We start from the raw sequence: 141,057 nt of genomic DNA on the forward strand, positions 1-141,057 counted from the left end.
GCGCCACCAGGGAAGCCCTGTAGTTTCTTTTTTTTTCAACCAGAAGCATGCTTTCAAGTTGGGTCATTGACCCTGTTCACCAGATTGAGACCCCGGCACAAGGTAAATCCGTTCTCCATAGGTCAAGTTGTGATCTCTAAGAACGGTCGGAACTTTGGCCACAGCTCACACCATAAACTTGCTGTGACAGTCTCCTATTCATAGCAGTGAGCCTTACTGCCTGTCCTCTCCCAAGGACGGGGAGACTCCATGGCACAGATTTTTAGCTGGTAAGGCTCCGCTCGGATTGACCGTGAGAAAATAAGGCTCAGGGCTCTTCGGGACACTTCCCCCCCTTCAGATATTGCAAGCCCTACTCCATCCCTTTGAATCCTTTGACTGTGTGGGATGTACACATAAGTACCCCTCTGGGAATGTGGTCATGTCAAATTTCTTTCCATAATCTGCACGAGCAGAGCGCTTCCCTGGACTCCTGCTACACCACTCACGGGAAGCACGCAGCGCCACTCTTACAGGAAGAGGATTGGCAAGATCTTGGCATTCTTCTCTAGCGTGATCTGCTCCATAGCAAAGAAGGTGATCTATGGCTGAGCCTGTGATTAAATAAGACAGGCTTCACGAAGAAGGGAGGGCAAAGAAGGAAGACATTTATTCTTGTCTCCTACTGGCCCATCAAACTGGGTGCATCAGTGCCTCATGAAGGAAGTCTTGGATAGCTTCTGCCCTAAGCGCAAACCCTCTCCGGTCTCTGTTAGTCCCATTTGTGTAATTACAACATCCAACCCAATAATCAAACTCGGAATTTCACTGCAGGGTAAAGTGTCTCCTTCCCCTGGCTGGTGCCTGCTTCCGCTGAAGGACCAGAAGTGTGCACAGGGCTTCTTCCATCTCTCCCCACCCTGCCCTTCGCCACCTCCTCCCCCCGTCACTCGCCTTGGTTGTGACCCCTCGTGGGTTGGAGGAGAAGAGGAAAAACCATTGAAGACAAGGCAGGTGTAATCTGGCTTTGGGGGATGGAGGCACACTTCGTGGCTCTTTTCCTCATGGGGCCCCATTAATGACTCCTCGCAGAGTCTCCCTGGAAATCTGCAATCACAAGTCCGACTGATAGCCACCATCTCCCCCCAGCTGGTCACTTCAACTCCAGTTCCGGGCACAGGTGCGATCCCTGGTGGACTTCCGGGCAAGTCCCCTCAGCCTGCCTTTGGCTGGCTCCCTCCTGTGTGGCCCGCATTGACTTACGGGGAGCACATACTTTTGCCCCACAGTCAGTGAAAGTTATGGTTGCTTCCAATCAGCCTCTTCAGTCTTTACCCTCTGACAAATAGTAACGTCCTTTTGTATTATATTTCCCACAGGAGCACCCGACTCCAAAGCTGAACTCCAGAGGACACAGGTCAGGTCCTCCCAGGAATCTCTTACCATACACCACTCATGTCCTCTGGCAGCATCAAAGCCCAAGGGGCCACCTTACTTGCTGGGAGGCGAGAGGGAAGTGTTGTCCTGTTGGGTAGGGCACGCAAGTGGAGTCCCCGTGGAGCCTCCCTTATTAAATCACACGGTTACACATAGATCCCCCTCTTTACCAGGGAGCCAATTACTCTCGAGATGAAGCCCAAAAGTTTGCCAATCCTAAAGGCTGTTGTTCTTATGATCAGAATGTCCTCTTTTCAAAAGCCCTTTCCTCTTGACCTCTTCAAATACCTACCGAATTAGTTGAAGAGCTAAACCTCACCTAACTGGTTTCCAGCTCCTTCCTTGGCAGGACCTGCCCAGATCTTCTAGTGTATGCCTTTGGAATGTGGGGGTGTTGGCAATACTGAGGACTCAGCTGAAATTCACATTTATGTTAATATCCTGTCACATTCACCCCAGGCCTCTCACATAACCTTCAGTCGAAAATTTCAATGTAGGACGTTTACATTGGACCCGCCCTTTGACGTCTGCTACTCAGCTTGTCACAAACCTAATTCAGTACTGTGACTCCTGAGTCTACCCCGATGATCTTATCTGCAGATCCCAACTTTCCTGTTTCTGAAGAGAAGCATGATCAATCATTCCAGGCACCCACATGGACACATTCTATACATCCTTCACAGGAGATTTCAAGCCCTGAATTCTTCCTCAAGTCTTCTCCTATGAATCCTACTTTAATTCCCCAATTATGGGTCATGGCTCTCACATATTTCAACAATTAGGAATGATGCACACAAAAAATGCTGGAATTTCCAGAGACCTCAGAACTCAGAACCACCTTCAGAGAAAACTGGGATGTAAGCATTGTGAAGATAGTCGAGCGGGCAAGAATTCCTTCGACACGGGAGAAGATAATGTCGATGATTTTTATTTGATTTCTCCTCTGGGCATGTCTTACCTTCCAAAGTGGAATATAAGCTGCATCGTCCATAGGCCCTAACGTACGCCTAGATACACACAAGTTAATTGAATTAATAATGCTTCTGCAAGTTGCTGAGAGAAAATGTCATTTAAACGGCTCTTAAATGAAAGTGTCAGGGCAGTGCATGAATAGTTCGCTCTCTAGAGATAATATTGCACTGATGAATCACTCACAAGGAACTACCTCTAAATACAAGAATTGTGTTATCGGGAATAGCAGTTTGGACCAGCGGTGTTATGTCACAACATATATTATGAATGTTTTCTCACAATGGGCTTTTCTTCCCTGCTGTCTTTACTCCATTCATAATATTTGTGACGAACCTTAGAATGAGCAGGTATTTGGGATCCTATTTTCTCCAGATTTGATCTCGAATCCCTGCCTCCCTAAATTTCACCAGTGCAGTAAATACTCTGAGTCACATTCATGGGGAAAGCAAAGGACAGCTGTAAAAATTCCAACAATTTGAGTTTGGGTTATCTGCCATCATTATAAATGATATAGAATCATCCCTCTAACTTCGAAGGTTTGCAATTATTTTAGCAAGACAGAACCTTTTATCTGCTCACTGCCAATGTCACAGTCCATGTGGGTAAACTTGTCCCAGAGATTTCAACAGTCAGGAGAGAGTTTTCTGCTGGCAGAAAACACTAGAGGGAATTGAAAAACAACAACAAAAGTCAGGGGATGCTCTGAAAGAGAAAAAGAAGTAGGTATCATAAGATGTATCGATCAGGATTCCAGCAGAAAACAGATGGCTCAGTATGATGAAGTAGTTGGAGGAGAGCCTAGTGCAGGGGCTTCCTACAAGCTGTGGTTTGGAAATGACAAGGGAGAGGGCTGGTAACAGTGAGGAAATTACATCCTTACCCTAAGGGGTGAACAGAAGCTGGAACCCAGAAGGAGAGCTGGGTAGAGAGCCTCCAGGGGAGGAGTTATGAGCTTCCGGCTTAGGGTTGCAGCTAGTGGGAGAGGCCCCTGCAGGGAGAGAGGCAGGAAAACAGATACCCTGACCCTGCTTTTCTATCCTCAAGAGCTCTCCTGCTTGGATTTCCCATTGGCAGAAACGGAGCAAAAGTCAGAGAGCGAGAGATCCCACTGATGTAGTCCATATCGATCAGCCTCCCAGGCAAAAAGCTAGAGTGAAAGAAGGGTGAACTGTGGATCTGCAGAGGCAAGAAAAATATTTGGCACAGAAGAGATTTCTAAGGTACAGCAGGGACATTTAAAGTTAGGATGGTACCTTAAAAAAAGAGAGAGACAGAAAAAAAAAATCAGAGGATTTATCAACGTCCACATCTCCATGAACCACAGAGGAATGGTGCCAGAGAAGCCTGGTGCTTCACCAACAAAGTACTCATAGATGTGGACTGACATAAGACACATTACCAGTGGGGCTGACACTGAACGTGTGCAGGCTTTCTTATTTGAATCTTCCTAAATTGACTCTTTGAACTCTCTGAAATAGATCATTGCCTGCTTATGTCAATTTCATAACCTCTTACATTCACTGGCATTGTGTAGAAGGACAGCTGGGAGCCGGGTGTCGTGGGGACTGTGCTGGGAAGATATTTCATTCTGGTTAGCTCTCACTGCGTAACAAACCATCCCCAAACTCAGTGGTTTAAAACATCAACAATCATTTATTTTTCTCATGAATCTGAAAGGTGGGCAGGACCCCGTGGGGATGGCTCATCTTTGCTCTTTGCGGCTCCATCCGTTGGCAACTGGAGAATGCACTTCGGTGTCACCTCGCTTCCATGACCGGCAAGCTGCTTCTGGCTGGCAGCTGAAATATCAGCCAGGGGAGTGGGCCAGTGACTTCAAGTCCTCTTCGTGTGGGTGACTGGGGCTTCCTCACAACATGGTGGCCAAATTCCAAGGGCAAGCACCCCGAGACAGCAAGGAGGCATTTTCCCTTTCTAACCTTGGAAGTCACATGGTGTTGCTTCAACCACCCAGAATTTATCGAAGCGGTCACAAAGTCCATCCAATTTCAAGGCAGGGGATATAGACCCATAACTCAATGGAAAGAGTAACAAGGTCAGAGTGTAAGAAGACGTCAGAAAGAAGATATGATTTTAGTTCATGGGTTTAGTCCTCTTTGGGAAATGCAAACTGCCTATTAACAAGTTATAGTAAATTGAGAAGTAAAAATAAAATTGACACTACTTCCAAAACATTTGCCATATTTTTGAAAGCATATTTTTAATCTCCTTGAAAACAACTTGAAATATATTCTCCTTGGCTTCTTCCCTTATATTTTTCATTCGTTCATCATGCTTCTGCGTTAGCAATTTTATTTGTTCCTCCTTTGCTTCCTGTGGTCTATGGGCATATTCCTTTTCTACTAGTTTAATTTCCTTTTCTAATTGATCAGTGTAGATTTTCTTCAAGACTTCCTCCTGCTTTCTCAGCTTTTCCTCTATGTCCTTGTATATGGCATCGGAAAAGTAAGCCCCCTGGTTGTTCTGCACCATCTTCTCTATCAGCTCCACCAGCTCCCGCACCTGAGCTTCCTTCTCAGTCCAGTCTGTACTGTTGTTACTGAAGGTACAGCAGTGGTCTCCACACTCCTGGAGGATGCTTCGCAGGTTTACGTCCGCAGTCTGCAAAAAGTCGCTTAGGCTGCAGTCCTCCAGTTCCTCTTTGCGAGTGAACAAGACGATCATGTGCTTCATGGCTGGTTCCCCAAACATAGCCTTGATCAACGCCACGGTTCTCTGCTCTTCCTCCGTGTAGCGGCCCAGCTGCATGACCAAGATGATGGCGTGAGGTCCGGGGCAGGAGGCGAGGACACAGCGGCTGATTTCCTTGCAGGTGGTGTTCAGGCTCTCCTTGGTGTCGAAGAGCCCTGGGGTGTCAACAACGAGAAGGTCTCTCCCCTCCCATTTCCGGGATGCTTTCTGACAAGTTTTGGTAACAGCCTGGGCAGCAATCTTAGACTCGAATTCCTTTCTCCCGAGGATGGTGTTTGCTGTGGCACTTTTCCCACTTCCAGTCTTCCCGACCAGCACGATCCTCAGAGCATTGTCCTGGGCATCAGCCATGTTTATATCAAGAGGCCCTGGGGCTTAGGTACCCACAAGATCTTAAGAAAAAGAAGGAGAGGGAAAAAGGGTCAATTTGGGCAAGTTGGAACCACTCCCAACTCTTTTTTTCTTTCTTTTCCTCCCTGCAAATATGTAATATTCTATTACACATAAACAGCTCAATTGCTGTGGAAGAAATAACAAAGTACTTAAAGAATATCCCCACAAAACAGTCATGTCCAGATGGTTTCACATGGAATTAACTGAAACCTTTAAAGAGCTGATAATCTCAGTGCTACTTAAACAATTCCTGATCACATAAAAAGGAAGGAAAACATTCAGCTCTTTCTATGAAGCAAGTGTAATGTTGATCCCAAAAGCTAACCACGATTTCACCAACAAATAAAGCGATACACGTCTCATGTGTGAGTATTGATTCAAATATCCTAAATAAATTATTAGACACTAAAAAGCAATACACGTTGATTAAGTACTACTGTTTCAGAAATACTAGGGTGGTTCAACATGAGGAGATTGATTGTTGCAACACATCCCATTAATAGGTTAAGAAGAAAAGGAACTAGGTGCAGAAAAGACATTTGGCCAAATTCAACACTAATTCATGTTCTTTTTTTTTTAATAAATTTATTTATGTATTTATTTATTTTTGGCTGCATTGGGTCTTTGTTGCTGCACACGGGCATTCTCTAGTTGCGGCGACCCGGGGCTATTCTTCATTGCAGTGTGAGGGCTTCTCATTGCGGTGGCTTCTCTTGTTGCAGAGCATGGGCTCTAGGCACGCGGGCTTCAGTAGTTGTGGCTCACGGGCTCTAGAGCGCAGGCTCAGTAGTTGTGGTGCACGGGCTTAATTGCTCCGCGGCATGTGGGATCTTCCCAGACCAGGGCTCGAACCTGTGTTCCCTGCATTGGCAGGTGGAGTCTTAACTACTGAGTCACCAGGGAAGCCCCACACTGATTCATGTTTAAATCATAAAATTTAAATGAATAGATACTTCTTTAACATGATTTTACATAAATATAAAAATTTTTTTCATCGCTTTTTTTTTCATGCAACTAAAATAGTTGATTATAAAGTTCATTTGGATGAAGACAAAAGAAAATTAGCCTTGGCAATCAAGAAAAGAAAAATGAGGGAAGACTAGCTCTACCAGATAGTAGAACATTATAGTTTGTATAATTAAAGCAGTATGATGTTGGTGCATGGATAGAGAGAACAGTGAAACAAAAACAGAAAATTCAGGAGTAGACCAAACTGATCACACTATATTCATTTATATTCAATTCAGTTATATTATATTACATTTATATTCAATAAGGCAGCATCTCACATCAATGGGAAAAAAGATGGACTAATAAGCAACACTGAGATAACAATACAGAAAAAGATAAAACTGCATCCACCTCCTGACGCCATTCAAATTCCAAATAGATCAGAAATTTAAATGTAAAAAAAAAATCCATATGATAATAGAAGAAACATGGATAAATCACTGTAACCTGGGGGTGGGAAAATATTTCTAAGATTTGAAATAGAGTAAGGAAAAAGACTCCTAAATTTGATTACATAAAAACCAAAAAGATAATGTGAGGCAAACAAACAAGTAAATAATCCTCCATACACAAATTAAAACACAAATGTCAACTTATATAAAAGAGGGGCAAGGGGCAATTTTCCTTTTACACCAAGAATATCTATACAGATGGCCAACAACCACATGAAAAGATGCTCAGCATCACTAATTATTGAAGAAATGCAAATCAAAACTAAAATGATGTATCACCTCACAGCAGTCAGAATGGCCATGATCAAAAAGTCTACAAATAATAAATGCTGGAGGGCTTCCCTGGTGGCACAGTGGTTGAGAGTCCGCCTGCCGATGCAGAGGACACGAGTTCGTGCCCCGGTCCGGGAAGATCCCACATGCCGCGGAGCGGCTGGGCCCGTGAGCCATGGAGGCTGAGCCTGCGCGTCCGGAGACTGTGCTCCGCAATGGGAGAGGCCACAACAGTGAGAGGCCCGCGTACCGCTAAATAAATAAATAAATAAATAAATAAATAAATAAATAAATAAATAAATAAATAAATGCTGGAGAAAATGTGGAGAGAAGGGAACCTTCCTGCACTGCTGGTAGGAATGTAATTTGGTGCAGCCGCTATGGAGAACGGTATGGCAGATCCACAAAAAACTGAAAATATTGTTACCATATGATCTAGCAATCCCACTCCTGGGCATATATCTGGACAAAACTCTAATTTGAAAAGATACATGCACCCCTATGTTCTTAGCAGCCCCATTTACAATAGCCAAGACATGGAAACAATCTAAAAGTCCATTGACAGATGAATAGGTAAAGAAGATGTGGTACATATATACAATGGAATATTACTCAGCCATAAATAAAATGAAATAATGCCATTTGCAGCTACGTGGATGGGCCTAGAGATTATCATATTGAGAGAAGTAAGTCAGACAAAGAAAGACAAATATTATACGATATCACTTACATGTGGAATCTAAAAAAAATACAAATAAACTTATTTACAAAACAGAAACAGACTCACAGACATAGAAAACAAACTTCCGATTACCAAAGGGGAAAGTGGCGGAAGAGGGATAAATTAGGAATATGGGATTTATGGATACATACCACTATATATAAAATACAAAAGCAACAAGGATTTACTGTATAGCACAGGGAACTATATTCAATATCTTGTAATAACCTATAATGCAAAAGAATCAGAAAAAATATATATACAACTGAATTACTTTGCTGTACACCTAAAACTAACACAGTATTGTAAATCAACTATAATTGAATTACAAAATAAAAAAAGAAAGCAAAGAATATCTAAAAGTAGAGAAACAAAAGACCAGCAACACGATAAAAAATGGAGAAAGAGATATAAATAAACAGTTCAAAGAAAAAAATGTAAATATCCCTTAAATATATAAAAAGAGACTAACATTCACTTGTAATAGAGAAAAATATATCAAAACATAGAAAAATTAAATTAATTATTTAATATTACACGAAGATACGATTTCTCACCTACAGGTTTGGGAAAAATCCAAAAGTTTGCTGGCATAATATACTAGTAAAAGGTATAGGGGAGACAGGTGCTCTCCCACATGGCTAGTGCGAATGGAAAAGCAGTGTGAAACATCTAGAGGAGAAGTCAGCAATATCTCGCAAAAGTACATGTGCATTTACCCTTTGATTATCAACCTCAATTTTGGGATTTATCCCAAAGGTACACTGACAAAAATACAGAAAAAAATTATGCAGAAGGCTGTTTACTGCACCACTACTTGAAACAGCAAAAGACCAAAAACCTATCAAATGCCCATCAGTACGGGCCTGGTTGAATAAACTAAGGTATATTCACACAGTGCAGTACTAGCCAACTAAAACAGAATGAGATCTATCTTTATGTCCAGCTATGGAGACATCTCCAGGATATATCATTAAGCAAAAAAAGCCAAGTGGTGAAAATAATGAACAGTTTACTATCATTTCTCTAACCAGGAGGACCGGAGCCTACATATATAAAATGTAATATATATATTTTTTCAATCATACGTAAAAGCAATGGCAGGATAATCTGAAAAGTAAGCAGACAAAAAAGTTACTTATCTGGGGATGGAAAAAACAGGGTGGAGGGAAGCTGGGAATAGACGCTGGGAACTAGACTCCTTTGGATATACTCAGATTTCATAGATTTGATCTTGAAAGCATGTATTATACAGCAAAAATTATATTTCAAAATACTAGTAAAAAGCAAATGAAACAAACTAGCCAGATTGTATTTTGTGTGGTGGATGAACCACAAAAAAATTGGTCCTAGAGACTTGACAATGCAGTAGTTTCTTTGTCCATCCCCAGTAGGATATAGTTAAGCAATGCCCCCCCCCCCGCCCCAAAAAGAAAACCTGCAGAAAATTGTTTTCGGGAATCCTATTCTTAGTTGTGTGTATGTGCGTGTGTGTGTTTGTATAGTTTTGAAATCCATTGAAAAGGCATAAAAACAATGATAAGCCCAGCAACAATGAGCACCCTCAGTGCCAGATTGTAATCTTCAAATGCCATTTCCTACCAAAAATTTAGGGCTCTTAGGAGAAAGTATGGATTCCAGGTCTGGGCCAGGCAATGTAAGAGTTGAGCATAGACCATCTTGTCATACTAGACAGCAAGGATGCTATGAAAAAAATTACTAGGATCCCATCAAAAGGGCTTAAGAGCCAACTTGAAGACAATCCCCAACAGGACAAAGATGAGACAGTTTGAGCATCGGTAAGAATAATGATTTCAAGGGATTGAAATATATCAAATAAGTTAAAATCTATGTGTTCATAGCAATGCCATCTTCTTAGAAGAAGTCAGTTGTTCCCTTTGGAGTATGCTAGGAGTATGTCATTCTGAACGTTGACAAAGGGAAAGAACAAAGCATTTATCTTGTCTTTCTTATATAACTGTGCCTCGTGGAAATGAAAGGATTGTTGAGGGGAAGTTTCTTTTTATAAGTTTATTCCATCTATTAAATGAAGAAAGAATGATAGAATTAGAATATCATAATTTGTGACCCTTAAGGAAACATATACTCAAGGTAATCATTAATATCTGAGACAACCAAACATTATGTGCCTTCTGATTGACGTTAACAACTGCACCTGTGAAGTACTCCCACCAAAACACCAGCCAAACTTGAATCTGACCAAGCTTCTCCCTAAACAGGATGCACACAAAACACTGGAACTAGAAGAGCAGGTGACATTTTGGGGACGTAATCAGCAAAGTGTACACTTCCAATTCTGCTGGACAAAAGACCTCCCCTTTCTTAAAGAAATTTTATAGCAAGAAACAAGGAAGGTAGAAACCTATGTGTTAAGTTAAGTTTAAGAGATATCAGTGAATTGCAATTTATGGACCTCATTTGGGCGCAACTTCAAACAATTTTTAAAATTATGAGACAATCAGGGCAATGTGAATATAACTGGTAATTTTCTAGAAATTCTCGTTGCTTTTTGAAGTCTGAGTCTGGTAATTTTTTTAAATGGTCTTTATCTTTCAGACATACATACTCAAATATTTACTGATAAAGTGACACAAGGTCTGACATTTGCTTCAAAGTAATCTGGGGTGGCTGGGGAGTGGTGACTATATAAATGAAACAGGACTGGCATAAACGGATAATCGTTGAGGCTTGGTATAGGTACATGGAAGTTCCTTATATTATTCCCTCTATCTTTCAATAAGTTAAAAAAAATTCCACAATAAAAAAAATAACCTGGGTGTAGTGTAACCGCTACTGAATGTATACTGTATACCGAGCACCCTAATAAGTATGTTTTGTATATTACAGTCATCCCTCCATATCAGTGTGGAGGGGGGATTGATTCCAAGACCCCAACGTGTTCCAGAGTCTACAGATGCTCAAATATCTCAGGTAAAATGACTAGTACTGTTGGCCTCCATATCAGGGCTTTCACATTGGCAGATTCCACCTACCTTGGAGGGAAATTTCCATCCTGTTTTGTTGAATCTGCCAACGTAAAACCAGGGATATGGAGAGCTGAATGTGTATTTATTGAAAAAAAATCCACATGTAAGTGGACCCGCACAATTCAAATCCGTGTTGTTCAAGGGTCAACTGTGTCTCACTTACTCGCAAAAATAACCTGCAAGGAAGCTAACTTTATTACCTGAGTTTTTTAAATGAGGAGACTGATGTGGCTCAAGAATTCTGAGACACTTGCCCAAGGTCATTGTGCTAATAGGTGTTGAGCAGAGAGGGGTCCAGTTCAAAGGCTGTCTGACTACCATGCTCGCTCTTAAGCACTGCACACTACGGCCTCTTCTTGTTCCTTCTCGGACCCGTCATTCTGTAGTCCACGTCAGGTCAGAGGCAGATCAGGGGAAGACAGTCCACACTGTTTCCCGAATGGTGAACTGGTTAGCAAGACTATAATTAGGGAAGGCAAGGAGGGGGTCTCACACACATGTTTTTTTAGCATAGTTAATCCTCTCTGCATAGCACCCGCTCCTCACCTCATATGTCACCCTATTAGGGACACAGCTTCTCTCTGTGAAGTGTCAGAAAGCATTCAAAGTGAATTCTACATTTCCTGTGTCATTAGTGACCTGGGTAATCCCTGGAGAGTCACCATGCTCTCAGGGGTTCTGATTCTTTTTCAGTAAAATCAACAAGGACCTACTGTACAGCACAGGGAACTCTACTCAATATTCTGTAATAACCTATATGGGAAAAGAATCTGAAAAAGAATGGATATACGTATATGTATAACGGAATCACTGAGCTGTATACCTGACAGTTACACAACGTTGTAAATCAACTCTACTCCAATATAAAATAAAAATTAAATTAAAAAAAAGAAACAGGGGTTTAGACTGGGTGGCCTCTGAATTGCCTTCCAGCTCTGAAGACCTGCCTTGGGGACACTCATTTCCTACTAAGGGAAAACTCTGGGTTATCAAGTGGTACTCAATATCTATCACAACAGCGACTAGACAGACGGTACAGTATTCAGCAGAAGTTTGTCATGTTAACTATGAGATGTATGGACATTATGCTCATAAACATCTTTCCTCCCCTCTCTCCCCTCCACCACCAGCACTCTGGCAGCATCCTCCTTACTGCGTTGCTTGCTCACCACCTGGTCCCTTCTCACGCCGGAGCCCACCCCCACGCAGACTCCCTGCATCCTACTGCCCCTCTCAGCTCTATCCTCTGGGGCCTCTTCTCAGCCAGGCTCACCTTTTGAAGGAGTTGATGAGTTGTCAAGTTTTCTCCAAAGAAGCTGTTTGAGCCGGTGCTTTTGCTTTAACTATGAGGGGGAAATGTTTGCACCCTCTGAAACCTCTGATACAGGAAGCAGATTGGGTGGGGCCAGTGAAGGAAGTGTTTGCCTTTAAAGAGACAGAAATATTGCGCCGTAACTTGGTGGGTGCTTCAGCGTTGACAAGTTGAAAGCTTTTTCTCCGTGTGCCTGGTATCACACCAACATCTCCAAAGTTATACTTGTTGTTTGGGGTTATTGTGGTGGGTCCAAAAGGCCCTTAGTAAATGACCTAAATCTTGCCCAGAAAGCCAGTCACAGTGTCTGATCATCTCTCCTGGGTGCAGTGGGAGACTGCAGGGCTCTTCGGGGAAGAAAGAAGTCAGACACGTGGCTTGGTGTATCCTCGGGGTAGCGCCAGTCTATTGCTGGGTGGAGAGTAGAACTTGTAAGTGATGAACTTGAATATTTAGCTGAAGAGATTTCTAAGTACAGTGTGGAAGGTGCAGCCTGGTTTCTCCTTACTGCTTATAGTAAAATGCAAGAGGAAAGAGACTGGAGTGATGCAGCTACAAGCCAGGGAATGCCAGGGATTGCCAGCAACCACCAGCAGCTGGGAACACACAAGGGACGAGCTCCCCCTGGAGCCTTCAGAGAGCATGGCTTTGCCAACATTTTCAGTGTGAACCCCCAGAACTATGCAGCAATGAATGTCTCTGCTTTGAACCTTCATAGTTTGTAATAATCTGTTAGAGCAGCTCTAGGAATCTAGTCCATCACCTTTCTCTTTTCCTCTACCTTTTCCCCTGCCAGGTTTCTGTTCCTCCTAACGACCCAAAGACTCCCCTCCTGCATTACATGGTCTGAGCGGTGCAAATTTACTAGAATGCGCTCTTCCGCATTCTCTACCCACACGTCTGGCCCAGATGGACCGTGGAAGTCTCAGTGATGGGAGAAGTTGTAGCTTTCTCAGGAGTTTAGCTTTGAAATTCTCTGGAGACTCTAGCTTTTGTCAACAATTTACACAACACTGTCAACTGAAAAAAGTGCACAACCGAAAAGTTGAGAATTCTGTTTTATTCAGCAGACTTTCTGAGGACCTGAGGCCCGGGAGGCAGCCTCTCAGCTAGCTCTGAGGGACCACTCCCAAGACATAAGAGAGGAGCCTGGTACTGGCATCTTTACAATCGACACGGCGCTTTTCTCCACCACAATCCAGTGTCAGTAGATCGGCTTCACTGTGTGCGAGTGAGTGGACCCAAGTTTGCTTCAGTGATAGAAATCGTCTGTCACATAAATGCTATTAAAAATGCATTTGCATAACTGTATTTTCTTTAATTTGCTTTTCTATATCAGTGAGAAGATTTTCAACAAAACTGAAATTTAAGAGTTCTGTGTTTTAGAACGTTAGGGTTTAATTTATCATGCCTTCAAAAGCTTGCCTACGGTAGGTACTCAGTAAAGACCCTCTTTTAAGTGCACAGGTTAGACCAAGAGCAAATCTCTATTGTCACTTCTATTAGCCCCTGAATATTAGTTCTTAGTTTTCCTTTATATTGTACGGTCCCAGGTAACACTATCAGTTTCCTTTAGTTTGTTTAATAAATATTTCCCGAGGGGCAGGTCTATAAGTCCTGTCTTATAATGCCACCCAGGGGAAGTAATCCCCAGTGAAACATGTCTATCCTACAATATAATTAAGCAAAAGAGATGTAACCATCTTATATAAAACCTATTTACATATACCAATATTTATTAACTTTCATCTCAATGTTATGATTTTATACCTTTACCTTTAGTTTCCATTAGGAGCCAATCAACAGGTCTCCTCCTCTCTGGGCTCAGACCTAGGTGGCGGCGACATGGCTAAATGCACCAAGAAGGTCAGAATGGTGGGTAAATACGGGACCCATTATGGTGCCTCCCTCCGGAAAATGGTGAAGACAATTGAAATCAGCCAGCACGCCAAGTACACTTGCTCCTTCTGTGGCAAAACCAAGATGAAGAGACGAGCTGTGGGCATTTCGCACTGTGGTTCCCGCATGAAAACGGTAGCTGGTGGTGCCTGGACCTACGACACCACTTCTGCCGCCACAGTAAAGTCAGCCGTCAGAAGACGGAAGGAACTGAAGGACCAGTAGAAGGGCCACCATTTGAAACATTGCTAGCCTACAATAAATGGGTTAATTTAGGTAACAACAGCAACAAAAACAAAAAACAAGGCTTGTTCTTACAGGGACTCCTAGAAGTTTTTTTTTTCTTTTTATCCCCAACCATTTAATCTATTTTGTATAACAGACTCTGGGTTCCCAGGGACTTCCCTGGTGGTGCAGTGGTTAAGAATCTGCCTGCCAACTCAGGGGACACAGGTTCGAGCCCCGGTCCGGGAAGATCCCACATGCCACGGAGCAGCTAAGCCCGTGAGCCACAACTACTGCACCGCGTGTGCCTAGAGCCCGCACTCCACAACAAGAGAAGCCACCGCAATGAGAAGCCCGAGCACCGCAACGAAGAGCAGCCCCCGCTCACCACAACTAGAGAAAGCCCGCGCGCAGCAATGAAGAACCAATACAACCAAAAATTAATTAATTAAAAAAAAAAAAAAGGCTCTGGGTCCCCAGAGAGGAGTTGAGCCAAGGGACCCAGGCCCTGTCGTCAATCTTCAAACTTGACTAACTGGCCTAACCACTGCCTCAGGTAATTGTTGTTCAGGTATCTCAGTGTAATTTTCCTTCTGCCCTTTACATATATAGATTATTATAGCTATACATATTTATTTATTTTAAACTGGGATAAATAGAGTGGACTTGATTGGGGCCTTTTAATGTTGGGGACCAGTTGGGGGGACCTTTGGGACCATCCAACCTCAGGTCATGTTCTATCAAAACCTTGTCCTTTAATCTTATTAACATTCATTTTACTTACCCATTTTTAAATACCAGTGATAGGGATAGAGTAGGATAGTTACACAGGTAGTTTTAGAAATCCCACTAGGGGATTACAGTTAGAGAGGGAACTTTAGGGAACTTTGGGAGACCACTCTAAGTTAAAGATCACTCAGGAAAGCTATTGGAACATCATGAAACAAAGCAGGCTTGCTTAACAATAAAGCCATATATAAAAGCACAAGATATTCAAGGTCAGCAAGATACTGATTCTTAGGACCAAGTGGAACGGAGCAGAACACAGAACCCTGAAGTGCCCCCCGTCGCCAACCAGACTGTAGCCATGACATGAGCTGCTCCACCTTGAGCAGTACTGAATCTAGGGGCACAATTCCAGGAACTGGCCTCAAGAGAATGGGATTAACATTATTGCTCATAATAATCTATATCTTTGTGGGCAGCCAAAGAATTGTAGCTTTTCTGCTCATATATGTAAACAGGCAACTAAAATTGTCAGCAAAGAGGTGCTACAGACCCATCATGTCAACATCTTCCACTCTGAGAACATGGCATCCTATGTCAGCGTGAAGTTACAGGAGCTGAATCTTTGCCCTTAATCCCACAGAATGGAATGGTCTTTGACAGCGGGGAATTGAAAACAGCTTTTGCCACTTTCCTGTTTGCCCATTTCTGTTCCCCTCTAACCATAAAATAACCTAATTATAGGAATGAGATCACTAGGCAATTTAACCTAACTCCTGACTTGAGCTCTCCTGAATGCACACCATGCCTCATCTAACCTGTTGATCCTTTTCCTAGATTAAATGAAGAATGAAGAATGAAGTGGTTAAGGAATGACCAGCTCTCTGCCCCCAATAGCCCCCTTGGCAATCCTGCAGGCAGATCACACAGGCAAGATAATATCTGAAGAGATGGGCTTCCCTGGTGGCACAGTGGTTGAGAATCTGCCTGCCGATGCAGGGGACACGGGTTCGAGCCCTGGTCTGGGAAGATCCCACATGCCGCGGAGCAACTAGGCCCGTGAGCCACAACTACTGAGCCTGCGCATCTGGAGCCTGTGCTCCGCAACAAGAGAGGCTGCAATAGTGAGAGGCCCACGCACTGCAATGAAGAGTGGCCCCCACTTGCCACAACTAGAGAAAGCCCTCGCACAGAAACGAAGACCCAACACGGCCATAAATCAATCAATCAATCAATCAATAAAATCTAAAGAGAGAGCCAGCCAGCCTGCACGCAATGGAGAAGGATGCAGAATCCAACTTCTTGCTTTGACGATTCACTGAGATTCTTGTCCCCCATTTTTCCCTTTAAAAACTGTCATGGCTGAGCAGAGTCTTCAGAATTGGTTTCTGGACATGAGTCCACCTTCTCTCCGGATTGCCAGTTCTTCTGATTAAAACACTTTTCCTTTCTACTAACACTTGCCTTTTAAATTATTGACTTCTGAGCGGCTAGCAGCTGAACCTGGGTTTGGTAACACAAGGACAGGAATATTAAGGGAAAGGTGACATTCCAAAGTACAAGACCCTCATTATACCGAAACCTGAGATGATTTAATGTATTTGAGTGTATGTTACCACACTTCTGCTGATCTGAATAGCGCCAGGACGTTCCTAGTTTGATCATACAGGGTCAAAAACTCCCCGCCCTACGTGAAAGAGGAGCTAATGATGTAAGCATGACATCTACTCAAAGAATAAGGAAGAAGGTGGTCTTCTCTCCCTCCCCACTTGTCCTTGGGTTATAAAAATGTAGCCCATTTAGTTCTCGGGGCAGAGCCCTCTTGCTTGCCTACTTGTAACCTTAGTGAGGGTCCTATATTAATAAATCTAGTTCTTACCTGTCACATTGCTTCTTGCTGAATTCCTTCTGCACCGAGACATGAAGAACCTGAGCTTCATTAAGTCCTGAGATGAGTTGTGCAGTTTCAGTTGGAAGATTGTGGGTTCGAGTCCCAATTGAGGTGTGTGGTTTCACCAATAAAACATCTGTTTATAATGAGAGCTTTCTAAAAATTTACCAATTTAGAAGTTTTTCCAATTTCAAAGATCCATCATCTGGCCATTAATGAGATATAATATTAATAGTGATTCAAACCAATAAGATGCAAGAGGCTTCCCCACAAAAGCGTGCAAAGGATGCCCCTAAAAGAGATCCAGAGGGTTTATTCCCCAAAATAGTCTAAGAAAGTACAGGCTGAGGCAACGCATGTTAAGATGGCAAAAAAAACAAACAAAAACCCTGAAAGTTGACACAGCCAAAAGACTGCTCAGAATCCGAGTCTATTTGATTGGCTGCTCAATGTGCACCTATGGGTACCTTTTGGATGGCAGAGACTGTAACAGGAAAGGGCCAATTCTCACTCCATGTTGGATCTGTTTCTTTGACTTTAGTCTTTGCTTCTCGTTGCTTTTGTGATTATAATCACACATAATGGCCTGCTTCAGGGAACCCTACCCACCTGTGAAGGGCTGCAAGACAGAAGAAATGAATACATGCCCTCCCCGAAGCTGGCCATTCCAGGAGATGTTTTGCAAGACTGACGGCCCTTTTTACTTTATTTCCTCCCCACCTCTCCCTCTCTATTCTGCCTTTCTACTTTACTTCCCTCTCTGATTCTATAAAAGAAACTGGCATCCAGACCCCGATAAGATGGTTATTTTGAGACACTAGTCTGCCATCTTCTCAGTCTGCCGGCTCTCCGAATAAAGTCATATTCCTGGCCTCGACACCTCGTCTCAGATTTATTGGCCTGTCATGCAGCGAGCAGAGCGAGCTTGGACTCGGTAACAAGACCAAGTTTTCAAAACACAGGCGCACACACCGAAAAGCCCAAAGAAGATCAGGGAGAACGTTTACATTTCAAAGGCGCAGGAAGAGAAATGCCAGTCCCCCCTTGAAGGGCTTTTGTTTCTTTAAGAACAGAATACTGAAAAGATGTTTTTATTAAGCCAGCTTTTCTAATTCCACTGCATAGGTAATAAAAGAGCCCCATCTTAGCCATTTTAAGGGTGAGAGTTCCTTTAATTTCCAATTAAGTAGGTACTTATAAGTATGAGCTCTGTACATACATGAAGCTGGCTGGAGTTTTAGTCGGAGGTTGGCTTTCTGATGCCCCTCATTTTTGTCTGAGAGAATCTATTTCCCATTTTAAAGTTGAACTTATTGGGGATAAAATTTACTAGTGTGCTTTTATCCTGACAAATTCTTGCGAAGATAACCAATTTGAGGAAAGGTGTCAGGTCAGCCTCTTACCTAACCATTCATCCTAGACCACTCAGTATCCTTCCAACTGAGCAAATCCCAGTGTTTTTCAACCAGGCTGCCCTAGTATCTTTCAACTAGAAGGGGTCACTCCCCAATATCTTTGAACTGGGGAGCCAGGTAAAGACACTGCCCAATAAAACTCAAGATCATCAATCAATAATTGGGAGACCCGAGAACCACGAGGGACTCACGCAAATTCGTCTGGACCCTCCGAGGAGGCAGATGGGCACAAGTGGCCTCTGTTGGTACCGAGGCTCTGGTTCCTCGTAGAATTCAGATGGAGAGAAATTTGCTCTGGGGCGCTTTGTGATTGGTTACCAAAACTGTCAACCGGAAAAAAAAAAAAAATACAAACTAAAAGTTGAGAATTCTGTTTTATCCGGTCGACTTTCTGAGCACTTCAAGCCCAGGAGGAGCCTCTTGGCTGTGAGGGGCTGCTCCTGGTGAGGATGGAGTAGGATGGTTACACAGGGAGCTTTAGAAATTCCACTAGGGGATTAAGGATGGAGAGGGAACGTTGGGAGACAACTGTAAGTTAACTATCACTCAAAAAAGCAATGAAAACATCATGGAACAAAGCAGGCTTGCTTAACAATAAAGTCATAAATAAAAGCACAAGATATGTCCCAGGCCATTAAGTGAAAAAATGAGGCCTGCATCCTGCTGGTCGACATAATGATCCTTAGGACATGTACCTCTGCACATACCAAGGACAGAAATATAAGGGAAAGGTGACATTCCAAAGGGGAAGACCCTCACTATATTGAAATCTGAGCTGATTTAACATATTTGAGTATATGTTACCACCCTTCTGCTGATTTGAAGAGCGCCATGACAGTCCCAGTTGGACCATATAGGGTCAAAAACTCCCCCACCTGGTGCAAAGGAGGAGCTAATGATGTAAGCCTGCCATCTACTCAAAGAATGAGGAAGAAAGTGGTCTTCTCCCTCTCCCCACTTATCCACTGATGATAAAAATGTAGCCCACTTAGTTCTCGGGGCAGGCCCCTCTTGCCTCACCTTGTATCCTTCACAGGCATCCTATACTAATGAATCCACTCCTTACCCATCACTTTGTCCCTCACCGAATTATTTCTGTGCCAAGACATAAAGAACCTGAGCTTCATTAAGCTCTGAGATGAGTTGTGTGGTTTGACTCCCAACGGGTAAGAGAGGAGCCAGGATGTATAGGAATTTTGCAAAAAAAAACCCAGGTAGTCGGAACTTGAAAAGGTTACTGTTAACTCAAAAAAAAAAAAAAAATCAGACAACAAGTCAATGAATTGAGTGCTTTTCTCTATCTGTGAAGATGCAAGAGTCTGGGCTCTTGGAAACCATTCCTTTGATATGCACCTTAGCTGTCTAGGGCCAGTATCCTGCTCTCTCCCATCCTGAGTCCCCTCAGGGGACCCGGTTGGGGGTCTGCAGTGGCTGGGGGCTGTTTATCTCCATCCTGAGTTCCCTCAGACTCACCGTGGGGGTGGGGAGGGCGGTGGTAGGGGCTGCTCACCTGATGGCCGCGGTATCCATTGTTTGCTGATAGGGCAAGCAATATTTTTCTTTCACAACACCAAAATAAAAACCAAAAAATTGTTGTTTTTTTTTTTTAAAGAGAAGCTAAAGGAATCAAGGCCTGGGAGTACCATTTAAGGTCTCCTCAGCTCCGGACGCGCAGGCTCAGCGGCCATGGCTCACGGGCCCAGCCGCTCTGCGGCATGTGGGATCTTCCCAGACCGGGGCACGAACCCGTGTCCCCTGCATCGGCAGGCGGACTCTCAACCACTGTGCCACCAGGGAAGCCCTAAGGTCTCCTAAACTCTTAAGGGGAACAGGCTGACTGCCAGGATATTATGAGCTCAGTGAGTTATACGACCACCTGCCTTACATCATGTCCCAGTCCCACCACCAACAGCCCAGCCCACACTTTTACAGAATACCAAATTCACACAAAAGAATTGTTTTATCTAAAAAAATAAGAAGAGGAGGACATTATCCCTTAAAATAAGATAAAACAAGCTTTAATGCATTTAAAGGTATGGAGGGCTTCTCCCCAGGCTACACTGGCAGTGCAGGATTACCACCTCCGTCTGCGTGGTCTAACGGCATTCAGCATCCTCCTGTGAGCCCATGACACCTGTCTGGTTCCATGAGACTCCGTCGTACACTCTCATTTAGCATATGGGCACCAGGTCTCTCCATTAACATATGAAATGCAGACGGTGGAAACATAGGTGGGTCTTGATTCTGCCACTAGCGAGATCTATGGTTTGGGGGAGAAAAATATGACCCCTCTGAGCCCATCATCTTTACAGATGAGACGATAAGGAAGTATTATTGAAGTCAGGTGCCTATCGCGGAATTGTATCATACTCTGATATTTGGGCCTTGCCCAACGAGAACAAATCCGCAGACTCTCCCACTGGCAGGGGTCATGAACCCTGGACTGCTCACCCTTACTGCTTCTCAGCTATCGGTTGGTTATAGTTATAAACTTCCAGCAGTGGCGCAGAAAAGGGAGACCACCATGTGGGGGGAACATTCCTGAGGCTCTCGGCTTCAGCGGTTTGGGATGCGGGACCCATATTAGTACAGGCCCTCCCTTCCCGGTGTTCTTGAGTTCCGAGGGTCACCAGAGCAATGGATGGTTACAGACAGTTACATATATCAGCTTTATTGACCACTTGGCTCCAATAGCCAAAAAAGCAGTCAGCAAGGAAATGGGTTTTTCACCCACAGTTTTCTATTTCTCTCAGGAAACCCACAGTTCCCTTCCTTCTTTGCCTACATAGATTTCTTAGCCCTACACCTCCAAAGCCCACAATGTCTGCTTAGAAATCCCCTGGATTCTTAGCCATTCCATGATCCTAATGGTGGAAGAGCCCGATTAGGAGAACAAGAGCTCGGAAAGAATGTAGAGGCTGCCATAGTCACCCGATAGCCTTCAATGACTTGCTTTCTTTCTGCCGTTTGTAATTTGGTTTGCGTGATTTCTGCTCTTATTTTCATTTCTTCTTTTTGGTTTCAATTTGACAGCTTTTGTTGCTTCCCTTCAATCCTCCTGTAAAGACATTGTTCTTCAGTGCTTTCTTACTAATGATGGGTGCTATAAATAAAACTTTTACAAGGGGTAAGGGAACCACTGCAATGTACACCTCAGCATATCACAGCACAAGCTTCTTGTTGTTTTCCGTAAATCCCTAGATTTTCAAGAAGTGGGAGACAGGATGTTCTATTGTACTTTCGCTTGTGCAGAGAACAACCCACATCCTGCCTCAGCTGCAGCCATTTCCTGCTCGCATTTCCTCACCACCCTGTCTTATCCATCACTTGAAATTGTGGTCATAGCACAGGCTATGAAAGGCTAGGTTACGGGATCCAGGTCCCCTCTTGGTACCTGCTGAAGTGTTCAGAAGGGAGAGGAGAAAGGCTAGGCCAAAGAGAAATCTCACCATGGAAACTGCACTGAACTCTCCTTAGGATTCTTTTCAGACCCCGCCTCAGGCTGCCCTGGCCTGAGGATGAAGTGCAAGGGTTTTCCTGTGAGTCTCCAAACCCACAGCAGGGCCTCATTGAAAGCAGGTCCAGCAGTCAGCACTTTTGACTTTGACTGAACGAAACAAAATAAACTCTGCTCTAGACTTGAATAGGTGTGTATGGGTGTTGCTGTCTTTCAAAATCCTGACAATGAAGTTCTCAAAGCCTAAGTAGCTAATAAACAGCTGAGCAGCCTCATTGCTTTTGACTGTTGCTTATCATGAAAAAAATATAACTTGAAAATGGTACTTAATGACTCATTTCTAAGCTTTGAGAGGCCGCACGTGACTATGTGGAAATATAAGGAGACACTAACATTTTTCTTATCCTCTGCAAGTATAGCATGTTTGTATTTAGTGGAAAACCAAGGATTCCAGATAAAACAGCAATCTGGAAGACAATGGCGGCTGCCGCCTAGGTCCCTGTTAACTAATGTTCATTCAACTACAATAAAGAACAACAAGAAGGGGAAACTAAACTCTACAAAACCCATGCACTCAGCAGGAAGGAAGAAGAGCGGAGCTACAGACATGGCCAAAGTTTAACTTAAACTAATGACAGGGTGTCCAACTCCAGAAAGCATTGTGGGGAGCCCTGCAAGCTTATCACTGGTGAAAAACCATAACCAGTGGAAATTCTTTTTAAAGAAAGCAAAGTCTCTAGACGTTGTCCTAAGATCATATAACAAGTGAATAGACATTTATTGAAAAAAAGTCTACTGAATCTGAGTAAGAACAGTGAGAGTCTGTATCGTGCTTGAGCTGTGAGCCACTTTCTCCGTCCCCAACCCATCCTCAGCCCAGCTTGAAGGAAACTCCATTCTAGGCAGGGGTGGCCGAGAAGATGGGGCTCCCTCTCCCCTCAGCTACCCAGCAAGAATATAGTATAGTACCAACAGGGCCAGGCTGGCAACATTTCCCATCCCCTCCAACACTGAGCTGCAGAGACGAAAGTTCTGGTGAGTGCAGCCAGCAGTGCCCTATTGCTCTTCTATTCATAGGGCAGACGCTCTACCCTAGGCATGACAGGCCCCAACTGCCCACACTCCAGCTCCCTCTTAAGATAGAGGTTTCACGCTAGGAGAGGCAAGTTGAGAACTCCAGAGGCTACCATCCCCTGCTCTGGGCTTGGAGCTGTGGCTCAAAGATTTTGTTCAGGATGAAAAGAAGTTCATAATAACAGAAAACTCTAAAGCCCTCCCCAAAGGAAGCAATTATTTGAAATAGAGTGTGGGAAGTTCAAGTGAAAGCGTATTTCTGAAAATGATAAAGATTTTAGAGGAGACTGGTAACGTTGTGAGAGCCATAAGAGGAACCATAGGCCAACAATTTTACCAGCAAGAACCAGAAAAATAGACAGGTAAGAAGAGTCCTTCTAGGGCCAGAGAAAACCTGAAAAACTGGCCATGAAAACTACCCCTGCAAAGGAAACCAAATTTAATTAGACCAGACTGTGGAGCAATTTATGCTCATGAACCTCGTCAAAAACTAGAGTGCAATCAAATGGCAGTTAGTAAGCCTAACAGCGGGTGTAATACCAACAGAGTCACACAGATGAACAAAGAGAGTAGGGAAACAGACATACAGAGAGAGCACTGCTAAAACTTTTCATCCCAGCTGACTGTGTGAGTGCCAAAGTCTGCACCCTCTGAGGAGCAACATCAGAGATTCCACACTGCAGGGGAAATAGTCTTCACTAGAAGAGTCTAGCTGAGTCACTAAACAAATCGGGAACAACGGCAAATCAAGCCCCAGAAAAGCAGGAGGTGAATCAGTACCCAGAGTTGCTATACTACGTTACCTAAAATGCCCAGTTTTTTAACAAAAACTGCAAGACGTGCAGAGAAACAGAAAAGTGTGATCCACGTACTGGAAAAAATCAGGCAACGAGAATTGCCTGTGAGAGGGCCCAGATATTGCATTTGAAGACAGAGCTTCAAAGCAGCAATTATACATATATTTAAAGAGCTGAAGGAATCACACTTAAAGAAATAAAGGAAGCTATGATGACAATATCTCATCAAATAGAGAATGTCAATAAAGAGATAGAAATTATTTTTTATAAAAGAACAAAATAGAAATTCTGAAGTTCAAAAGTAGGACTGAAATTTAAAAATTTACCACAAGGGCTTAATGACAGATTTGAACTGACAGTAGAAAGAATCAATGAATTTGAAAATATAACAATTATAAACATATGAACTTAGCAACTGAACCCTGAAACACATGAAGCAGAAAATGACAGCAATCAAGGCAAAATAGACTATTCAACAGTAATAGCTGTAGAACCCAACACCTGACTAAGAATAATGCATCGGTCAACTAACCAGAAAGTCAAGAAAGAAATAGAAGATGTGGCCAACACTATAAATCAACTAGATCTAACACAAGATACTCCACCCAGCCACAGCAGAATACACAGAAAGAGAAAAACAAATACCGTATGCTAACACATATATATGGAATCTAAGAAAAAAAGGAAAAAAAGTCATGAAGAACCTAGGGGCAAGACGGGAATAAAGACACAGACCTACTAGAGAATGGACTTGAGGATATGGGGAGGGGGAAGGGTAAGCTGTGACAAAGTGAGAGAGTGGCATGGACATATATACACTACCAAACATAAAATAGATAGCTAGTGGGAAGCAGCCGCATAGCACAGGGAGATCAGCTCGGTGCTTTGTGACCACCTAGAGGGGTGGGATAGGGAGGGTGGGAGGGAGGGAGACGCAAGAGGGAAGAGGTATGGGAACATATGTATATGTATAACTGATTCACTTTGTTATAAAGCAGAAACTAACACACCATTGTAAAGCAATTATACTCCAATAAAGATGTTAAAAAAACAAAACAAAAAAAAAACACCATATGATCATCTCAATAGATACAGAAAAAGCATTTGACAGAATTCAACATCATTTCATGATAAAATCTCTCAAGAAACTGGATACAAAGGTAACAAACCTCTAATAATAAAGGTCATATACAATAAGCCCAGAGCTATCATACTCAACAGTGGAAAGCTAGAAGCTTTTCCTATAAGATCAGGAAAAATACAAGAATGCCCACTCTCACCACTTCTATTCAATATAGTACTGGAAGTCCCAGGCAGAGCAATTAGCAAGAGAAAGAAATAAAAGACATCTAAATCAGAAAGGAAGAAGTAAAACTGTCTCTATTTTTAGATGACATGATCTTATATATAGAAAATTTTAAAGATTCCACTCAAAAAATGTGATAAGTAATAGGCAAATCCAATGAAGTTGTGGGATACAAAATCATATACAAAAATCAGTTGCATTTCTAAACACTAATAATGATTTATGAGAAAAAGAAATTAAGAAAATAATCCCATTTACAGTAGCATCAGAAAGAATAAAACACCTAGGAATAAATTTAAGAAAGGAGGTCAAAGACCTGCACATGAAAATTATAAGACATTGATAAAAGAAATTAAAAGACACAAATAAATGAAAATGTATTCCATGCTCATGGATTGAAAGAATTAATATTGTTAAAATACTACCCAAAAGTATCTACAGATTCAATGCAGTTCCTATCAAAATTCCAACGGTGTTTTTCAGAAACAGAAAAAACAATCCTAAAATTTGTAAGGAAGCACAAAATATTTCAAATAGCCAAAGCGGTCAGAGAATGACAAATACTGTATGATATCACTTTTTTATGTGGAATTTTTAAAAGCCAAATTCATAGAAATTGAGAGTAGAATGGTGATTACCAGGGGCTGGGAAATGGGAGAAATGGGGAGATGTTGGTCAAAGAGTACAAACTTCCACGTAGAAGATGAGTAGGTCTGGGGATCCAAGGCACAGCACAGTGATTATAGTGTAATTCTGTATTATCTACTTGAGAATTGCTAAGAGAGTAGATCTTACATGTTCTCACCACCAAAAAGAAATGGTAATTATGTGTCATGATGCAGGTGTTAGCTAATGTTATGGCAGTAATCTTTCTGAAATATAAAAGTGTATCAAATCAACACATCATGCACTTTAAACACATACATTGTTATATGTCAATTATACCTCAATAAAGCTGGAGGGTATGGGCAGGGGGCAGAGTGGGGGGGGTGACCAGGTGGAGTTCAGTGGGAGTTGGGTTCTTCACTAAAGAGCTGGCAGGAATGGGTGAACATCACACCCCAGCCCATTAGCTTCAGATGAAGTTAATCCCCTCACTATATCCGTGGCAAGTCAACTCCAGAAGGTTGAAGTGAGTTAGGCAAGATCACACGGTTTGTTAATAATCTAACCAGGTCCAGGGCATGTGTCACCAAAATACTTCTCTCCACACAATGATTGGCTATTTTACTCACCTTCTCATGACCCTCCTAAGAGGAGAAACAGTCACTTGAGTTGGAGGTACTAACAGAGATGGCTAGGTTAAGCCCCGTATAAAAATTTTCTGTCTTCTGCCGGCTGTCCTATTTTTAATAGCTGGAAAAGCCCTCCTTTTCTTTCAGAATGAAGAGACTTTGCGTGTGATGTTCCTAGCAGGTAGGACCACTTTGGTGGCATTGTCCACTCTGAGGTTCACTCAGAGATTCCTCTCAAATTCCTGTCCTGGGGAAGGAAGGCCATTTTATTTTGTTTTTTAAAAATGCCTGAGGGCTCCCCTGGTGGCGCAGTGGTTGGGAGTCCGCCTGCCGATGCAGGGGGCGCGGGTTCGTGCCCCGGTCCGGGAGGATCCCGCGTGCTGCGGAGCGGCTGGGCCCGTGGGCCGTGGCCGCTGGGCCTGCGCGTCTGGAGCCTGTGCTCCACAGCGGGAGAGGCCACAGCAGTGAGGGGCCCGCGTACCGCAAAAAAAAAAAAAAAAAAAAAAAAAAAAAAAAATGCCTGAAAAGCAAAAGACAACTGGAGATAAGATTGCTGGTCAAAGGTCAGAAACAAAACGAGTCCTCAGAAACCTAAAGTGCTCTTCCCCGCTGAGGTTATAGACCCTGCCAGGGACAAGATGCTGGTGTCACAGGAACCTCTGGAAAACAGTACCATAGCCCAAAGCAGCGGGTGGGATTCGCAATGACAACATTGCACACCCACCACCTCACTGGCCAATGTTTCTGTCTCTTTAAGTCATCACCACTGGGCCCCCCCTCCCTGAGCTTCCTGAACTCTGAGGTCTGAGAGGCACAGAGACTTCCTCCATGTGTGGAGAGGAAACCGCCCACTGCACCCACAGTCCAAGGGCAGGCGGTAGGTCAGGAGCTTCTGGGAGCCAGCGTTAGAGCCTGTCGCCAATCCTGCAGGAACGGTGAGCACAGGGAAAAGGAACCAGCCCGGAGCAGGACCTGTGGGGAACAGGAAGAGCTCTGCCTGTGTGAAGCTGGCTGAGTGAGCAGCTGCGTTCTAGTAAGTATGTGAAAGGGGGGCAGGATCTAGAAACGGTAACTTCATGTGCCTCTAGGTTTGTAAGGTTGTTCTGAGTGTCAAACAGTAAGTTCAGAAGAACAGGTAATCTTCTCGAGCTCTGCAGCGCACACGCTCTTCTTTGGGACTAAATTCTCTCTCCTTCCCTACTCCCTTAGTCCTTCTGCTGGAACTACCGCAGAAGGCAATGAACACTCCCCAAATGCATGTGCAGCAAATGCAAAAGATATTCCTGGGGACTTATAAGGGAAGCTAACCTCAGAACAAGTTACAAAGTGAAAATTCTGTATATATCTGAGCTGAACCCTCCTAAAACCTCCACTCTCCTTAGCGCTATCCACAATAGTGCAAGAGACAGCTAAGGTTGTGAACTTGGTCCTCAACCCTTGCCCTACATGATCACTTGAACATCTGCTCCCCACCCCAAACTGGGCTCTGTGGGCTGCTCTGGTGTCAATTAAGGGAGTTTGTTGATTTCTAGACACAAAATAACTAATCACATTATGTGATTTAGCCCTGGGGTAAACTTTACAGAAGCTTTGGGGGGGGGGGTGATGGGGGTGGGGTGGGTAGCGGAGTGGGGGGGGCAGCGGCAGGAGAGTTACTGCAGAGACACCCACAGCTTTGGCTTGAGCTCTAGGCAAACCTGCCATGTGAGTCCTTTGGCCAAAGACAGGTTACTCAGCCAACCTCTCCCTTTGCTTTTGCTTCGTTGTTGGTGCCAATAGGGGGAGAACACAGTTACCTGTAGGAACCAGGTGGGTGACATGAAGAGGTAGAATTTGAAACGGACGTTGAAGCACAGACAGGACTCAGGCAGAAATGTGCGGTGGGATGAATGGTCCTAGGAATGAATGCACAAGGTGGGTTGGAAAAGGCCCTGAAATCTGCTGTTTGTGGAGGGGCTGACTGGGGAGGGGATTAGGTGGGAATGAGGCTGGAGTAGACTGAGGGGAGACGGTGCTGTCGTGTTCAGGCACTCGTGTGATCAGGCAAACTTGACCACAGAACGTTTAATTGTATTAAATAATGTTGGAGTGGGTATTTTACTTCAAAAAGCCTCAGGTTTGAGGCAAGAACATGAAGAGCTGGAGGGGAGCATCCCAGTCTCTCCAGCACACAGATTATATTTAGACTTACTTATTTACTTATTTTTACTGAAGTATAGTTGGCGTACAATATTATATTACTTTCGGGTATACAACATAGTGATTCTGCATTTTTATACTTATGCTCCATATAAAGTTAATATAAAATATTAATTAACTATATTCCCTGTGCTGTGCATTACATTGGTGTATCTTAGTTATTTTATACCCAGTAGTTTGTACCTCTTAATCCCCTTCCCCATCTTGCCCCTTCCCCCACCCCTCTCCCCAATGGTAAACACTAGTTTATTCTCTGTGTTTGTGAGTCTATTTCTGTTTTGTTATATTCCTCTGTTTGCTTTATTTTAAATTCCACATATAAGTGGAAACATACAGCATTTGTCTTTCTCTGTCTGACTTACTTCACTAAGCATAATCCCCTACAGGTCCATCTATGTTGTTGCAGATGGAAAGATTTCATTCTTTTTTATCTTTTTCATTCTTTTTTTATGAGTAATATTCCATTACATCTACCTGTCTATATATATATGACACCTTCTTCATTCATCTGTTGATGGGCACTTAGGTTGCTTCCATATCTCGGTTATTATCAATAATGCTGCTATGAACATCAGGGTGCACACGTCTTTTTGAATTCGTGTTTTCATTTTCTTTGGATATATACCCAGGAATGAATTGCTGGATGATATGGTAGTTCTCTTGTTAATTTTTGAGGAACCTTCATACTGTTTTCCACCGTGGCTGCACCAATTGACATTCCTGCTATCAGTGCACTAGGGTCCCCTTTCTCTACATCCTCGTCAACAACACCAGTTGTTCCTTGTTTTCGGATGACACCATTCTGACAGGGGTGCTCCGTGCTTCCTGTGCCTGATATCTGTTTCCCTTTTCGGGTTAGGAAAGTTTTCAATTACAATTTCACCAAATACATTTTCTACCCCTTTCTCTCTCTTTTTCTGGGACCTCTACCATGTGAATGTTAGCACACTTGACCTTTTCCCAGAGGTCCCATAAACTCTCCTCATTTTTTTAAATGTGTTTTTGTTTTTGCTGTACTGATTGGATGATTTCCACTAGTCTGTCTTCTGTGTTCTTCTACATCGCCTAATCTGCTCTTAATTCCTTCTAGCGAATTTTTCATTTCAGTTATCGTATTCTTCAGCTCTGACTGGTTTTTGCATTTTCTAATTCTCTGCCGAAGTTCCCACTGTGTTCATCTGTTGTTTACCCAAGTTCAGTTAGCATTTTTATTACTATTGCTTTGGACTCTTTGGCAGGTAAATTATTATCTCTTTCATTAGGGGTTTTTTCCTGGGGTTTTATCTTGTTCTTTCATTTCCTTTGTTTTCTCATGTTGTTTGACTTTCTCTGTGTGTCTCTATGAAATTAGGTGAAACGGTTACCTGTCCAGGTCTCAAAGGCATGTCCTTGTGGGTAGCAACCCTTTGCAGTGTGCCTGTCACCAGTGGCTTTGGTGGGAGAGCTGGACGTGAAGTGAGCGGGGACCGCTTCTTCTCCCACAGTGTGCTGGCGGCCACCACCTTGGTGGGAAGCAAGGCTGGAGGCAGAGGGCTAGAGCCAGAGCCAGGTGCCAGCCAGGGCTTCTCCTCGGCTCAGGGCTAGTTGTTAGCCTATTGTGGGAGGAGTCAAGGACCAAGGGGCTGGGCAGGAGTCCTAAGGGAGTTGGGCTTCCCCCAGATGTGATGACAGTCTTCACCTTGGCTGGGGGTGTGGCCAGGGCCTGAGAGCCTGAGGCTGCACTTCTGAGCTGCCTCTACTTTTTCCTCAGTGTGTACCCCTTGGTTAGAGGCAGGATAGAGAGCCAGAGGGGTTGGAGCCACACACCGGAGCTCTCTCTGCTCCTTCCCTGGTGCACATATGCCCACTGGCAATGGCAGCCTCGGCCTTTGTGGGGGGCAGTGCTGGAGCAGTAGGGGCTGGAATGGGAGCCTGGAGAGGGCTGGGAGGTGCTCTGGGGCGGTCCCGGCAGGCTGGCCAGAGCACCAGGCAGTCTTCAATGTACTGCCTCTGCACTGGGACTGAGAGCAAGCATGCTTGTGCTCTTCAAGACCAGAGTGTCAGGTTCTTACAGCCCTCCAGTAAGCCCTACTGATTTTCAAACCAGCTAAGGGGGCTCATCTTCCCAGTGTCAAGCCCAGGCCTGCGGTGCCTAGTAGGTGGCTCAAACCCCCCACTCCGCAGGGAGGATCCCCAAGCCTGGGATAGCCCCTTCCACTTCTAGGTCCCCACTAGGGACTCAGGTCCCAACTAGATTGCGTCTCCGCCCCTGTACCAGACTCCACGTGGTCCTTTCTTTACAGCCTTGATTGTGGAAAAGCCATTTTGCTAGTCTTCAGGTCATTCTCAGAGAGAGTTGCTCTATACGTAGCTGTAGCTTGGATGTGTTCATGGGGGCAGGTGAGCTCGGGGTCTCCCTCCTCCACCTTCTGGATCCCACCTCCTAGACGTATTAGGACGAGCCAAATTTTGTGGTTTTCTGAGCACAGAGTCAGGAGCTTTCCAGGTCAGCTTGGGAAAAATGTCTGTTTTCTGATTTCCAAAACCAAAATTCCAAGTTTCTTCTTGTTTCCCAGGCCAACAACCCTAAGGCAGGTCCTAAGTCAGTGAGCAAACCTTCTTGTTCTCAGGGTTTGACAAACCCCCCACCCCCGGCTGCTGAACCTCCAGGGAAAACTTACTTTCTACCACTTACGTCACTGACGTAGAATTACCTGGGAAAATGAACATCAAAAGCTTATTCATTGACATAGAGTAAGTGTTGTCATCTCCCCTCTGCTCTGTGCATTTCGAGGCCCTGAAAAGACAGCACAAGCTCACCGGGTGTTCTCATAGTATCGTCCCAACCACAGACCGAGCTCTTCCACTGTCTTCCCTAAATTCTGATGCTCGGAGAGGGCAGGAACTATGACATTTTCACTGTGGTGTCACCAGCATTTGGGGCTTTGCCTGACACATAGTAGGTAGTTTTACCTATGAATGAATAATGAACGAGTGAACGAATGAAAAATAACTTGTGCTGGGGACACTTTCAGGGAATCATGAGAGGACAGAAAACAGCAAGAGATGAAGAAAACGCCTATGGTAAGAACATGCCTCACAACGCGTGTTTGCCCCCAGGTATGAGCTCTGGGTAGTAAGGGGGATGGGCTAACTCAACACTGAACAGAGAGAAGCCCCAGAGGTTTCTCGATGCTGGGATGAAACAGCAAGAGCCCTGGGGCTGGCATTTGACCTAGATCTCTGCCCCTGACCTGCTGTGAGATATTGAGTTCTTTGACTAACCTGCACCTCCGTCCCTAAGGTAAAATGAATAAACCTCCTCTGATCTCCACAGAAGGGGGTGTAGAGGGAATCCAACTATATACTACAGGGAACATGACTCACCAGGTAGAAGGTGTTAGGGAACAAGGATGGAGGGTTAACCAGGTATCTTATTAGACAGCAGGTCTAAGAGAGAGGAGAGGATGAGGAGGGAAAGAGGGAGGGAAGAAGAGATGGTCTCATCTTATCCTCCCAACAGCCCTATGAGGACGGCGCTACATTAATGATCCCATTTGTGCAGGAGAGGTTTAGCACTTAGATTAAGCAGCTTCCCAGGGTTACACTGCTGGCCGGGGGTGGGGCTGTGATTCAGACCGAGGGTGTGGGACAGCAGACAGCCCTCGTGGCCAGGCCCACTGCCCCTCCTGCCTATCTTCAGTAAGAGGGTATCTGGGGAAGTAAGGCAGAGGCCACTGAAGTTGTCCAATAGGGAGCAGCTCTGCGCAGTGTGGATGACAGGTCATGTCACACGAAGTAATGGCCTGTATTATACAGGGATGTCCTCTACAGAAACGTTCACCGGGTGCTGGTGCACCTACAGGTGCATGTGTGACGCCAAAGAGGGAAGAAGTAGATGGGTAGAGATCCCCCGGAGTTCACAGATCTCCGACCAGGGCACTCGGTAAAGGTTTGGTCCGAAAAGCAGAAGTCGAAGCACTCTGTTCTCCTTTGTTCAAAGGCATCCAGGGGACCCGGGTGCCAGGATATGTGCTTTCAGGTTCGGGAGCTTACAGATCATTGGTGCTCACAGGTTTAGAAGCCCGCGAGTCTGCCCTGCAGGAGCCCAGGCTGCGGCTCCTCCTGGCCGGGAGGTCAGGGACTGGGAAAAGCGCCACGGGAAACAGCATCCTGGGCCAGAAGCGCTTCCTCTCCAGGCTCGGGGCGACGTCGGTGACCCGGACCTGCGCCACGGGCAGCTGCGGGTGGGCCAAGTGGGACGTGGAAATCATTGACACCCCGGACCTCTTCAGCTCCAAAGTCTCCCAGACAGACCCGGGCTGCGCGGAGAGAGCCCGCTGCTACCTGCTCTCGGCGCCGGGGCCCCACGCCCTGCTCCTGGTGACCCAGCTGGGCCGCTTCACGGCCCAGGACCAGCAGGCCTGGAGTGGGGTGAAGGCGCTGTTCGGGGACGGCATCGTGACGCGCACCATCGTGGTCTTCACCCGCGAGGAAGACCTGGCTGGGGGCTCGCTGCAGCATTACGTGCGCGACACCGAGAACCGCGCGCTCAGGGAGCTGGTGGCCGAGTGTGGGGACCGATTCTGCGCCTTCGACAACCGAGCCGCCGACGGGAAGCGGGAGGCGCAGGTGATGGCGCTGATGGGGCTGGTGGAGGAGCTGGTGAGGCACCACGGCGGCGCCCCCTACACCAACGACCTGTACAGCCTGGCGCAGGCCCTGGGGGGCGCGGACCCCGCGGAGAGGCTGCGCAGGGTGGCGGAGCGAGTGGCCTTCTGCGAGCAGAGGCGGCGGGAGCGCTGGCCGCTGACCTGGCTGTGGCGGTGGCCCAAGGCGCGGGGGAACTGGCGTAAGCTGGGCGTGTGCACCCTAATGGGCGCCCTGGTCCTGCTCTACCTGCTCTACAGGCACCGGCCAGAGGCCGTGACAGGGTGATATTCAGTCTTGCAGGTAACCTGGCAAGAAAGGAACTGAACACTTGAGTCTGAAGGGGGATTTCAAAGGAATCAGTTTTCAAGAGTTTCATATTTCCTCCAGTAAACAGTTTTAAAATAAAGTTGTGCAATTTTAAAACGTCCTTAAAACGTGTTAGTGAGCTTGATGTTTCGGTCCTCTCTTGAAAAATAGTGGAATGACTGGTGATTTTTAGTAGAAAATGGGTTCATAGCAAAGGGAAAACAGCTATTTTTATTTTGAGCTTGTGTTTGTTTGTTTAGACACTGCCTTCCTCCCTTTGGACTGCTATTTTAAAAAAACAAAAACAAAAAAACACAGACTGCATGGCTTAGAAACCACAGACATTTATTTCTCACACTTCTGGAGGCTGGAGGTCCAAAATCATGGTCCGGTTGGAGGGAGAGCCCTCTCTGAGATTGCAGACTGCCAGCTTCTGGCTGTGTCCTCACCTTGATGGAAGGGGCACTTTGGCAAGGGCACTAATCCCAATCATGAGGAATCTACCCTCATGACCTAATAACCTCCCGATGACCCCATCTCCTAATACCATCCTCTCCAGATTAGGTTTTCAACATGTAAATGCTGGGGAGGGGGACACAAACATTCAGAGCATAGCCTGCACTCTCTCTTCTTGATGTTTTCTGGTTCTTATGGGTAGATATCTCCCTTCAGTGATCCTTGAAATTTTTTTTTTTTTTTTTTTGCGGTACGCAGGCCTCTCACTGTTGTGGCCTCTCCCGTTGCAGAGCACAGGCTCCGGACGTGCAGGCGCAGCGGCCATGGCTCATGGGCCCAGCCGCTCCGTGGCATGTGGGATCTTCCCGGACCGGGGCACGAACCTGTGTCCCCTGCATCGGCAGGCGGACTCTCAACCACTGCGCCACCAGGGAAGCCCCTGATCCTTGTAAATTTTTATTATCATCAAGGAAAGAGATGTCACAGTCATACATATTAATGTTTACTTCTGATACATCGGTTTATTTACCAGTACAATGGCTTAGTACCAAGAAGTTAAATGTAACTACACTGAAAATAACACAGTTTCCAACTTTCTAGCATGTATTATGGTTCATGTCTGTCCAAAATGAAGTAAGATTTGGGGAAAATAACATGCAATGTCTTCAATGTAGTCATCTATCTGGATTTTTAAATAATAATAATAATAATAATAAAGCGCCTGTCTCAAAATGGAGAAGAGAGGGGTGGCAGGGTCATCGGCAGAGAGCCACAGAGCACCGGAGGTTAGGTGTGGCTGTACCGTGGGGTTTTTACAGGGGATGGGCCAACCCACATAAGTCTGTGAATGCCAGCCTTCCGTTGTGTAAGCAAACGCTAGGATCTGTTTATTTCCATATTTCTGAATGTGACAGAACACTTTAAAGGAAGTCTTTCTATCAGCCATGTGCTAGTTAGGAGGTGTGGATACAGGAGGAGGCAGATATCCCAATACTACCAGGGCTCAGGGGTGCTAAGGGCCGGGAGGTTGTGCGCAGGCATCCTAGGGCCATCCCAGCTCCACGTGGAGAAGGGGCCTATGCACATGCACTTCAGTGCCACCTCGGGTTAAGGGCCTGCAGAGACTCAGGATGACTATGGGCTTAGAGTGGCCTGCAGTTGGGTGGGGGGGGTACCTGAGGGCTATAGTAGTGGGGCAGGGAGTTGGGCTCTGTGAAGCCTGGCTGGAAAAAAGTCCATTATCAATTCCTGCCTTCAGCGTCGTGCTGGGCCCATGCAGGAACTCTCAGCCATGGAGGCACTCTTTCCACACCCTGAGGGCCCCAGGAAGGGGACGACGTAGCGGAGACCGCCTGTGTCCGCAGCTTGCCCATCCAGGGCCACGTGCGCATGAGCGTGCGTTGTAAGCCAAAGACTTCGCTTACCGTGGGGTTGATTGTAACCTGCTTGTTCTTTCAGTTTTCGTTTTCTCACGTCAGGGTGTCCACATATGCCCTCCAGTTTCTGTCATTGCTTATTATTTTTGTCTTGTTTGTAAATGGACATGTGATTTTTAAAATAAATATGAGTGTTAGGATTGTAAAATTCTCAGGCGGACTGTAGCACAGAGAAATGTGCGGGATCAGAGGAAGGCTTGACATCCGTGGGTGAAACACCCTGCCTGGGGCATCACCAGGACCATTATGGGGGACAGTGGAAAGAGCAGGAGATGTGCAGAGGGCTTGTGTGACAAAGCCGGTCCCCTATGAACTTGCTCCAGGACCTTGGGCACAAGGGGAGTCAGCTTTTCTTGAGATGTATATATTAATATTAATCCTATAGCTTTCATGTATGATGAAGTAACATGAGCGAAAGCACTTTGTAGGTTAAATTCCATAAGAATATAGTACAGAAACAAAAAGTCTAAGAAGAAACTTCTCATAATAATAATCCTCATAAACAAATCCCATACTCATAAATACATAAATTTCACACTCATGAATACTCCACATTTATTCTTCATAATAATAACTACTCCACATTATTCTATGTATAGAGTTGGGAGCTAGTGGTAATATAAGGTCGGCATGATTAGTCATCAAATATATTTACAAAGTGCAGTCAAAGTTTATTTGTTCTCTAAAATATTGCTAGTTTCTAATTCTTAGATTTAGAACTATGCAACATGGCTCATAAGTAAATGGAAGACACGATTTTTAGTTTTTAAAATGTAATTTAGGGACTTCCCTGGCGGTCCAGTGGTTAAAACTCCACGCTTCCACTGCAGAGGGCACGGGTTCCATCCCTGGTCGGGAACGAAGCTCCCGCGTGATGCGCGGGCAGCCAAAAAAATTTAAAATATATACAATTTAATGTTACACATGTAATACAAGATAGATCATAAAACAAAATAATATAAGACTGATCATAAAATAGAAAACAGAAGCTGTAGAGAGAACACTATAATATAATAACAATTTATTGCCTTAATATTTTATGATGAAAAATACCTCATGAGGTATGAAGGGTAATTATCATTAACAGCCTTTTATTTGAAGAGGAAAGTAATGTACTGAGAGTCAAGTGATTTTCTAAGGGCAAAACGTGGCAAATCAGAACTGGAACTTATTTTTCCTTATTGTCCTATAGGAAGAGTTTCCTGAACCAGACACAGGGTCAAAATGCTATAACTTCTCAAAAACTGTCTATTTGAGTGAATATATATATATATATATATACACATATATATCTTGATTACTTACATGTCCTCTCATTTTCTTTCCTTTTTTTCCTCACCTTTTCTTTTATCTCTTCAAGAATAAAAATTCGTTGATCGTGTGCTGATGAAGTTTCTTTCATATTTCCATGCCCTGCTGCCTGGATCAACTGTCATTTTATCTAAAGAGGTTCATATTTGACTTACTTCTGAGAGTTGTTTTTGGTCATAATGAGTTTTTCTTTTTTTTTAATTAATTTATTTATATGTTTGGCTGCACTGGGTCTTCGTTGCTGCGCATGGGCTTTCTCTAGCTGCGGTGAGAGGGGGCTACTATTTGTTGCAGTGCGCGGGCTTCTCTATGCAGTGGCTTCTCTTGTTGTGGAGCACGTGCTCTAGGCACGCGGTCTTCAGTAGATGTGGCTCACAGGCTCTAGAGCGCAGGCTCAGTAGTTGTGGCACACAGGCTTACTTGCTCCACGGCATGTGGGATCTTCCTGACCCAGGGATCGAACCCATCTCCCCTGCATCAGCAGGCGGATTCTTAACCACTACGCCACCAGGGAAGCCCCCAAGATGAGTTTGTCAAGCAGAAGATTTCAAACAATGCATACCCTCTTACGTAGTCTTGTACAATATTCATTATTGTACAATATTCAATTCTTGTACAATATTCAATATTCATCACCTGGCTGGGCAGATGCCACTACGCCTTCCAGAGAATATCCTATGGATTGAACTCCCTAGAAGAGGAATTCCTATAACTCCTTGGGGAAGCCAGAGCTAGACTATGACCCAAGACTCTTTTTTTCTGCCCCGGGAGCCTTCATCTGATAGTGGCAATGTTTGCCTTTTCTTATACAACTGCATTTGCGCTTGCTTATTCCAGCAATAAAATATTTTGAGATTTTTTCTAAATTTGTCTTTTACCTCTTTTTTTTTTAAGTAGTTGTCTTCCAAAATGATGTAGTGTTTTGTTTTAATTATTATTTGGGGTCTTCATTATTTTTATACCTTACATTCAATCTCCTTCTCGGCCCATTTCTTATTTATTTTATATTTCCTTTCACTCTTTACACCATTAATTTCAGGCACTCCTTTTTACTTTGGAAATAGTGTTAAATCGTGTATATCCCTTGATTTACTACATCTGAAAACACCTAAGATCTATTCTTCCACATGCTGGCGAAATAGCTCATGGGTACGCTGAAGAGAACTGCTTACCACTCCTCAAACATCACACACACACCCCCAAGAAGAGACACCCAACCTCAAGAAACAAAAGACAAGGGTAGTCACTTTCTGCCTCCCAGCCCTGGGGAGTTTCTGGAAAGGAGGAAGGCTCCATTCTAACCTGTTCCACATCTGGGCTCCAGCTTTTCACGAAGGTAGACAAGTCCTCCTTCCTGAAAAGCCAGTGATTCTTTCCTGTGCCAAAGAAAATAACTAATTTTCTCAGTAGATCTCTTTGTAGGTGCTTTCACAGGGAGACTCAGGTCAGCGTGGTCTGTGTTAGAGTGAGAGGTACTTGGACTCAACAGGAGAGATGAAACGTTGATCTTCCGGGAATGGTGGCCGGAGAGCACGACACGCCCGCGGAGGCAACAGGGGTCTTTAGCAACGGGGGAACTGGGGGGATTGGGGCCCGTGTTCTTCTCTTTCACGCTCCAAACATCACTTCTTTGCACACGTCTTAAAGAGGAAATGGGAGTGGGCGAGGGGCTCGCGGGCTCCGACAGGAAGCATCCCATTAGGGGGGAAGCACGCTCCGAACTCGCTGCTTTCCGGTTTCCGCAGCAGCAGTTTCGCCCCATCCGGAGGGGGTGTCCCCAACTGCGGGGACAGGGGGCGCACTCCGTCAGCCCCATTTTCCTTCTTGCCCTGCAGCCGTGCCCTGGAACCTTCGGCCGCGCGCTCGCGCCGACCCGCCGGCACCCAGCCCGCAGCGCCGCGCCTGGTAAGGGGAACCCGGCGGGGGTCCCAGCGTCCTGGGTGGAGGCCCGGGGAGGCGGGGCGCGTCCTGGAGGCCGCGGTTGAGTCAGGGCTACTGATTTCTCGTGGGATCTGACACCGGTTACCATACTTCTGGGCTCTCCCATCAGTGAAACGGGGCGCCGATGGTGAGCGTTATGGGCAACCGCGGATTCCTAGCGGGAGGGAAGCGGCTTCGGGAACCGCTCACCCCGCGTTCACGGCCCACAGCTTTCCACAGCGTGGAGGTCTTTTCCGTCTAGTTGCCTACTTCTTAGCTCTTCTGACTTACATAAGCTTCACGGGGTTTCATAAAGCTTCACTAAGATTCTCAACCCATTTGACAGATGAGTAAACTGAAACTCACCAGGTGCCCGAACTAGGTGGGGCGGACGTCTCAGTTTTAGCTCTTCACTTCCCCGCACCAGCCCCGCCCCATCCCTGACAAGCACCACGCCCCCTGAGGCCTGGGTACCGAAAGTCTATTCCTAGGGGTCCACAGGACAAGTTCGGGGTCATTATGTTCCCGCCCTCATTGAGCCACGTGCTCCAAACGGAACCTCTCAGTGAACATTGTTCCATTGATCTTCTGAAAACCAGCCCATTCTCCCCCAAATACCCACACTTTTCCTACGACACGATGTCGAACTCGACCGCATGGCAGACAGATTCCAGTGTGTACAGGAACCAACCCTTTGCTAAAGCTCCTGTGAGAGCCGCGTTATGAAATGACAACGCTAAACTCTGACACAAGTGATACCAGGAAACAGCGGGAGGGGGCAGATGGGCGAAGGAGAATATGAATCAGGCAGACAGAAAATATTTTTATCTTTCCTAAAACAGCATGAGAGAGCCTGCTTTCCAATGGTTTGATAAAGTAAGGTGCCGTCAAGATAAAATCAGGTTCGTGTAGTGTACAAATCAGGAGGTACATTATATGCTCATTGGCTTCAACCTCCTACCTAAGCTACATCCTCCTGCTGCTCCTGTCAGATACTCTTATAATCTCTGCCCGCATGCTGCCCGCGACTCTCTCATGATTCCTGATCCCGCCTGGGGGAAGATTAAAAGGGTTTTCCTTGTGGAGAAGAAATCTGCCTCCACTCCCGATTCTCCCTCTTCTGTCTACTATGTGATTGACACGTGTCACGTTCCTTCGAGTTTAGGATGTTTCCCGATCTTTTCCTAGGCTGATTCTGTCCTTTTAATATTCTGTGACTCATTTTAGCATCTCCATCAATATCCTTTCTGACTAGCCTCTGCACACTTTATTATTTGTTAATATCTGTCCAAAATAATCTACTCCTCGGTGGGACGTGTCTCCCCCGGCAGCCTGAGCCACTCAGAAGACGGTTCAGGAGGGCCGTGCGCGCCTCTGCTAATGTCACCTGGACTTTGACTGGCTTTTGTGAGGCCACAGGGCTCCATTTGGGTCACACTGATCATCCAGCCATGGGAGAACACCAGATTGCTTTAAACTGAAATACTTCCATTCCAAGCAACTTCTGGCCCTGCGATTTTACCTTTGAATAATCTTTTTTTTTTTTTTTTGAAAACGTGCACTCAAGATTTTGCAATACAGTTCCCTTTGTTAGTTTTAGGGTAAGCTTCCAGCCTGCCTGCCTCAGTTTATGTCCTGACCATGGATGGCAGCATGGTATGTGGTGTTCCAAGAGGTTCATTGACTGTATAATCTCTTCTCCATCCTGATAAATCTAGGAGAATACACAGGCAAAATGAGCCATGTTTTGGTCTTAGCTCCATGGAAGTTGTGTGATCGTGGGCAGGTCAGTTGAGGCTCAGTTTCCTAATATTTTAATAGAAATTTTAATACCTATCTTGATCACATCATAGGGAATTTAGGAGAACGATTCAAAGAATGGACATGAAAGAAACTTGAAAATTACAAACGGCTGCACAGAGGATTATTACCATGGTAAAGTTATCATCAACATTGTCACCACTGTCGTCATCGTCTTTACCACATCGATATATTGATTCCAATATATAGCAACTGCCGTCTGAAGTAGAAAAGATGTCAGAGGATTTGAGCAGTTTTAGCAAAAGCTGGAGTGTTATTGACCAGAGGCCAGGACAGCGTGTGGGAGAATGTGGCGAGGAAAATGCTCTTCTCTGGGCTTAAGGAAAGGAAAGTGGTGCAGAAGGAGAAGGAAAGGAAGGAAGGAAGTTGCCTTAATAAATTCTGAGCATGTGACAAGGGCTGGTTTCCCTAATGAGGGCCATTTCTAGTCTTCCCTCCTGAGTGAACAGAAGCATGTGAAAGAGGCAGAAATAACAGAATCGACCTGAATAGCAAATGAACTATGAAAACCGTTTTGAATTGAATGTTAATCAATAAAATGCACCTTTAAACCAATTAAGACATCCTAAGATACGCCCATCAGGGTGACCAAAAAATTAAAACTCTAATATCACCAAGCGTAGGTGAAGATTGGGGGGGATTCTCACCCATGGCTGCTGCCAGTATGACTTAGCACAAGCTTCTTGGAGTCACATTTGGCAGTATCTTGTCAGGTGGAAACTACATATCCCAGAGCAATCGTCCATGTGCACAGGAGGCGTGTAGGGGGATTCTTCTGCAGCGTGGTTTGTAGTAGCAAGCACGTATCTTGGCACACCAAGTGTTTGTTAATAAAATTGAGTTGGATAAAATGCTACATAAATAATGTCACTGACATAAAAGATTAAAATGCCAAAAAGTACTATATATTACCTATACATACATGTGTATCTCAGAATATTGGTTGCCTCTGAAGGGAAGAGGGAGAATGAGACGGGTTGGGGGGAGTCAAAAAATAAATAAATGGAACTATATGTGTAATGTTTTAACTTTTTCAGTCAAACCAAACAGCAGCAGTGAAAATGCCAAAATACTTAGATCTGTTCACTGCAAGTAGTGGGCATTTGTTTCATTACTCTGTGTATTTCTCCCCTTAAAATGTTTGCTTCAGAACTGCATAATCTTTAAAACTGAATAAATAAAATACAGTCTCGGAGATCATCTTAATTATAGTGGCACATTGCATGCTTGCCTTTTCTAATGCATGCTCACCTTTTCTAGCACCAAGAAGAACGACACAATATTATGTCTCATCTGAATGAAACATTTATCCCCATAGTTTTGCCAATTTCTGGGTATATCTACTGGAAAAATTTTTAAGTGGTTATTGGGAGACCCACAAGGGAAGACATCTGGTTTAAAACTGAGCAGGAAATGAATTTACCTTGAATTTGTCCTGAATGTTGACTCTGTCCCTCAGTCATGGCACCAGCTTCTCTCCACCAGCTGCTCAGAGGGGTGGGAGGGTGGTGGCCGTGCTCCTCCATCTTCTACCTCGTCCTCTCATGTCCGTCCTCACAGGAGCCCTGGATTCCCAATTCCACACTCCCATTGGAAGGTACATTGTACTTTCCTCTTTGCCACTGGGATATCCATCTGGTACAAAGAGTTTCTGGGGCTGGAAATGGCCAGTACTTCAAACAAGCCAATGTCATTTACAGCAAGGCAATTTTTATTCTCTAGTCTAGCAAGTTTGCTTACTTTGATTCCAATAATAATAGTAATAATAAAACAATAAACAAAATCCTGCTTCTCATTCCACAGAAGAAGACTTTCTTTATTTCATGCCTTTTCAGGTAGAGGGGAGATAATCAACTGACTTGTTTTCAAACATTTCATGCTTTCCTATAGGATGAGGAAAAAGCAGGAGTTCATTGTGTTAATATAACCTAGAATCACCTGGCTTGCTTAAAGTTATATATGGATATTTGAAAGTAAAATATAAGTTAAAAAATTAGCGATGGAAACGGCTCATCTAAGGATAATTATTCTTGGCTGTCTGAATTGGAGGTGTTCTCAGGCCTTACCAAGTCCCATATGGACACCTGCTTTTTATTCCTTTCCTTTTTTTATTCCAGAAGAGAATGGAAGGGCTTCAGAGGAGCAGATACGGGACTATGGCTGAAGGTAAGAAAGCCTCCAAATTCTCAAGAGCTCTAGGCATCAGGGAAGAGTCACTGTTTTCTCTCCTCCTTTCCCTCACCTCAAACACAGTGACAGAAAAGAAACCCAGTTGTTTTCCACTGCAGAAGAAAAGGCAGCTACCATGTTCTTATCTTCCCCACCATCATCACAGCACACACACCCGAGTGTGAAGCTCTCCCCTGTGCTGTGATGTATGGGAAATGAGGAAATGAAACTTCAAGTCAGAGGTCAGGGGACTTGGAAACGAATTGTGAAAATGATATCCTTCCCTGCCTGCACTCAACTTAAAAGAGGAAAACTTCCCCATAAAGATTTAGTAAATGGTGTTTGCTAAAAAAAAAATCCAGGATACTTAAGAAAGGGAAGAACCAACACAGGGTAAAAGGAATAACAATAACAGATTTTAGGAGACTAAAATGAACTTAATTCATCTGAGCTCCTAAGAACTCCAGAAATCCTCGGATTCTCACTCTCTTCATCCCTTGAAGATTTTAGCTCTTGATGCACGGTCACCCTTGACAACACCACTTTTGTTCTAATTTCCTGTCATTCTATCAGCCAAATTGACGCTCTTTCCAACGCACGTATTTCTTATACATGATGGTCTTATCATCTCTTCCTCAGCCACCGATCCAGGGTCATCTGTCAGACTGTTGCAGTCTCACACACACCTGCGAACTTCCCTCAGAGAGGAATCAGAACCAAGACAGAACACCAATATCCAGTGCAAATCCAAAGTAGATTAGTGATAGGCGTTTATTACGCACAAAAGCGCAAACCGATCGGGGCCTCACCAAAAGCAGGGTGAGACCCTGAGTCTTGTACGGGTGTGGTTTTTATATCCCAGGGTAACAGGATGTTCGTTCTAATTTTGAACTATTGGGTCGGCCATCCGGAACCCAGCGTCTTCCTGTTCACATTATGCTGGCAAGAAAAGCTCAATTTCACAGCAGCCAAGTCAGGCGGTTAGCAATAAAAGCAGTTACGGTGCAAACAGTTTTAAACCAAAACATTCCATCATTAATTCCAAGTATTACAATCGAAACTGTATGTTCTGGGACAGCGTGTCCCGTCACAAGACTCCGTCCTTGACTTTAACGACAAGCCTTCTGTAGGCTCACGTTCAAACATCCAACTCCCCACCCAAAAAGAGGAAACCCGGGGACATTCAGCTGGTCCTCGGTGGTAGGTCACTGGAGCTCTGACATCTGAGACTTCCTTTACCCCCAAGGTTCAGATGAATGTGATTGGCAGCCTGTGTACCTGGGAATTAATTGGTGGGGGAAAGAGAGGTGATCATAGTTTCTCACTGATGACTTCTCATCCTCCACCTCTTTCTAATCTCACGTTTATTTAGCATGAAACTGGGCTAAGCACCTTCCCTGGAAAAGCTCAGGGACCAGCTTTCTGAAAGCTGTGTTTTCCCTGGTCCTGACGAAGTCCCTGGAGCATCCTTCACAGTGTAGCGGTTCTTACTCCTGGCTATGGGTCCAAGTTCGGGCTCCCAGTGTGGGCTTCCTGCCATTCAAGAGTCGCCTCAAGTTGTCTGCAAACATTTGTATGTATTTAAATATCACTGTTTGGCAGGGAGAGAGGTCCATAGCTTTCATGAGATACCATGAAAGGTCCGTGACCTAAAAATCTTAAGAATCACTAACTTTACCAACAAGGACCTACTGTATAGCACAGGGGACTCTGCTCAATATTCCGAAATAACCTAAATGAGAAAAGAGTTTGAAAAAGAATAGATACACGTATATGTATAGCGTAATCATTTTGCTGCACACCTGAAGCTAACACAACATTGTTAATAACCTAAACTCCAAGATAAAATAAAAAATTTTTTAAATCACTGACTTAGTAAAACACGAAAAACTCTTTTTTTTTTTTATAGGCGGGATAGAAAATAAGCTGTTTGCAACCTCGTCCTCATTGAGGATCATCCTGGTGGGCAAAGCAGGCAGTGGGAAGAGCGCCACCGGGAACAGCGTCCTCTGCCAGCCAGTGTTTGAGTCCAGGCTGGCGGCCCAGTCGGTGACCAGGAAGTGTCAGGGCGCAACGGGCACGTGGGATGGGAGGAGCGTCCTGGTGGTGGACACGCCCCCCATCTTTGAGGCAAGGGCCCAGGACCAAGAGGCGTACGAGAACATCGGGGACTGCTACCTGCTCTCGGCCCCGGGGCCTCACGTGCTGCTGCTGGTGACCCAGCTGGGGCGCTTCACAGAGCAGGACGTGGTGGCCGTGACCAGGGTGAAGGAGGTCTTTGGGGCGAGAGCCCTGAGACACACGGTCATCCTCTTCACCCACAAGGAGGACTTAGGGGACGGATCCTTGCATGACTACGTAGCAAACACAGACAACGTCAGGCTGAGGGCCCTGGTCCGGGAGTGCGGGCACAGGTACTGCGCCTTCAGCAACCGGGCCTCCGGGGACGAGCAGAGGAAGCAGCTGGCCGAGCTGATGGCCGTGGTCGAGGGGCTGGAGAGGGAGCTCCAGGGCGCCTACCTCAGCAACGACCTCTTCTTTGATGCACAGCGGCTCCAGCAGGGCGGGGGCGACCCCCATGGAGAAGGTCACGTGCGCTACCTGGCCAAGGTGCGGTCGCATATTGCAAAGCAAAAGCAAGACCTGAGAGAGGCCCAGAGAAACGGCGCCTTCAAGGCGCTCCTGCGAGTCAAACACTGGATCGTTTCTCTCATCGGAATATTTGCTGTTTTTGTTATATGCTTTTTGAGTTTGCTTGCCATTTTAATTAGCTTGTGTAGCACTCGCGAATGCTGAGCATTTTCAGATGATACCTGCCATCAGCTTCCATTTTTTCAGAGTCAGTATCTTTGTCTATGTTGATAAGGAACTTTATTTGCTTTTCGTGTAGTTTCACTTTCAGTTTCCCTTCCTTGCACCAGACACACCATCCATTTTCTTCAGTTGCTTTTTAGGTAAATAAAATCCAAAGGAAAATTCCCTTTTTGTTTTGTTAAAAATGGTGAAAGCAAATAATAAACTAACTGGATACAGTCGTGAAATATTAGGGAGCTTGCAGGAAGGAAAGTGAGTGGACTGTCACGCTGTGTGAGCATCTCACCTCTGTGACCTACTTTTTACAGCCTTGCTGTTGAGGAGAGAAACATGTTATATTAAAAGCTGGTAGTGGAATTCCTTATTGTATTCAGAAACGTACTCTGACTTCCTTGTGGGATGTGGAAAAAAAAATAAAAAGGCACACACACACACACACACACACACACCCGCAAGAGAGAAAGATGAGGACATTTCGGTGGGGGGCGGGGGTGGTCTCTGGGGCCTGAAGAGGCTGAGGGAGAAGGGGGGAGGGGCCTGGGGGTGAGGAGAAGAGGAATGGGGTCTGTGCAGAGTCAGTGCCTGGGGAATTAAGGAACTGGAATTTGTTAGAGCGGGGCTTGGCAAGGGCCAGACTGTAAGGGTAGTATTTCAGGCTTAGCCGACTATCTGGTCTCCATTGCAGCCACTCAACGGTTCCCTTGCAGCGCAAAAGCCGCGGTGGACAAGATGCAGGTGCCAGGCGAGGCTGCATCCCCATACGACTTTATGAAATTTGAATTTCATGTACTTTTCATATGTGAAACGTTTTGCTTCTTTTGATTTCTTCACCCTTCAATACGTGTAAAAGCCCTTTTTTAGCTCACAGGTTATGCAAAACGGGCGGCAGCCCGGATTAGGTCTGCAGCCTGCGGTTAGCCGACCCCCGTCTTAGGAAGTTTTCCATCATGGGTTGAGCTCTGATGTAGTGGAACGTCTTGAACCCCAAAGTCAGCACAATCGTGTGTGATACCTGCAGAAATTTGGGGAAAGGGTGGCGTTGCCCATTTCAATGGTAGCAAAGAGAAGAGGGCAGACATTGGCGTGAAATCTGAGCGGAAGTCACGAAGTCAGTGGAAACAGGAAATCCGAAGAGGAGGGCCCTGTGCGGCCCCTCTGAGCTTCTCCTTTGGGATAGCCGCCGCCCCCAGCCCCTGCTTCGTACCCTGTAGGGGAGACCCGCAGTCGTCCCAGGCAGCCTGTGACTGGATGGGCAAGTGATGAATACGCTAGAATCTCAGGAACTTGACTGTGATGCCCAAGCGTCATTCTGCAAACCTCCACTGGTTCTAAGGTGCGTGTTGGTCTCTACAGCGCTACCCCATAACTGATTCCAATCTTGTGCAAGGAGTGCTATGTCTGAGCTCCACAAACTCTTGAAACCCCAAGGAACTCTTGCGTTCTCAGACCAAGGACCCACTCCTCAATGCAGTGTTTCCAAACGGTCCGACCTAACTCGGTCTTTCCCTTCCTTGTCTTCATTCAGTCCCGCTCCACCAACACCCTTGTGAGCACTGAGTGTCGGGCTCTATGCTCAGCGCGGTAGGGGGATAAAGGCATATAAAAATGCGTATGAGAGAAATGCGTCAGCCAGAAGGAGGGGACGGGCTCAGAGGGGGGGTGGGGGGTGGGGTTGGGGGGTGGGCAGAGGCAACCTAGCCAGGGCTGGGCTTCTAGGAATGTGCCGGCCCCTCCCTCCCGGGACTCACTCAGGAGGAGGGAGCCCACGCTCAACGAGGGGAATGAGAATCCTGGTAGGAGGGATGCAGGGAGGCACCTGGCTGGGCGGGGCCCTGGGCGTCACCCCCAGGGTTCAAGGGCTACCTCCCCGAGGCTTTTAAGCAAATTAGGAATTTTAGGAAGACCATGCTGCAGCAAGGTGGCCATTGGACTAAATAAGTGTAAGCCTGAGAACAAAGGATACCATTCAGAAGAAAAGGATTCCATCTTGGCCATCAGAGTCTGCGCCCTAACACGAGGCGTGGGGAAGGAGAGGAGAGAACGCGGAGGGGCGACACCGACGGGGTGGAACTGACACAGTGTGGGCACTAGCAGCAAGGTCGGGAGGGAGCCAGGTTTCCGTCTTGCCTGCCTGTGACAGTGGCTCCCTGCACTCTCCCGGACCCTCAGAGGGAGAGTGGGCTGCGCAGAAGAAGGCAGACTTTGGAGCTGGTTGTGCCGTCCTTGAAGCCCTCTGGGCGGGGCGGTCTCATCCTCCCTCCAGGGAAGGCATCCCTACCAGGCAGGAACTCGGCCCAAGAAAGTATTAGAGAGCAGGGCTGCAGGAGGATGGTCTCCCTCCAGGCGTGTAGATGGTCCATTCCCAGGCCTCCCCGCACCAGGAAGTCATCTCTTTCCCCAGGAGCAGCGTTGCCCAGTGATCCGGACGACATTCCACCTTTGTTGATTTCCAAGAGGAATAAAGCCGGAGGGTTAACCCAAGGATACTTTACTGCAGAGAAGGAGAAAGGGTTTTGCTCAGCCTGTGCTCACACGTGAATGTTCGCCAAAGTAACTCCTTGGAAAGTGTTCAAATGTGGCTCTGTTTCTCCCTCAAAGGATAAACGAAGCATGGAAAAGACCCCCCTCGGGATCGTCCCATTTACTCTGCCCCCTCCTTTTGTCATTTCCAAAATAATACGACTCTAGGGATTTTTCACTTTCTTCAGGATTCAGTGAACGTTTACTCTAAGCAGGAAATTTGGCTGTAGAGGGAGGTCCTTCCTGATACTGGGAACAAGAAAAGAGAAATTCGTTTACTTAGTCTCGATTCACTTACTCACAGGAAGCATGAAAACAGGGAAGTTCTGATAGATTTAAGGATTTTTTTTAAAGGATATGGAGAACGCTTCAGTAGTTCAGATGTTTTCAAATGCAGATAAAAGAGACCCCAAACTCCAGTAGCTTAAGCAATAAGGGAATTTATTGGCTGACATACTGGAAACCCAGAGACAGTGCAAGCTTCAAGGCGGTGGAGTCAGTGGCTCGGGCTGACTCCATCATTCTGCTTGGCTTCAACCTCAGGTCGGTAGCCCCACGGCTGCTGTCATTCCAAGCATTACACTCAGGTCCAACAATGCTCAGAGGAGGAAGAGACTGTCTCTCTATGGGGGTCTTTCCTGGGCAAGCAGAAACCTGGCCCCAGCTCTGCAGACTTTTTCTCACTTCCCATTGGCCTGAATTGGGTCTCAGGCCTGTGCCTGAGCTGCTCACTACAAAGAAAATGAGATTGTATATAGACCAGCCAGGCAACCCTCGAACTGAGCCATCGTCATCTTCCTCTGAGGCACGTGGCTTCACCGAGGGACTGGTGGAGGCATGAACCGAGCCAGAAACCTACAAGGAAGATGGGAGCCGCGGAGATGACAAACCATGTCCTCTGCAGACCAACAGAATTTATTTCTGAAATGAACAAGGAATCCTTGAGGTGGTACTTCAGAAAAGCCTCTGACAAACAGATGAGACGGAGGAGAATTAAAGATGATACCAGATGATCAGCAGAATAAGAAGGAAAAGTACGCTGCCCCAGACAAGACAAACACAAAGAGCATCGTGCACGACGGCCCAGCGCCTGACTCGCAGGAGCGCCTTGAAGGCGCCGTTTCTCTGGGCCTCTCTCAGGTCTTGCTTTTGCTTTGCAATATGCGACCGCACCTTGGCCAGGTAGCGCACGTGACCTTCTCCATGGGGGTCGCCCCCGCCCTGCTGGAGCCGCTGTGCATCAAAGAAGAGGTCGTTGCTGAGGTAGGCGCCCTGGAGCTCCCTCTCCAGCCCCTCGACCACGGCCATCAGCTCGGCCAGCTGCTTCCTCTGCTCGTCCCCGGAGGCCCGGTTGCTGAAGGCGCAGTACCTGTGCCCGCACTCCCGGACCAGGGCCCTCAGCCTGACGTTGTCTGTGTTTGCTACGTAGTCATGCAAGGATCCGTCCCCTAAGTCCTCCTTGTGGGTGAAGAGGATGACCGTGTGTCTCAGGGCTCTCGCCCCAAAGACCTCCTTCACCCTGGTCACGGCCACCACGTCCTGCTCTGTGAAGCGCCCCAGCTGGGTCACCAGCAGCAGCACGTGAGGCCCCGGGGCCGAGAGCAGGTAGCAGTCCCCGATGTTCTCGTACGCCTCTTGGTCCTGGGCCCTCGCCTCAAAGATGGGGGGTGTGTCCACCACCAGGACGCTCCTCCCATCCCACGTGCCCGTTGCGCCCTGACACTTCCTGGTCACCGACTGGGCCGCCAGCCTGGACTCAAACACTGGCTGGCAGAGGACGCTGTTCCCGGTGGCGCTCTTCCCGCTGCCTGTTTTGCCCACCAGGATGATCCGCAACCAAAATGATCCTGCATTTAAGCTCTCTTCTCCTCCACCTGTCAGAGCACACAGAAAGTTCATGCGCCATTGCCATGGACTGAATGTGTCCCCCCCAAAATCATGTGCTGAAACCCTAATCATCAATGTGATGGTATCTGGAAGTTGGGTCTTTGGGAAGTGCTGAGGTCTAGATGAGGGCGTGAGGATGGAACTCCATGATGGAATTAGCGTCCTTCTAAGAAAAGAAAGAGACTAGAACTCTCTTTCCCCCAGATGAGGACACAGCAACCCGGAAGAGTGTTCTCCCCAGACACCAGACCTACCACACCTGGACCTTGGACCTCCTAGCCTCCAGATCAGTGAGAAATTAACGTTTGTTGATTACCACCCAGTCTGTGGTGTTTGTTTTAGCAGCCTGAACTGACAAAAAGAGTAATAAATGCCTTTTTAGGAGGAAGAGAACGAAAGATAAAAAGGAAAAGACCTAGAAGAAAGAGCGTCCCTGGATCAATCAGGCTATCACACTCTCTTTTCCCAGAACAGGGCTGGGCTCAGAGTAAATATTCTTACTTAGAGAATAAAGGGAAGTCATGCAGGGTTGGTGGAATAAATCATCCCAGCTGGTCAAAGTCCTTAGGTTCGCTCCTTTTGGGATGCTGAACTTTTCCACCCTTTCCAGAACATTCTCCCTGTTCAGTTCCCACCCTGAAGGCCTTCTGATGCTCAGAGCTTCCTACAACCACTGAATTAATTGTTAGTCGCATACTCTCATCTCCTCCCATCCCTGCCTGGTCTCTGTTTTACAAGATGGCAGGATTTTATCTGAAAGAACTTACCCTCACTAAGGACAGCATGACAGCAGATAGCCTAATAAGTTCTATTTCTTGGGGGATATGCATTTTCTTTGTTTTGAGGTGACTCTAGTCTTGTACCTTTCCCTACAGGTGGGAAGTTTGCTGACCCAATGCTGAGTTCTTGGTCCCCAGGTGTCGTGCAGGGCTCCACCAGATCTTACCTTTGATGCACGTGTCTTCTCCACCCTTCTGAAGCCCCTCCATTTTGTTCTAGACGGAAAACAGGCAGAGATTGTTCATACTCAAGTCGGATGTGACATCCGACACAAAACACCACATTTTATAGGTGAGGAGATTGAAGGGAGAAGAAAACAACTACTGAAGGTCACACATACTTTAATGGATGAGCCGAGACTAAACCCAGGGCTGCTGACCCTCAGCCTTTCTTGGCGCTAGACTGAACTTCCTCACCAAGAGTGTATAGACAGTCCCAACACAAGGGCACCGCACGTGGTTTCCCACCACCTGGATTTAGCTGCTAACAGGATGCACTGCAAACGTGCTGTCCACCCAGAAGACCAACTAAGGAAGTTGGTCATATCCTGGCTTCCTGGCTCTCTGTCTTCAGGGTCTCAGTCCTGGCACCCAAACTCAAGATTGCCTCGCAAAGTTTCGCCTTGGGTAAACTCACAAAAGACGTTCTTCCCTGAGTTTCCATGGTGATGGTGGTAGAGAGGGTCACGAATCATCCCAGTTTGCCCAGGACTGAGAGGATCCCCTGATCAAAGGAACTTCAGTGTTGAAACTGGGAGAGCCCCAGGCAAACCAGGACGGGTTGGTCGCGCCAGGAGTAGGAGATTGTCGTGACCCCAGGTGGGCAGTGGGGTGGAGCATACGTCCGGTAAACAGAGGGAAGACCTGATCTGTTAGGCTCAGACCAGCTCTTATGTTACCAAAGATCTATGCTTCCATATTCTCAACTCAAATAGTCTCTGACCAGTAGCTACCTCAGGGGCATCTCTCTCCAGTCCACTCTCCTTCTTTCATTGTACCCCATATGCCTTTTTCTTGATCTTTGTCTTTCTTCCTACTTCCTACTTCCTGTGCTCAGCGAGTGGGGCCACTCAGGCCCCACCCAAGAATGACTACTCAAGCTTCACTATTGGCAAAGAACTTCACGACCCTTCCCAAAACTGCATCAGGACCTCACTGTGTGCCAAGTTTTAGAGTATTTTCTAAGGCCCAAGCAGTTAATGCTAAAGAATGAATCTCTAATTGTGGAATTTCAGCATCTGGGACAGGTGAACCGAAAAAAACTACTTTTTGGAATAAGTAGATTTCCTCCACGCTCCTTGGAATCACACCATATAGGATGTTATCTAGCCCCTCCACCTCTGAAACTGGCCACAGTGATTACCTTTGAAGGGAAAATAATAAATAAATAACTTGGGAATTATTTTAATTTGAATGTCAAAATTCAGCTTCTATCAGACAGTTTCCCGGTAATATCTTGTAATTCGTTCTAATGGTATTTTCAAGCCAAAAGAGAATTCTGCCTCAAGACTTCAACATCAGCTCCTGCCTGAGTTTCCAGCCTGCCAGTTTGGGACCTACCAGCCCCCATAAATGCGTGAGCCAATCCTTCAAATAGATTTCTTCATACGTACATCCTATTGGTTCTGTTTTTTCTGGAGAAAACTGATACATCGATCCAGCTAACTCTCTCTGTTGAAATTTGGAGAAGGAGCAAACCTGAAAATAATTCTCATCTTTGGCTGGATCTTTTCAAGCACGAAGTCTACAGGGAGGAGTTTTTAAAAGATGTGATTGCATGGGGGGGGCACATGGGGACACAGGTGTTTTTTAGATATCAGCTTATTTTCTGTGCTGATGACCTTGAAGCCAAGGTCCTCTGTTTTCTCATGTACTGCCCTTGGATCATCTTGAATGGTGGTCTCCAGAGAGGACCAGCAAGGAGGGGCTCCCAAGCATCTGAGGACACCAGGCTGGTACCAGGTAAGTGATTGGATGAATGTTAAGGGGCAGAGAAGGTGATGCTGAAAGAGCTGCAGAAACGGGAGCTGGAGGGGGGCTGGAGCTGATATGTCTGGACTCAGAGAAATCAGCTAACACTGTCCACGTCTTTTATATATGAGGAATACAGCAGCGACGTGAAGCCACCTGCAGCCAGGACTGTGGGTTGAAGGGATATCCGAGAGAGATGGCAACCCCTTCACGGTGTCTCCCGGCCAATTGGGAGTGCAGGCAGGACCAGAGTGTGCCGCCTGCCCTGTGTGCTGGGAGGGATGTTCCCCTCTGGCTGCCCCTCAGACCCTCGGGAACGGGTCAAGCAGCGCTACTCACGTGATGTGTATGGCCAAGCGACTGGTAGCCAGCCATCTTGGAACAAGAATGAGAGGCTTAAATTCCTGCTCTCTCTGAGTCTAGCCTGAGCAGAAGGAGAAGTGAAAAAAGGAGCCCCTTCTCAAGAACCATCTTTCTCAATTATTTTGTGAGGATTTTTTTTCCCTCTCTAGTCCAAACGGCCACACCTCTGGCCAGAAGGCTGCCACCGGGTCCCAGCTGCACACCCTCCCCTGCTCTGTCCCCTGCAGATCCCTGTGCCCTTGTCACCACATTAGTCCCCTCCCAACATCACCATCATCGTGCTTCCTCCTGGCCATCAACCTCACTGCAGAGCCATCATCCTTCCATCCACTCATTGAAAATGTTACTAAATACCTAGCTTTGCTAGACACTTCTCTCCCTACACTTGGAGGACGGTTGGACCAGTTTAGAGAACAGCTCCTTCCAAAGACAGGGAAAGAAGGTGATTCCTTGTACCACCCTTGGGAAGCCCCACTTCCTGCGACGTCTCCACTGGGCAGGGCTGAAAGGAGCACGTGGGGACAGGAAAGGTAGAGGCACCCTTGGCAAAATTGTGAAATGGGCTGAAACTGGCCTGAAATGGGCCAAAACCCAGGCGGATTATCTCACTCTCATTTGCCAAAAGTATTCAGGATCTCCTCCCTACTGGCCCCACGGGAGAGGGTTGGAGAAGGTGACACGCCGATTAGGAATCATAAACAAGATGCCATGGTGAGACACCGTCGCTGTCAAAGGGTGCCAAGCAGGGTAATCCTCCAGGGATAACGCCCTCGTAACTCCATCCTGGTCAGTGAGCAGGTTAAATCATTTTTCAAAACAATAAATTGTATGTCTTTCTCAGAAATAAAGCACGTGTTTTACCCAAGCGGTAAAGCACGTGTTTACCAAAGCACGTGTTTTATTTCTCAGAAATAAAGCACGTGTTTCTCAGAAATAAAGCACGTCCTGTTCCTGAAATCTTTTTCCCTCTTGAAAACAGAAACTTGCCTTCGAGTTGAGCGGTGTATGCAACAGAGACAAGCAACAGACATCAAGTCAGATTAAAATCGCAAGGCCAGTTTTCAGCCTGTTCTTCAAAGGGCATCCTATGACTTCTGGGAGCAGGTTGCAGGGAGGAGGGTCAGACCGTCCTCCCTCACCCAGCAACGTGCAGAGAACTCTATAGGTGCACCCAGATGTGGGTGCCTATGTGAATACACTTTTGCACAAACGCGAGAAATAAGCAAGCTAGTATCACCAAAGGGCTACTCTCTGAGCTCATTCTGTTCAAAATTTTAGGTTCTGAAAAATATAGTACTAGTAATATTTTCTGTTTGCAGTTATTTGGGGCTTTAAGGTATGTAATTCCTGACCCTGATAATTTAGGAATAATGAAACTCAGGCTTAGAAAGATCACGTGTGCAGATTGACACAGATTGTTACTGGGAGAACTGCACAGAGAGGGAGAAGGAGAGGGAGGGAAGGGGAAAGAGAGAGGTAGAGAGACGAACAAGCCCTGTTACCTGGTAGGTCCTGGAAAGTTCTGCAAGTTCTCAGACGATCTTGCTGCAATCTTCCCTCCTCTCCCAGGCAGCCTCTCTCATTGGCTTCTAGTCTCTTCACAAAAACATAAGAGGAGTGGCAGATGAAAAAACCTGGCCACCAATTCTACCTGCCAGAGAGAGAGAGAGAGAAAGACTGCGTCCCCCAGGGCAGGAAAAGGACAATGTGTGAGTTTCCTCACCAAGCTATCCTCAGAGAGTGACTCAAAAGCCCTCGGAGACGCCAGAGGAAGAGGGTTTTCTTTTTTGGTTTGTCTTGGTTTTGTTTTCTTTTTAATAACAGTTCCATTTCCTTCTCCCCACCGCATCTCTGTAAGGCTTTTGTGCAGAACAAGGTCTCTGCCTGAGTTAGTCTGGAGACCCGGGGAAGCCAATGAACATCTGGGGCACAGCTGCATCCCAAACCAAGCATCCGCCGCCCTTCACTGGCCCAACTCGCATCTCCCCACGCCCACCATTTCTGTCTCCTGCATAAAGATAGCTTCTTATATGTAATTCCAGATGGCAGTGAAGGCTGAACTCAAGGCAGGCATCTTGCTTGAGACCTTCTATGGCTCTGGCCCCCCTTCTTGTTTCTCTGTCAAATGCCCTGCTCTCAACTCACCCATGCTTTGACCTGAGGAGGAAACAAAGTTTGGTAGGTTTCTCCACCTAGGTGGACTTGCATTTCCACAGAAGCCAGGGACACATCCGACCCCACCCACAGTGCGATTTAGGCAAAGTGACAGGCACTTAAGAGGATAGGGGCGCCATGGCGTCTCCCACTGCCCTGGTTAATGTTCTTCCTCTGCTTCTGTGCAGAGGCCCTGCTGGGGGCCCCTGGGTTGCAGGGGCTGAAGCACCTCTCTGGAGACATCCTTAGAGTGAAGGGGGCAGAGTTTGAACCCTTACTTGCACATTTGGGTTCAGAACTGTAAGTTGAGAAACAGCTATAATCCGGACATTGAGCTGCAAGTAACTCTTGGTTCTTTGCCTAGAGGGGAGGGCGTTTATAATGCCGATAACACCCACGTTTCACATTTGCCATGAAAGCCATACCTGACTTACAAAATATTCTCCCATATTGATACTGTCATTTTAACTTTTCAAACAATAATAGCTATTACACTGAATGAGGTGGACACACGCCCTCCTGCTGTAGAGGACAGAAAGGCATGCTTTTAACGTACAGAAGACATTTTTTGTCTTTGCTAGCTAGAAATCCCTCTGCTGTCTCATTTTAGTTGGGGGGGGGTGGGTAGGGGAAAGAAGGTTAAAAGATCAACTCCTCTAAAACAAAAATAACTCTTTGTGCTAAACATTTACCAGCTCTCAACTGGTTTATCGTGAGTACTTCTATGCACGAAGTCAGCCTGTTCAGTCATCTCAGCACATAGCTTGTAAATACGTGATACACAAGACATTGCTCGACGATATCAGAGCCACACCTGCCACGCAAGTTCTGCACGGTTGAGGTAAACCTGTCCTTTTACTTGTCTTGAGCTACTGAGGCTAATACGACCCCACACCATAGACTGTGGATCCTGACCGGCTACTTTCTGTGCATTAGAAAAAATGCAAATTAATCACTGAAAAAAATCATCTTAGTTCTGTCTTCAGGAATTTCCTCAGCTACTACATAGGGTGAGATGAGCCGCCTTCTACTGGGGACAGTTGTACGCTTTTTCCTCTAAACAGCCTCTTCATATACTTAGCTGATTTCTTCTGCTAAATTATATGTATTTTTCTTGTTGATTCAAGAAAGGCCTTTATTTATTACTCAAGAAAGCAAAATACTACCTACTCTATATAACACTGGTTAACACTCCTTTTCTGCCCCTTTCCTTTCTTTGTGTAGAGTTTTGTGACTATCTAGGACTCCTCTTTTTCTTCAGTGTTAGCTCTTGGAATTCTAGTGATGGCTCTTCAAACCATAAGTGCTTCTCATGGTTGGTGAAAGAAATACCAGCAAAAAAAAGGAGGGAAATTGTTCCTTTGCCCCTACAGCTACAGAGGAAAACAGCAAATATTATTCCTGCAACAGAGTCTGTGAGATATCCAGTCCTCGAACACTGTAGCTCTGCCCTGTGAAAATAACCATTGGTCTCTCAAAGCTTGTAGAATTATGGTTGTCTTATTTAATAATGTGTTTCCTGGGACTTCCCTGGTGACTTCCCAGTGGTTAAGAATCTGCGTGCCAGTGCAGGGGACAGTTCAAGCCCCGGTCCAGGAAGATCCCACATACCGTGGAGCAACAAAGCCCGTGCGCCACAACTACTGAGCCTGCGCTCTACAGTCCGCAAGCCATAACTGCTGAGCCCAGGTGCCACAACTACTGAAGGTCATACACCCTAGAGCCTGTGCTCTGCAACAAGAGAAGCCACCACAATGAGAAGCCCACGCACTGCAACGAAGAGTAGCCCCCTCTCACCGCAACTAGAGAAAGTCCACACACAGCAATGAAGACCCAACACAGCCAAAAAATAAATAAATAATAAATTTATTTAAAAAAATAGGGCTTCCCTGGTGGCACAGTGGTTGAGAGTCCGCCTGCCAATGCAGGGTTCATGCCCCGGTCCAAGAGGATCCCACGTGCCGCGGAGTGGCTGGGCCCGTGAGCCATGGCCGCTGGGCCTTCACGTCCGGAGCCTGTGCTCTGCAATGGGAGATGCCGCGGCAGTGAGAGGCCCGCATACCACAAAATAACTAAATAATAATAATGTTTTTCCTCATTGTGAGATGTAAATTGAAATCTAGTAATTCCTAACAAGTCTAAATACTCATAAGGTTTCTTGGACAGATCCAAAGGAGATCACTGATACTTCTTTCTTCTGCCATAGGCACGGAGGTAATAAAATAAAACAAAATAAAAGAGTCAAGAAAGTTTGAGACTTGTGTCTCTAATTTAAATTGACAATATGCTCAGTAAGAGAGAACTGTCAATTGGTGTCAAATGTCTTGCAGATACTGCCCCCTGCTGTTCATCTAAGTTAGCTACAATAAGTTTTTTGCTCAGTCTGGAAATTTTAACAAACATTTTCTTTATGGCTTCTTTCATTCTTAGAAGGCCCTCCTTTCTCATCCCTTTATTTAAAAATATATTATTTAGCTCCATACAAAAATCTGCACATGAATATTTATAATAGCTTTATTCATGATCTCCAAAATTTGCAAGCAACCAAGATGTCCTTCAGTAGGCAAATGGATAAATAAACTGTGGTACATCCAGTCAATGGAATATTATTCAACATTGAAAAGAAATGAGGGGTTTCCCTGGTAGCACAGTGGTTAAGAATCCGCCTGCCAATACAGGGGACACGGGTTCAAGCCCTGGCCCGGGAAGATCCCACATGCCGTGGAGCAACTAAACCCGTGATCCACAACTACTGAGCCTGCGTGCCACAACTACTGAGCCTGTGTGCCACAACTACTGAAGCCCGCACGTCTAGAGCCCGTGCTCTGCAACAAGAGAAGCCACCACAATGAGAAGCCCGCGCACCGCAACAAAGAGTAGCCCCCGCTCGCTGCAACCAGAGAAAGCCTGCGCGCAGCACCAAAGACCCAACGCAGACAATAATAAAAATTAAAAATAAATAAATAAACGGAAAAGAAATGAGCTATGAAGCCATGAAAAGACATGGAGGAACCTTAAATGCATATTGCTAAGTAAAAGATGCCATCTGAAAAGGCTACGTACTGTATGATTCCAACTCCGACATTCTAATAAAGGCAAAACCATGGGGACAGTAAAAGATCAATGGTTCCAGGGTTTGGGGAGATGGATGAATAAGTGGAGCACAGAGTATTTTTAGGGCAGTGAAGCTATTCTGGCTGATGTTATAATGGTGGATACATTTCACTATACATTTGTCAATACCCATAGGCTAGACAACACCGAGAGGGAACCCTCATGTAAACTGTGGTCTTTAATTAAATAATAATGTATCAGTATTGGCTCATCAGCTGCAACAAATGTACCACACTAAAGCAACATATGAATTGGGGAGAACACAGCATTCAGACCATAGCAAGAATTAAATGCTTAGATCAGAAAAGAAGAAAGTTCTCAGAAAATCTATTTTTGCATCAACCTTAAGAAACTAGAAAAAGAAGAGCAAAAATAAACCCAAAAGCTAGCAAGAAGATTGAAAAATGATAAAAATGAGAGTAGAAATCATGGAATTAAAAACAGAAAAAACAACATGAACCCCAAACCTGATTCTTTGAAAAGACCAATTAATAAACATCTAAAAAATATTTTCCTGGACTTCCCTGGTGGTCCAGTGGTTAAGACTCCATGCTTCCAATGCAGGGGGCACAGGTCCATCCCTGGTTCAGGGAACTAAGATCCCACATGCCATGCAGTGCAGCCAAAAAATATATATATTATGTAAAAAATTTTAAAAATATATTTTCCAAGGGAAAAACGGAGAAGACACAAACTACTAATATCACCAGTAAAAGAGAAGACATTACTACTGATCCTACAGATATTAAATAGCCATTATTAGATGGTTATTTAATATGTAGATGGCTGTAGATCCTGTGAACAACTCTATGCCCATCCATTTGACACTTTAGGTGAAATAGTCTTTCAATTCCTGGAAAGACACAAAAGCCACCAAAACTCACTCAAGAAGAAAAAGTTAGCCTAAACAGAATAGAGAGCCCCCAAATGAACCCACACTTACATGGGCAATTAATCTACACAAAGGAGACAAGAATGTCCAATAGGGAAAAGACAGCTTCTTCAATAAATGGTTTTGGGAAAACTGGACAGCTCCATGCAGAAGAATCAAACTGGCCTAGTTTCTCACACCATATACAAAAATAAATTCAAAATGGATTAAAGACTTAAATCTAAGACCTGAAATCATAAAACTTCTAGAACAAACATAAGCAGTGAGCTCTTTGACATCCGTCTTAGTAACATGTTTTTGCATCTGTCTCCTCAGGCAAGGGAAACAAAAGCAACAATAAACAAATGGGACTACAACTAACTAAAAAGCTTTGCACAGCAAAGGAAAATAAAAAGTAAAATGAAAAGGCTGCCTACTGAATGGGAGAAGATATTTGCAAATAATATATCCAAAAGGGGGTTAATATCCAAGATATACAAGGAACTCAAACAACTAACATCAAAAAAATAATTTGATTAAAAACTGGGCAGATGATCTGAATAGACATTTTTCCAAAGAACATACGAATGGCCGATAGGCACATGAAAAGATGCTCAGTGTCACTAATCATCAGGGAAATGCATATCAAAACCACAGTGAGATATCACCTCTCACCTATCAGAATGGCTATTATCAAAAAGACAATAAATAACAAGTGTTGGCCAGGATGTGGAGAAGAGGAAACCCTCATGACCGTTGGTGAGAATGTAAATTGGTGCAGCTGCTCTGGAAGACAGTACGGAGATGCCTCCAAACATTAAAAATAGAACTACCATATGACCCAGCAATTCTACTCCTAAGTATTTATCCGAAGAAAACAAAAGCACTAATTAGAAAAGATATATGCACCCCTATTCATTGCAGCGTTATTTACAATAGCCAAGATACGGAAGCAATCTAAGTGTCTATCAATAGATGAATGGATCAAGAAGATGTGAGTAATAACTAGACTTATAATGGTGATCATTTTGAAATGTATCAAAATAATTGAATCACTATGTTGTACAACAAGAACTAACATAGTGTAGTAGGTCAATTATACTTCAAAAACAAACCAAAAGGGCTTCCCTGGTGGCGCAGTGGTTGAGAGTCCGCCTGCCGATGCAGGGGACGCGGGTTCGTGCCCCGGTCCGGGAAGGTCCCACATGCCGCGGAGTGGCTGGGCCCGTGAGCCATGGCCGCTGAGCCTGCGCGTCCGGAGCCTGTGCTCCGCAACGGGAGAGGCCACAACAGTGAGAGGCCCACGTACCGCAAAAATAATAATAATAATAAAATATAGGAAACTGTATGGACAAGAGTTGGATATACTTTCTTAACCAAGACATGAAGCCAGAAGTTATCAAAGAAAAGATTCTTTAATATTTTATTATGGCCTCAAAGTTAAAGACAAAAAAAAAAAAAAAGATTTGAAAAATACAATGAAATCTTGAAATGCATGTCATAAAAAAAGCTCACAAAAATCAAGGAAACTGGGCAATATATGTGTAGATTGTTCAAAGATGAACACTAAACAGCCAATACATATATGAAAAGATACTCAACTTCATAGTCAAGGAGGTGAAAATTAAAATAATTTGCAAAAATTAAAATGAGCTCCAATATCTCCTACTGGCAAAAGTCAGTCATGAGGTTAGGGAGAGGGACAAAGACCACTTTAATGCACTGCTGGTAAAATGAAAATGATTCTAGCCTTTTTGGAAAGCTCTCTGATAATATTTATTGCAATTTTAAATAGCTATACCCTTTAATGAGCAATCCTATTCCAAAGACTCCATCTCACAGCAGTAGAAGCTCCAGTTACCGCAGCCCAGGAGCACAGCTTTTTTTCTAGAGGCAAAAATACAGGTAGTGAGGTAAAAGTTCGTCGGTCAGGATATCATGGAATTATTGTGCAACCGTTAAAAAGGACGACTAGAATGCTTGAAACTAAATACACTGACCACACCAAGTGTTGGTGAGCATGTGGGGGAAATGGTTGGGGTATAAAATGGTGTCATGGCTCTGGAAAACACTTGGTAGCTTTCTTAAAGAGTAAACATACACCCGTGATGTTTCAGCCATTCTAATCCTAGGTGTTTCCCAAGAGAAAAGAAAGCATATGTCTGCAAAGACTTGTACCTGATTGCTTACAGAAGAAGATTGTTTACCTGTAACAGCCCCAAACTGGGAACGACTCAAAAATCCATCAACAGGTGAGCGGATAAAGAAACTTCGGGATAGCCACACAATGGAATAGTATTCTAAATAAAAAGAAATGAACGACTGATACACAACAACATGGATGGCTCTCAGAATCTTAGGCTTAGTAAATCAACTATACTCCAATATAAAATAAAAATTAAATTAAAAAAACAAAATCAGGTTTACTGAAAAAAAAAATCATTAGGCTGAGGGAAAGAAGTAAACAAACAGACAAAATGAACACACATCGTATGATTCCACTTATAGAAAACTCTAGAAAATGTACGCTCATCTACATGGACGAAAAGCAAATCAGGGGTTGCCTGGGGATGGGGGGAGAGGAGGGCCAGCGGGGAGAGATTGCCTAGGAGCACAAGGACACTCCCGGGAGGTGATGGATATTTTCACTACCTTAATCGTGGTGTATATATGTCAAAACTTACCAAATTGCATCCTGTAAATATGTGCAGTTCACTGTGTATCAATTATACCTCAATAAAGATAAACAAGTACCAAGAAAAGTACAAACAAGCATCAGTTGTTAAGACAAATCACTTGGCAATGGGCGGGGCTGGCCAAAGGAGTGACCGAGGATTTCAGAAAGGAAAAGAAGAAAAATACTGCACTGAAAATCAAAACTAGTATGAAAGGGTCACAATTGAAAAAATACTTTAAATTACTGATTCTAGTGATTGGTTTTACACGTTTTTACAATTTGTGCACGATGGCTGCTGTCTTTCAAACTCACCTACTTTTTTTTTTGGCGGTACGCGGGCCTCTCACTGTTGTGGCCTCTCCCGTTGCGGAGCACAGGCTCCGGACACGCAGCCTCAGCGGCCATGGCTCACGGGCCCAGCCGCTCCGCGGCATGTGGGATCTTCCCGGACCGGGGCACGAACCCGTGTCCCCTACATCGGCAGGCGGACTCTCAATCACCGCGCCACCAGGGAAGCCCCAAACTCACCTACTTGTAAGCAATTATGTCCGGTCCCAGAATCAGGGACGGATATCTGTGGATAACTTTCTGAAACCTGAGATGCCTTTGCCAATTTTGGTGTGCTTTCCTACTTTTTGGTCCACTCTCAGCAATGACAGTCAGCCTGGCCTGTTCTGTGTGCTTGGCAACATTCTCATCACTTTTACAATTTTGTTTCTAGTTCTAAGTAAGCTAACCAATCCCTCAGGCCCCTCCTGCTGCAGGAAACAGAAGTACAACTCACACAGCTTCAACAGAAAAGAAAATGTATCTAGCTTCAGTCATTGCTATATTCTCTCTCTCCTCAACTCTCCAACAAAAAAATCCCAGGACTGAGTCTTGTGGGACAGCCTTGGAGCCCAAGCCCATACCTAAGCATTGGGGCTGGGATACACCGATTACCCTGCCTCACATGATGCCCTGCATCCTGCCAGTCCTGGGTTGAGAACTGGTGAAGTCAGAGTCACTTAGTTAAGGTTCAAGGGCTTACAGCCGAGGAGGACTGTTTCCAAAGGAGACCAGGGGCCTGTTCCCAGAAAGAGCAGGAATGCATGCTGAGGTGCTGAAAAACCAGCGCTTAGTGATGTCCCCCATAAAAGACTAATCAGATTTTTTTTTTAAGGCCAGTATTTATTTCTATTTTTTAAGTGTTCAAGAAACTTTTAAAAGGCCCAAATACCCAAAGATGTTCAGGTTTGATATAAGATCATACTGAGCTGGCGTCTCTCCGTTTCTCTGCTGCTAAAGCCTCAATTGGATCCTGGTTAATTACACATGCCGCTAATTCTTCCAGTTGGGTAGCCGTGATTTCCTCTGACTCCCAGCATCTTCCATAAATGGTCATCAGTCCACGAATGATGAAAAATGCAATACCAGAAATAATCACTAAACATTTGCAGATCCTTCCTGTATTATTTTCTGAAACCAGGTCCTCTGAAGATCAATTTGGGCAGCGGAGATAATGTGAGTCTCATCTGGTATTAAACACAGCTCTTCACTACAGAAACCAGCAAACACCCTTCACAATAAAACAAATTCTCCAAAGAGAGGAAATATGAGGGGGATAGAGATGAAACTAGATCTGATCGCTGAAAGTAGAAAATGTGCTCTGAGGGCGCGTGGGTGCGTGTGTTGCAATTGGCTATAGTTTTTTGTGCTTGAAAATGTCCTTTAACGTTTGTACTTTTAGGGCTCAATCCCTAAGAAATGCTATTTGAAATTATAAATATTCAAAATAAAATGAAGTATGTAGACAATAAAGATTAATCAAAATTGAATGTTTCATTCATGTATTGATAATGTTGGTGCGTACCAAGATGATGTGGTTTGAGGACTTATTTATGCATAACTTAAGTTCATATATGCCCTTTCTAAGTTATTTTCGAGTTTTCTTTGGCATTTTTACTTTTTTCTCGGCCAATGATGCCTTCATTATCCATGAGTACCGGTCTTGTTCCGTCAACAGGGGTGACTTTCTAGGTTCTCACAGGGAAGATGAAATATCCTCACCCTGCCCTTCCTCCCTCACCCACCCCCCCAACTTCCACCTCCCTCCTGCCGCCAACCGCACCTCTTGTCCTTCTTCTTCTGGATCACATGCCCTGGGAGATCCCATCTCTCCTTTGGGTGGGTCTCTCCCTAGTTTTGCCAGCGCAAACCTTCAAATAGCTATCACTAAAAAGTGAGTAGGAGGCAAACTTTCTGAATTCCAGATGTTGTGAAAATAAAAGTATTTTTCTGCCCCTTCATTCAAGAACTGGATTGACTTGCACTATCAAAACGCCGATTCAAAATCATTTTCCCTCAAAATGCTGAGGACATTTCTCCGTTTGTCCTCCAGCTTAGACTGATTGGATCTGACGCCAATCTAACTCCTATACCTTTGCAAGCAACCAAATCATTATTGCTGTTATTTAACTTTTGGAATCTTCTTATCCTTTCATGAAGATGGGTCTACGTGGGAAAGAGTCTATTTTTTTTCCTGTTTCTTGTGCTGGCCACTACATGGGCCTTCTCACTCTGCAAATTAAAGTCTTTCTTAACTCTGCAGTTTTCTTTATGTTGATTTTTCTCTGTTCTCTCTTGCAGACACCGCTATTGGTGGATGTTTCTCTAACAGAGCCATGGCCACAGGGATGGCCTTCTTCTGCTCTTATTCTCTTCTCTCATATTTCATACCTCTTTTTCATTCTTTTCTAGATTTTCTTTGGATTTTTTTTAACTTTAGCAGCCATATTTTTTTTTCTTTTTTTTTTGCGGTACGCGGGCCTCTCACTGCTGTGGCCTCTCCCGCTGCGGAGCACAGGCTCCGGAAGCTCAGGCCCAGCGGCCACGGCCCACGGGCCCAGCCGCTCCGCGGCATGTGGGATCTTCCCGGACCGGGGCACGAACCCACATCCCCTGCATCGGCAGGCGGACCCCCATCCGCTGCGCCACCAGGGAAGCCCTAGCAACCATATTTTTAATCTCTAAGTAACTCTTGTCTGCTAATTGTCCTTATCGATAGCACCTTCTTATGCTGATAGAGGCAATATTTAATGCAGTTCCTCATCTTGCTAAAGATGTTATCTGAATGGTCTTAATTTCCCTTCTGCCTCTCTCAGGGCTTCTCTATCAGTTCGCTGGGCTTCTGCTTTCCTCAGGTACCTGGTCTTCGTTCCTACAAATGAAGGTGGCGGCAGCCTGAACTTGTGGCCTCCACGCGGGAACTTTCCCGGGGGCCCTCCCTGCCCAGGCAGCCTGATTAGCGACTCTGGTCCATCAGGCAGGGACTCCCAACCCCCCAAATGTCAGAAACAGGGGCTTTCCTATGCAGTATCATAGCCCTACTTGAAACCTCAGTTCTCCCCAGAGACATTGCGCAATCATTTTGGAGAAAGGCTCTTGGCAGTTGACGTGTTTTTTGTGCTCTTTTGCCTAAAGCCTGACTGTGCTTTGGGTTCTCTGCGCATGCGCACCATCCCTGGATCATGTCATGTTGTCGTCTCCATCTAAAGTAGTAAAGGGACAAAGCAGATGGGCTTGGTGATAACGCCGAGCAGGCGCTGGGTTAGCGAGGATAGAAGGGATCGAGTGGAAGTCTTCAAATATTTTAGTTTTTTAATAATTTAATTTAAACTACTTTTCCGATTAGGGAATACTCAAAATGTAGGAATGAGTCTACCATGAAAAGTCCCCCTGCTTCATCTCCTGATGTCCAATTTCCATCCCTCCAGGCAACCAGGGGAGCCAGTTTTGGTGTTTCCTTCCAAAAACCGATCCTATGAATATATAAATTATACATATATATGCATGTGTATATTTGCATTCGTTGCAAAGAATATATACAACTTGTTATGCCGCACATATATTTTTGTAACCAAATTCTCTCCTAAGGGCATGGAAAATGGGGGGAAGGGAGGCAGTAGAATGTAAAAACCATATTGGGGCACATGTGATTTCCCTCCAACCCCCAAATCACAATGTTTTATCCCCCCAAGTAACAGCAATGGAGTAAGTACACCTGGGTTCACCCCCACAAAACAGCAGCCCACCCAGGCGGTTTGGAGTGCAGCACCCTAGGATGTGGGACCTGGGGACTCCTGGGCACCCATTTAAATGCCAGTTACCTTAGCCCAGTCTCTCAGCCTATTAATTAGAACTCTTTCAAACTGCAAGAAGCTTAAGCAAAAGACTACTTACTGGGCACGTACTAAAGTCAAGGCTCAGTCCAGCTTCAGGCACTGCTGGATTCAGAGCTCGAGCAACACCTTCAGGAGTGGTTCTTTCCCACCTCTCAGCTCTGCGTTCCACAGGTTGTCCTCACTCTCGAGCCCGTGGAGGGGGTGTGGTCTTTGGCAGCTCCAGGAGAACCTCTCGTGGGGGCGAGGTGGCTGCTACAGCTCCAACTTTACATCCTTGCAGGTTCAAGTTCACTCTTCAAGTGAACCTTGCACTCTTCAAGTGCAAGAGCTTTTCCTGGTAGCCCTAAGATTTACTGTAATGTGACGGACTTGGGCAATGGGCCCACTCCTGAAACAATCACCGTGGTCTGCGGGAAATGATGTGCGCTTAATCTAAGTTTGGGTCACATGCCTTATGCCTGGAACTGAGGATAAAGCCCCACCATGAACACACAGCCAGACAATGAGGAAAAACTGGATCCCCAAATGGAAATCTAGGGCTGTGCCTAGAAAATTGGGGAATGATGAATGCTGGGGCCATCTACTTATGAAACTGCATACTAACACTAGTCCATTGGTTCCAAAGGTGGAACTAAGATATTTCAACCAAGCACGGTAGGATAGCTTGTGAAAGCCTCCAGGGGGTTCTCATTCCTAGTGGGAATGTTATTCTAATCCCACACTGAGAATCGTTGCCCTACTCAATTACCCCGCAAATACATCCCATTGATCCCACTGCAGACAGTATAATTAGCTCAAACAAAACTCTACTCACACTGCAAAAAATAATTCATGCCGTTTATTGATTCATCCAGCAAATATTTAGAAGCTGTCCTCCCAACTCTCTCTGATATCACTCTTGTATAGACAAGACAGGAGGGTTTATTAACCATTACAATTCAAGACCAAATCGCCTATCAACAGAAGAATGGGTGAACAAAATGTGCCACGTACAATGAAATACTGTTCATCCTTAAAAAGGAAGGAAATTCTGATATGAGCTACAACATAGGTGAACCTTGAAGACATTATGCTAGACACGAAAGAAATATGCTAGACACGAAATAATAAATATTATATAATTCCACTTATATGAGGTACATAGAATCGTCAAATTCATAGAGACAGAAAGCAGAATGGGGGTTAGCAGGGGCTGGAGAGCGGGGGAAATGGGGAGTTAGTATTTAATGGGTACAGAGTTTCCATTTAGGATAACAAAAATTTCTGGAGAGGATGGTAGTGACGGTTACACAACAATGCGAATGTACTTAATGTCACTGAACTATACACTTAAAAATGGTCAAAATGGTAAAAAAAAATTAATAAAAATAAATAGATGTTAATAAAATAAATAAGACAGTATTGGTGAGAGTTGGGAGGGTTGGGAGAAAAAACAGCAAAGACTTCAAACTTGGTACTTCTGTTACAGAAAATAAAAAAATAATGTAGTAAGTTTAGAGAAATAAAATAGGTCATTGGTGGCATGACTTAGGAACAAGAAAATATCAAAAAGGAGCAGGAAGATCTGAAAAAGAAGCAAATATCATATCTAGAAAATGGAACTTAAAATTTAATGGAACGGAAAAAGCAGATTATACATAACTGAGGCAGAAATTGGGTAACTTGGTAAATAATTATGAAGAATTTAACCAGAGCACAGCAGGTAGAAATAAAGAGATGAAAACTAAAAAGCACAAACCGGGTTAGGAGATAAGGAAGCTAGAGTGAGAGGGTCTAACATGCGGCAAATCAAAATTTCAGAAGGAAATATTAGAGAGAATGTGGGAAAGGAATTATTCAAAGGCATAATTCAGAGTTTCCCAGGTTAAAAAAAAAATTGTGTGAACTCTGAGACTTGGAATGTTTAAAAATACTTTCTCAGGAGGAATTTTCAAGGGAAAATAAATTCATGCACACCTACACACTTTGAAGTAAATTTTCTAAACATCAAAGACAAGTAAAGATCTCAAAAGCAACCAGAATTAGATATAATTAACTAAAGCTGGAATGGTATATCCAGTGAAACTAGTTATCTTGAGCCAGGTATAATAAGGAATATTCTGATAAATAAAAACTAAGAAGGTTTACCACCAAGAGATCTTTACTATTAAAGAAACGTTTAAAGGATGTACCTCAAAAAAGAAGAAAAAGGATATCAGAAAGAAGGCCTGAATTACAGGAGGAAAAGGAGAGCTTTTTACCCGTTAATAAAACTATAGGTAAAGTTAAACAAACACTGAGTATACGAAAAAAATAAAATATTTAATTTATGGGGTTGAAATAAGTCAATATAGAACTAAAACTCAAGAATATCATGTAACAAGGAACATTTTAAAGGCGCGGTACTTTTCAGATAGAGGATAAGGTTACTGGTTACCTTCAGAGTTAGTTTAGTTAAGTGCACATGCTTTAAAAAAAAAAAAAAAAAAGATTTCAAAGGCAACCACTAAGAAAGCAGAAATCCTCCTGAATGAGGAGTGAGTGGGGCACTGAAGATGGGAGAGGGAGAAATAAACTAAACCAATAAACGCTGAAGAAGTTCAAAGCAGTACCTACCGTGGAAATGAACACTTTCATAATGTCTGCTTCCTACTTCAGAAAGGATTTTTTTTTTAATTGGAGTATAATTGCTTTACAGTGTTGTGTTAGTTTCTGCTGTACAACGAAATGGATCAGCTGTACGTATACATGTATCCGCTCCCTCTTGGACCTCCCTCCCATCCCCCCACCCAGCCTGCCCATCTAAGTCATCACAGAGCACCAAGCTGATCTCCCTGTGCTATATGCAAGTTCCCACTAGCTATCTATTTCACAGCTGGTAGTTTATTTATGTCAAACCTAATCTCCCAGTTCATCCCACCCTCCCCGTCCCCCCACCCCGTGTCCACACATCTGTTAGTTTCCCATAAAAATTAATTGCAAACTTTTTTGTGAGCAATTCTTTGCATCTGAGGCTCCAGGGCCTTCTTTGTGGAGCCTGAGGCGATGGGGCTTTATCCCATCCACTGAAATATCTCTGAAGAGACTCTGGGCCTTGCAGGGGCAAGAAATAGTAAGTGAATACTCGTACCGCAGGAAAGCCCTCCCCACCCCCGGCATTTCATAGCTGTCTCCTTAGGATGTACTTTTCCAGGAAGTTTTCCTGATTGAGCCACGCAGCTAACGGAGCAGCCGGCAGGGAAATTCCTAGATGCCTCCGAGACGGCGCAAGAACAGACACTACCCACATCACATCAGCAAATGGTCACTGGCCCCCAGCTGAGCCAAGAAAGCCCGGACCCCCATCCCCTCCCCTGCCTCCCTCAGGACTCTTTAGGAAACCGGAAGGAGAGGGAGGGGCCACACACTAGCACAGCACATCCCTAACCCTCCCAGTCCAAGCAGCGGCCTCTGCTGACAGGGGGACCCAAGCTCTGATGACTGCAGTTTTAAACATGACCAGAACTGGGTCTTGTACACCAAACATGAGACCATTTTAATGACCAGGTTGTGGAATCTGGAATCTGGTCCTGATGTTAAAAGGACCAATATCCAATGGGGAAATGGGGAGCTGACAAAACACAGTTAAAAGCAGTGATTGGAGCCTTCCCTGGTGGCGCAGTGGTTGAGAGTCCGCCTGCCGATGCAGGGGACGCGGGGTCGTGCCCCGGTCCGGGAAGATCCCACATGCCGCGGAGCGGCTGGGCCCGTGAGCCATGGCCGCTGAGCCTGCGCGTCCGGAGCCTGTGCTCTGCAACGGAAGAGGCCACAGCAGTGAGAGGCCCGCGTATCACAGACACACACACACAAAAAGCAGTGATTGGAAAAGAAAAATAGAACCATTTCCCGTTTACACTCTGAATGGTTTTAAACACTTCAGTAAATATAAATAGGCTTGTGATTAATTGCTGGATCCCAGGGTCATGAAGTCAGCTGCATAAATACAATCTGGTCACCGAAACTGAGTTGTGCAAATAGACAAATAACTGTTGGTTTTTCCAAGTAAACAAAAGCAAGGGGAGAAGGGGATGATATCTGATTTCCTACAGAAAAGAAAAACAAAGATTATGAAACTTCCAAGGTTATTCACAGGGTAAGGAGAGGGAGGGCAGTGGAGCCCAGAAAAGAAGAAATGGGGGAGAGGGAGAAGTCAGATGCAGGGGCGACCCCTTCCCTCAGAGACATACAGAGACATCAGGGGGAAAAGAAAGAAGCTACCAGACTCTGACAGTAAGAGATCGCTTCATGCTAGAAAAACAGCAGCAAAATCAACAAATGAGCAAACTACCAAGTTGTCGTTTATTTACCAGAATGAAAAACGAAAAGAATTTCTATCGAATCCAGCTCTAAAGGGACGGTTTAGAAATACCGAACCACAAAAAACCCACAGCATCTTAAGCTAAGGAAGAGAGGAAAGGTGCTTCCTCTTTGCGTCTGCCCTGCTGTTGTTTCTTCTCACGAAAATTCCTTTTTAAAATGCTAAGGTTAACAAATGCATCAAAAGAATGAAAGACATCAAATTCAAAGGGGCTTGTTCTATATCTGAACAAGACACCTAGATGTGATTATCTCCGTGCTTCTCTAAAGGTGATGGGGGCACGAAGCACCTGCCAATCTTGAGAAAATGCAAATCCTGACTCAGCCAGTCTAGGGTGGGGCAAAGCCTTCTCCCTGTTGCCCATGCCAGATTCACATTTGGGGAAGCAAGAGCACAGGCTCCCCGGCTCCTGTCAATCACCCAGTAGGACTAGCTACTTCCTCCACTGGGGTCTCCCGCACCAGGGGACGGCAAACTCTATTTTAAGTTTTGTGGGCCATTTAGTCTCTACTGAGACCACTCAACTCTGCCCTTGTTGCAGAGACAATGTGTAAACCAAGAAGTGTGGTTGTGTTTCAATAAAACTTCATTTACAGAAGTAGGTGGCAGACCAGACTTGCCCCTCAGGGTATAATTTGCCAAGCACTGTCCAATAGTCTGAACATAACACCACCTCATCCCTTTGACCTTTATTACACAAGCTTGCTTACAAATCTCTATCTATAAGCCCACCACCCTTACCTCCAATGGTGGGGCTATGCCTCACCCGTACCAGCAGCTCTGCCCCTGCCGACACCACATCGTCGGGCAGGATTGTGCAGGGGGTAAAGGCGGGGCTCCCAGCCAGTTCTGCTGTGGGTCTTCTAACTAGTAATAACACCTACCTCTCGGAGATTTCATAAAACCGCAATGGAAATGCAAGTCTGCTCACTATGTTGGAACCGAAAATGCCAGAATCCCCATGACGTCTTAATTCTACAGACCATGGCCGCTTTTTTACCCTTCAGAGATGAAATCATGCACCATAAGGCTAACAGAAACTGGTGACTAACAGAAATTCTTGAGCTCATCCTACAGAACTGCAGGGAAGGGAGCCGCTTGTTAAAAACCCCTCCCTTGTAACCTGCGCTCACTGACTAAGCTTGTCTTAATCATTTTTTGATTCCTTAGTGGCCCCCTATAGATAACACCTCTGATGAATGGGTCACTATAGTAACGGGGGCTTAAGTTGTTTTCCAAGGCTTGGAGTCGGCTCCTGTCCAGTTTAAGCTGGCTAAGACTGGTTGGGACCAACGACCCTAAAACTGGGCCTGCCCAGGGGTCCAGTGAGTGACCTTTTGACATCAGAGGGGTGAAAACTCCACCCTCAGATCATGCTAAGTACCTCCATTTTTGGACATGTATCCCCTGAAGAAGCATGTAACTCAGATATGCTGGCATGGAATACCAGCTACCTCACGTTTTCCCTACTTCCAATCACCTTTCTCCATGCCTAAGACCACCCTGCTTCTCTATCCCATAAATATCTCAAGCCCCTCACCTTCAGGGAGGCAGATATGGGATGTGTTCTCCTGTCTCCTCGCTTGGCTGCCTCGTGAACAAACACTTTCTCTGCTGCAAACCTCAGCATCTCAGCATTTGGCTTTCTGCACATTGGACAAATGAACCTGGGTCCGTAGCAGAAGTGCTTACGTCTATATACTTACATTGTACATAGAAAATTTTAAAAATGAAAAACTAATCAATCGTATCATTTACAATGAAATTGAAGAATAACAGGGGTGTGTGTGTGTGTGTGTGTGTATAGCGAGAGAACCAACAGTAATTACTGCAAAAAACAAGAGAGAAAGAGAGAGATGGGGGAGAAAGAGAAAAAAGAAAGGAAAGGAGGGAGGGAGGAAGGAAGAAGGAAGGAAAGAGACAGAGGGGGAGGAAGATGAAGGGAAGGAAGAAAGGGAGGGAGGGAGGAAATGATCTTGCTTCATGTCTCACATGGTTCTGTAAAGCCCACTGATCAGTTATAGATGCTTCAAGAAAACCTTAGCAGGTAAAAAGATTCTAAGTATGTAAGAGTTATTTGCACTTTACACTGAACAGAAGGAAACCATGAAAAGGAGTTTTTGCACTTGGGATATAGAGCAGAATGTAAATTAAGTCTTATTGGGACCTTGTTTCCATATGTTCCATAACTCTCATTTAATTCCACGTGTACCAACGCACCGTGCGTATCAACAAAGGGAGACTACATCCTTTCTGCACAAAATCATTTTTTGTGGTTGTTTCTGTTTAATCAGCATTGGGAAAAATGTGACAATATCTGTTCACTGAACTGAGGACCCTGGAGTGGGAATAGCGGGTGAGGGTGTTGGCGAGAGGAGGGGCAGCCTAAGGAAGCGAGTGTGAGGGACGGGGCAGTGAGGGGCCCTGGGCTACTCTGGGGGGACATGCAGGGTCCAGGCAGGGTCTTTGGCTGCTCACAGGACAACAGCTGTGCTCTTCTTCTTGTGGGGAGAGGGAGGCACTGAATTCTCCCCCCACAGCTTCTTCTCTGACTCTTCTTCATCCTGAAAAAAAAAAAAAAACAGGAGGAAAATCAATTCTTGTGAGGAAAAGGTTGGAGTAGAGTTAGCTCCATAGAACTGGAAATCAGACAAATGAAAGAAGGAGGAAAGAAAAAGGTGATGGAGGAAGGGGAGCTAGACAAGACCTAGGACGTGGGAAAGAGGGGAACGTGGGGAAATGAGAGCAAAGAAGGGTGCAGAGGCAGAAGGCGGAATTCAACCCAGGACACAGTGATGGGGTCATGCTCCCCAGACAGTGAAGGGCAGAGCGAAGCACGGGAAGAGGGCTGAGTGAGGGGGGGCGTGACCCCTGCTCAGCAGTGTTCCTGCCCCCTTGTCCTTCCCATCCCTAGAGCTCCACCAACCAGATCCGCTCCTTCCCTAGTGCCTCCCTAACAGCTCACCAGGGCCCGGGAGCTCTGGCCACAGAAGCGTCGGAGACCCATGCCCAGGGAAGCCAAGGATACAATGACCTGCAGGACACAGACGGCCAGGAGCAGACCACGGATTCCTAGGAACAAATCCTGAAGATAAAAGAAGAAAACAGTTACAGTCAGGGGTCTGCTCCTCTGCTTCTGCTGTTACTATCCTCTTGCTACCCCAGGAGGGATCAGACCCTGGCCAACTAACTACTTCCCACCAAAGCAGATTGCATCTTCCAACTATGGGGGCAGCCACTGACTCCACCCCATCTGCTTGCCTGCAATGTGACCTTACCTCCCCCCTGTGAAGAGGTGGGATCCACTGTTCCACCCCCTAGAATCTGGAAGGGCCTGGTAGTGCTTTGATCAACAAAATACAGTAGAAGTGACACTAGGTCAAGTATGGGGTGGCCCTTATTTGGCCTGGCAGCTCCCATTTCCTACCTCTTGAAATGCTCACAGTGGGATGCTCCCTGTTGGAACCTGGTTGCTGGGCTACGAGAAGCCCAAGCCACATGGAGAAGCCGTTGTAGGCTCCCTGGCTGATAGCCCCAGCTGAGCTCCCTGCTGTGTGAGTGTGTCATCTTAGTGGTCCAGCCCAGTCAAGCTCTTAGATGACTTCACCCTCAACTGACACCTGACTGCAGCTGCATGAGAAAATGCAAGTGAGGACTGCCCATGTGAGCCTAGTCAACCCACAGAATGGGAGAAGTAATAGTAAATTGCAGTGTTAAGCCAGTACATTTTGGGGTGGTATGTTATGCAGCAATAGACAACTGATAACAGCCACACACCAGGAAAGACGGAAGGGTGGTTCATGAAATGCTCGCTTCAATGTCTCCTCTTTGTCCTCATCCCCTTTGATTCAGGGAATTTTCATGCCATGAGGATCTGAACAATGGCTTCAGATTAAGTTAAAACCTCCTGAACCAAAGACCTCGGATGAGGTCGAAGCTCAGAGAGCCTACATCTCTGCCCTCAGGTGCCCCAATTCCCCAATGCACAGCTGTGACGCGTCCTGGAAGACTGACTCTCCTTTCTCACCGTCAGCATTTGCATGTAGCTTCTGCAGCGCTCCTCCCTCCACGATGAATAGGAATCGCTTCGTCTAGTCTCTTCGTACCCAAAGGTGGAGGTGTCAGGGATTAAGGAATCACACACGGAGCTGATGTCATAGAAGACAAGTCCCCAGGTTAAACTATTCACACAGAAGACAACGGCGGCCACGGCCGTGGCAATGCCAGCCAGGGTGAGCAGACTTGATATGAAGCCCTAGGAGAGAGAGGTTCAGGCTGCAGACTCCCGCTATGGGTAGCAGAGCCGTGGGGTCCCGGCCTGAAACCGGTCTCCTCTTCCCCAGCTTCCTGGCTGAGGAAACCCTCCCTACCCCTCCAGGAAAGACCTTAGGATATTTGAAACCAAAGGGGAGAAGACAGAAAAATAGGGCAGGAAAACAGAGACATAGGAGGGGGAAGAGGACAAGGTGCGGCACAGAGGATGCCCAGACTCACTGAAAGTTTGCCGCAGTGTTTCTCATGGACAATGGCCCCAACTCCTGCTGCAATGGCCTAGGAAGAGAAGACACCAGAAGAGTCCTCCAGTTGGCTGTCCTGAAATGATCTCCCATCAAACTTCTCCCAACAGGCCCCAGAACAGCCAATTTGAAGCAGGATCCAAGGAACAGGCAAAGAAACCTAGCAGATGGACAGGACTCCACCTACAACTGCCCCGCTATTCCCAGCCTTGCCTTAAAGAGAAAAACAGAGGGTGGAAGGTTTTTGCCCACCCCCTAAGGCAGCCTCCTCATAACAGAGAGCATCTGGACTCTGGGTCTGTGGCCTCTTCCCCAAATCCCTGACCCAGGTCCAAAAGGAACTTTCTTTCTCCTTGTCCATAAACACTTGCCTCCCTCAGAGCTCACAACCCCTTTCTTACTCACCACAAACCCTGCCCAAAAGGCACAGCCTGAGGCACGCAGCTGAATCCAGGGCCCCAAGCAGAGAAGCCCTCCAAGAGCACAGCTCATAGCCCCCAGCAATATCTGGGTCACCTGCAAGAGATGCGGAAAGCCACACCCCTTCCCGTGAGTCACCTGCTCCAGGAGCAGCCCCCCAGCTCCCACCTAGGTGGCTTTCCTCTCCTCTTCCTCTGCCCTGACTTCTCCGCAGCTCCGATTCTGGAAATTCTGTTCCCTTAATGTCCGTGAAGCAGCCCGTCCTGGTTCTCCCTCATCTCTCTGACTTGCCAGCCTTTTATCCTTCATTCTTTTCTAAATCCCATTTTCCCTGAATACCACAATTTGTCATCCCACCTGATGATTCCTCCTTTTTTTCCTCCTCATTTTCCCTTGGGAAGCCCGTCATCCATGATGGGCCATGATGGCCTCCTTCAGGAAAGGAGAGTGGTCAGCTGACAGCCTACAGTGGTCAGCGCCTTCAAGGTCCCTTCATCTTTCAAACTGAGGGTACAGTCTTTCGGGGTGGCTAACCAGCCAATGATTAAGCAAGGCAGTGGTTCAAGGGCCATTTTCAGCTAACACGGAACTCCTGTGATGGGCAGTCTTTGCTCCCGAGCTCCCCACTGGGCGGGCCCAGACCTCGTCAGCCCTGCCTCATGATCTGATGTCTCCCCCTGCCCAGCCCTGCTCCTGCCCTTTTCATTGCATGGATGTTACACCCCAATAAACCTTTCGCACACCCAACTCCCACTCAGCGTCTGCTTCCTGGAGGATCCAACTATCACAGCCTCTTGGACGTCACCACCTACATGTCCTGCCAGCTTCTCAGATTCATTGCGTCCAAATTCCAGACCCTACGCACACCCTCAGTGTCTGCCTCGCTGACTTCCAGGGCTCCAATTTTCCGGTCTCCTTCACTCCAAACCTCAGCATCTTCCCGGACTCCTCTCCTCCCTTGTACTCCACATCCACTCACTCCCAAGTCATGGCAACCCCATCCTCAAAGGATTTGGACTCCTCTCTTTCCTCCTCATTTCTGCTGCGACGTTGCAGGTGCAGACCCGCCATGCTTCTTACCTGGACACCTCCTGGCTGTGAGGCTGCCTGAAGTTCAGGCACCTGCTCAGAATCCCTCCACAGTCTTCCCACTATCGAAGCTGATTCAGGACAGCAGACTCCTCACCTTGTCACTCAAGGCTCTCAGCAATATGGCCCTGGTCTGTATTTCCAGTCTAATCAGCCATGAGTCCCATTCTCTGTACCCTGACAGAACTTGTCCTATGCTTTCTGGCCTCTTTGCCCTCGTTCTTGCCATTCTTTTAACTCGAAATTCCTTTTCTTCCATCTTCCACCTCTATCTGTCTAAACACGCTGCTTCTCCATTCAAGGTCTGGCTCAGATGCTTACCCCTGCAGGACGCCATCCTGCCTCCCAAGGATGTCACCTGAGCTACCTTTAATTTTAGGCATTAGTGTAGTTGCCTGATCCCTTCTGATGGACGCTGGGCACCTTCAGGTTATTACCTAGATATTCTCTCTGAAGTTTTTCCCCCAAAGTGCCCATCATATTGCCTTGCATCACAGGCCCTCTGTCCACGTGGGTTCAATCAACCTGAATGAACAGCCTCCAGGGACCCTTCCGCCCACCCCCCCCCCCCCCAGCTCCGGCTGGGACTGCTCACGTTGCACCAAAGAAGGGATCCACTATTCCTTTCCATCTAAATCTCTGTGGCGAAACTTCCCAAACGTTCTTTTCCCAAACAAGATGGGATACGAATAGTGAGTTTTCATGGGGATTCGACCCACTTTCCTTTTCCGCATCGTACTGAAGAAGGAGCGTTACCCTCCTCTGTGTCACCTTGCTAACCCACCTCTCCATCCCGCCCTTACCCCTACTGCCAGCTGTCCGTAGCTTATGCTGGCCTTGGCAGGATGGTGGGACAGGCGCTCCATCAGGGAGCTCCCAGCTTTTAGCAGTTGTGCCAAAGCAGATTCCTGATGGATGTGGATGTCGATGTGAGTGGGCTGGGACAGCGGAGAGACCACATCGACTCCATTCACAGCCAGCATGTTTTGGGTCATCCTGCCTGCTGGGGAGATGCACAGAAGTGAGGTTTGAGATCTAAGTAAGGGAAAAAGGAATACACTGCATGAGTGCAGGGAGAGAAAACAGTCTTTGAGTCAAGCCAAGTCACGGCATGTGGGATCTTAGTTCCCCAACCAGGAATCAAACCCACGGCCCCTGCCTTGGAAGCACAGAGTCTTAACCACTGGACCACCAGGGAAGTCTCTGTCACAGTGACCTTAATCTGGGATGCAAATCTGAATCACCTCTAGAGTTTTCACCATATAGACTCTTGGACCTCTTCCCAAAATGGTCAGATACAGTTTGTCTGGGTCTTGGGACTGACAAAGAAAGGAATCTGAATTATTTCAGCAACATAGTGTACATATGTACACGTAACACTTTCATATGGTTAAAAAAAAAAACAAAAGATAGAAAAGCGTATACTGCTAAAACCCACTCTCCTCTCTTTCTCTCCTAGCCAGCTAGTTGTCTTCCAGGTGGAAAAATAGTATCATTTTCTAATATATCCTACAATGACTTTTTTACATATAAAAACATGTAAAAATATTCTTTCTCTCCCTCTTTTCCCACAAATGGCAGGATAGCACACACAGTTTCTGCACAATGATTTCTTCACAGAACCATCTTTTAAAAATAATCCTACATCGGGCTTCCCTGGTGGCACAGTGGTTGAGAGTCCGCCTGCCGATGCAGGGGACACGGGTTCGTGCCCCGGTCCGGGAAGATCCCACATGCCGTGGAGCGGCTGGGCCCGTGAGCCATGGCCGCTGAGCCTGCACGTCCGGAGCCTGTGCTCCGCAACGGGAGAGGCCGCAGCGGTGAGAGGCCCACGTACCGCAAAAAAATAATAGTAATAATAATCCTACATCAGTCCATAAAATGCGTCCTCACTCGTTTTTATGGCTGCATAGTATTCCATTGTACGAATGCATCATAATTGTTTTAAGCAGTCCCCTATTTATAGACCTTTATTTTTTTTCTTACAAGCAATGTGGAATCAGCAGGTCAATGGGAATGTGTATTTGTAATTTTAAAAGGTATTTCCCTCCATGGAGCTAATTCCATGCAATTCTCGTGCAAGGGCAATTCCAAGAGTGTCCACTGCTCCTCCCCGAGACCAGCAGCAGGTGTCAGCAAACTTGCTAATCTTTTCAAACGTCTCTTGGAAAAATGACATTCCGTTGTAGATTTTAATCTTTTTTAGTCAATAAAATGCCCCCTTTTAATTGTGTATCTCAGTGACTTTTAGCAAATGTGTACATATGTGCAACCGTAACTACCGTGAAGACACAGAACATTTCTATGTTGCAAAAAGTCCCCTAAGGTCCCTTCCCCGGGAACCCCTCCAACCCTTGGCCCCCAGCAACCACCAGTCTGCTTTCTGTGACTACTCCAGTATCAGTTCTCTTATTATGAGTGAGGTTGGTCATCTTTCATACGTTTAAGAGCCTTTTTCCTCTTCTTTTGCGAGCTTTCCTTTCATATCCTATGAACTCCTCGTTACTCTGTTTTGTTTTGGTCTTTATAGGAGTTCTTCGTGTATTTGAAAAATTACCATCGGCGACACGAGTTACAGATAGTGCTTTCAATTTGTGATTTAGTTTTGACTTCATTTGTATTTTTATATAATCAAAGGTTTCAGTCATTTTTTATGATTTCTGGGTTTTATATTGTACTTAAAAGGGACTTTCCCATGTCAAGATTATAAAATAATAATTCATCCATGTTTTCTTCTAAGTGCTTTTATGTTTTCAGTTTTCACATTTAAATGTTGAGCCGTCTGGAATTTACCTTGTAAGTTGGAAAAAATGGGTCCAAGTTGGTTTTGGTTTGTCCTCTTCAGATGGTTAACTTCTAAAGAGTATATTCTGTTTACGGAATATATCATCTTTCTCCCACTGATTTAAAATGCTCCCCTGAGCAAAAATAAAATTCCCGTAGGAATCCAAGCCTATTTTAGTCTTTATATTCTGCCCATTGGTGGATCTGATGAGTCATGCAACATTACTGTAATTTTAATAATGAGTACAGAGTTTAATATTTAGTTGAGCTCTTTCATGACCTGCCCCCCCACGTTACTTTTTTCTTTCATGGCCACTTTTTTTGTTGTTGTTGTTTTTGTTTTGTTTTGGTTTGTTCGTTTGTTTTGGTTTTTGCAGTACGCGGGCCTCTCACTGTTGTGGCCTCTCCTGTTGCGGAGCACAGGCTCCGGACGCGCAGGCTCAGAGGCCATGGCTCACGGGCCCAGCCGCTCCACGGCATGTGGGATCTTCCTGGACCGGGGCGCGAACCCGTGTCCCCTGCATCGGCAGGCGGACTCTCAACCACTGCGCCACCAGGGAAGCCCCTCATGGCCACTTTTGCTAGATTACTTCTCCTTAGGCACTTTAGAATCAACTTGCCTAGCTCCAAAGGAAATCCTCTCCAGGTAATTCTCATGGACATCCTACTTATCACTGTTTAAATCATAACATTATTAATAACAATTCTAAAAACACCAGCAAGAGCAATAAGTTTAAGGCCTTCCCGTTTGTATCGTATGAACTTTACAGAGCAGTTTCACTCCTCACCTACCTGGCCTCCGTGCAGTATAAAGGACGGGTGTTTGACGATTCTGCAGACGTGCAAGGAGGTTCAGACCTGTTCGCAGACACACAAGGAAGCCCAGCCGGGATTCTGGCCAGATCTTCCTTGGGACCCAGCAATCAGCACCATATTTCAGAGTCCAGAATGTGCCTTGGGCTCCGGCTCCCTCTGAGCCCTCCGGGTACCACTGCTTCCCCCTCTCGCCTCACCCCCAGCTCCAATCCCCAGCTCAACCTAGATCTTTCTCTTCCTCTGAGCCAGGCCAGCCCCATGCAGATCCCCTTTCACGCCACCCTAACCCCAGGGTGTGGGGCTCTTCCCTGCTGCCTTGGACACTCTTCTCTGCCCAGCTCCTCCCTGTGCCCCTGAAGCTGGGGAGAGAGGGCCAGGATCCCAGCTACACCCTGGGCCCTCCGCCTTCTGCCTTGGCTATTGAAGGACCTCTCACCAGGAAACCACCCGAGCCTCAGTCACCCCACCCTCAGAATAAAGATACGAGGCACTGGGGAGGGAGAGTCCAGCCGACGCGGCCAGGCACGGGCCCCCCGACCTCCCTAGCCATTTTCCTAGTGTCACGTCCTCTATCTAGTGTATCCCTCCCTCCCAAGGAGGTCCTACAGGGACCAGGAATGGGGGGAGAATGGCATCCTGTGAGACAGGATGGGGGCTTTGGGGACTGGTCTTGGAGACTCCTCGAGAGAAAGAGAGAGGGTCCTGCACTGAGAGTCTCCTGGGACGGGTCACCTGGACTGCTCACCTGAGGGCCCTGCTCACCTGCTGTCCTCTGGGAACCAGCGGCCGAGTGGAGCAGAGCTGCCCAGAGCTGAGGCACCCGGCAGTGGGTGGGAGAGAGCAGAAGGAAGGGGTGGAGTGATGAGGGTTTGACCTTCAGCGTCTTGACTTCCCAGAAAAGAGCTGGCCCAAAGGGGCCCCTCTGGGGGCGGGGGGTTGGTCTTGAGTAGATAATCAGGCTGGCGGGAGAAGGCAGAGCGCACAGACACGCACACGCTGGCGTGTTCATCCCTACGCAGCACACACGCTGCGGTGCACACAGCACAGGCAAGTCCTTGTTCAGAAAACCCCTGCCCTGGTGGGGATGGGGGATTTTCCAGGGCTGGTCAGCTCTGCAGTCTCCTCTGTGCTCTCCAGAGCGTCGGAGCCAAGTGATCTCCCCTGGCAGCTAGAAAACCCTGGAGGGGCCCTTTGCTCCAGCTGTGTGCTGAGAAGTTGCCTCATCCTTCCCTTTCTGGAGCTCCACCAAACCCCTCTCCTTTCTGCCTGGTAATCAGCCCCCACTCAGCCATCCCCAGCCCTCCTATCACCCTCGACCGTGACTGCCGGTCCCTGAGGAGAGCAGGTGAGGCAGACCCTCAGCCCAGGCGGCCCTTTCCCAGAGACCCTTCTCACAGGGCCCCTCCCCAGAGGAGTCCACATCCTGCCCCCTCAAAGACCCCCCAGAACTTGCTGGGGAGGGAAGGACCGACCACCGTGTAGAGGACATGCATCCAGGAAGGCGGCAGGAGTGGAGGCCAGGTACAGCCTCGTCCCCGTTTGAAGTCAAGTCATTCTGGCCTTGGGCCTCCATCTGCACCCACAGCTTCATGCAGAGGGTTGGGGGGCGCAGTTTGAACAGGCAGCGTGGGGCTGAGTAGCCATTGATGGAAAGGGAGATATGTAGGGGCGGGGGGTGGGTCCCCGGGCTCAGCTGGGAAGCAGATACCTCAACAGTAGTTCAACAGGCAGCCAGGACTCTCTTCTGTCCGGCAGCCTGAGGGCTCTGGAGGGGGAGAGGCAGGGGGGAAAGCCAGGGTGAGGGCCGTGATCACACAAGCGGGCTGGGAGCAGAAAGGAGAGAGGTGAGGGCTCCAGGGCACTGCTTGGTCCAGACCCTGAGGCCGTGGGTGGAGGATGGGGAGACACAGCAGGTCTAGGGTGAAGAGGGCAGCTCCAGTGGGCTGGGCGGTGGCCACAGCCTCAGCAGACGCAGGGATCCCTCACATGACACCCCTCAAGGCAGGTCCCAGATGCTGCACTGTGACCGGGGGCCTCGCCAGCTCCCATGGAATCTGTGCAAACCTCCTGCCAACTCTTCCCCCTGACGCCCCCTTCCTCCCTCCCAGGCGGGTGTCCACCAGCTTGAAGATGGCAGATGGTGGGGACGTGGCCTCTGGGGCTCCCCAGCCCACCTGCATCAAGGTGGACATCCACCAGGAGTCGGCTCTGGCCAAGCTGCTGCTGAGTAGGTGTCCCCTGCTGCAGCCCCACGTGCCCTCGCCGCACGCCGCCTCCCGGGCCCTGGGCCACCGCCGGCTGCTGGTGGCCTCCTGGGTGAGTAGGGCGAGGACGGGCGCCCAGGCTCCCCAGACTGGGAAGGGTAAGCCCCCTCCTCTGGCTGCACGCTCTCCCAGCCAGCCTCTCTCTGAGTGGGATGCTTATGCTCTTCCTAGAGATCAAGTTCCGGCCTTTCCTTCACTTACTGGCCTCTCAGTGAAAGCTGTAGGTAGGGTGGGCTGTGGGCTGAAGGGTGCAGAGGAGCCCCTGACCATTTAAAGTCCCAGCTGGTGGAACCCGGAGTTCATCCTCTCACGGCCCAGCGTGGGCTAGCTCTCCCCTCCCCTCGCCTTCTCTCCCCTCCTGTCCTCTCCCTTCTCGTGCCCCCTCTCTTCCTCTCTTCTCTCTCTCTTCCCCTTTCATAGGGTTCTAACCTTTAGTACATGGAGTGGAAAGTCCTCAAAACTCCCCTGAGGCTTAGACGCAGACTGGGCCTGGGACCCGGGCTCCGGGTTCTTGGGTTTTTCATCTTTCAGGAGGTGCAGATCGTGCTGGGGGTGTTCAGTGGGGTCCTGGGGGGATTCCTCTTCATCTCCTACTACACCACGCTGCTTGGATCGGGAGCCCCCATCTGGACAGGGGCCGTGGTGAGTGGGGCGGGAGGACCGTGGGCAGAGGGACCCCCTATCAGAGGTGAGAGACCACCACCATCGACCCCATCAGAATGTAGACTGTTTGCAGCTGAAAAGACTCCCAGATCTCTAGGCTGACACCAGGCTTCTGCAGACGGGAAACCAGCTGAGCTAAGGGCTGGGAGAGCCACGGTCACTGGTCAGCTCTCCCGGGTCCCCGCACCGGGCTTCTCCCACCTCTTCTCCCACCTTCAGCAGCAGATCAGCTAAGGATCTAGGGCAGGACTCATCTCCAGGCACTTGCACTGAGATGGAGGGAGGCGGAGCGTGCTGGAGCGTGTGTACAAGGGAGATGTACCCCCCCCGGTGGTTTCCCATTGCCCTCTGCAGGCCCTGCACACAGGGGAAGTCCAGGGGGGCTCACCGGACAACGGCAGCTATGTCAGCAGATGGACGTGTGCCATCTGCGGCAGGAGATGGGTGGGCGGATCATAGCAGGAAGGAGGCGCCCTCTGTCCTGCCCACCCTCACAGAACAAGAGCAAAACACACATATCGATTAAGAGAGGAGCCCAAAGTAATGATCGTCATCCACCCCACGGCCGAAAACACTGAGATTAGCTACAGAACTGCCAGACAGGATTCAGATCCATCTTTCCCTTGGCATCAGCCAGACTTCCTGTCCTGGAAGACCCGCTGGGTGGGAGGCTGAGCGCTGTTGGAACGAGCGCCTGCCCTCACCCCGAGGCAGCGGACACTGATCCTGTACTGAGAGCTCCTCCAACACCCCGGACCTTCCACCCCACCGCCCTGGAGCTTTCATAAAGCACCTGGTGTTGCTTAAAAAGAGAGGGTTTTGGAGAAGGGAAGGGGGGCTTACACCCGGCTTGACCATGAGCAGTTTTGATGTCCCTAAAATAGAGGGTCCTGCAGCCTCGGGCGTTTGATTCGGCCTTCAATACCCTCACCACTGAAGACAACAGAGCTCAGCTCAAAACCTCGGGTCCACGTGAGGTGCTGTGGGGAAAGGCCAGCAGGACGGTTGGTTTTGCCTGTGGGACTTGAGGAAGGAAAAAGAAGCAGGCTGCTGGGGGTGGGGCTCGGCTGCCCCGGGCTACCCCTGCTGCTTCAATCCCTCCCCAGGCTGTGCTGGCTGGAGCTGTCGCCTTCATTTATGAGAAACGAGGTGGCACCTACTGGGTGAGTTCGGGGAAGGGTTGACACCAGCCCCGGAAGCTGGAGGCCACCCCCAGCCTGCCGCCCATCCCACGCCCCCTCCACTAGACTTCCCGCTCTTCGTCCCGGGCTGGGCTCCAGAGAGACTGAGTCTCCAAGGTCTGTCTCTGCACACTGCCCTCACCAGGCCCTGCTGAGGACCCTGCTCGCCTTGGCAGCTTTCTCCACGGCCACAGCCGCCATCATCATTGGGGCTAGAAGTTTCCATGAGTACCACCATTTTCTCTTTAATGGTATCTGTGATGTCTCCCCTTCCTGGAGGCCCACCGGGGCCCCCAGCTCTCCGAGTGCAGACGAGGGAAGGCTGCAGCTGTGCACCTCCTATGTGAACATGCTGAAGGTAGCCGGGCCGGGGAAGGCAGCAGGCGGTGGGCAGGGAGGGTCAGACAGTGGAGGAGAGTGAGGCTGTCCACCAAGAAGGGCGTGACCTGTTCTGCCCTGAGCATGTCTCCCGTCACCACAGCGTGGCAGCGAACGAAACAGAAGCGGTTCCTATGGTTGTGGGAGGTACAGATCTGTGGGAAATACAAACACTGAACTCATAATAAAGGAGCTAATACTGCAAATACGTGAAGAGCTGCGAAGTTGTTAAACGCATGTTCAAGTCTTGGGCTTGTCAGGGAACCAGACCACAGCCCAAGCCCATCGCTGCTCAGATGAGGACGCTGAGACCCGGTGACAGGGGTTACTGGCCGCTCTCTGCATGCTACACCCACTGACCCCCACCCCGGGCTCCTTCTTCAGCCTCCCCCCCACCCCGGAAGCTACCGACTTGGGGATGGGATGAATGGGGTGGAGAGTGACCCTGTGCCATGATCAGCGTGAAGACAGACCACAAATGGCAACAGTCTCTCTGGGTGCCTATAGCTTCGGTCCTCTGTCCCCAGGCCCTGTTCATAAGCATCAATGCCATGCTGTTGGGGGTCTGGGCTCTGCTGCTTCTAGCGTCTCTGGTCCCCCTGTGTCTGTGCTGCTGGAGAAAATACCGATCTAAGGAGGTGAGTGCCTAAAGCTTGTGTCTGTGTGTTTGGGGCAGCAGTGCTGTCCAGGGGAGACAGGAATGGAGAGCGGATGGTTTGGGGAGGAGAAAAGTGTCATTACAGTGAGTGTCAAGGGGCATCATTCCTGTCTTTCCACCCCAGTAGTGGCCCAGCCCAGAGACCCCCTGTCCCTGACCAAGTAACACCCAGTCCAAAGACCCTAGTGAGGGACTTCCCTGGCAATCCAGCGGTTAAGACTTCACCTTCCAATGCAGGGGGTGCTGCTGGTTCAATCCCTGGTCAGGGAGCTAAGATCCCACATGGCTCGCGGCCAAAACACTAAAACATAAAACAGAAGCAATATTGTAACAAATTCAATAAAGACTTTAAAAAAATTGGTCCACATCAAAAAAATAAAATCTGAAGAAGAGACCCTAGGAAGCTAGGGAAGTCCATGTACATGGTGGGACCTTGGGGCTCTTTGCATCAGGTACCATGAGGCTGACGGTGGATCTGATTGGCTCCAGAACTAAGCTGCCCTGTAACAGAGGATTTACACTTTCTCTCCCCCATGGGCTGTCCCACCCCTCCTTTTCCCTTAGAAAAGAGACCCTCCCTTGGAAGAAACTGCTGGGAGTGAGTGAAATTAGCCCTGCTTCTCCAGAGGACTCATGTCTCGAGCTCCACCTGGACTGGGTGTCCCAGCATCTGCCTTGTGGAAGAAGAACCAGGCCGGGAAGAGAGGCTCTCCTCTGACCCCAGTTATCCTTCCCCCATGGCCACAGCCACTGCCCTGCACCACCAACCATCAGAGCTGCTCTGGTCCATTTCCTGCTCACCTTCACCATCCTGCCTGCTTCATGTCCCTTCTTGAGCAATGATGATAATAAACTCTCGTGCTGTTGCTCCCAGTTTCTTGCTTAGGGTATTTCTCTTGGCTGGAGGGAGGCAGAGGAGAATGAGGCAACAGCAAACCTACAAAGCTCGTTCCACTCCCAACAGCCAGTCTGGGTCTAGAGTTGCCGGCCTTGAAAACAGACTCTCTTTGAGGCTGGTCCTGGGACTGTAGGCCCAAATGCCTGGGAATGAAGGATGAAAGGAAGAGAGACTCTGATCCCCACTCCCTGGTATGAATTTTGTCATACCAGGATTGCTAACCAAGGTGGAGGGGAGCGTATCATCATCTAAACCCAAAAAACGAGGAAGGGGAGCAATTACTGTGTTTCAGCCAGAGACAGAGAAACCTGATGGAGATGGTGCTTGATTTGAGCTCTCACCTTCCCAGAGAAACACAGCCAGCCTGAGATGATTCTGCAGCGAGGCATCCTGAGGAATAAATACCCAAACTACCCATTTCTACCTCTTGCTAGTTTTCCCTATTCGCCAAACCTAACAGGAAGTCATGGGACATTGGGCAATGATATGATCCGTATACGACACCCCTCTGGGGCACAGAGAAATATGGAAAGGACATCTGGAGAGGCAAACAAATGGTATCTGAAACAATTACTTTTGTTTGTGTGTGAAAAAATATGGATGAAGACTTCCCAAATTTGCTGAAAGACACAAACAGACAGACTCAAGAAGCTCAATGAACCCTTAACAGAACCAGCTCAAAGAAGTACAAGCCTAGATATATCATAATCAAACTGCTAAAAACTAAAGACAAAGCCTTGAAAATAGCCAAACAAAAATGACCCATTACCTATAGAGAAGGGTAATCCAATGACTGTGGTTTCTCATCAGAAACTGTGATGGCCAGAGAAAGTGGCACCACGCTTTTTTAAATCATTAAATATAAGCACAATATTGTACAGCAACATTTTAGTGTGACTAAAAACAGAGCTGGCACAAGGGAGTCTGGGGGTGATGGTCTGTTCTTTATCCTGATCATGGTACTGGTTACAAGAATCTATACATGTATTAAAACTCACAGACCTGTACACAGAAAAACAAAGGACAGTTTTACTATCATAATAACTCATAATGATACGGAGATAAATTTAGGATTATTTGTCCATCCCTATCTCAACACCTCCAAGTCATTTCCAGATGTGTACATTCATTTTCCCCCTCAAAATAAGAGCCTCTTTGATGCAAGCCTGTGATTGTAGCTGTACTTTATATATATATTTTTTGTTGTTGTTGTTGTTTTGTTCTGTTTTGTTTTGTTTTGGTTGCGTTGGGTCTTTGTTGCTGTGCATGGATTTTCTCTAGTTGCGGTGAGCAGGGGCTACTCTTTGTTGTGGTGCGAGGGCTTCTCATTGCAGTGGCTTCTCTTGTTGCAGAGCACAGGCTCTAGGAGTGTGGGCTTCAGTAGTTGTGTCACAGGCTCAGTAGTTGTGGCGCACGGGCTTAGTTGCTCCATGGCATGTGGGATCTTCCCAGACCAGGGCTCGAACCCATGTCCCCTGCATTGGCAGGCAGATTCTTAACCACTGCACCACCAGGGAAGCCCTGTATTTTCAAATAAACAAATTGCTTTTGAAAAAATTTTTTTAAACAAAAGGCAGGGCTGGCAAGATACCTGATTTCCTACAGAAGAGAAAACCGAAGATCCAGGACTCTCTGAAGCTGTTCGGAATGAGGGAGGGTAATCAACGGGGATGGAAGCTGAGGAAGAGCTCTGGGGGGGGGGGGGGGGACTTGGGAAGGGGTCAGTCCCAGAGACTCAAATCTGCCAGATGCAATAAACAAAGGAGGTTGCCACATTCTGACAGTAAAAGATCACTTCTGAGCAAAAGGGCAAACTGAGTTGACATTCATTTAACTGAATAAAGAATGGAAAGAATTTACATCTAGTCAAAGCCCTAAAATGACTGAATTTGGAAACAATGTAGAAGAGAAATTCATACCATCTTTAGCTTGAGAAAGAAAGTCATCCACCACGGTCTTTATCTCAGATTTATCCTGCAAATATTTCTTAGGACAATATGTTTTTTAAACTTAGTAATTAACAGGCTCCAAAACAGAATTAAAACAAGATTGAATTTAAATTCAAATGCCTGCTTCCCTATCTGAATTCCACCCCTCCCCCCACCCCCCACCCCCGCACAAGCCAGCTTGATGTAATTAACTCCGCTACCTAGTGGCTACAAAAAGTGTTCTTCAGGAGAAACCAGAAAATTAATTTTTTTACACAATTCTTTGAAAATTGTCAATGTATTACTGAACAAATATCTACTAATCCCTCCCATGTGGCAGGCACTGTGGGTCCCGGGAAGGGAACTGTGAACAGTGCGACATCCTTGCCTAACCCAGGTGACCTTGAGGAGTGAGGGCCAAGGAGGCAGGACATCTTCCCCGTCCCCCAACAGGCATAAACCTGCCACCTGTTCTGCTTGAGGCAGTTGGTTAGAATCGTGCCATTACATGCCCTCGAATCCAGAATTAGAGGGCAGATGGGAGGTTTCCTACTGCTCCACCACCTCCAGTTTTCTCCCTGTCCCACCTCATCTGCTCCAGGGACCCACAGTTCAGGAACCAGATATCCCAGTTCTGAGCTGGAGTCAGCCCCTGTTACAGCCCACCCTGCCTGAGCGTCCATACAGGTGGTAGCTCGGTCCTGGCCCACTGGGACACAGGCCTGCCCATCCACTGGGAAGACCTTCCACACTCACAAGAATGGTGGGGACACGGTCCACGGAAAATCTCTTCTTGGAAACTTGGGCTCCATGGTAGAAGGACCCCGGAAGTGGCCTCTCCCTCCCCTACCCGGCCAAGCCTGGGGTCCCAGAAGAACCTGCCTGCCCCACAGCGGAAGCAGTGTGACCCAGGGCCCAAAGAAGATGCCCTGAAGCACAGCTCCAAGCCTCCAGCACAATCTGGTCACCTTCAGCACAATAGACAAGAAGGATTTCTTAAACAAGACACCAAAAGCTCCAGCCATAAGAAAAGACTGATACATTTAAATGCATTAAAATTAGAGACTTCTGGGCTTCCCTGGTGGCGCAGTGGTTGAGAGTCCGCCTGTCAATGCAGGGGACACGGGTTCGTGCCCCGGTCTGGGAGGATCCCACATGCCGTGGGGCGGCTGGGCCCGTGAGCCATGGCCGCTGAGCCTGCGCGTCCGGAGCCTTTGCTCCGCAACGGGAGAGGCCACAGCAGTGAGAGGCCCGCATACCGCAAAAAAAATAAAAATAAAAAATAAGTGAGAGATATTTAAAGTTTACTCTTGAGTTTGCACAAGATATCCTCACTCCTGACCACTATGAGTGACAGAAACTATCCCAGCTTTCCGGTGGTTTCAGAAGAGAACCGTGGCTCTCCATGGAAAGGCCTCCGTGGCATAAGCTGAGAACAGCCAGGAGAGAGTGGATATCGGGTGTCTCTCGTGGCCCAGTGACTTTGCCGTGCCCGGCCCAGGAGTGGGTCTGGACTGCCTTGGTTGCCAGTATGACTTTTCTGGTTGAAAAAGATGAAACCGGAAGAAAGGAGGTGATGTTCTTACGGATGTGAACACTTTCCTTCCTCCGTGCTCAGAGTCACAGACCTAGACCTGGTCAGTGGACAAGAAACCAGGATTCCTAAGAGTGCTGACGTTCTTCTTGCCCCTCCAGGTGTCCTCTCCACCCTGCTTGCCTGGCAGCCTGGCCTCCATGGGCCGCATTTGGAGGCTCCCTTGTGCCATAGCGCGGGTTGGCTTCAGCCTATAGGTGGCCCTGGCAGGCGAAGGTGATCAAAGTATTTGGTCCCCTGGCTTCCTCTGTGCCAGACCCCAGTTTGGCATGGCAGCGTCCTACCAAGGGCCACAGCTCTTGTCAGGTGGCTCTGTCCTACAAGTCTCAGCTTGTTCTAGGAACATGCCAGATTAAAGGAACCAGAGAAGCTCATCAAGAGATTACCTGAGGGGGCTTCCCTGGTGGCGCAGTGGTTGAGAGTCCGCCTGCCGATGCAGGGGACACGGGTTCGTGCCCCGGTCCGGGAAGATCCCACATGCCGCGGAGCGGCTGGGCCCGTGAGCCATGGCCGCTGAGCCTGCGCGTCCGGAGCCTGTGCTCCGCAGCGGGAGAGGCCACAACAGTGAGAGGCCCGCGTACCGCAAAAAAATAAAATAAAATAAATAAAAAAGAGATTACCTGAGACCAGATTAAAGGAGTGCAGGCACTGCACTCACCCTAACCCTATCAACAACCCCATCCTTGAACCATTGTTATAAAACTCCTCACCAAACCCTCCTGGGTTGGGACACACAGTTTTGAGGGGCAGGAACCCTCTGTGTTCCCCTTTGCCTGGCAGAACAATAAAGCTATCGTTTTCTACTTCACCCAGAACTCTGTCTCCAAGATTCGATTCAGCCCCGGTGCACAGAGGCCAAGTTCTCGGCATCAATACCAGGAGGAGTGGAGAGCAGGCAGTAGATGAAGGAGCTGCTTGGGCATAGAACTGGCTGGTGTGCTGGAGGGGCTGGGAGGCCAAGAAGTCCAGGTCTGGCAGGACTGTCAGATGCCCAGCTGGAGGGTGCAAGGAAGGGGCATTCCCATGATAAGGGAGCTATAGGTCTGAAACTCCAAATAGTAGAAACTAAAGATAGGCGCTTAATAACCATTTTAAAGACATTGGTGGAATGGCATAAGCCGTGAGTACAGATAAACTGCATGTGGGGAAGTAGACCAGTGAGCAATAATTATCTGCTGAACATTTCTTCAGCACTGGCTGCACGCCAGGCACTAACCCAAGTATTTTACGGTGATTGAATGCCTTTGCCTCATTTATTATAATCCTCACAGCAACCCTTGTGAGGCACTGACTAGTGTGATCCTCATTTTACAAACAGGAAACGAAGGTTCAGAGAAGTCAAGTAACTTGCCGAAGGTCACACCGCTAGGAAATGTCATCACGGAGAGTTGAATCCAGAGAGTCTGACTCCTGACCCTGGGCTTTTTGTTAATCATTTCACCGAATGAGCTCCTCGGCTGCTCAATCTATACTAGAGTTTTATATTTTTTCTTCATGTTGTTTACCCCCAAGGACTGGTAGGTCTGAAAGATAACACTAGAATTAACTGCTCTATGCCTGCAGACTCTGAGTTTTCCAATCTGTACGTGTTCCTGAAAGAGCCTGGGACTTTGCCCCCATACCCACGAGTGAGAAAGAAAACCGAGGGAAGTAATGCTTTGACTAATGCAGAATCGTCTCCTAACTCCATTCCAGATGATTTGCATTTCAAATCAAGTAACCAGCCGTTCGGAAAATTCAGTCTGGGGGTGTGACTTGCGCAGTGAGAGGTGAAAATGCAAAAACATGTCTGTTTTCCCCGTTTCAAACATTTTATTGGCTTCTCATGGTCTCCGAGATAAAGTCCACATTCCCTGCACGTCCGGCCCTTGCCTACCTCTCTGGCATTTTTACTGGCTGTACCAACTGCTCCCTCAGCAATACAGACAACATCGCTGGGCAGCTGCCCACTCCTAAACACCACCAAGGGAGCCTCTGCCTTTCCCCCTGGCATCTTACTAGGAAAATTTTCAAACACACAGAAAAGTTGGGGGGAAAATTTACATGTACCCATGACTCAGACTCTACGATTAATATTTTGCTATGTTTGCTTTGTCACATACCTGTCCACCTCTCCATCCCTTTTTGCATTTTGTCTTTTATGCATTTTAAGGGAAGTTGCAGACATCTGTACCCGTCCCCTTAAATACTTCAGCACACATATCATTAACTAGAGTTCCATATTTGTTTTCAGTTCTTTTTTCCCCGCTTTGAGGTAGAAGAGCCCAGACCTTGCTTCTTCGAGCAAGTGTCAGAGCCCCACAGCTGAGAAGCCTTTTCTACCCTGGGTGCTCACAGATCTCCCATGTCTTGGAGCCTACGAAAAACACCGGCTCGTCGGCTCCTACAGTTCTAGAGAAGCCTTGGATTGTGTGCAAAGCGAAGGCAGCCTGCTAACGGGCCTGACCGCCCACGCAGGGCAGAGGCCACTCTGCTCATGCGTGAAGTCGGCGCCATCCCTGGGGCGGGGGGGGGGCGGGGACCAGCTCACTCCTGCCCCCGTGAGGAGCCTTGTCACGTGTGGCACCACCAAGCCGTCCTTCCGGTGCCCCACGCAGCCCCCGCTGGAGAGGGTCCCTTCCTCTTCCAGACGGGACCCAGAACTGTCAGAGGAAGCCTCCAGTGCGTGGAATCTGGGTTTACCCTGGACAGATTCCGATAGCTTACAATCAGAGATTAAGCACCTGTTTAGGTGCAAAAATCTTTACCAGAAAAAGCAAAAATTTCCAGCTTATGCCCTACCTTCTAGGTTAAGTTATAATGCCATTGAGGTGGCGAAAGATATCCTCTAGGTATAATATTTGTCTGAAGGTTTTTTTAGGTAGGTGTGAGCAAAGGCGTCTGCTCACTAGCAGTACGCCTTCTTCTCCCACACGCCCATCCTGGCATAGACACAAAAGTTCCTTTCCTGAAAGAGACACGGAAGGGCTACCTACACAGATGAAGGGGGCTCAGCAGATGCCTCTTGTAAGGGAGGTGCTCACCTGCCCCTTACAGGACTGAATACCACCCTGTCGCAGGGAACGGGGATGGCTGCAAGTTTGGGGGCCAGAGAGACCCAGGTGCAAATCCCAGTCCTGCCACTGACCAGCAGCGCAGCCTCAGGGATGATGCCTGTTTGCAGGGCCACCTCTAGGGTTCCTCGAGGCCATGCACAGCGCCCCTGGCACAGTGGCACCTGGGCCTGCGTGAGTGGTGGGCGTGGTGGGGGGTGTTCACTCCTCAGTGAAACCCAGAACCTCCCACGTTAATGTGGAAGGGACCCTCCTCACTGAAGAGACAAGCTGGCCGGTGGCCTCAGTTTACCCCCTGAATGTCACCTCCTCTGGGTCCCCTGCCTGCACCTCCCTTTAACAAGCACGCCCAGCCTAACCCTCAAAATCTGTAAAACAAGATTCTACCGGGTCCTAGTGGGGAACAAATCAAAGGGATGACAAGGATGAGCCTGGCCCGGGGAGCTGGGTTGTGGCTCCCTCATAGCCAGGGCTGGCGAAGCCTGTCTCACTCTGTACCCTCAGGGCCCAACTCCAACCCCACCCTGAGAGCTTGATACTCTCTCTGTTAATCTGAGCTGGAATATTACTCAGCCATGAAAAGGAACAAACTAGTGCCATTTGCAGAGACGTGGATGGACCTAGACATTGTCGTACAGAGTGAAGTAAGTCAGAAAGAGAAAAACAAATACCGTATAATATTGCTTGTATGAGGAACCTAGAAAAATGGTAGAGATGAACTTACTTGCAAATTAGAGAAAGAGTCACAGATGTAGAGACCAAACTTATGGTTACCAAGGGGAGAAGCGGGGGAGGGTTGAATTGGGAGATTGGGATTGACACATATACACAACTATGTATGAAACAGATAACTAACGAGAACCTACTGTATAGCACAGAAGGTTCTCTACATTGCGTAGAGGGAACTCTACTCAGTGCTCTGGGGTGACCTAAATGGGAAGGAAATCTAAAAGAGAGTGGATATATGTATACGTATTACTGATTCAATTTGTTGTACAGCAAGAAACTAACACAACATTGTAGAGCGACTATACTGCAATAAAAAATTAATAATAAAAAAATAAAAAACCTGAGCTACAGGCCTGGGCCTCATTCATGCCTCCACTGATGTGGATAATGTATGATAATAGATGTTTTCCTTTTCTTGCTGTTTATTAAATCCTACAGCTTCCAGCAGGAAGGCGGAGAGGGAGCGGAGAAGACATGCCCGGCCGCAACTTCAGTGGCCGAGGAGCCTGTCAAGGGCTCCCGCAGGCTGCAGACTGGAATGTTGGTTTGTTCCTTTTCATGGCTGAGTAATATTCCAGCTCAGATTAACAGAGTATCAAGCTCTCAGGGTGGGGTTGGAGATGGGCCCTGAGGGTACAGAGTGAGACAGGCTTCGCCAGCCCTGGCTCTGAGGGGGACACAACCCAGCTCCCTGGGCCAGGTTCATCCTCGTCATGCCTTTGATTTGGCCCCGACGGCTTCCTGTGGCCACTGCCTTTCTTCTACAGCAAACATCAACCGGCTCAGAGCAGCTTCTTCAATCCTGCTCCCTTCGATCAGTCCCCAACCTGCCTCCAGACCCAGGGGCTGTAACATTGAAAGTGGGCATCTGCTTTGAGGGAAATAAGGCTTTGTCCAGCACTCCAGCAAACGGGGAGTTGTATAAAAACAATGGGGTTGGAGAGCATCCTTAAGAGTAAGAAATAGGAGTCGGCAAGGGTTACGCCCAGAACCAGGCACCTGAGACTTTGGCCCCAATTGATGTTACATATTTGCTGCTGTCACCCATCTTCCCAGAGCTTCTTTTCCTGATCCCTGACCTGGATCCCTCTGCCATTCAGCCTTGCCCCTTTATCTTATCAACCCTGTTCATCTACCTTCAGTGGGCTAGCCTGATTGCCCTCCGCCCTGTCCCCGTGACCTGCCCTTCCTTGGCCTTCTAAAGGCAGGTCTAAATCTTGTCCTTATGAAGCCAGCAGCAGGAACATGAATTGCAGAGTCCAGCATAAAGTGAAAATGTGGGACCCCTTTTGCAAAAGTTAAGAACTTCAAGACAGCAGTAGTAGAGCATTAAACTGCGGGCAGGGCCCTTCCTAGTGTGGAGCCTGGCAGACCCCACAGGTTGCACGTCCTCGAAGCCCGAGCTGACTCACACCATCCTCAGCTGTCCTTGCCCCAAGGGGCCCACCCCAGACCCCGGCCATGTGGCCATATTAATAGTAACCTGGTTGAGGGACTACATCAAAGGAAAATGTTTCTGCTCAGCAAAAGAAGTAATCAACCAAATGAAAAGGCAACTTACAGAATGGGAGAAAATATCTACAAATCATATATCTGAGAAGGGGTCAATATCCAAAATATATAAAGAACTCATACAGGCTTCCCTGGTGGCGCAGTGGTTAAGAATCCACCTGCCAATGCAAGGGACATGGGTTCGAGCCCTGGTCTGGGAAGATCCCACATGCTGCGGAGCAACTAAGCCCGTGAGCCACAACTACTGAGCCCGCGTCCCACAACTACTGAAGCCTGCGTGCTTACAGCCCATGCTCCTCAACAGGAGAAGCCACTGCGATGAGAAGCCCGTGCACCACAACGAAGAGTAGCCCCTGCTCGCCGCAACTAGAGAAAGCCCACATGCAGCAACGAAGACCCAACGCAGCCAAAAATAAATAAATAAACTTTTAAAAAAAGAACTCATACAACTGAAAAACAACAACGAAGACCCAACGCAGCCAAAAATAAATAAATAAACTTTTAAAAAAAGAACTCATACAACTGAATAACAACAACAAAATTAACACTCGGACTGAAAAATGGGCAGAGAAACGGAATAGGCATTTTTTCCAAAGAAGACATAGAGGTGGCCAACAGGTGCATGAAAACACGCTCAGCATCACTAATCATCAGGGAAATGCAAATCAAAGGCAAAATGAGGTATCACCTCACACCTCTTAGAATGGCGTCGTCAAAAAGACAAGTGGGGGCTTCCCTGGTGGCGCAGTGGTTGAGAGTCCGCCTGCCGATGCAGGGGACGCGGGTTCGTGCCCCGGTCCGGGAAGATCCCACATGCCGTGGAGCGGCTGGGCCCGTGAGCCATGGCCGCTGAGCCTGCGCGTCCGGAGCCTGTGCTCCGCAGCGGGAGAGGCCACAACAGTGAGAGGCCCGCGTACCGGAAAAAAAAAACAAAAAACAGACAAGTGGTAAGAAGTGTTAGGGAAGGTGTGGAGAGAAGGGAACCCTCCGACACTGTGGGCGGGGATGTGAGTTGGTGCAGCCACTATGGAGAACAGTATGGAGTTTCCTCAAAAGATTAAAAATAGAACTCCCATATGACCCAGCAATCCCACTTCTGAGTATATTTTCAAAGGAAATGAAAACAGGATGTGCACTCCCAGGTTCACTGCAGCATTATTCACAATAGCCAAGGAATGGAAACAACCTAGGGGTCCACTGACAGATGAACGGATACAGAAAATGTGGTGTATGTTTATACACTGGAATATTATTCAGCCATGAGAAAGGAGGAAATCCTGCCACTCGTGACAACATGGGTGGACCTTGAGGGCATTATGCTGTGTGAAATAAGTCTGACAGAGAAAGACAAATACTATGCGATCCCACTTTTATGTAGAATCTTTAAAAAAAGCCAAACGTGTAGAAATATAGAGTAGAATGGTGGCTATCAGGGGCTGGGGCATGAGGGAAATGAGGAGATGTTGGTCAAAGAATACAAACCTCCAGTTAGAAAATGAATAAGCTCTGGGCATCTAGTGCACAGCATGGTGGTTACTGATACCGTGCTGTATACGTGAAGGTTGGTAAGAGAGCAGATCTTAAATGTTCTCACCAGGAAAGAGAAATGGTCATTATGTGACATGATGGGGGCATCAGCTGACACTACAGCTGGTCAGTTGTCATACTGCAATACGTAAGTGTATCAGATCAACACATTCTATGCCTTAAACTTACCCGCTGTTGTAGGTCAATTATATCTCAATAAAGCTAGAAGCGTAATCTAGTCGCAACTTCACCATGTCTTTTCCTTAGAATGCCACACAGCAATCCGTCAAGACTTTTCTAACCTCTGGGTTCTAACATCTCTTCTGTGCCCCTTGTGTCCGCATGATCTGTTCATTCATGCGCTCTGAAAACAAACCTCGAGCCCCTGCCGTATGCCAGGCCCTGTGTTGGTCTCTGTATATTTGAAGAAATTAAGACACAGTCCCTGAGCTCAAGGAAGCAGATAAGAAGAGACAGACCTGTGAACAGAGAGTTACGAGCAGTGAAGGAAGGCCATGGGGGAATGGAAAAGGGGTTGAAAGAGGGGCCTTGGCATTGAGCCTTGAAGGAAGGAGCTCGGTGAGTGAACAAGGAGAGTGAGAGAGAGCTTTCAGACAAGGGAACGATGTGGACCAAGCCCAGGAGGCCCCGTGGGCCTGGCCTGGTTGGGAATGGCTGGAGCACGGGGCCAGGTGATGGCAAATTAGAGGGAAAGGGATATTCCAAGAACAAAAGGAAGGTCAGGGCTGGGCTGGAAAGGGTGTTTAATGCCAACTCAATAGTATGAGTGTTATCCAATAGGCAACAGTATCCCACCAACGCGGGGAAGGCCCGTGGTCAGATTTATTCTTGCAAAAGCATGAAGGCCAGATGGGAGAGACCCCAGCGGAGAGTCAGGGAGTTTGGATGCTATTGTATAATAGCATCCAATAGCAATAATAATAATTTCCAGGTACAAATCATGAGGGTTTAAATATAGACCAATGGTTCTCAACAGGAGGGCAATTTTGCCCCTCAGGAAAGACTTGTCAATGTCAGAAGACATTTTTATTTGTCACAACGGGAGCGGGGTGGGTGCTACTGGCATCTAGTGAGTGAGTAAAGGCCAGGGATTCTGCTAAACACCCTACGATGCACAGGACAGCCACATAACAAAGAGCGACCAGGCTCGAAATATCAGTGGTGCCAGGGCCCCTGATGAAAACGGTAGAATTTTCTCCTTGTGAACCAGTCTTCCCTAATCAGGGATGCAACCCATGACGGTGGCTTCAGTAGCCTAGAGAGCTCATCAGGCGACTTCGGTGGTGCGGCACCTGCGGAACTATTTCTTTCTCCCGGTTCTACAGAAACACTCACGCTCTCTAGACTATCGCAAATTATCTCTGATGTGTTGTGACTTTTCCAGAAACAAAATATCAAGAGTTAGCAATGGGGAAGCTGTGAGCTGTGACCTCTGGCCCACTAACCACAGACACTGGATCCATCCTCACCTGTCACGCTGCCCCTCCCCAAGACTGGATAATCTGTCCCCTACAACACGGTCGTCCGCAAGGCCATCATTTCTGCCCCTTTAAGGGAGGCAGGCAGCCCAGAACTTCAAGGACACAATCTTTGCCCAAGTGTTATCTGTAACTCTCACCAATCATTAACACCAAGAGGGGAGGAACCACACCTCAGAAATCAAGGTCACGTACAGGAGGGACCAGCAGCCAGACAGAGACTGTGGTGAGCTGGGAAAACAGAGCAGGAAGCCAGGTAGCAGAGCCCAAATCCCAGAATTCCACACCTCACCACCCTTGGCCCCACGTGAACAGCCATAGCTTCACCCGACACCTCTGCCGGCCCCATTCTTTTCTCTTTCCTTGGGGTGGTTCTTAAAGACGTTTGTCTCCACGGTCTCCATGGCATTCCCTCAAGTCCCCCTCTTCGTCCCACTTTTCCACAGACGTGCACAAGGGGCTCATGGCTCTAACCACCTCCTCCCAGATACCCCACCTCCGCCCTCCTCGGCACAGTAGCAGATTCTGCCCAGGACTCACACCCCAGCCGGGCTCCTGGGAACACACCACCCATCTCAGCTCTGCAGCTCTGCTCCTACCTGCCCCCCCAGGACAACACTCGCCTCGGCTTTGTGGAGCCCTCAGGGTGGAGCAGCTCACCTGCCCTGAGCCACACACCTGCTAGGGCAGGGGGTGGGGGGATGTGAAGAGGGTGTGCTGGGTTGGATAGCGTCCCCCCAGATTCTTGTCCTTCCTGGAACCACAGAATGCGCCTTTATTTAGAAATAAGGTCATTGCGGGCTTCCCCGGTGGCACAGTGGTTGAGAGTCTGCCTGTCGATGCAGGGGACGCGGGTTCGTGCCCCGGTCCGGGAAGATCCCACATGCCGCAGAGCGGCTGGGCCCGTGAGCCATGGCCGCTGAGCCTGCGCGTCCGGAGCCTGTGCTCCGCAACGGGAGAGGCCACAGCAGTGAGAGTCCCGTGTTCCGCAAAAAAAAAAAAAAAAAAATAGTACAAAGAAATAAGGTCATTGCAGATTTAATTAGATAAAATGAAATTATACTGGAGTAGGGTGGGCCCTTAATCCAATGACTAGGTATCCCTGTAAGAAGAGGAGAGACATAGACACGGGGTGGGGGGCGGGGGAGGGGGGGAATGTCATGTGACCACGGGGCAGGGACTGGAGAGATGTGTCTACAAGCCAAGGAACCCTGGGACACCGGGGATTGCCGGCAACACCTGAGGCTGGAAGAGGCAAGCGAGGGCCCTCCCCTAGAGGTTTCAGAGGGAGCCTGGCCCTGCCAGCACCTTGATGTCAGCCTTCCAGCCTCCAGAACCGGGAAAGAATAAACTCCTGTTGTTTAAAACCACACAGTGTGTGGCACTTGTTACAGCAGCCCTGGGCGTCTAACGCAGGGGAATCTAAACAGAGCCGCAGGCCTTGAGAAGCCGGCAGTCCTGAGGGCCAGCTCCTTCTGAATCCTGCAGGATCCCAGTCGGGCACAACTCCTGCGGCACTTATTCTGTGCTACCCTGTAACATTTTTATCTTTCTGTGAACATTTTTTGTACTCCTTCAAAAAAAACACTGAAATGCGCACTTGTACGCCCTCCCTCCCTGCCTGCACAAAAGTAAGCGGTGGTCTCACCATCCTTCATCCTCCAGGAGTGAGCCCTGCAGGGGTACCTGCTCCCGAGGCTGTTTCTACCCTGAGATGCAACTACCTTGTGCCCACGTCCTGGGGATGGCGCTCCAGAACGACTGTGTCATCGCATCCCCTCCCTCAAGCATATTTCCCTACGTCTCTGCCAACACTTGGCGTCATCCAGCTTTCTCATTTCTGCCAGAAATGGGTATAAAATTATCTCTCATTGTTGAAGAATTTGCACTGTTCGAAAACCACTACATTTGGGCACCTTTTCACGTGCCCTTGCGCCCTTTAGGCTTCCCCTTCTGTAAGTTACCCTGAGATTCTTCACTCGTGTTTCCGTTGGGATGACTTCCTCATTCTGGTTGATTTTTTAGGAGTTTTGTGTGTGTTTCTAGATATTAGTCCCTCTCGATATTTTTTTAAAAACAGCTTTCTTGAGATAGCATCCTCTTACTACACAATTCACCCATCAAGTAAATAATCGGATGGATTTTAGTATATTCACAGATATATACAACCCTCACCACAGTCAATTTGAGAACATTTTCATCAGTTCAAAAAGAAACCCCACATCCATTTGGTATCACCACCTGCACAACCTCCCCTCCTCAGCCTGAAGCAACCACTAATCTACTTTCTGTCTCTATAGAGCTGCCTGTTCTGAATTCTTCATTTAAATGGAATCATATAATAGGTGGTCTTTCTTAACTGACTTCTTTCATTTCACATGTTTGTTGTTTTTGGGTTTTTGTTTTTTGCGGTACGCGGGCTTCTCACTGTTGTGGCCTCTCCCGTTGCGGAGCACAGGCTCCGGACGCGCAGGCTCAGCGGCCATGGCTCACGGACCCAGCCGCTCCGCGGCATGTGGGATCTTCCCGGACCGGGGCACGAACCCGTGTCCCCTGCATCGGCAGGCGGACTCTCAACCACTGCGCCACCAGGGAAGCCCCATTTCACATGTTTTAAGATTCATTCATACTGTAGCATGTATCAGTACTTCGGTTCTTTTGAATGCAGAATAGCATTCCATTGTGTGGATACGGCACATTTTGTTTATCCATTCATCAGTTGATGGACATTGGGCTGTTCCCACCTTTTGGCTATTATGAATAACGCTGCTATGAACATCCATATACAAGTTTCTGTGTGAGCATATGTTTTCATTTCTCATTCACTGAAGAGTGGAATTTCCGGACATACGGTAAGTCTATGTTTAATCATTTGAGGAGCTGCCAGCCTGTTTTCCGAAGTGGCTGCACCGTTCACATTCCTGAGGACTCTGTAGAGGGTTCTGATTTCTCCAAATCCTTAACCAGCACTTGTTATCTGACGTTCTGATTTCTGAAATTGCAAACAAGTATCGGGTTGATTAACAGTTTTCTCCTTCCTTCATCTAGCGGTCAGTAAATACTGAAATGACTTGCAAGAAGCAGGAAGATAATGATGAGAAAGACAAAAGGCATGTAATAATAAAAGAATAAGCCGTCAGGAATCGGTGAGCAAGGGAATTGTGTAGCTTGGTTCTCCCAAGCCACACAATGTTCCTGACTGTTCTTTCCCTTTGACCAAGAGCATCCTCTCTGCCCAGTTTTGCCCTTGCCATCTAACTAAGCCACTCTAGTACCATCTCCCCTCCTGGCACGGGTACCTGCCCCATCCCACCCGCACTTCCCTTTCCCTTTTCCCTTCTCTGGGCCGCAGCCTCAGCCCTCCCGATAGACTTTCTTCCCAGCCAACTCCTCCCTCCTTCCTGAATCCTGTCAGGGTCTCAGAGATGGCTAATATGACTTCTTCTGGAGTCTCAGCTCAGTGGCTTCTCTCTCCCAAACTACTCTGTCTCTGATTCTCCATTTACACATGGGTTAAATTCTCTGGTTTTTGTTTTGGTGTCCGTCTCTACCAGCTTCTGCCTCCGTCCGCATATCTGCTTCAGGTGAGACTACTTGCTGGTAAATTTCTCCTTTTCCTTATCTCCGGCCTCTGAAACTCACCACCTACTTTAACGGACCTTGGCACAGCACAGATCATAACAGAGGAAACACAGACAACGCCTGCGAAAGGTGTCCCTGCAGAAGGAGGATGATAGGGAAGCAGATCTAGGGCACAGGTGTTGTTGGGGAGAACAGAAGTGAACCCAGCTGCTAAAGTGGTGAAGGATTGGGCAGTTTCCAAACTTGGGTACTTGGGGTAACAGGCACCTTTTGGGCTGCAGCCACCAGAGCCCCGTGCACTTCCTTGTACCACTGCCCTTGCCCATTGTGGAGCTCCTGAGCTGTAGGTCACCACCTTGGTCAGCACATGCCTCACCCTGTCCCTCCCTCCAGGGCGGGACCAGTAGAGCCATAAAGCTCAAGGAGTCAGAGACAAAGTCTGGCAGCAGAGGTGAGTCCAGAGCAGAGCACACAGGTACGTACTGATGGGGTATCCGGGGAGAGTCAAGCAGGGGTTGACTGGGAAGGAGGGAAGCAAGGGAAGATGGACATGGAGTGAAGGGTCAAGAGAAACAAGTACACAGACACAGCCCAGAAGGTGTCACTCCAGGGCACAAGCCGCCCGGGGGCAAGATGGGAAATGTGCCGCGAGGAGGCGGCTTCTGTCCTTCGGGTGCTGGAGACGAGCAGTGGGGAGGAGAGGGTGCGTTTCACATCTCCCAGCATGGAGGTCTCACTGGCCACTAAGTTCTCCCTTCTCCCATGGCTTCATTGTCCACCTCACCCACTGCCCATTTGGACATTGGACAAGAGGATGGTCCTGGGAAAGGGAAAGGTTAAAGGAATCGCCAAGTTCGGCTTAAAGGACCGCAGGTCTCTTCCTCATCTCCCTCCTTAGCGGAGCAGAAAGCAATCTGGGGATAAGAAGTGTTGATGAAAATTCAGTTAACTACCAAGTTAAGAAGGAAAAAGGAGAATTTGATGCAAGTCAAACTGAGGATTAGAACTCAGGGAGCAGATTCTCAGGAAGCTCTGAGAGCTGCTCTGCCAGTTAGAAGTGGAAGGCACAGTCACTTACATTTTCAAGACAAAAGGATCATACATCAAAATGCCATATTGACATTTTACATAAAGTTCACCAAGGATGCACAGTCCAGGTAAACACACACGGAGCAAAGCAGCAAGTCACCATGACCCCCTGCAGAGCCGGGAAAGTACACTCTTCTTATAAGCAGTTACATTGCTAGCATCAGAAGAAGGGGAAAAAATTGATCTTTACGGTCCAGCAGGCACTCCCATCTTTGAGGACCTCTGGTTAATGTGTAACGCAGATGCACCTTGCATTTTAAGGAGGGAAGGAGGGAGGCCCAAACAAACACAGAGAGAGAATTCTATGTTTAAGTTTTTCTTGCCCTACCTTAAAATGTAAATTTTATTTCATTATTTCCCCCCTTTAAGATCATTAATCTTTCAGTAGAAAGCATTTGATGAGCAAATATTTGGTCCCCCAAGGCCAGGATGGTTGCTTATCTGCTCTGGATCCACCATGTCCCCCAGTGCCCTGTCTTAACAGCCCAGTTCTTTCTTTCCTTTAAGGGGATTAGGCTAGTAGAATGCTTGGCATGGACCGATAGGCAACTCTAGGTTGTCCGATAAGACTTATGCCAATTTTACCCTGTATGTGAACTGTGCGTGCCCACTGTTTTATATAGAGCTATAGATATGATCGGTAGTTTCAAGTCATTTAGACATCGGTATTTTAGGTGGAGTTTTGAATATACATCGAGAGGCACAAGAGATTATTACTCTCTAAATGACATAGAACACAATCAACATGGCCAGCAACAATAGCAAAGTCAGAAGCAGAGATCTAAGCTATGAGTCCCCAGAACTGAACCATTTATTCAAGATTTCATTTAGACTAGAAAGGGAATTCCCCAGGGCAGAAATCTGATTTCTTATGCGAGTCATTAGAAGGTTATATCAGAGGACTCATCTGGTATGAGAGCACAACACTGTCTGGGTAATAGCGTAAGTTTTCCCCTGCAAAGCAGTTTTAAAAATCAAGCGTCGTTTGATTTTTCAACAGCACTTTCTCATCATAGAAACTTAAGAACTGAGTAAACTAATGGAATGTAGTAAACCAATATGGAGGTATAGGCCGATGGGGAGACTTTTTATAGATGATAGAAACATCTGAAAAGTCAGTGACAGCAAGTTATGTGGGGTTATCTCGGCCTTGTGTGGACTTAGGAATTGGATGACAAATCCAACAGCAGCTAAATTGCCCCTAGTAACTATATTCTGTGACAGTGTCACTAAAGAGTTCTCTTCCTGTCCTAAACTTTGGGGCAAAAACATAGCTAGAAATAAAACAATAACTTTTTGATAGAGAGACAGACTTTTGGTAAACAGTACAATTGAACCGGGAGGATGGGTCTCAGAGGCCTGGTTTCGACGCTTGCTACTGTTGCCGTCTTCTTCTCATCCTAGCTTGGTGATGCTCGCCTTAGTTGAAACCAAAAACAGGGATCCAAGTCCATTCAAGTGGAGGGGTCTTTTTAAGACGAGAGGTGTGAGTCCATGAATTAGTGTTTTTCAGTTTGGCTGTGCATGGATTAGTTAATAATACTGATACTTGATAAGGTTCTTTCCATCATGGCTGCAAAGAATCTTTTATCTGATGTCCTTTCCAACAAACAAAATCTCTAGGTTGTAATCCACGATCCTTTGCACCTCCTGGGAGCTTGCTGTAAAAGTAGTTACCGATTTTTTTAATTGTCTCAGTAAGTCCCTGTCAATAATACAATATATTTCCTCTGCACCACTATGGGTGAAGTTTTCCAAAATATTGTTTTCCCCAGAAAAACCTTTTTTCAGACACCCAGCGAGTTAAAGAATGTACATGTTGGAGTAATAGCCATTGGGCTTCAAAAGACACTATAGGTTTCATTTTGTTTTATCAGGTCTAAACCATATTTGTGTGGAGGGGTCAAAATTCCCCCTTTTTGTTGCCATATCTGTTTCTCTCCTTTAGAGGTGATTTCTTGAGCCTGTAGAAAGAAATCTTTTATTGAGTTAGCAGGGTTAGCGGACAGCAGTGGACATTCCGGAGGCTGGACAGGACGAATATTAAAGCTGCCCATCTGGCGGCAGCATCCGCAAGCTGGTTTCCTTTACCTTCTGCAGCGTCAGATTTGGAATGCCGTGTTGTTTTCCTAATTGCTAACTGTTTGGGCGGTTGTATAATGATTAATAACTCTTCAACCTGTTTTCTATTCTTTTTAAGTTGTCCTGAAGAGGTTTAAAACCTCACTGTTTTCACAGCATTCCAAAGTTGTATGCCACTCCAAAAGCATAGCAACTGTCGGTATAAATATTTGTTACCTGGGCTTCCCTGGTGGCGCAGTGGTTGAGAGTCCGCCTGCCGATGCAGGGGACACGGGTTCGTGCCCCAGTCCGGGAAGATCCCACATGCCGCGGAGCGGCTGGGCCCGTGAGCCATGGTCACTGAGCCTGCGCGTCCGGAGCCTGTCCTCCGCAACGGGAGAGGCCACAACAGTGAGAGGCCCGCGTACCGCGAAATAAAAATAAATAAATAAATAAAATAAAAAGCTCGCACTTCTTGAGTGCTTCCCAGGAGGCAGGCTTTGTTCTAAACACTTTATCCTTATTGTCCAACCGATTTTTCCATTTATTTCCATTTCACCGTTGGGTGAATGGAGGCCCAGAGAGTTTAAGCAAGGAGCCTAAGGCCACACAGCTGTTCCCAATGGTGAGATGTACTAGACTGGAAACCTGGCAGCCTGGCTCCAGAGCCACATCTTTGAACTTCTACACTAAATTTCAGATTTTATCTACATAAAAAATATCGTGTTGTATCAAAAATGCAGTTTTGCCGTCAATACCCATGGCACAACAGGCATTTTGTGGGATTTGAGGGGCACTGTGAATCTCCGAGTGACCTAAAGCTGGAGAGATAAGAGCTGCCCCGCAGATAACGCACAGAGAAGGGGAAAAGGAGTTTGCACAAGTAAGAAAATCTACGGGACTAAAAGAGGTTTACGGACCAGGGAGGAGACAGCAGAATTAAAGTCGATGGACAGCAGAGACCAGAGCAGTGTTGGGAGCTGCGTGCGTCCCCTGCTGCCACGGAGGGCTGCCTCGAGCTGGGCGGGGACGAGCCAGGAAGTGAGTCTGTGGGAAAAACACGAGGCCAAGGGATATCGTAGTCCAAGACCCGACCTGGTGGAAACCCATTTCCTCCCATAAAACTAAGTTCATCTATTCCACTGCATTCCAGACCATGGGGCGGAAGACCCTGGCCCTCGGCTGGGCGGGTGCTGTCATCCTGGTGCTACAGACATTGGCCGCGGCAGAGGGCTCCCCACGGACCCCGGGCAACAAGGGCAGGGTGTTTGCGGACCTGAGCGCCCAAGAGCTGAAGACCGTGCACGGCTTCCTTTGGTCCCAGAAGGAGCTGAGGCTGCAGCCAGCCAGCACGTTGACCATGGCCAAGAACTCCGTGTTCCTCATTGAGATGCTGCTGCCCAAGAAGCAACACGTGCTGAAATTTCTGGATAAAGGCCTCCGGGCTCCCGTTCGGGAAGCGCGCGCTGTCATCTTCTTCGGAGCCCAGGAGCATCCCAACATCACCGAGTTTGCTGTGGGACCACTGCCCAGGCCCCATTACATGCGACACCTGCCGCACAAGCCCGGGCACCAGGCCTCCTGGGCCTCCAGGCCCATGTCCAAGGCAGAGTATACCCTCCTGAGCCACACCCTAGAGGAGGCCAGCAAACCCCTGCACCAGTTTTTCCGTCACACCACGGGCTTCACGTTTGGAAACTGCCACGAGCGGTGCCTGACGTTCACAGACGTGGCGCCCCGTGGCCTGGCCTCCGGCCAGCGCCGCTCTTGGTTCATCCTGCAGCGCCATATGGAAGGCTACTTCCTGCACCCCACTGGGCTGGAGCTCCTGGTGGATCACGCAAGCACGAACCCCCAAGACTGGACGGTGGAGCAGGTCTGGTACAACGGGAAGTTCTACCGCAGTCCCGCAGAGCTGGCTCAGAAGTATGACGACGGAGAGGTGGATGCGGTAGTCCTGGAAGACCCGCTCGCCAAGGACAAGGATGGAGAGAACCTACCAGAGGCAGCCCTCTTCTCCTTCTACCAGCCACGTGGGGACTTCGCCATCACCAAGAACGGCCCCCGCCTGGTGCAGCCCGAGGGCCCCCGCTACAGCCTGGAGGACAACACCGTGCTCTACGGGGGCTGGAGCTTCGCCTTCCGGCTGCGCTCGTCCTCGGGGCTGCAGGTCCTGGACGTGCACTTCGGAGGTGAGCGTATAGCCTACGAGGTGAGCGTGCAGGAGGCCGTGGCGCTGTACGGAGGACACACGCCCGCGGGCATGCAGACCAAGTACATAGACGTCGGCTGGGGCTTGGGCAGCGTCACTCATGAGCTGGCCCCTGGCATCGACTGCCCGGAGACGGCCACCTTCCTGGATGCCCTCCACTACTACGACGCCGACGGTCCTGTCCTCTACCCTCGAGCCCTCTGTCTCTTCGAGATGCCTACGGGGGTGCCCATCCGGCGGCATTTCAACTCCAACTTCAGCGACGGCTTCAACTTCTACGCGGGCCTCAAGGGCCAGGTGCTCGTGCTGAGGACCACTTCGACGGTCTACAATTATGACTATATCTGGGACTTCATCTTCTACCCCAATGGGGTGATGGAGGCCAAGATGCACGCCACCGGCTATGTCCACGCCACCTTCTACACCCCCGAGGGGCTGCGCCACGGGACCCGCCTGCACACACACCTGCTTGGCAACCTGCACACCCACCTAGTGCATTACCGCGTTGACCTGGACGTGGCAGGTAGGACTCGGGCTCGTAACCACCCTCCGGGCCAAATGTCCACATCAGAGCAATAACTTACACTCGTGGGAGATGGTGCTTAGACCCCCCCTGGAAGCGCAATACCAGGAGAGTTTACCCAGCCTGCATGCGTGGAACCTGCAGTGCTAGAAACCCGTGTGCCCCTGCAAAATGGTGAACGTGAATAGTGCCAGCTGTTCCCCTGGTGCTGCATTGACCCCCTAGGGGGACGGACCGGAGAGAAAGGCGTGCACAGGGCGGGGGAGGTGATAATGCCCAGTGGTGCTTTGAGTGGATGCGGTGACGTCGGGAATACTCTTCGTGTCTCCTGAGTTAGTGGTGTCACCTTAAAAGATGTCATGGGCGTAATGACAGGATGTGGCCTGACATCAAATCACATGTTAGAAGAGCCCCCCGTGACCAGGTGGGCGGCTTCTTCTCACTCCGCCCCTCTTGCCCCTGGGCCCAGCGGGCACAGACATAGTCTCTTCCCCTGGGGAAAGGCCAGCTGCCCTTTGCTGGGACCAAGGCATAGTCTCTTCCCCTGGGGAAAGGTCAGCTGCCCTTTGCTGGGGCCAAGGCCTCAGCAAACAGACACAGAGCTCTGCTCTCAAGAGGAACTGTGCAGAGTCGCGGTGGAATCACCGCAGCTGCCGTGCCCGACTCTGAGCTGTCTGCTAGTTCCTTGGTCCCTTCCCTCCACCACCGTCTGGCTCAGTGCACGCCCCGGATACCCTCTCCACTCCCATGGTTTGTTGCTGGGTGTGGTCGGGAAGGAGGGCCCAGGGCGGAGCGCTTGACTCTCCTCCTTCCCTGCACACACGCAGGCACGAAGAATAGCTTCCAGACCCTGCACATGAAGCTAGAAAACATTACCAACCCCTGGAGCCCGAGACACCGCCTGGTCCAGCCGACTCTCCAGGAGACGAAGTTCTCCCGGGAGCGTCAGGCGGCCTTCCTCTTCAGACAGACTCTGCCCAAGTACCTGCTCTTTACCAGCCCCAAGAAGAACCCCTGGGGCCACAAGCGCAGCTACCGACTGCAGATCCACTCCATGGCCGACCAAGTGCTGCCCCCGGGCTGGCAGGAGGAACGGGCTGTCACCTGGGCCAGGTGAGGGAGGCCCAGGAGGCCGGGAGGGCGGGAGGTTCTTCTCGGTGTCCCTGTGTTTCCCTGTGTCCGTGTGCATCTGTGTTTCTGTCCAGGAGATTCTGAGTCTATGCTGTGGTATGTCTGGGCGTGTGTGTGTACGTGTGCACGTGTGTACGATCTTGGTCACATGGCTCTGTTTTGGGGGGGAAGTACAGAGCCCCTGCGGAGCCCTGGAGCCTCTGTTGACAGTGCGTCTGGCTGACTCCCGGGGATGATCCCGCAGCTGAGCGAAGGCAGTAACTTTCCCCCATCATCGACCCTGAAGATGTTCCCTGGGAGCGGCTGGAGGCTACCTTCCTCTCTCTGCCCGGACAGGTATCCCCTGGCAGTGACCAAATACCGGGAGTCGGAGCTATGCAGCAGCAGCGTCTACAACCAGAACGACCCCTGGGACCCGCCTGTGGTCTTTGAGGAGTTTCTTCACAACAATGAGAACATTGAAGATGAGGTACCAGCTCTGCCCTTTCCAGCCCCGCCCTGAGACCAGATCCCCGCTCGGTCCCAAGATCTGTGCCCGGTCCCAGGATGGTGAGGGCCGGCCTGCTGCTTGGGGAGCAAGCTCGGTGGTCACTGGATTTGCTCCTTCCTTAAACATGGGGCTTAGGGGGGGTTGCCCACTCCTTCCCCTCTGAACATCCTCAGCACCGCCTACCCCTCTCTCCTGTAGGACCTGGTGGCCTGGGTCACAGTGGGCTTCCTGCACATCCCCCACTCCGAGGACATCCCCAACACGGCCACGCCCGGGAACTCCGTGGGCTTCCTGCTCCGGCCCTTCAACTTCTTCCCAGAGGACCCGTCCCTGGCGTCCAGAGACCTCGTGGTCGTGAGGCCTCTGGAAAATGGCTCCACCTATGTCCAGCGCTGGATCCCTGAGGAGGACGGGGGCTGCTTGATGCCTCCCCCTTTTAGCTACAATGGAACCTACAGGCCTGTGTGAAGGCCCCCTCCCCCCACTAACTCCCACCTGAAGCCCGAGTGCCCCCCTTACCCCAAGCACAGACAGTAAACCCCCTCAGGCCTCAACTCCTATGCTGCCTCCTGCACAAGGCGTAGCAGATGAGGCCATACACCAGGCCGGGCGTGCGGCACACACACCGATGAGAAACACAGGCCTTGGCCTCCACCCCAGAGAAGACCTCCATCACTAAGGCGAGGACACTCACTGAAATACTAGTTGACCTATCAGATCAGTTTGGAGAATCTGAGGCTGACGGCTCCCTCTCGGGGGGCTGTGGGGGACCCTTCTGGGTGGCTGACAGGCATGCAATAGTGCAACCACAGGAAGACACTATGGAAAAATCGAGCAAAATTGCCAACACCTTTACCCTTTGACACACTGATCCAACTTCTCAGAGTTATCCTGGAGATCTACCTACAAACAGAGGAAGAATAGATGTACACAGTAATCCACTGCAGTACTGTTGGTACTGGCAGAGCCTGGAAACGACCCAAACGTCCTTCTACAGGAGAGAGCCTATAGATCTGAATAAACTACGGAGTGTCCACACAGTGCCAGTTTAGGTGATTGTAAAAGAAACGAATGAACAGGGGCATTCTCTAGACTGATGGGGAAAGATCTTCAGGATATACTAAGTAAGAAAATAGGTATAGAACAATATATAGATAGCATGCTAATCTTCGTGTAAGAGAGCAACATATGTATTCATAAAAACCCAAGAAAAATACACATGATTCTAATATAAATGGTTACCCATTGTCTTCGTCCATTCAAGCTGCTGTAACAAAATACCGTAGTCTGGGGGGCTTTTAAACAGCAAAAGTTTATTGCTCACAGTTCTGGAGGCTGCAAGTCCAGGATCAGGGTACCAGCAAGGTCACGTGAGGGGCTTCTTCTGGGTCAAAGACCTGTGACTTTTCGGTACATCCTCCCATGGCAGAGGGGTGAGGGGTCTTCCGGGGTCTCTTTTATAAGAAGATTAATCGATTCGTGAGGGCTCCGCCTTCATGACTTAAGCACCTCCCAAAGGCCCCACCTCCTAACACCATCACATTGGACATTAGCGGGGACACAGGCGTTGAAACCACAGCACTGAAGACACAGGGAGAAACGGGATGGCTGAGGCAGGGTAGGGAGAAGAGATGCTCCATTTGGCTGGGTTTCTTTGTGGGCTTTTTTTTTTTGAGTGAAGAGAGCCTGAAGGGACCCACAGTGGGGCGGGCAGGGTGGTGGGGAGGGGCGGGGTCTCCTCCCTCCCTCTGGAGATCGAGGGAGCCTCCAAGTGTCCCGGCCACAGCGCAGTCCCAGGTCGGTGGGTCCCCAGGTGCCATCACCCCCCACCCCAGTGCTATGTTGTTTTTATCTTTTAATCATGGGAACATATTACCTACTCAAAATAATAAAATCTAAGTTTTAAAAGAAAAAGAGAAGGAGGGAGGAAGGAAGGAACTCTTATTGCTGATTAACGGGATAAAGCAGCTGGCCAGGATGGACGGATAGACAGACTCAACCCCCCACAAAGATTTCCACATTCTAACGTCCCTGGGACCTGGGAATACGTCACCTTACACGGCAAAAGGAAGGCGTTCTGCAGGTGTGATTAAGGTAAGTATCCTGAGATGGGAAATTCTCCAGGTGGCTCGATATCATCACAAGGATTTCTCAGCGTAAATCTTCTATATTGTTCTTGGGTCTGGGGTGGGTTTTTTCCTTCTGAGAGTCCTTCCCGGTAAGAGAGAGACAGGGGGTCAGAGAGGAGAGAAGCTGCCACACTGCTGGCTCTGAAGTCGGGGAAGGCGCAACAAGCCAGGGGTGTCGGTGGAAAAGGCAAGGACGTGGATTTTCCCCAAGAGCCTTTATTAGCAACACAGCCCTGCAGACTCTAGACGGTAAGAGAATAAACGTGTTGCTTGAAGCCACTAAGCCTATGGCAGCTTATGTATGGCAGCGATAGGAACCAATACAACAGGTGTGGATTTCCACCCGGACGACTGTGGCTGGAAGGAAGCAGAACAAGCGAATCCTCCGCTGCCCCCTCACCACCACCTATGTGTCCCCATCTCTGCTTGGAGCTCAGTCACCCAAGCGAGCCCAGGACCAGGATCTGCCGACTGGGAACCAGGGCACACAGGGGGAGGGGGCCGAGTCCTGGCTTTTTGACTGGATGTTAATTATACAGATTCCAACCTTTCCCCCAAGACAGAAGATCGTAATTGGTTTAAGGGGACCCAGATGAGAGCAGGTTAGAAACCAGAGGACAAGGGGCTCCTTCACATGCGTTTTGTTGTGTGTGTGGGACTGTTGCATCCCCACCCACACTGGGGGCAGCTTGAAGACCAAAACCCACCCCTCGCTTACCTCTGTGTCTCTTCATAGCAGGTCTGATGGTGTTCTGCATTCAGTGGCCCCCAGTGGTGCTTGTTGAGTGGCTGAGTCACCAACAGCCTAAGAAATGCAAACTCCAGATACACCTACTCCTCGTGTCCTCTTCCCCCCACCCTGTTCTTGTTCCCTGGCCCTAATAATTTGGGCCATTTCCCTGGCTACAGCACCACCTCCCCACCTAATGAGACAGCAAGAAAACCTGAGTGTCACACCTAAAAAGGCAGCCACAAGCACCCCAGAGTCTTCACCTCCCCCTCGTGCAGGCTCCAGACCCCTGGTGGTCCTTGCAGGCAAGCACTTTTCAACCTCCTTGCTTTGTGTGATAATACCACCTGTGTGATAACTGACCTGCTCTTTTGAATTGCACGATTCCCTGTCCTGGGGCCACTTGAGCTCCACATCCCATAATCTGGAATTTCTAATGGATGAAACCAGGGTAAATCTGATAAAAATGAAAACATACCAAGTGTAGATGTTGGATCCAAGGATTTGGCTAGAAAGTTAAAAGGACGCCTACTAGGGAACTCCCCGGTGGTCCAGTGGTTAAGATTCTGCACTTTCATCGCTGAGGTCACAGGTTTGACCCCCGTTCAGGGAACTAAGATCCCACAAGCTGTGCAGTGCAGCCAAAAAAAAAAAAAAAAAAAAGACACCTACCAAACCCACAGGCTAGGGCATTCAAGGGTTGGTTTGCAAAAGTCACAGTATCCCCATCAATGCCTGAGAATTGATTCCGTGTTACAGTTACCCACTACCACGTAACAAACTGCCCCAATTTAGTGGCATAAAATAACAAGTATTTTATTATGCTCCCAAACTCTGTGGGACAGGGATTCAGACAGGACACACCAGGGACGGCTTGTCTCTGCTCCATGATGTCTGGGGCCTCAGCAGGGAGGGCTCAAAAGCTGAGAGTATCTCAGAAGACGAGGAGGAACATCTGGAATCTTCTTCCCTTATGTGTCTGGCACCTGGGCTGGGATGACTCGAAGGCTATGCTCAGGAGGGACTATAGACGGAGCACTTATGCATGGCCTCTCCACGTGGCTTGGGCTTCCTCACAGCATGGTGGTCTCAGAGTAACCAAACTTCTTAGGTGGAGACAGGGCTTCAAGAGTGGGTGTTCTAGCAAACAAGAAGGAAACTGCATGCTTCTTATGACCGAGCTTCAGACGTCACATGACTTCACTTCTGCCATACTCTACTGGTCGGTGAAGTCACCAACTCCCCCAAATTGAAGGGAAGAAAACATAGACCCCACATCTCAATGAGAGGAGCATTTATTCGTATATAATTTTTGTAATCTTGAAAAATGTTTAATTATCCAAAACTAGAAATTCTAATATATGACAAAATAAAACTCAAGACCGGGAAATATCAAAAGGGACAAAGAGATATGTCATACCTATATATAAAAAAGGATACTGGAGGGAATCCCCTGGTGGTCCAGTGGTTAGGACTCAGCGCTTTCACTGCCGTGACCTGGGTTCAATCCTTGGTGGGGAGCTAAGATTCCACAAGCCTTGCAGAGTGGTCAAAAAAACATTTTTTTTTAAAAAGGACACTGGATGCATATCAACTAATCGTAATGTATGAATCTTATTAGGATCCTAATCTGAGCAAAGAGAATCAAAATATTCATGAGACAATTGGGAAATTTGAACACTCATTGGATATTTAACGCTACTAAGAAATTATTATAAATTGTTTAGGAGTGATGATGGTATTGTGGTTATGTTTTAATAAGAATTCCTTACCTTTTATAGATAGGTGCTAACGTATTTACTAATAAAATGATATGATGTCTGTCACTTACTTCAAAATAATCAAGTAGAAGGGCTGTGGAAGAGTCCGTGGGGTATAAATGAAATGAGATTAACCACGCGTTGTTGAACCTGGATTCAGGAGGGTTTGTTTTATTCTTCTCTCTACTTCTGTGTATGCTTGAAAGAGGATGATACACCTTGATAAAAGAAACAAGAGATGAAGGAGGTACAACACGTGTGCACCTAACAAGATTATCTCAAGTGCAGGAAGAAAACATACTTAGTACATAACTCAGAAACTGACAGGTCAAGCAGATGAAAACTAAGCAGAGATATAGATTATCTGAATAATACATTTAATAAGTTCAAACTTATATATTGATATAAACCTCTACACTCTACTTGAAAGTTGCTAGGAGGGTAATTCTTTTTTTTTTTTTAATTAATTAATTAATTTATTTATTTTTGGCTGTGTTGGGTCTTCGTTTCTGTGCAAGGGCTTTCTCTAGTTGTGGCGAGCAGGGGCCACTCTTCATCGCAGTGCGCTTACCTCTCACTGTCGCGGCCTCTCCTGTTGCGGAGCACAGGCTCCAGACGTGCAGGCTCAGTAGTTGCGGCTCACGGGCCTAGTTGTTCCGTGGCATGTGGGATCTTCCCAGACCAGGGCTCGAACCCATGTCCCCTGCATTGGCAGGCAGATTCTCAACCACTGCACCACCAGGGAAGCCCTGAGGGTAATTCTTAAAAGCTCTCATCACGAGAAAAGAAAATGTAACTATGTGAGGTGATGGAAGTTAACTGGGCTTGTTGTGGTGACATTTTGCAATACGTACATGTATCAAATCATTATGTGGTACAGCTAAAACTCATACAATGTTATATGTCAATTATATCTCAATAAAACTGGTGAAAATTTAAAATAAAAAAATAAAAGGATATGGCATGAGCAAATATGTGATGGCGATATTTCACCAAGTCTCAACTTCCTACACGCAAAAGCTGGATCATAAGAACGAAACACTGCATCTGTGTAATTCAGCAATTACTATTTTACTAAAAATAAGGAAGACCCGACCCAGGAAAGAGAGAAAGCATTATTTTGAAATCTGCGGCGCCGCATCACCATATTTTATAAGAATACATACGAAATCAAGGGTATATGTCAAATTTAAAAATAAAGAGGGCTCAGGCTGTCCCTACGCTTCTTTTCCTCACCATCTTCATGCCCTCCTTTCGCCAAGGCTTCCCAGGCGCTGAAGACCGGTTCCTTCTGGACTCCGCATCTTTGCTCCTTTGGGGAGAAAGAGCTGAGATTTCGCGGCGCCGCCGCCAGTTGGGCGCTAGGTGGCGCCGCTGCGCTTCTGCGCCCACCCACACCCTCCCTCCCATCCCCGCCACGACGCCGCCCCGAGCCCGAGATCCACTCCAGACCCGAGGCTCCTCCGCAGTCCTGCTGTATGCACCACTGGGTCCAAATTCAGCGTCCAGACAGGTGCACCTGGGGAGGCCTGGGAGTGATGGCAGGCTACAGAGTGGCCAGATGCCTGCCTTCCTGCAGGGAGTGTCTTCTCCAAAGCCCAGCATTCACGTCTTATTGCATATTATTCACTTCCCTTACTCCTTCCTGCCCCCTCCTCGGGGCCCGTTTCTCCTCCAGGACCTCTAAGAATGTGCCTTCAGCTTATGTTTCCAAACCTCCTGGGTTGTCTCAGGCCGCCTACTGGCTCCATTCTGAGTCGGGAGAGCAAGCAACATGTTTGCCAGAAAGAGCACCGCCAAAAACTACAACAGGCCTCTTATTATCAAGGAAAGAAGCACCGGGTTGTTGCATTAGTGGGTTATTTTAATTCTGTAGATTAGTCTCACCTTGTCTGTAGTTGAAGTAACAGAACCATCTCCAACTCGCGAAAGCACGAATGGAGAACGTACTGTCGGCACGCAGGGCTGTCTCTACGTAACTGGCCATAATAGAGAGGGCATTTGGGCTGGCCATGAACTAATTCTGGAATCTTGGTACCACATGCGCATTATCCACCTCCCGGTCCAGGGAGGATAACCAGGGGCAGGCAGGGATCACAGCAGTGGCTTTAAGAAGTGACAGGCTCCACTCTTTGGCAGCCATCCAAGGTGTGCAGCCAGGCTCCTGGCCGACCCGACTTGGCCATCAAACTGAGTAGGTTAACAAGGGACAAAGAAATGTAGAGAATGCAAGCTAGAGGAGAAGCCTGCTTCCTCCTGGGCCGCCACCTTCCCCAACCTTCTTTTCTGTTTTCAAGGAGACATGGGAAAAAATAAGCCCATGGGTGTGGTTGGTTCTCCCTTCCCTCCCCCCATGCCTCGGAATGAAGGGCTAGTGCCGTTTCCACCTGGGAGATGGGCCAACGCTGCCCATTCCTGTTCTACCTGATCATCTATGGAAACTGGGGTGGGAGGGGGTGGACAGCAGACCAGCACACCTGTCATCTTTCTCTCCTCCCTTCCACACCTGCATCCAGCTGGTGGGAAAACCTGAGACAGTTTGGGGTGAGAGGAGACTCACAGAACAGCCCTCCACTCTCTGCTGTAGTCTCCCCTAAAGAGATTGGGGCCACCCCCAGTTAACAGTTCGTGTGAGCTCGCTTGCCTTTGCTCCTGCTTGCCTACCCCTAACCCCAGGACTCCAGTGGGGCAGGTTCATTCCGGGTTCCCTGGTGCCCAAGGAATGTGAATTAAGCAAACAAAGTTTCACATTGTGCTTAATATTCCAGAAAACTGTCTGAATACCTTTTATTTTTCCAGCAGTAAGGAGGTAAATCTTTTTTTTTTTTTTTTTACTGTATGGTTTTATTTATATGTGGAATCTAAAAAACAAATGCACAAACATAACAAAACAGAGTTATAGGTACAGAGAACAAACAGGTGCTTGCCAGAGGGGAGGGCAGCAGGCAGAAGAAAGAAAGAAGTGAGGGAGATTAAGAGATACAAACTTCCATTTGCAAAATAAATGAGTCATGGGTAAGAAATGCACCCTATAGGGAATAGTTAATAACTATGTGATATCTTTGTAGGATGACATATCCGTAACTAGACTTATGGTGGTGATTGGTTTGAAATGTATGGAAGTATCAAATTGCTGTTATGTAACAGAAACTAACATAATGTTGTAGGTCAATTACACTTCAAAAACAGACAAACGGGGCTTCCCTGGTGGCACAGTGGTTGAGAGTCCGCCTGCCGATGCAGGGGACGCGGGTTCATGCCCCGGTCCGGGAAGATCCCACATGCCGCGGAGTGGCTGGGCCTGTGAGCCATGGCCGCTGAGCCTGCGCGTCCGGAGCCTGTGTTCCGCAACGGGAGAGGCCACAACAGTGAGAGGCCCACGTACCGCAAAAAAAAAAAAAAAAAAAAAGACATAGAAAAATAGATCAGATTTGTGGTTACCAGGGGCAGGGGATGAGAAAAAGGGAGATTGTGTGAAGGCCGTCACAAGGTACAAACTTATAAGATCAATAAGTACTAGTGGTTTAATGTACAACATGATAAAAATATAATTAACACTGCTCTACATTATACATGAAATTTGCTAGGAGGGAAAATTCTAAGTTCTCATCACAAGAAAAAAAATTTTAACTTCTTTAATTTTGTATCTATATGAGATGATAGATGTTCACTAAACTTATCATGAATCATGCTTCAAACCTTAAACTTACACAGTACTTTATGTCAGTTATATCTCAATAAAACTGGAAGAAAAAAATAAAGTTCATAATTGTAGTTTAAAACCATTATTCCAATTAGCCAAATATGTTTCAAGGTTTAAGGAGGTAAATCTTAAACCTTTCATCTTAACACCATTAAGGCAAGTTTGTTATAGGATTTGGACAAAGCACTTGTATAACAACTGATCCAATATTTAAAACATCAACAGTTTTTATCCTAGCCATTGTTTTTTAATTTTTGAGATTATCTGAACATTGTTTCAAAGCTTTGAAACTACTAAAAGACAAGATGGTGAATGTCTGTGAAAGGAAAAGGAAGGTAACAACTCTTTTAGCATTAGGGGGAAAATCTAATCTTCTTAAACACAAAGGGTTACAGTTCAGTAGAAAATAACTTCTTGCAAAGAGGAGCCAGGAAATGTATTTGCTTTGAAACTTTTTACTTTTAACCTTCAATCTTCCTGAGGAAGCTGTTCACTGTGCTTAAAACAAAACAAAAACAAAAAACAAACAAAAACTTCTTTTAACTTCTGATCATAGCTTCCTTGAGTTAAGAGGAGTGTCTTTAACATTAGCTGATATACTTATTAATGGCATCCCACATCTGGACATCATCTCTAACACCTGGAATATTCTATGATTAACTCGTAAGTTAACAAAACAAAACTCACAGAAAGAAAGAAAGAAGGAAGGAAGAAAAAGAAGAGATCCACTTTCAAAATGGTGGTGTGAGGAGCTCTGCAAACCTCCTCCGGAGCAAAACACTCATAACTGGTAAAAAATATATTTAATTGTATTTTTTAAGCATTTAAAGTCTCTGGGACCTCAGTTCCTCTTGCCTCAGTTTGCTTGTAGGTCAGAGATTTCATGCTGGGAGCAGCAAGCTGAGAAGACCAGAGCTATTGCTTCCACCCAAAGCCCCACCTTGTAAAGCAGGGGCATCACTCAGAGAAGGAAGCCACTGTCTCTGCCCCCAGCTCTGAAGCAGTGGTTCAAATTGTGCCATGGAAAGAGAAGGCCATAAGAATAGAGAGCTATGATGTGAAAGAAAGAAAGAGAGAAAGGGAGGGGGGAGGGAGGATGGAAGGGAGGGAAAGAAAGAAAGAAGGAGAGAGAGGAAGAAAGAAAGAGAAAGAGAGAAGGAGAGAAGAAAGAAAAAAAGAAAAGAAAAGAAAGAAAGAGAGAGAAAGAAAGGAAGTAAGAAAAGGAGGAGGGAGGGAGGGAGGAAGGAAGGGAGGGAAAGAAAGAGAGAGAGAGAGAAAGGAAGGAAGGAAGAAAGGGAGGGGGAGGGAAGGAGGGAAAGAAAGAAAGAAGGAGAGAGAGGAAGAAAGAAAGAGAAAGAGAGAGAGAAAGAAAAAGAAAGGAGAGAAGCAAGAAAGAAAAGAAAGAAAGAAAGAAAGAAAGAAAGAAAGAAAGAAAGAAAGAAAGAAAGAAAGAAAGAAAGAAAGAAAGAAAGAAAGAAAGAAAGAAAGAAGGAAAGAAAGAAAGGCAAGCTGACTTTATTTAGAACAAAATGTTGGGGAAGTTCTAGCATAAGGGTGCACTTGAAAACCATGGAGATTTTGGTGGTAAACAGTGACGAGAACACTGGTAGCTCCATAAGAGCAATGAGCTAAACTGCAGGTCAGCTAGTTTGTCAGAGAAAAAAAAAAGAGAGAGAGACAGCGAAGACTCCTCCAGAAGTTAGAACAAACCTCAAAGGCTGGCCTCAAAAAACCACTCCCAAGTGTGAGATTAGAACACTCCCTAACACCGTACACAAAAATAACTCAAAATGGATTAAAGACCTAAATGTAAGGCCAGAAACTATCAAACTCTTAGAGGAAAACATAGGCAGAACACTCTATGACATAAATCACAGCAAGGTCCTTTTTGACCCACCTCCTAGAGAAATGGAAATAAAAATAAACAAATGGGACCTAATGAAACTTCAAAGCTTTTGCACAGCAAAGGAAACCATAAACAAGACCAAAAGACAACCCTCAGAATGAGAGAAAATATTTGCAAATGAAGCAACTGACAAAGGATTAATCTCCAAAATTTACAAGCAGCTCATGCAGCTCAATAACAAAGAAACAAACAACCCAATCCATAAATGGGCAGAAGACCTAAATAGACATTTCTCCAAAGAAGATATACAGATTGCCAACAGACACATGAAAGAATGCTCAACATCATTAATCATTAGAGAAATGCAAATCAAAACTACAATGAGATATCATCTCACACAGGTCAGAATGGCCATCATCAAAAAATCTAGAGACAATAAATGCTGGAGAGGGTGTGGAGAAAAGGGAACACTCTTGCACTGCTGGTAGGAATGTGAATTGGTACAGCCACTATGGAGAACAGTATGGAGGTTCCTTAAAAAACTAAAAGTAGAACTACCATATGACCCAGCAATCCCACTACTGGGCATATACCCTGAGAAAACCATAATTCAAAAAGAGTCATGTATCAAAATGTTCATTGCAGCTCTATTTACAGTAGCCAGGAGATGGAAACAACCTAAGTGTCCGTCAACAGATGAATGGATAAAGAAGATGTGGCACATATATACAATGGAATATTACTCAGCCATAAAAAGAAATGAAATTGAGTTATTTGTAGTGAGGTGTCTGTCATACAGAGTGAAGTAAGTCAGAAAGAGAAAAACAAATACCGTATGCTAACACATATATATGGAATCTAAGAAAAAAAAAAGGTCATGAAGAACCTAGGGGTAAGACAGGAATAAAGACACAGACCTACTAGAGAATGGACTTGAGGATATGGGGAGGGGGAAGGGTAAGCTGGGACAAAGTGAGAGAGTGGCATGGACATGTATACACTACCAAACGTAAAATAGATAGCTAGTGGGAAGCAGCCGCATAGCACAGGGAGATCAGCTCAGTGCTTTGTGACCACCTAGAGGGGTGGGATAGGGAGGGTGGGAGGGAGGGAGACGTAAGGAGAAAGAGATATGGGAATATATGTATATGTATAACTGATTCACTTTGTTATAAAGCAGAAACTAACACACCATTGTAAAGCAATTATACTCCAATAAAGATGTAAAAAAAAAAAAAAAAAAACTCCCATAAAGAGGCCCAAATTTAAACTGGATCAGACAGTGAGGCACTGTATACCCCAGGCACGGTTGAAAACAATAGAGCAGTCAGCCAGTAGTCAGTGGAGCCTAAGATCTGAGTGTGATGCCAACAGAGACAGAAGGTTTAAGAGAGAGGTCAGGGGAAGAGAAAATCAAGCTACTCTCGTCCCAGGGTGATTGTGCACAGGCTGAGTCTGCACCCTCTGAGGAGCAACATTAGAGGCTTCACACTACGGGTAAACACACTCCACAAAAATAACCCAGCAAAGTCACCAAAGCAACAAACCAGCAACAGCAAGAAGCCTGGGGGTGAGGGCAGGGTCAGTGTCCAGTATCAGTGCGAGTTTGTCTTAACTGTCTTAATGGTCTAAAGAAAAAATATATAAATTTGACTTCACCACTGTTAAAAACTTTTGTTCTTCAAAGGACTTTATCAAGAAATTAAGAGGACACGGGACTTCCCTGGTGGTGCAGTGGTTAAGAATCCGCCTGCCAATGCAGAGGACACAGGTTCAAGCTGCAGTCCGGGAAGATCTCACATGCCACGGAGCAACTAAGCCCGTGTGCCACAGCTACTGAGCCTGCGCTCTAGAGCCCACAAGCCACAACTACTGAGCCTGCGTGCCACAACTACTGAAGCCCGCGCACCTAGAGCCCATGCTCTGCAACAAGAAAAGCCACCGCAATGAGAAGCCCGCGCACCGCAATGAAGAATAGCCCCCGCTCGCCGCAACTAGAGAAAGCCCGCGCGCAGCAACGAAGACCCAATGCGGCCAAAAATAAATAAATAAATTTATTTTTTTAAAAAAAAGAAAGAAAGAAAATAAGAGGACAACCTACAGAATGGAAGCAAATATTTACAAATCATATACCTGACAAGGGTCTGGTGTCCAGACTCTATATGTGTACGCGTGTGCACGCCCACACACACACACTTTATCAGTAAAAAAAGACAAATGATTAAAACTGGGCAAAGCATTGAATACACATTTCGCCTAAGAAGATGTCAGATGGCCAATGAGCATATTCAAAGATGCTCAACATTATATTAGTCATTACAGAAATGCAAATCAAAACCACAAAGAGATACGATTTCACGTTCACTAGGGTGCTAAAATCAACAAGACAGACAATAACACATGTCAGCGAGCATGTAGAGAAATGGGAACCGTCATACATTGCTGGTGGAAATGTAAAATGCTGCAGCCATCTTGCTACTTCTGTAGATTAACGATTGCCCAGGGCTGGAGAGTGTTGGGGAGAAATTTGGAGTGAGTGCTAATGGGTGTACGGCTTCTTTCTGGAGATGCTAAAAAATGTTCTAAAATTCAATGTGGTAGTGATCACACAACTCTGTGAAAATATTAAAAACCACTGAATTGCACACTTTAAATGGGCGGATTGTATGTATGTGCATTATATTTTAATAAAGCTGTTATATTTTTTAAAAAAGAAGAGAGGGGGCTTCCCTGGTGGCGCAGTGGTTGAGAGTCCGCCTGCCGATGCAGGGGACACGAGTTCATGCCTCAGCCCGGGAAGATCCCACGTGCCGCAAAGCGACTGGGCCCGTGAGCCATGGCCGCTGAGCCTGAGCGTCCGGAGCCTGTGCTCCGCAGCGGGAGAGGCTGCAACAGTGAGAGGCCCGCATACCGCAAAAAAAAAAAAAGAAGAGAGGAAGAGACGGGGCATAGAGAGAAAAAGGAAGGAAAGATTAGGGTCTTTTTGCTCTTCATCACTTCTTACATTTTCCTACAGGATCTAGAATTAGGAGTATTTTCTGCCCCAAGCCACAAAGATCTCCGATTCCACACTGGAGTTCCTGGCTGTGACCCACGTCAACAAGAGGGAAGAAGTGTCAGCACGAGAGTGAAACCCAAGTGACCTGGCTGCTGGTCCTCCGAGCTGAGTGTCCGTGGCCCAGCAGGAGGCTCCGGACTGGCCGGTCAGGTCACTGCCGGAACAATTTATAGCCAAAAAGAATTTGGAGAGATTTAGACTTGACCATAAGCCTGAGCAGATGCCTGAATTCTCACCCTTAGGGAAGCTAATTAGAAAGAAGGATGAGAAAAAGGCAACTGATTACGGAATGGGGCTTTTTCCGCATCCACAAATCTTTGGTAAAGTCCAAAGCTGAAAACACAGAGTACCCCATGGATTGGAGGGCCTGAAATTTCATGTGCTGCCTCGACACCTTTGGGCGTCACAGGGCCCCAGAGGCCCAACCATGAGTTCCCAGCTGTCTCCTGTTCGCGCCCCCCAGCAGGCGGGAGAGGGTCCCCATACAGCTCGCTGCACTCCACCTGGTCCTTTTGGGTGTCACGTACCTGCCGCTTGCCGTCCTGAGCCCGGGGATGGCAGGAATGGCCCACACCAGCAGGGCCAGTTTTCCTCAATCCTCATCCCACCCCTGCCTGGCCCTGCCCCAGTGGGGGGAAAGCAGACCCTGCCCATTCCCAGGCCAGGACCTGGGATCCAGCAGAAGTGGGAGGAAAAACTTTGAATTGGATGTCAGATAAGAGTTTTAAATCAACTCGACAGGGTGTTTAATACCCAAACATAATCAAAAATCAATGGTGGGGGCTTCCCTGGTGGTGCAGCGGTTGAGAGTCCGGGACAAAGGGAGGAAGAGGGGCTCCCAGACCCAGGGGCCAGGTTCACCCCTGGAAGCTGGACCCTGTGGGCGTCTATCCACAGACAGAGACGGATGGGGATGACCCACCCCAATCTCCCAGCAGGGCCTCCCGCTGGTGGAACCTGCAGCGTGGAAGACACAGCCGCAGGGCCTGTCCCCAGAGAGACAGACGGAGGAGGGAGGGAGAGGAAGTGTCCCAGGACCTGCACGGCAGGTGGAAAGGCAGCAGGTGGAAGCCTCCATTTCTTTTCTTTTTTTTTTTTTAATTTATTTATTTATTTTGGCTGCACCAGGTCTTAGTTGCTGCACGTGGGATCCTCCTTGAGGCATATGGGCCTCTTAGTTGCGGTGGCATGTGGACTTTTTTTTTTTTTTTTGCGGTACGCGGGCCTCTCAGTGTTGTGGCCTCTCCCGTTGCGGAGCACAGGCTCCGGACGCACAGGCTCAGCGGCCATGGCTCACAGGCCCAGCCACTCTGCGGCATGTGGGATCTTCCTGGACCGGGGCACGAACCCATGTCCCCTGCATCGGCAGGCGGACTCTCAACCACTGCGCCACCAGGGAAGCCCCGGAAGCCTCCATTTCCACTTCTCGCCCCTTCTGGCTCAGACTGTTCAGTAAGTTGGCTCATGTCACGTTGGCCCCCAGGAAACAGGACCAGCGGTGTTCAAACAGGGCTGCCAGGGTGGTCTGACCCAAGTCACATCTATGAAGCTAGTGTCCAGAGGAGGACCCTGGCTGCATCCTTTGGGGTAGGCAGACTGCAGCCTGGGCCATGGGTGTGCCCTGTGATTTGCCTCCCATGTGTCCAGACTGGCCCACAGTCCTCTGGCGGCTCAGACCCCAGAATATAGGGGCTGCCTGGCACGACTCTATGTGTGTTTGGTTGAGGGAGAAGATGTAGCGAGGAGGGAGACCGTGTTATACACACCTTCCCCCATCGGATCCGTACCTGCCGAAGGCTTGGACCCCGGGATGGGGGGATTGGTCCTATGCATTTCCCCCAGCTCTGCTGGAAGCATTGCTGCGGGGCTCCCCCATGCCAGGCTCGGCAAAGCTGCTGGCGGGGCAGCGACAGAAGGAGAAGCTCTGAGTAGGAAGAGACACCGCCCCACCAGGAAACTCCCTGGGCCATCGAGAGAAGAGGAGAGAACAACAGGTTCCCCCTCCCTCCGCTCCCTCTCCCACGTAAAGCAGATTGTCATTTTGTCTGTGGCCCCTCCTCTACCAGGTGGACATGGAAATAGGAAAAAGGGAGAGAGGGCTAGATTTCTTTACAGAGAGACAGAGGATGAAGCCAGAAGATTTAGGGACACAGGAACCTGTTGCTTTGAGAGGCCTTCCAAGAATGGGGCACAGATTAAGGCAGCCCCGGGGCAGGGAGGGAGAGCTTCTCTGGGAAGGAGGGGCGGCGGAGGGGGTGGTGGGGGACTTCCTGGCCCACACAGAGGAACCCCTGTCTCAGAGCAGAGTCAACAGGTGTAGGGTTTCTTTAAGAATGTTCTCATTTTTCTCATTTCAAGTATAAAAAGGAGAAAGAATTACAAAGCAGAGCCTTCCCGGTCATCTGGGTTCTGATTCCAGGGAAGCAGGACTCTAACCCCAGGGCCCCTCAGGCTGGAGCATCCTCCCCGGAGGTAGAGAGCCTGGGCCAGCCCAGCTCTGCCAATAAGCGCCGTGCGGTGCAACTCACACACGACTCAGTTTCCTCGGCTTGACACTCATTCCTTCCTTCCAGCCTGAGGGTCACAGCTTCTGGACTGGGGGTGCCCTTCGTCCCCCTCTCCCTGCCCCATAGACCTCATTCCCTCTTCCAGCTCTATCTCCTCCATACTCACTGCCCCACTGCCCTTGACCCTGGGGCTGCTCTCTCTGCCCTCTGGCTCTCCTCCCCCCACCGCATTCCCCCACCCCAGCCTTACAGGTCCCCTGCCCCCACCCCCGGGAAAAACCAAGGACCTACGTCAGTCTGCTGAAGTCCACCTCTTCCTAGGTGACATTGACCTCCCCGCATGGCAGGCGTCTCATTCCTGCTCCCAGTTAAAGCTGGAGAAGCCATCTTCCTGCTCTTGGTATCTCTGCTTCTCCCCAAAGCCTACACTGTCTTGCTTTAGTGACGCAGGGCCACACTTATTACAGAGGCCTAGGCGGCAACACAGTGGTGTCCCAGCCACCTCCTGTTCCAAGTGAGACCAGAGAGAGAAAGTGGGCCCCGGGTTACACACCGTCCATGACCAGACTGGGTGTAAACCCGTGTGTCCGGGTGCCAGGGGTCTTTCCACCAAATCTCTGGAATTTCTAAACCTCCAAGACTCGTTTTTGCAATTTGAACTCTACTTGGGACGTGGTTGGCCATTGAGGCTTGTACCAGCGGTCAGCAGGAGGAAGCAGCCGGCAGCCTGCCCACTCCAGCCCACTTTGCCTATGGCTACAATGGCTACAAATCCATTTGTTCGCTGCAGCTGGGCTGGCAGGTTCGGCTCCCTTGGTGTTCATTTCCCGCTCGGAGAGGCAGTGAGTCATCTCCCTCCCGCTTCTCCTCCTTTAACGATTGCTTTGAGACCAGAGTCTGCGGGAGGAGAGGTCACATGGAATCCTTTATTTAGTACAGAAGTTCTCAGCTTAGGGGCGGGAGGACCCAGCCGGGGTAGCTAGAAACAGCCTCATTAGTTCTGAGAACACACCCGGGCCAAAAAACTCAGTGCGGCTGGAAATTCCTGGAGTTCTCAGAGGTCCACTGACGTTCAGGACCCTGGAACGCTCATTTTGTTGCTGGCTAAAAGACGACTTGGGGTTGAGGTCAATTTAGCAAGCTGGGGTGCAGACCATTGGGAAAAGCCAGACAGCCCAGAAAAGCATCCCGGCTTAAGCAGCTTAACGCTGTGCTTCTTTGAAAGGCGTGCTGTCTGCCGTGTGTCCACCAGGTGGCACAGCACACCTTAGCTGTCAGCTCCCACAGGCAGCCCGGTGTTCACTGCTAACCTCACCGACACTGGAAATGCCCACAGGTGCAAGGCTAGAGCTTGACCAATAATGTGCTCATTTGGACTACCTAAATTCCGCCAAATTTAACAGAAAAATAAAACAGTGGCTTTGGCGAGAAAGAAGCTATATTTGTTTCTATGTGAAAAGCGCCCTGGGCTGGTGTAGGAGCTCCACGAAGGTGTGTGTCCAGGAGGCAGCCTCCTTCCTCTTCAACACAGACCCCTAGGATATGGCCTTCAGCCTCCTACTCCAAAGTGACTGCTAGAGCTCCAGCCATCACATCTGAGTACTATGCTGTAGGATAGAGGAGGGGAGAGAAATGCATGGCCCCATGCTCTAAGGAGCTTTCCCAGAATTCAGAGACATCGTGTAGTTCTACTTACAATTCATTGGCCAGATAGGGAGGCCGGAGACTGGAATCTTTTACCTTAACATCACTACCCCCAAATAATTTCAGGGTTCAGTTTGGAAAAAAGAATGTGAGAATGGAGAGCTGAAAGCAGCTAGCAACCTCGGCCACCTATTAACATAGGACGCTGAAAATTCCTTTATGCCAACACAGCATGCTTTCCAACCCCTTTATTGATATGATTCACACATGTGTGTCCCATGTCCAGATTCTTCTCCTAAACTCCAGGATCTGCATGTTTACCTAAATGTCCTACAAGAATCCAAGCCAGCTCCCCACCTTCCCACCCCGGTCCCCGTCCACCTGCTCTTCCTCCCGTGCTCCCAGCTCCAGGACTCCATCCTCAAGTCCCCCACCTATGCCAAGGACCGGGAAGCCATCCTGGACACCCTGCTTCTGCTACACAAACACCATCTCCATCTCTACCCTTAGACCTCATCTTCTCCACGTTCCTGGACCACACCTCAGAGACGGGGTGCAGAGGCCGCCAGTCCGGATGCGCCCGAGATTAGTAGGAAACACCAATCCCTGAGGAAATAACTGGAAGTCTTGGTGGGGCTGCAGAGAACTCCCTCCCGGGGGGCCGGGGTGCGGCAGGGGTGGAGAGGGTCTGGCAGAGACTGGGGGTCTAACTGAGGCACAGAGTGGCCCAGGCAGGGAGGGAAGGGCTCAGGCAGGGTGGCGGCTTGAGAGGAGGCCCAGAGAAGGGAATCGTGGTGCTCTGCGCTGGGAACTGCAAATTCCTCTGTGGCTGGAGCGGGAGAAGAAGGCGGGAGTTGCCACCTACCCTTCCGAGGGCCCTTGAGATTTCCTTGGGGGCTGATGGGCCCTCGGCACTGCTCTCCGCAGGGCAAGACGATGGATCTGTTGATTGTACAAGATGACAGCCAGGAGGGTGGGTTCGAGAGGAGCAAACATAGAGGCAGAGAGACGATTTACCAACAAAGTACTCATACCAGAGACAGAAGACGCCAACTCAGGCAGGGGCGGGAGGGTTAGAAGGAGAGGCAGATTCCAGAACACTCCAGGAAGTTAAGCACTGCGCATGGCGATGGGAGGTAGAGAAGGATGGAAGGGGAGCAGCTCGCGGGGCTTCCAGCCTGACTGTGGAGATGTGCCGGCACCCCCCAACCCCGCCGAGCGGGACCCCAGGGTCGGGGGAGGGCAGGGAGGAGGGGGGCCTGCTGTGGACGAGGAAGAGGACATCGGGCCAGGAGCACTCACAGAGCTGGACCCCTGGGTGGAGAAAGCCCCGCTGGGGGGGGGCGGTGGGGAGGTGGACAGGCAGGGGTGCAGGGGAGCTGAGAAGCGGGATGGGAGCCTGGGGAGAACTCATTCCAGACAGTGGGGGCCAGGGGGGAGAGAGGGCTTGGACAGATGAGCCAAAGTGAGACACTGAGTCTGAGAAAATGAGAGACAGAGAGACAGAGAGAAAGAGAAACCACAGAGAGACAGACAGACAGACACACAGACAGACAGAGCCTCTCACTTCAGCTCCTCACAGCCACTCGTATCTGTCGTTCTGAACTACTCAGGACTGTTTTGGTTGCAAGTGATAAACACCCAGCCTGAATCAGGTTGAGGAAAGAGAGACAGGCTTTGAAAAGCCATCTGGGTGGTGCTTCCAGCGAAGGCGGGTTAAAGGACCAGACCTTGGAGAAGGACAGATCCCCTCAGACCCGGGACCAGCCCGCCGCCAGAGGTCAACGTCCACGCCTTGTGCCTGAGCCTCTGCGGGGAGTCCATCCTCCCAGAGGGAGCGCTCCACGTGCAGGACTCGCGGCCCCCAGACTGACAGGAGGTGATGCTGTCCCCAGGGCCAGTTTACAAACTTCCCGGAAGGACATCTATTGGCCAGGATCCATGGACCGTGAGGCAGTGGGCAGGATCTGTAAGGAATCTGCACCCACACTCAACCTTACAGTTGGGGTAGAAAAGGGCAGTGCCCGGGAGAATGTGCCAGACACCGGGGACAAGAAAGGCAATGGCGGCCCTAAGTCAGATGGCCCCGAGCAGAAGCCCCGTCCCCAACCGGGGCTCCTCTCTCCCGATGCTCCTCTCTCCCCCCGTCTCTGCTTTCCTCCCCCATCCCTCTCCCTCTCCCCCTCCCTCTCTCTCTCTCTCACTGTCTTCCTCTCTTCTCCCCTCTCCTCCTCCCCTCCCCCCCCTCTGCCCCGGGCTGGGAGCCCCTCTGCTTCTCCCAATCTGTCTTCGCTCCCTGTCTGCTTTTCCAGCCCTGTTTTCCTCTAGACTTTGAGGCCCTCGCACACTTACATTTTTGTTCCACCATGACATTTAAGATTCCCATGGTTACCTATGCCCAGAGCTAAACAAAACCCTAATCTAGACGGGGTCTGGCCAGTGCCAAGCGTGGCAGGGCCGTTACCTCCAGCTCCGGGCGCTGGATTTCTCCTGAGACAGCCAAAGACAGCCCTAGCTTTCTTGGCCAACTTGTCACAGCTGAGTCACACTGAGTTGTTTGTTTCCATAAAACATGTTTTAAAGGTTATAAGAGTAATCGTGTGCTCATTGGAGAAAAATGTGAAAACACAGAAAAAAAATCACCTATAATGCTTCATTTTGATACGTTTCTCTTCAGTCTTTTACTTACGCAGATTTTAAAACACTGTTAAACAAATGTTGACTTAGTTTGTGAAACCTGCGGCTTTCGCTTAACGTTTTATCAAGAGCCTTCTGCATATCCTTCAAAGTCCTGTGAAAATACTTGAATGTGTTACTGACTTTCCTTTCATGGTTACAAAGCCAATAGCTGACAGTTACTACTCTCTGTCGAATGCTTTTGCGGATTATTTTATTTGACAACCTACCAAGTAGCTTCCCCGGGAAGTAGGTACCCTTATTTTCCCTATTTTACAAATGAGGAAACTGAGGCTTAGACAGGTTAAATAATTTGCCACGGTCACACAGCTAGCAAGTGGCCGGTTGCAGTTTCAAACACACGACAGCCTGATTCACAGTGTTCCCTCCACGTCACCTCCCATCTAGGCACTGGGCCCCACAGGTGTGCCCAGATGATGTCTGTGTGTAGTAGGAAGGTGTCATCATCTCCACCTGGGCTAAGCTGCGATGGAGGACAGGACAGCAATGGAAGATGCTTCCCATGAGTAGGGACATCCTATATGTGTTTGACATGTGACTTGGAAATCTTCAAATCATGAAGTTGCAATGTGGATCCAATGGCTGGAGTGTGGCTACACCACGTGGGCTGGGGGCACAGGGATGGACAGCCCTTCCCGGCACAGAGTCACAGAGTAATTCGGAAAACCAGAATTTGAATGAAACCACCTCAACTTTTAAAGGCTGTATATGAAAACTCCACAACAAACATCATACCTCATGGAGAAACTTTAGAAACATTCCTGTTAACATTGGCAACAAGATAAGGATGCCTGTTAGCACTGCTATTATGTAACAAAGAACCAGAGGTCCCGGCCAATGTTATAAAACAAGAAAAAGAAATAAAGGTGTAGGAGCTGGAAGGAAAGAGCTGCAAGTGTTGTTATTTGTGATCAATATGATCATCTACATAGAAATCTGAACAAAGTATTAGAACTGAAAAGAGGTTATTGGATGAATGTAAGATCAACTTACAAAGATCAATAACACTTTCTCTGTACCACGATAACCACCTAGAATGCAGTACAAGATAGGGTACCATTCATAATAGCAACAAAAGCTATAAAATATCTTTAAATATGACAAAAAATACATCACTCTCAACAGGAAAATTTTACCTTCTATTAAATGAAATAAAAGATCTAAATAAATGGGACAGGGACTTCCCTGGTGGCGCAGTGGTTGAGAGTCCGCCTGCCGATGCAGGGGACACGGGTTCATGCCCCGGTCTGGGAAGATCCCACATGCCGCGGAGCGGCTGGGCCCGTGAGCCATGGCCACTGAGCCTGTGCGTCCGGAGCTTGTGCTCCGCAACGGGAGAGGCCACAGCAGTGAGAGGCCCGCGTATCTCAAAAAAAAAAAAAAAATGGTTAAGATGGTAAATTTCATGTTGTGTAGTCTACCACAATTTTTGAAAAGAAAAAGAGGCAAAAAAAAAATCTCCCTCTCCTCGTATCCAGGAGGCAATCAAAAAAGAGTTGTTCTGCCAGGGACACCTGGGCGATTCTGTAGACGTGGTGGGTTGGGGGATGACCTTTGTCCATTTGCCAATTACAATGTTTCCGTCACCTGTGAATGTATGGATTTTGAAAACCATCACTAAGAGAGACTGGTACCAAGGCCTAGGATATCCTGGTCCCACAAGACACTTCATGGAGTTATAACAAGTGAATAGAAGAGGGCACGAATCTTCTCTTTTTCGGCAGAAACTTTCAACTTTATTTGGCCAATGTGTCCAACTCCGATATTGTGGTAGAAAAGCCTGAAGACCTGTCAACATGTGATTCGGCTCCTTGGCGGTCTTCCAGCCTGGAAACGGAGGGTCCTGGTTCTGCCTGGTGCAGGTCTCAGGCCACCCTGGACATCACAGAGCAATGAGGACCCTGGCTCGGGGAAGGAGGGGCTGCCAGGCCTGTCCTGGGCCCAGCCGCACCCTCCAGTTTTGGGGGCCCCTGTGACAGAGGCCTGAAGTCTCCGTTTAACCAAAAGATGCAGGGCCACGCTTGGCCACGGCAACAACGCACGAGGTGAGGGACCCGTCCAGCCCGGCGTGGTTCCGCCCCACACAGGGGACAGGAGTCTCCAGGGAGGCCAGGCCGCGGTGGAACAGACACCTTGACATCCAAAAATGTCTAAAAATCCCACAGATGGAATTTTTTTTTAAGTGATAGTATAAACCTAACAGGAATGAGACATCGCCAGAGTGAGATACGGAATCTTCTTTTAGTCTTTATGCCTTACACTGTTTCACTAGAAAACTTTGCATGCTAGCTACTTTACAATATCTCTATGAGAGATCAGGGGAAGCCTGCTTCTCAATTCCTCTGCGAGGACAGGAATATTGAAATCCATCGTCACCACTGTCGATCGACTTGGGCAGAAAGAAGGGGTGCAGCTGGCCTCCCTGGAGAAAAGCAGTGATGTGTTTATACCCATTAAGTGTCCCGCAGCCTCACCTCTTTGTGCCTGCCTCTCCTAAGTGGGGAGAGTGGAGACAGGTGGGGTGCTGTGTGCTGTGCAGAGAGACCACTTCCACAGAGAGGCTGAATGCCACGGAGGGTGGGATTATTACTCAATGTGTGCTTTATTGGAAAATAAAGGGATTTGGTTAAGAAAATCCATTCTGACTATTGTCTCTCTTAGAAAGTGGAACCTTGTACAGTTTCATAAACAGAACCCCAGTTGAGCCTAACTTGGGTCTCCGAAGAAGGAAACCTCCCCTGAGAGTGGTTCCGGAAAGGTGAGATTTGGACTCTGGTAGTTTCCTAGGACTGCCATAACAAAGGACCACACGCTGGCTAGTTACACAACAGAATTTTCTTTTCTTACATTCTGGAGGCTAGAAGTCCGAGATCAAGGTGTTGGCAGGGTTGACTTCTTCTGAGGCTTCTCTACTTGGCATATGGCCGGCCGTCTTCTCCCCATGTCCTCACATGACCTTCCCTCTGTGTGTGTCTGGGTCCTAATCTCCTCTTCTTATAAGGACACCAGTTATATGGGATTAGGGCCCACCCCTATGACCTCACTTTATCTTAATAACCTCTTTAAAGGCTCTATCTCCAAATACAGTCACATTCTGAGGTACTAGGGGTTAGGCCTTCAGCGTGTTCATTGGTTGGGGAGAGGTGGCCTAATTCAGCCCATAATAAGAGCTTAAGAAATGCCGCAGAATCTTGAACAGCTCTCGTGGAGCATTTATTAGAGAAAAGGCAGTGGTTAAACCACTCTAAGCAATATCAGGCCCCACTGAAACTAGAGAGCTTAAACATGCAGAAGGACAAGTCAGCAGAACGACCTTGGAATGCAGGGATCACACAGTAGGAAGCAGTGTGGCCTGGAGCGCACGAGTGAGGCCTAGGCACCCTTGCAGAACCCTCAGAGCCAGCAATCCGCTTCCAGGGATTTCTTAGGAGATAATCAGGGAAGTTCCCAAAAATATTTACCCAAGACATTTTACTACAGCCCTATACAGAATATCAAAAATTAGGTACCAACCGAGGATTTGTTGGCTAAATTGTAGTAGACCTAATTAAATAACAATATTTGAATATTAAAATCGCTACAATTAATAAGAGAGATCTATATTTAATCTGACAATAGAATGGATTTTCTAAACAAAATCACAGGAATGATGTCCACAACTGTCAAGTGAATAGCAAGTTACATAAATGCAAATCCCTTTTATGTCAAAACTGTAGTATCAACGCTCGTGTTACATAAACGGGCGTCTGTGAGGACGCCCACTACTGTGCAAGCAACGGTTATCTCTGGGTGGTAGACTTCAGAGTGATTCTTTTCTTTATTCTTTACGTTTCACCTGAATTTTCACAAAATATATGAGTTACGTTTACGATTAGAAGAAAACCAAGAGGCATCCCCGGGGCATGACCACCAAGGGGCCTCACAGATGCTTCACCTTGTGAATTAACCACATTCTAGAGCCTTGTCTGCTTGCCAGCTTAGAAACTCCACTTAGACCCTGCACCAATGAAGACTATATTCTGCTCTAAATGGTGAAACGCCCAACCAGCTTTGGCTTAAACAGATAGTGGCTTATTTTTCTAACAGTCTCTGGAGGAAAGCCATTCAGGGCCACTGCAGCTGCTCATGGATGTCATAAGGAGCCAGAGGCCCCTCTATCTTCTTTCTCTGACATCCTCGGGTGTGACTCTTGTCCTTGTTGTCATAAAATGGCTGCTGTACTTCCAGACATCACAGCCACGTTCTAGTAGATAAAAGCGGAAAGGGCAAAAACACTTTCTCCTAGTAAGGCTTTCCTTTCATTATCCAGAAAACAAACACACTCCAAGGGACTTCCATCTACGTTGCATTGGCCAGAACTGTGGCACGTGGTTACCTTTAGCTGTGAGGGAATCAGGGGAAGTAAGAACTTTTACGTGGACACAGGGGATTCTATTAATAAGGAAGAATGGAAAATAGATAGGAAGGCAACTGTCTGTGATGCACAGTACCTATGGGTGATGGGAGCAGGGAACATTTGATATTTCCCAACTTACATAGACTAAGATATTAACCAGACACCAATGTCTTCATTCGCAGAGCAGGGGATCCCATTCCAGTGACCAGAATTCTCATGTTTCCCACCAGCACATTCTCCTTCCCAGTATCAGGGAAACAGGAAGTGAAATTATTCATCTAAACACTGCTTGATGAACGTGGAATCAGATTAAAGGCAGGTGGCTATTACCGGAGGATGTTTCACCCAAGCCGACCGGCTGTCCCATGACCTGATTGTTCATAGTACTCAGATTCAACGTCCAGTCCCCCGACTGTACCGGACAGATGCTGTCAGCTTTCATCTCTCTGATCCCCCATTTTGCATCTATGCCCAAATCCCCTTTTCTCCTGTCATATTATTTCTATAGCTCTGTTAATGCCGTCTCTTTGGTTTGTGTTTGACCCAGAAGCACTCTTACCATTGGTCTGACAAATGGCCTCTTACCATTTGTGTTGATTTTATCGATCAAGCCCTCAGAGCCTTGAGGGGCTCCCCCACTTCCTCCCCACGGGGGTAACCCAAGGTTGAAGCTCTGCGGGCTAATGAGATCAGTGGCTTCAGGCCACTGGTGAGGGCTGCGGTGCCATTTGCTGTCAGCATCTCAAAATTACACCGTATAAGGAGTTACTGAAGTATTGGGCATCGTTTTGCCTGGAGAAGAAGAGGTTGAGGAGACGAAGGCATCTGCCTAATATATCTGAGTCATTGTCAGGGGGTTGGTGAAAGAAGAACTAGAACCAATGAAACAAAAAAACAAAAACAAAACTTTTTTTTTTTTTTTTATGCCGGACGCGGACCTCTCGCTCTTGTGGCCTCTCCCGCCGCGGAGCACAGGCTCCGGACACGCAGGCTCAGCGGCCATGGCTCACGGGCCCAGCTGCTCCGCGGCATGTGGGATCTTCCCGGACCGGGGCACGAACCCGCGTCTCCTGCATCGGCAGGCGGACTCTCAACCACTGCGCCACCAAGGAAGCCCAATTTTTTTAATTTTTAATAAAATCTAGCCATCTTGCTATTTGTTAGCTGATGTGGTGAAAAATATTTGTTAGTCACATCTCTATGTCTGAGAGTCCGTTTCTGTTTTGCAGGCAGGTTCATTTGTGTCATATTTTAGATGCCACATATAAGTGATATCATATGGTATTTGTCTTTCCCTTTCTGACTTATTTCACTTAGTATGATCATCTCTAGTTGTATCCATGTGGCTGCAAGTGCATTATTTAGTTCTTTGTTATGGCCGAGTAGTATCCCATTGTATATATGCAGGGAACTATATTCAATATATTCAATATCCTGTGATAAACCATAATGGAAAAGAATATAAAAAAAGAATGTCTGTATGTGTATAACTGAGCCCCTTTGCTGTACAGCAGAGACTGGCACAACATCGTAAATCGACTATACTTCAATAAAAAAAAATAATAAAAATATTTGTTAGGAGTTAAAACAACACTTAATCAAAATAAAATTATATATCATACAAAGAAAAGAAAAGAAATAGAACCGATGGATGGAATTTGCAAGAAGACACGTTTAGCCTAATAACAGACATTGTCCAGTAAAGGAGAACGCGCTCCATTCTTGGTCAGAGGTCCATCCATCTGGGATAGAGTGGAGGGGATTTTCACTTTGTATGGATATAATGGAATATTCCAAGAGTAAGGAATTTATATTTAGCACTAGCCCCGATTCTTTCCCACAGTTTTTCCTTCCTATAACCTTTTTCTTATTTCCTTCATTTCTCTGATGTATTTAGTTATCTCTTTTAGAAATGTCTTTCCCGCTGCAGCCTCAACACTACGTCCTCTAGGTGATCCCAGGTCCTCCCCCCAATCCTGGCCTGAGTCTGAAAGTGTGAGCACCCCTTTTCCTGATATTACAGCTGAGGCAATGTTGGGATGCACTACAGGAATTGTTATGAGATAATAATTCAAAGGAAAATGAAAAGGCAGAAAGCTATCATGTTTACGGAGTAAAGAACGGAGATGTTTGCTCAGATATTGGTGCTCACCAAATATGCCTGTGCCGGTTCTTCAGTGTTTCTCTGGGAGCTGGGCATGGACACTCAGCCTAGAGCCTGAGCTTCCTGTCTTGGCAACAATTTTATAAACAGCTATTCTCTGTATTGAATCCCTCTTGGACTGAAATAGCTGGAGCTGCTCCTTTTGTCTGCAACTTAAGTCTGCCCAATACTCCTGTTAGAGAAAGGAATAGAGGGAAAGCAGACTAGACAGATCTAGTTCCCAGAGGAAGAGGAGAAATCCAAGGGAGGAAGACCAGAAGGGAAAGAAGAATGTGTTAAGATACACAGAAATGGAAATATACGTGCAGTGACAGATACAAGTGCCCAGATGATCCAAAAGCACCATCCATTAGAGTCCCAAGAAGACGTTCCATATAAGAGTAAAAGGAGGGCTTCCCTGGTGGCGCAGTGGTTGAGAGTCCGCCTGCCGACGCAGGGGACATGGGTTCGTGCCCCGGTCCGGGAAGATCCCACATGCCGCGGAGCGGCTGGGCCCGTGAGCCATGGCTGCTGAGCCTGCGCGTCCGGAGCCTGTGCTCCGCAACGGGAGAGGCCACAACAGTGAGAGGCCCGTGTACCGCAAAAAAAAAGAGAGTAAAAGGAAGTCCATACGGCATCTGGCCTTGGATTGCTAGGAACAGTGACGTGAGGTTGAGAGATAACTGGCTGATGATATGGAATTGAGAGGCCGACTTGCTGTGAGGTTGATTCAAAGTTGGTAGGAGTTAGTAGAAGATGAATAGGAGACTGATGAGAATGGTAGGGGATAGTGAGGGACAGACTGGGTAATTATGTGATCTGGAGAATAAGCAGCTAACTCTACCCGGCCAGGCGGCCTCAGGTCGCAAACGTTCAATGTGTGATGTCCAGCAGAGTTAAAGCTCCTGGAAAAGCTCCTCAAATCCTTTCAAAATGATGCATAAAGGCAAAGGGCACATTAATCTGGCCTAAGACCATGTCAGCAAGCTAGGAGACTCCTCCCACATTCACTGTGAAGCGGCTGCCGATGTCCCAAAAACACAGAACGCTGTCCAGAAATGATGGATTGGAATGGAGCTGTTGTTATTGTTACTACTGTTGTTAAAACAGACTGATGAGAGCTGGGCCTTGGGGTGAACAAAGGAGAGATGGTTATAACAATTCTATTTATAAGCCAGAAAAGTTCTTTGGGATATTTCTAGACTGCTGAGAATTTGGCGGACACCCCCATGCAAGAGCCAGGACACCGAACTACGTACATCCAACTAATTAAATAACCAACGCATCCACCTGGGTTGGTGGATGTGACTGATGTGCTCTGAGCTGCCGAGTGAGTGCCTGTAGGCAGTGGAATAATGGCCCCAGACAGACAGAGAAAATTTATAGCTCTTGGCACGTATTCTGACTCCTTGCTTCCTTCTCTGCATGTGTGAGGGTTTCAGGCTTTTAAAAAGAAGCTCAATTATAGGAATTCAATGGTCAGGAAAGGGAGCACAGAACAGTTCTTTCTGACTTCCCACCCACTGGGTCCAGAGATAGAAGGCTTCTCTATGACAGCTTTTCAGATTACGGGCTCCCTAAAGGATGGCAGGGAATTAGGCGCCAGCCTTGTGCAAGGGCCACGTGACGATTAGCCCAGAGGAGACCTCCAAGGGCACAGTGGAAACTCAGGAGGAGTCCGGAGCTGACTGGAGGGCACTTGTCTCTGAGGCCCTGGCTGAGTCATGAGGCACGTGCCTCTCGCTTGATACGGAGACGGGAAGAGCTTAAATCTTCTGACTCCCTCCTTCGGGAGACATATTTCTTTCTCTTTATTCGGGAAATCCTCCTATTATACGTTTATTTAGCCTAAGACCCTTGTACTGAGTTGAATAGTGTCCCCCAAAAGTCCATGTCCACCCTGTACCTGGGAATGTGGCTTTATTAGAAATACGGTCTTTGCAGAGGTAATCAAGGTAAAATGAGGTCATATTGGATGAGGTGGGCCCTAATCCAATGACTGGTGACCTCAGGAGGAGAGACACAGACACAGACAGAGAGAACATCATGTGAAGACAGAGGCAGAGATAGGAACTGTGCAGCCACAAGCCAAAGACTGCGGGTAACCACCACAGCTGCAGGAGAGGCAAGAATCCTTCCTTAGACCTTCAGAGGACGTGTGGCCTGGAGAGGACATTTCTGACACACAGGATACAGTGGTTGGTTAGAATTTCACTAATACCACCAGGTACATAGCTACATTTAAAATTTCCTAATAATTTCAATTAATCAAAAGGATGGGAGATGAATATTAACGGCCCGTATTTTTTTAACATCCCCAAATCTCCACAGCAAAAGAGAACAGAACTGGAATAACAAAACCAAAACTTCATGGACAACATCTATAGCAAAAATAGTGACAGTGTATCCCCACGAAGGCTGCAAGTCGTAGGTGAGAAGAAGGGAACACCACACCATGCCAGAGAGACCTGGGCCCGTGAACTCGCAAAACTAACACCAGAGCTCCCTTCAAACCAAACCCAGAGCTGAGGGGGAAACTGCTAAGAAAAGAATCTGAATTGATCAGGTCAGAGCCCACAGGGGCAGAGGGAAGAGAAGGCCCAGTTAATAGTGCAGAACGGGTGAGAAGACAGATCTCAGAGCACAGGAGGTCATATTTTATGAACCTTGGTGAAGAGAACAGAAACAAAAGCTCTGGAGTCGTGAAGTTCAAAACAGCTCTCTTGGTCCAAACTTCTCCTCCAGAAGTGCAGAAAATTCATTTTACTTGAACATGAGCAGTGGAAGATAATTTCTTTCAAATATCACAGTAAGTTAATTTAAGAGAAAAGATGTGAGGGGTAATGAGATATCCCCACAGCCCATGAAGACACAGCAGAATGACGTGCCCAGACGCAGAAGAAAACTGGTCACTTCAAAGGGACTTTCCTGGTGGTCCAGCGGTTAAGACTCTGCGCTCCCAATGCAGGATGCCCGGGTTCCATCCCTGGTCAGGGGACTAGATCCCGCACACCACAACTAAAGATCCCGCATGCCGCAACTAAAGATCCCACATGCCACAACTAAAGATCCCACATGCCACAACTAAAGATCCCACATGCTGCAACTAAGACCTGGTGCAGCCAAATAAATAAATAAATATTAAAAAAAAAAACTTGCCACTTCATATTGCAAAGTGAGCTAAAATAAATAAAAGGAAAGGAGTATGAAAGAACATCATGAATCAGAATTAGAAAAGCTCAGAAAGGAAGTGATTGAAGAAAAAGAGTGTGTGGAAAAAAAAGCGGGGGAGGGAGAATGAGATACGAAGTAAAATGACTTTACTAATGAGGACTAAGCCAGACTCACAAATGCACATAAACACAGCGGATAATGTCTTAAGTGAAACAGATGAAAAAGGGAACTGTTTCAGTCAAAAGGAATGAGTAAGAAGATGAAAAGACTTCAAGAGAAAGTGGCAGGAGATATAGGCAAAAAATCAAATATTCATATAATAGGAAACCTCAAGAAGAAAACCAAAGCTATAAAACAGGATAGTACTCAAAATCAAAGTTTAGAGCCTTTTTCCTGAAGTAAAAATACTTGAAACTGCACTTAATGTCCACCCAGGACAGTACGCAGTTCGCTGAGACATATGCTAGTAGAATGATAGGACTTTCAGGACGAAAAATATCTTTGGACGTCGGTTAAACAGTCCAAGTCACTTATAAAGGAAAAAGTATAGGAGTGCAGCTGATGTCTCAGCAGCCATACCGTATGCCAGAAAGCAGTGGAGTGAAATATTTGCTACTCAAGGAAAGAAAACGGGAACCAAGCCAACCTTTAAGTGTCAAGACCATAGACAGACTGCTGTAAACAGTCAAGAATTCGGGGGCTGTTACTCTCATGAGCTCTTAATAAGGAATCCACGAGAGAGGAAGCTTCAAACAACAACGCTGACTGGAAAGACATCAGTGTGAAGCCGGGCAGCAAGCTTGGCACCAAGACTAAATGACAGTAATAAGGGACAACATAGGGAAGGAAATGGCTGTGCTCCAACACGGTGGATATAACACAACTCTCACAAACAGGGGAGGGAGAGCATGGGAAGGTACATGAGAAGCAGAATCAGGGACATCCCTGGTGACACAGTGGTTAAGAATCCGCCTGCCAATGCGGGGAACACGGGTTCGATCCCCGGGCCGGGAAGATCCCACATGCCACGGAGCCACTAAGCCCGTGCGCAACAACTACGGAATCTGCTCTCTAGGGCCCGCAAGCCACAACTACTGAAGCCGGCGCGCCTAGAGCCCGTGCTCCGCGACAAGAGAAGCCACCGCAATGAGAAGATCGCGCACCGCAACGAAGAAGAGCCCCTGCTCGCCGCAACTACAGAAACCCGTGCGCAGCAACAAAGACCCAATACAGCCAAAATAATAATAAACTTTTTAAAAATAGCAAAATAACTCAGGAACCAACCCGAATAAGTTCTCTCGAAGATGAAAACGTGAGCATCAATAAGAATAATAACTACAAAAGATTGAAATATTTTTTGCTATCCATGAGCTTATAATGTTCCTAGAGGCAACTCATTCTTTACTTTGGGGGCCTGCCAGGGAACCATATTTTGAAAAGCCGGTAGCAAAGGGAAAGAATCAAGCACTGATAGTGCCTTTTATCTATGAACTGCAGCTCTGGGTAACCAAAGAGTTGCTGAGAGTGTTTCTCTAATAAAAGAAGTCCGGCTAATAAATGGAAAGAGAAGGTAGAACGAGAAGATCACCATTCTTCAACCCGTGCTGAATGAATGAATATAAGCCGTGGTCGTTAAAGGCTGTAATATCACAAAGAGAGAGGCAACCAGCTACTTATGTGTCTCCTGTTGGAATTAAAGCACCGCCCACTAGGGAAGAATCCTGCCAGAAAACTAAACCTAAGTCTGATAAAGGCTCTAGCTTTAACTACCAACTTATGAGAAATATAGATGACAGAAAAGAAAAGTTGGGTGACCAGCCTGATTTGCTAAGGACTTCCAGATTCGAGCACAGGGCAAACTGGGTTGATTGGTCACCCTAATATTAAGCTACATCCCGTGGACAAAATCAGCAAAACCCAGTTGTAGAAAACTCTAGAAGACAACCTAGATCCTTCGATCAAAACCAAAAAAGCAAGGGAAAAATATGGAGGGATACGCTATCTATTAAATGGTACTTTTTTTTAATTTACCAAAAAAGATTTACAAAAACAATACGAAAAGAACAAATCCATCATTTATAGATCACTCCCCGTACTCTTTGATCTCCCTCTGGCCGAGGAGCAGGTGGATGTCTGGTCCATGTAAGGGTGTGCCAGTTGGTCTAACTGGACCCTCCTGCTATGGTTGGTCCATTCTGCTCTGAACTGAATGTTTGTGTCCCCAAAACTCAAATATTGAAACCTAATCCCCAAGGTGATGGTATTAGGACGTGGGGCCTTTGGGAGGTCGTTAGGTCATAAAGGTGGAGCCCTCATGAGTGGGGTTAGTGCCCTTGTGAAAGAGGCCCCCCAAGAGCTCCCTCGCGCCTTCAGCCACGTGAGGGCAGCCATCTATGAACCAGGAGGCAGACCTCGCCAGACCGAATCTGCCCGTGCCTTGATCTTGGATTTCTCAGTCTCCACAACTGTGAGAAACACATT

At 47.4% G+C, this 141,057-nt stretch overlaps 7 protein-coding genes and 1 long non-coding RNA gene across 25 annotated transcripts; 4 read left to right on the forward strand and 4 right to left on the reverse strand.

Annotated features, from left to right (window-relative positions):
- Positions 1–4,016: 4,016 nt before the first annotated feature.
- On the reverse strand, positions 4,017–12,368 carry LOC137229456 (GTPase IMAP family member 7-like). 2 transcript variants are annotated; one of them, XM_067747399.1, is made up of 3 exons: positions 12,229–12,366; positions 11,156–11,415; positions 4,017–5,489 (listed from the first exon to the last, which is right to left on the reverse strand). In XM_067747399.1, exon 3 carries the CDS (start codon positions 5,446–5,448, stop codon positions 4,567–4,569), a length of 882 nt encoding a protein of 293 aa, XP_067603500.1. In that variant the 5' UTR covers positions 5,449–5,489; positions 11,156–11,415; positions 12,229–12,366; the 3' UTR covers positions 4,017–4,566. The 2 variants fall into 2 exon arrangements, with proteins under 2 accessions (XP_067603500.1, XP_067603499.1); XM_067747398.1 differs by lacking the exon at positions 11,156–11,415 and having other exon boundaries at positions 12,229–12,368.
- Positions 12,369–14,093: 1,725 nt separating this feature from the next.
- Positions 14,094–14,414, forward strand: LOC137228677 (large ribosomal subunit protein eL43-like). Its single transcript, XM_067745580.1, has one exon. The coding sequence runs from the start codon at positions 14,113–14,115 to the stop codon at positions 14,389–14,391; it is 279 nt and encodes a 92-aa protein (XP_067601681.1). The 5' UTR covers positions 14,094–14,112; the 3' UTR covers positions 14,392–14,414.
- Positions 14,415–20,425: 6,011 nt separating this feature from the next.
- LOC137229458 (uncharacterized) lies at positions 20,426–21,996 on the reverse strand. The gene is made up of 2 exons (XR_010945688.1): positions 21,873–21,996; positions 20,426–21,481 (listed from the first exon to the last, which is right to left on the reverse strand). It is a non-coding gene; the product is annotated as an uncharacterized lncRNA (long non-coding RNA).
- Positions 21,997–26,336: 4,340 nt separating this feature from the next.
- On the forward strand, positions 26,337–45,352 carry LOC137228755 (GTPase IMAP family member 8-like). Its single transcript, XM_067745619.1, has 8 exons — positions 26,337–26,473; positions 27,050–27,325; positions 28,072–31,554; positions 32,474–33,406; positions 35,204–35,280; positions 38,199–38,537; positions 42,491–42,539; positions 44,452–45,352. The coding sequence occupies exons 3-8, from the start codon at positions 31,473–31,475 to the stop codon at positions 45,336–45,338; spliced, it is 2,367 nt and encodes a 788-aa protein (XP_067601720.1). The 5' UTR covers positions 26,337–26,473; positions 27,050–27,325; positions 28,072–31,472; the 3' UTR covers positions 45,339–45,352.
- A 2,943-nt stretch (positions 45,353–48,295) lies between these two features.
- Positions 48,296–54,709, reverse strand: LOC137229457 (GTPase IMAP family member 5-like). 2 transcript variants are annotated; one of them, XM_067747401.1, is made up of 4 exons: positions 54,600–54,709; positions 54,379–54,472; positions 50,710–50,758; positions 48,296–49,750 (listed from the first exon to the last, which is right to left on the reverse strand). In XM_067747401.1, exons 3-4 carry the CDS (start codon positions 50,750–50,752, stop codon positions 48,870–48,872), a joined length of 924 nt encoding a protein of 307 aa, XP_067603502.1. In that variant the 5' UTR covers positions 50,753–50,758; positions 54,379–54,472; positions 54,600–54,709; the 3' UTR covers positions 48,296–48,869. The 2 variants fall into 2 exon arrangements, with proteins under 2 accessions (XP_067603502.1, XP_067603501.1); XM_067747400.1 differs by lacking the exon at positions 54,600–54,709 and having other exon boundaries at positions 54,379–54,589.
- A 17,732-nt stretch (positions 54,710–72,441) lies between these two features.
- TMEM176B (transmembrane protein 176B) lies at positions 72,442–80,760 on the reverse strand. Of its 16 annotated transcripts, none has more exons than XM_067747405.1 (8): positions 80,580–80,755; positions 79,794–79,859; positions 77,021–77,217; positions 75,114–75,224; positions 74,686–74,742; positions 74,219–74,446; positions 73,157–73,276; positions 72,442–72,755 (listed from the first exon to the last, which is right to left on the reverse strand). In XM_067747405.1, the coding sequence occupies exons 3-8, from the start codon at positions 77,210–77,212 to the stop codon at positions 72,666–72,668; spliced, it is 798 nt and encodes a 265-aa protein (XP_067603506.1). In that variant the 5' UTR covers positions 77,213–77,217; positions 79,794–79,859; positions 80,580–80,755; the 3' UTR covers positions 72,442–72,665. The 16 variants fall into 16 exon arrangements, with proteins under 16 accessions (XP_067603506.1, XP_067603504.1, XP_067603505.1 ...); XM_067747403.1 differs by having other exon boundaries at positions 79,794–79,905; positions 80,563–80,755; XM_067747404.1 differs by having other exon boundaries at positions 77,021–77,220; positions 80,580–80,753.
- A 141-nt stretch (positions 80,761–80,901) lies between these two features.
- On the forward strand, positions 80,902–85,828 carry TMEM176A (transmembrane protein 176A). Its single transcript, XM_067745620.1, has 8 exons — positions 80,902–80,968; positions 81,158–81,338; positions 81,926–82,133; positions 82,613–82,723; positions 83,851–83,907; positions 84,071–84,283; positions 84,831–84,941; positions 85,526–85,828. The coding sequence occupies exons 1-8, from the start codon at positions 80,902–80,904 to the stop codon at positions 85,565–85,567; spliced, it is 990 nt and encodes a 329-aa protein (XP_067601721.1). The 3' UTR covers positions 85,568–85,828.
- Positions 85,829–101,617: 15,789 nt separating this feature from the next.
- AOC1 (amine oxidase copper containing 1) lies at positions 101,618–110,074 on the forward strand. Its single transcript, XM_067745581.1, has 5 exons — positions 101,618–101,758; positions 105,587–107,168; positions 107,996–108,281; positions 108,636–108,768; positions 108,988–110,074. Exons 2-5 carry the CDS (start codon positions 105,590–105,592, stop codon positions 109,255–109,257), a joined length of 2,268 nt encoding a protein of 755 aa, XP_067601682.1. The 5' UTR covers positions 101,618–101,758; positions 105,587–105,589; the 3' UTR covers positions 109,258–110,074.
- Positions 110,075–141,057: the final 30,983 nt, after the last annotated feature.

Source organism: Pseudorca crassidens, chromosome 8, assembly GCF_039906515.1.
Source record: "Pseudorca crassidens isolate mPseCra1 chromosome 8, mPseCra1.hap1, whole genome shotgun sequence".
Lineage (NCBI taxonomy): Eukaryota > Metazoa > Chordata > Mammalia > Artiodactyla > Delphinidae > Pseudorca > Pseudorca crassidens.

Coding starts and splice junctions, on each gene's coding strand:
- LOC137229456 (XM_067747398.1), bottom strand. CDS start 5,448: ATGGCTGATGCCCAGGACAATGCTCTGAGGATCGTGCTGGTCGGGAAG.
- LOC137228755 (XM_067745619.1), top strand. CDS start 31,473: ATGAAAAATAACTTGTGCTGGGGACACTTTCAGGGAATCATGAGAGGA. Junction 35,281..38,198: donor AGGGCCACGTGCGCATGAGC/GTGCGTTGTAAG, acceptor AGGGGTCTTTAG/CAACGGGGGAACTGGGGGGA. Junction 38,538..42,490: donor AGCCCGCAGCGCCGCGCCTG/GTAAGGGGAACC, acceptor TTTTTATTCCAG/AAGAGAATGGAAGGGCTTCA.
- LOC137228677 (XM_067745580.1), top strand. CDS start 14,113: ATGGCTAAATGCACCAAGAAGGTCAGAATGGTGGGTAAATACGGGACC.
- AOC1 (XM_067745581.1), top strand. CDS start 105,590: ATGGGGCGGAAGACCCTGGCCCTCGGCTGGGCGGGTGCTGTCATCCTG. Junction 107,169..107,995: donor CGTTGACCTGGACGTGGCAG/GTAGGACTCGGG, acceptor GCACACACGCAG/GCACGAAGAATAGCTTCCAG. Junction 108,769..108,987: donor ATGAGAACATTGAAGATGAG/GTACCAGCTCTG, acceptor TCTCTCCTGTAG/GACCTGGTGGCCTGGGTCAC.
- TMEM176A (XM_067745620.1), top strand. CDS start 80,902: ATGGGGGATTTTCCAGGGCTGGTCAGCTCTGCAGTCTCCTCTGTGCTC. Junction 80,969..81,157: donor CTCCAGAGCGTCGGAGCCAA/GTGATCTCCCCT, acceptor GTCCCTGAGGAG/AGCAGGTGAGGCAGACCCTC. Junction 81,339..81,925: donor GCGGCAGGAGTGGAGGCCAG/GTACAGCCTCGT, acceptor CCTCCCTCCCAG/GCGGGTGTCCACCAGCTTGA.
- TMEM176B (XM_067747408.1), bottom strand. CDS start 77,212: ATGACCCAAAACATGCTGGCTGTGAATGGAGTCGATGTGGTCTCTCCG. Junction 75,225..77,020: donor ACGGACAGCTGGCAGTAGGG/GTAAGGGCGGGA, acceptor CATCTCTTGCAG/GTGACCCAGATATTGCTGGG. Junction 74,447..74,685: donor AACACTGCGGCAAACTTTCA/GTGAGTCTGGGC, acceptor TCTCTCTCCTAG/GGCTTCATATCAAGTCTGCT.
- LOC137229457 (XM_067747401.1), bottom strand. CDS start 50,752: ATGGAGGGGCTTCAGAAGGGTGGAGAAGACACGTGCATCAAAG. Junction 49,751..50,709: donor AGAAGACACGTGCATCAAAG/GTAAGATCTGGT, acceptor GTGCTCTGACAG/GTGGAGGAGAAGAGAGCTTA.